A 144,179-nucleotide genomic window follows, 5' to 3' on the forward strand; every position below is an offset into this window, starting at 1 on the left:
AACGACTAGAGCCAAAGACCTTGGTAGATCCCGATTGGGATGTTGATGGTATATCGCTCAATTAATGGGGATTTTGAATTTTGTGAATTTTGAAGCTACTTCAAGTATGTTACTTTTGTAAAGTCCTTGCCCTCAAAAAAGTGTACTGAGCAATGAATTTTTGTCTTGTAACAGCTATGAGTTTAGATTTTTATATTAAAGTTATAACTCAACAAATTTACTCTAAAGTTATCTTGTATGTGCACAATAATGGTCAGCTCAGTGTAGGTACTAGGGTTCCTATTCCAAAATGGTTTAGTGGCACACAGATTTACAACACATGGTTTTTTTATGTTGATATTGAAAGGTTGAAGAACTTTGTGGGCAGAGATCCTACAAGAGTTTGACTTGCAGCTCCATTACTAGAGAGATAAATTGAACATAGTGGTCGATGTACTACTGAGTCACATGCCGATGGTGAACGAGTTGAGTTTCACCACAATCAGGAGGAAATTCTTGGATTCACTATGTGGTATGTGCGAGCATGATCTAGTCTTTTCAGAGGTATGGCTTGCTATACACTGCCGCACTTGTCAGCAGTGTACACCTTGCTCATTTGAAAGGAGTGCTAATCTGGAGCAATTAGCCGACGAGAAGGAGATCGAGAACTAGTTTGGAGGGACTAGGCAAGTCTCTTGGGTTATGTACCAAGACCAAGAGCTTAGGGGTGGACCCTTCATAACCACTTGACATTGGTTCATTTGGGGGTGATAAAGTTCATCAGGGGGAAAAGTATAGACATTATTCCATTGACGATGAGTACCTACTTTACAAGGGTAGAGTTTGGGTACCAACTATTGGTGACTTTCAACGCCAAATTCTTATTGAAAGTCACGAATGCTTAATAAGGAAATAAAACGATATCTTTTTTCTCTTCTTTGATGCACTAGTGCCAGCAATTGGTGGAAGTTGCGAGTCAGGGTCATTAGGCATGTAATTGCATTATTGAGGATAATGTTTATTACCTTTGCCCGCACACTCCACAGCCAGAACTCGTCTAAGAGAACAGACTACACAACAACATAAAAGTCAATTAGAATAATGCGGGATCTCTCATGAAATGAACATAGAGAAATTATATTACAGTGACACAAGAAACTTACACATCTATCAAAATTAGTGTACTTGGAAAGGAGGAACTTCCAGAAATTTACGACTACGTGCCAGCCACAAGAGTGCGAATCCTTTTGCATAGGAATGAGTTGGTTGATGTTGCATGACGAATGAAGATCAATACAAGGATGCAACAAAAAAGACACTTAGGGCTCTTGAAAAGAGTTCAAAGTTGTAGATGAATGTGGGAGAGGGCTTGACAATAATCCCACATGGGAACTTTTGGGAGTTCTAGAATTTTTGTATAAAAGGTGGCCCATTTGAGAGCTAGAGGGCACTCTTTGGTCATTTGGTTGAGAGGCTCATAGAGAGAGCTTGCTCCATAGCTCCTTCTCAAGTGCTCTCCCAAGGCTCTCCATCTCCATTCATGCTTCAATCTTGTACTCTCTATTCTCTACATTTTCAATGATATGAGGTTTTGGTCTACACACTTGCTAATCTAGATTTCTTAATGATGTTTTGATTTGTGAGTTGTAGAGTGCATGTGATGAAGCTTGTGCATGAAATGATGTGTAGTTGAGGCTTGTGTGATAGCTCTTTGCATGTTAGGTTCTTTGCATAAGTTGCATTTGTGTGCTTAAGTGTAGCCTAATCTTGAGGCTTTGATTATGTTAGATTGATGTGTTGATTGTGTTAGGTTGATTGCTTGAGTGTTGAAGAAGGATTGAGTAGGACTAGAAGTCATTAGTATGTGGTTAACTCATCTTCTCCCATTCGGGATAGCCTCTATGCGCTAACCGGGTTGCATTCACGGATTGACAAGTGTGTGGGTTGGAGTGTGGCTTCCGCTATGCTATGATGTCCCAAACAATGGCGCCGCTGCCGAGGAACGCACACCTAAGTTAGTGAAGGGTGTTAACCATTACTTCTTACTAAGTGCTCCATTGATTGCAAAATCGTGGATTAGGGTAGATTAGAGTAGAGTTTGCAAGGGCATTGAGTGTGTGATCTCAAGGGCGCCTTGTGTGTTTTTGGTTTTTTGATTAGAAGCAAAAAAAAAACAAAATTAATTAAAACCCCAATGCGGTAGAGAAATCCTGCCATTAATCGGATTTAAGCACTTTCTGTTGTTGCATTGGTGACGGGGTTGGCGAGTGGTAGATAGGAAGTGTTGGAGGCGGCCTTTCTTTTATTGTTTTGTTGTATTGTTATCGTGTGGGGAGGCATCTCCATAAGCGCAGCAAAGAAAAATAAGCAGATATATATATATATATATATCTATTTATTCATATATATATACCTTGTAGAGGCGAAGGCGGCCGGCTGGAAGTGAAGGCGGCTGAAAGCTAAGGCAAAGAGGAGGCGGCCAACTGAAAACGTAGAGGGCGGCTTTAAAAATATATATATATATATATAAATCTATATATATATATATATATATATTTTTTTCACTGACGTGAGCGCTGCTTGCAAAAGCGCTGGGCTGTAAGGAGCGTCCGGCAGGCAGTTGGAGGAAAAGGAAGGCGGCTTAATATATATATATATAATACATTAACGTGGAGGGGGCCGTCGGCATCGAAAATACATTAACGTGGAGAGGCGTCGGCGTAGCCTGCAGACGACAGCAGGTGAAGACGGGCGGGCGTAGCCTGCAGACGACAGCAGGTGAAGACGGAGAGCAGCTGTAAGACGACGGCGAGCAGCTGTAAGACGGCGTTGACAGAGGCGGGCGTAGCCTGCAGCCGACAGCAAAGGACTGAGACGGCGGCGTTGGCATAGGCGGGAGCAGAGCAGAGGCGTAGGCAGCCGGCGGCGTTGGCATAGGCGAGAGCAGAGGAGTAGGCGAAGTTGACAGCAAAGGAGTGACAGGGCGACGTTGGCAGTTGGAGTAGAAGACGCCTGCAGCCCCGACAGCAGAGGAGTGAGACGGCGGGTAGCAGCAAAAGCGGAGGCGAAGGCGACTGGCTCTCTGCAGAGCAGGCGAAGGAAGAGAAGAAGTCGGCAGCACTGAGTGTAAGAGCGCCGGCAGAAAGTGAAGGCGGCTGAAAGGAGCGCTGCTGTGGAGGGGGCGCCTGTAGCCGACGTGCCAGCTGAAGGCGGTAGAAGGTGAAGGGCGACTCAGTGGCCGTTGAAGAAGAGGACTGTAAGCGGTGCGAAGGACTGGCCGGCAAGCAGAAGGCATTGAAGGCAACCCACGTGCGCGCCAGCGACGAATCCGGGAGTCGGCGAGGCGGCAGATAAGGTAGGTGCATTTTTATTTTTTTTATTTTTTTTAAATTTTCATGTTTTTTTGTATTTTTAAATAAATATAAAAAAATTTAAAAAAATATTTTTTTTAAAAAAAACAAAAAGAGAAAAAGAGATTTTTAAAAAAAAAGAAAGAAAGAAAAAAGAAGAAAAAAAAGAAAAAAATAATTTAATTTTTTTATTTTAAAAAAAAGAGAAAAAGAGATTAAAAAAAAGAAAAAAACAATTTAATTTTTTTATTTTTGAATCCATTGTTCATTATTTAAATTTTTGCATAATTAAAGTAGCTTGCATTTTTTATTTGTATTTTTTATTTTTTCGTAATTGATGCATCATTAGTAAATTCATATTTTTGTATTTGGCACGAAATTTATTAGTTTAAAAAAAAACAACAACAAAAAGAGAAAAAACAAAAGAAAATTTATTTTAAAAAAAATAAATTATAAATTAAGTGTTTTTAAGAGTCTATTTTTTGCATATTTTGTAATTCTTCATTTTTTTTAATTTTTTGCATAATTAGTGTAACTTGCATTTTTTTTAGTTTTTGTAACTTTGTGCATAATTAGTATTTTTTTTTAGTGTGATTCATAATTTTTGTGTAAATTTGAAAAATAAAAAAAATCATCATAAAATCATTAAAAAATCATTTTAAAAAAATAATAATAATAAAAATAGGATAGATAGTTACGCCACACATACTCCTTTTAGTTGCATTTAGTGATTAGGTAGATTAAAAAATATATATATATATACATATATATATATATTTTTTATTTAAAAACAAAAAAACAAAACAAAACAAAACAAAAACACATAAAAAAAACCAAAAAAAAATTGACCTTATGCACTTGCGGTCGGGACGTCTTGTAGATTCTGCCATAGGGCCTAGGGCACCTTCTAGAGTACCTACGCAAGAAAGTGGGACCCAATCGGTAGGTAATTTGGCAGATATTGCTGAAACCCTTTCTGAATCCCAATCCGATACCCTTTCCTCTAGAACAACTAGTTCATTGTCCATGGACAATCTAGGGCCGACAAATAGTCATCCCGTAGCCCCAAATAGAACACCCACAAGATCCTTTAATCCATTTGAAGCCGACACCATGGGGTTAACACTCAATGTGAGACTCCAATATGTCTACACAAATGCTCAAGGAGCTGAGATCTTTAGGGACCCACAACAACGATATCTTGTTAAGATCGCAGACATTTTCTCAGAACTTGATAGAGCACCTCTAGTCAATGACCAGGGTAACATGTACATGGGTGGAGATGGTGTTCGCTACGAAGTCACCTACCATCCAGAAAAGGTAGACAAATTAGGGGAGCTCTCTAAAACCGAGTTCTTAGACTTATCAGAACTTTCCAGAGCAAGGGAGTCTAGAGATGATTGGCTCATTGAGCCGGACATGCCTGGACCATCCAATGCCCAGTCCTCAAAACCATCCATAGATGATTTACTTCTTGTAGATCTAAATTTGGAAAGGGATAGGAAAGGCAAGAGTAAAATGGATCAGGGGGCTGAAAGCCAATGGGAGTTTGTACGACAAATTCCAGTGACAAAGGTCTTACAGGATGACCCACTTCAAGAGGTCTATAAGGACTCGTTAGAGGGATATTATGCCACAACTAGATTGCCACAGCTGGATCTTCCTCTAGCTCATGTGGTGGTAGTTGAGAAGCTTGCAGGACACATGAACAGAATAATTGATAAATGGGCCAATGAATACCGAACCCTAGATTGGAAAGAGATTCGGGAACTCACGTGGAAAGGACAACCATTATTCATGGAAGTGTTCTCAACAAATACAGCCAAACCGGGGGAGACAGCCTTTCTTGCAGAAACTGTTGCTCCTCCCCTATGAGAGTTCACTAGAGAGGGACCCTCAACATCCAAGTGGGCCACAGCTAGTAGCCCAACTCTAGCACCAAGATATCGTCCTACACCAAATGTGCGACCACAGGTCACACCACACCAACATCTTTCTCACTATAACAATCGGAGGGTAGGGGAGCTAACTCGGCCTCCCATTAATGCACCTCCTGAAATGCGGGTGACAAGATCTTTGGAGGGGTTTGGTGAGGCTGGTAATAGGGTACCCACACCAATTTTGGAAACATGTGGAGCATCTTTCCAAAGAGAGGAACAATTCCCACTGAGAGTGAGAGGCCGTAGGCCCTATGATGAGTATTCAAGACAAGTAAGGCCATCAACTCTTCAGAAACTGGTAAAGAAGTATGAAGGGTCGGGAGATCCATACGACCATGTAGCAGCATTTAGGCAAGCAGTTCGAGCTGAGCAAGTGGCTGATAAGCATACTCAAATTGAAGGATTTGGACTCACTCTTGAGGGAAAAGCCCTGGCTTGGTTTCAGGCATTAGAGGCTTCAGACAAATCTTCTTTACGAGTTTTGGAAGAGAGATTCATTGCTGCTTTTTCCTTGATGGGAATTCAACATGACACGGTAGCACACATCTACTCTTTCAAGCAAGGCGAGAACGAGAGTGTTAGAGACTGTGTAAATAGAATGAAGCAGTACATTAATCGTTGCCCAGAGGATGAGAAGCTCGCCCAAAGTCGATTAATTTCTCTCTTCTTAAAAGGACTCAAAAATTCAACACTGCATACACATCTCTATGCGAAGAAGCATACAAATTTCAATGAGTGTTGCCATGATGCTATGGATTTCACCGATAACTTCAAGTTCCAAGTTGGTTCTGGCCCAGAGGTGAAACCTAGAAATCAGTGGGGTGATGACCAAAGTTCAGGGTCTAGCGCGCTAGTAAATCCAGACCAGATAGCTAACCTAGTACTACAGAGATTGGGACAGACCTATCGTCCACCCATGCAGCCACAACAACAGCAGCAGAGAATGAGGAGTGTACTTCCTACAGGTCCTCATCTTTGTGGAGCATGTGGCGGTAACCATAAAACAGAGGATTGTAACACCTTTTCTCCTCTAGTCACAAACCAACCCACAAAAAAGTGGTGCCAAGCCTGTGCTTGGAACTTTACCCATACCACACAGGAATGCACTCGCATTGCGAGAATGAGATAGGAACGTGAGCAGCCAAGGGGTGGAGTGGCTCCACAAATGTATCAACAGTATACTAATTTTGAACGTAAGCCACCGATGGCACAAGAGCAAGCACGACCTGTTCTTGGTGCTCAACCTCCTGCTCCAGGGACTGCTCCTGTGAGGGTTGTCGACTACGACAATTCAAATATGTGTAGAGAATTGGTAAACCCAGGCTATGTGGAGGAGGAATATGTATCATATTCATCCAAAGAAAATATCTTTGAAAGTCCCGCATACCCAAGCCCAGCACTGGACGTTCAACCAGGGGAACAAAACTCTTTAATGTTGTTAGGCGGCTACCAACCTAGGACTCCAGGCCCCTCAGGTCAATGGCAGCCAAGGAAAGTAGAGGCCAAACCAATGGGCCCCTGTTATGAGTGCGGAGAACCCCATTGGGCTCGTGATTGTCCACATCGCTCAAGGCAAGCATCTCGATCCAATATAACAGTACAACAGTTTCCACCAATTGAAAGATATTGTCTAGGGTGTTGTGTAGAACACTTCCCAAAAGACTGTCTGCTGAAACCACATGAGGAAGGCACCTCTCAACCAAAGGTCTCACTCAACCTTGTAGGCACAGTTCCATCACCACCTTCATCTGAGAATGAGGATGTCGTGCCACTTAGAGTCATGACTAGATCACAGACACGAAATGCAGAAATACAAACTGATGAGACACCTCGAACTAGGGATGCAAAGACAAATAAGGTGGACAAGACCCTACAGTCCAATAGAAAAAAGACCACTAGGAGGAAGAAGAACCAAAACAAACAAACTAAAAGTGCATCCACTAGTTCTCAAGAAGCCTCTAAACAAAACATGAGGGATAAAACTTTTACATCCCAAGAAGTGCATGAGGAACATCAACCTCAACCTGGGCCTAGTGTTAAACAAAATGAGGCTAGTACGACTGAGGATAGTTCCGGGGGTTCTGTTTTTGTGGATAAGGTGAATGAGACTCTAGAGGCTATCATTGATGCTCATAGAAGTCGCATTGCAGCTTTATCTGAGCTACCCAAGAAGCTTCAAGAATACCCAAACCCTCGTGAGGAGAAGATCAATCTAGCTGTACATCAGCAACTCATTAGGGAAGCTCAGTCAATACTTAAGGGACCACCACCACCTATTCCTCGGGGCCCAACCTCTCTTAAGCCAACATTAGAAACCATACCAGAAGTGTCATCAAGTCGGGAAATGAAAAGTGAGCTCATTTCACAAGCTCATAGCGAAAGGTCTGCACCAATTGACACCCAATTGACAGGGGGTAATCTGCCACCACCTAGCCTTGTCCTCCCATGCAATGATGAAGTTATTGATGCTAATGAGGACATGGCAAATGAGATGTGGGCCGCAGTTCATGAGAAAGTTAATGAGAACATGTCTTCTATTAGTTCGCCTCCATTCTCTGAGGTGGATTTTACCAGAGGCACGGAAAACAACTTTGGACACCCAAGCATCCAGGAGGAAGTTCAAACAATTGTTTCTCCTAGAAGTAAGCATACAATGAAAACCTTACCATCATATCTGGGAGAATATGAGAACTGTTCTCAAACCTTGAGGATACCCTCCATGCATAAAAGGTTGACAAAGGAGAAAGATATGAGTATGGTGCAAGCTCTTTTGTCAGCACCAGTGGCTTGTACCTTACCTTTGCTTGATTTGATAAAAATTCGACCTGAGTTGTGGAATGATATTGCCACATGTTTGTCAGAGCAGGTATTGCTACAAAAGGGTCACCATGAGTGTACTATACACCCTGAGACAAAGCATGTAATGCCAGTTCCTATCAACAAAGTAGGAAAATTTTGTGAGGACGATCAGGGAAATGCTACCCTCCCATTAGAAGTGCGAAAAGTATCTTCAACTGCAATACTTGATAGTGGCGCAGGAGTGGGCATTGTGACAAGGTCCATTTGGGAAAGGTGGAGCAAACCAGCTATTAGGAGTACCAGGATGCGCTTGCAGCTAGCAGATGGAAGCTTAGAACATCCCCTTGGGCTACTTGAGAACATATTGGTCACTACATGTGGGATTGAATATGAGCACACCTTTGCAGTAGTGGATTTTGGAAAACATCCAAACTACGAAGTGATATTGGGTAGACCATTCATGCGACAATTTCAAATGATTCAAGATTGGGGATACAATTATTTGTACCTCCGACATGATTCTGTCATCACAAGGGTCAACCTAAGAAATCACTCATATCGTGATGTAACAAGGTCTCCAATAGATGAGTTTGATTCTGCTTCATCTGAGGGCTCAAGAGTTACATTGTCCCCGATGGACGAGAAGATCTATGGATGTGCGGAGCCTCATGTAGGGATTTCAACACTGAGAGACTTAAGGGTAATCGAAGTGTATCAGATGAGGCATACCTGAGCATTTAATTGATCCATTAGAATGGAGTCATGTCCTTGCAACATTATCGACATGTGCTTTACCGAAGCCAATTCAATTTTGTGACTCAGATGGATATGATATTATTCCTATACGAATGATACAACCACGTACCCTTCTAAATGATTTGTACTATAGGAATGCATCAACAACAGTACTGCAAGTAGAGGAAGTCTCCGCTACTCCACGAGCTTTATTGTGTCAAAGAGGTAATGTTTCTACCTTACCCAACCCACAATCAAAATCTGCTCTTGAAGCTCCAAAACAAATGATGTGGATAATTGATGAGTACTCAAGTGAGGGCCATGGCTGGCATGTTCCAACTACTCTAGTTGCTGCTCAAAGAAGGCCAGGTAAGAAGGAATTATCAATGTGGCTACCCAAAGATGCGTACAAACTTGTACCATCTAGTCCAGTTGCTAAGCCTCTTAAGAAGCACATCATTTTCAAGCCTAAACCTCGGATTGTTACTCGATGGGTCCCAAAACATGTTCTTAAAGCACAAGGCTATTATGAGGGTGCAACAACAATTTGGATTCCAAAATGCCTTGGTTTGCGAGGGATAAAAGAGTGTTTCCGAAAGATGCCAAAAGCCACCCTTGATTTTCCATATCAGTGGGTGCAAAAGAAATCAACACAACCTCTTTCAGATAGGATAGGTGGCTGTGATAGCACCTACAAATCTACTTGTGTTGATCTTCCTAAAACATGTAATGAGTCACCAGTTGTCCCAAATTCTCCTTGTTATACAATTCCACCCTCAACTGGTATACCTAAGACACATCCAACTTCACATGAGTCTCATTTGAGCATAGATTCTAGAACTTCAAAACCTAAATCCTCTTATCTTGCTCAAATTCCAAGACAATTGATAAAATTCCCACCCAAGAAGGACATACCTAAAACCAAAGATAAGGCATTAACACTACAATTGAAGCTCTTTGGTAGATCAATGTTTGCATAGAGTGGTTCCTTATGCCTTTAGAGGATTATGTTCTTTTTGAGATGATCTCCACCACCAGCGCAAGGGTAAGTTCAGTGACTCCATAATAAGATCGACAAGCCAGGGCACTTTTCTCCCATTGGGTTTTTCCCCTCGGCTATATTCGGTGATTGGCACCAATAGCAAATTTTATTATTTTCTTTTCTTTTCTTGTTTGTTAATAAAAATTTTGCAGAGATCTCCGCTAAAAAAAGAGCATAAAAAACGCCCCAATAGTCCACCTATCGTGTACACAAATTAGGAAGGGGGGAGACATGCTACGCTTACAAAGATCAAGGAGGAGCAATCTGCACAAAATCAGCAATGCATCAATGTAAACGAACAACATCAACAGGGCACTACAACAGGTGTATTCAAATCTTAATCTTTATTTCTTTATGTGCTCTTATCTTTCGAATATATGGTTTGCATGTTCACACAATGTTGGCTGCTTGAAGTTTTTGATTAGTTGTTAAAATATGGTAAGTGAATTCTAGAGTCTTAGAAGACTTAGGAAAAGATATTTCTATCTAAAGACAGTGTAGGATATATACCAATGGAATATGCCAAGTTCTTATGCTTTCAAGGTATATTAGTTATCCTTAGTGGTAGCTACCTCTTAGATATGAGCTAGGTGCTAGGAGTAATAATAATTTATAAAAAAATTATACCCTAAAAAAAAATATGTACAAAGTAAATTGAGACATGACGTGTCTACAGCCATGAGAAATGCTTGGTAGGACTTGGGGTTGTCTTAGCACCTTGGGGCCGATGCCTTGGTTTCTATGGGGTGAACACTGATGTCTAAAAGCCTCAGAAAAAGACCTTTGAGGAATCTATCGCCTTGATACATGTTGGTAGGACTTTGGGGTACACTATGGGCCCTCGAGACCGATGCCCTCATCTTCAAGGGGTACTCCTTATGTCATAAAAGAAAGAAAAAGGGTCTGTCGCCCTTGAGATACTTAGCGGTCTTTAGATTCTCTTGGCGGAGGTCTCTTGGCCATTGCTTGGGTCTCTTTGGGATAGAACCTTAATCTTTATAACCTTCTACACACACATTTAAAAGAAAAAAAGAGATAGAAAAAAAAAAGAAAAAGAAAAAAAAAAGAGAGAATTCCAATCACCTTTGCTCATATTTAGGACTAGGTTTGCCACTTAGGAATAACTTACATACTTGTAGGACATTGAGACTGCGGTCATAACCGGCGGTGTACAAAGCACACTTGCCTTTGCATAGCACTATCTACCACTTAAGTCTCACTTTGACTAGTCTTTACTCACCTATTTTAGGACTCATTAAAACTTTAATCAACCTTGCACTTGTATGCTCACGTGTGAAATTATCATTGCTGGTTTTTTTCTTTTCTTTTCTTTTCTTCAATAAAAGACTTTACTTGTATCCATTGTTTTTTTGTTGCAGTTCTTGCTACTACCGCGCTCGAGGACGTGCGCAAAATAGGAAGGGGGGAGTGTTGCATGACGAATGAAGATCAATACAAGGATGCAACAAAAAAGACACTTAGGGCTCTTGAAAAGAGTTCAAAGTTGTAGATGAATGTGGGAGAGGGCTTGACAATAATCCCACATGGGAACTTTTGGGAGTTCTAGAATTTTTGTATAAAAGGTGGCCCATTTGAGAGCTAGAGGGCACTCTTTGGTCATTTGGTTGAGAGGCTCATAGAGAGAGCTTGCTCCATAGCTCCTTCCCAAGTGCTCTCCCAAGGCTCTCCATCTCCATTCATGCTTCAATCTTGTACTCTCTATTCTCTACATTTTCAATGATATGAGGTTTTGGTCTACACACTTGCTAATCTAGATTTCTTAATGATGTTTTGATTTGTGAGTTGTAGAGTGCATGTGATGAAGCTTGTGCATGAAATGATGTGTAGTTGAGGCTTGTGTGATAGCTCTTTGCATGTTAGGTTCTTTGCATAAGTTGCATTTGTGTGCTTAAGTGTAGCCTAATCTTGAGGCTTTGATTATGTTAAATTGATGTGTTGATTGTGTTAGGTTGATTGCTTGAGTGTTGAAGAAGGATTGAGTAGGACTAGAAGTCATTAGTATGTGGTTAACTCATCTTCTCCCATTCGGGATAGCCTCTATGCGCTAACCGGGTTGCATTCACGGATTGACAAGTGTGTGGGTTGGAGTGTGGCTTCCGCTATGCTATGATGTCCCAAACAGTTGAGAAATGTCCACTCTATATCCTTTTTCAATTCAAAACATAGAGTTTCAGTCAATGAAATCACCCTCTTACATGCCCTACAGTCAATGATATAAAGAAAGACTTACAATCAACAATTAGGAAGCAAGAAGGAAACGATATAAAGTATAATGACTTACAATTTAGACTGTCCATGCGTTCCGAGAAGGCTATTCATAAAAATTGTCCGGCATTTCACCACATTTATTAAACAAGCAGACCAGTGCCCTCTGAAATTGAGAAAGTAAACAAAAAATATAAGAAACCTAACACAAGCAACTAATAACTTAAATTCCATCAACAGCTTTAAATCCAAAGAAAATACATACTTCTCTATATATGGCAGCACAACAAATCAGGTACCCGGACTAACTCCTTGGAAATAAGGAGCAAGTCCTCGTTAGACCTCGACAGGTCAATCAGGATAGTTGATACCAAAGGGTCACAAATATATACTTGCTTTGCCTGGTCTGGCAAAAGCTCTTTCAACAGTACCCTGCAGATTGAATTAAAAACATTAGCAAAGGGAAAAAGAAATCAAAATAAGAAAGCATTCAAAAAAATGCAAAGAGTACACACCTTAAAATAAGAAAGCATTCAAAAAAAGGCGAAGAGTACACACCTTAAACAAGTAAGCACAATACTGTCATTGATCTCTCTATTCTTTTCAACGAGCATATAAACATCCGTTGGAGCGATATGGAGGTAATCCTCCTGCTGGTGTTGTACGAGACATTGCATATAAACCAAGCACCGCCTTAATTCTCTCGTTATTCTCTCCCTCCAACTTTAGAAGGTTTTCTACCAAATCATCCCTATTGACATTCTCTTCTAATGTCTCCTTTCCTTTCAGATCCGCTCCCTTTACAAGCCTCTTAAGCCCTTGTGGACCTCCTGTTGTCACCTCTTCAATAACCACCTTGTCAAAAGCCCTGTTCCGCTTCAAAGGAGGAGGAATGGAGAGGATTTCTACTGCCTTCCTATCCCGGAATGGTAGAGGTCGTATGAACTTATCATACCTATACCTAACTCTGCTTACTAATGTCATGTCCTTGTCCATTAGTGTGACCCTCCTCGCATGGGCAGCACAAATGTTACTATCATTTAATAAGTCTATATGGAAGTCCTCGCATGACTCTTGAAGACATGCGACGGCGCTACTTTGCCATCATTTAAAGTAACCTTTCCACTTTATTCTATCGCTTATGGATCTGACAATCCTCAAGAAAGGAGCTTTGGGGATGAGGAGATTGACAGCCGCCTGCGCCTTCTCTCCGCAAACATTTTTCTTTGCCTGTGCAAAGTGACCCTGGCCTTTAAAATGTTCCTGTTGGTGCTCGGTTTGACGTCAGGAAGCATAGGTTCACTTAAGATGTCCTGACGGTCTATTTTCTCTGGAATATCTGGAACTGGATCAAGCGTTGGATTTGGCTCTGGCACTGAAACTCCCCTGACGGTCTATTTTGTGCGCGCCATTACAGCACTAGACGAGAGAAGGAAGAGTAATTAGCCAAGTCACACGACCACCATCCACCGCGCGATAAGGGGAATCCAAATATGGACCAACGTTCTTTTTGCACGGTGAACGAAACAAGAACATTTAAATAAACTTTTTAGACCCGTCCACGGAGAGATATTCCAATTCAAAAATATGGAGAATAGGTATATTGCACGGTGAATGAAACAAGAACTTAAGTATAAATAAAATTTTCAAACCCGTCCCACGGAGCGATATTCCAATTCAAAAATATGGAGAATAAATACATCGCACCATGAACGAAACAAGAACTTATCAATAAAATTTTCAGACCCGTCCCCACAGAGCGATATTTCAATTTGAAAACATGGAGAATAGATATATCGCACCATGAACGAAATCTCTTATCAATAAAATTTCCCCAGCCGTCCACGGAGCGATATGTCAAATCACACCGTGAATGAAATCACCGAAAGAAAAGGGGAAGAGAGAGAAAAACTTACAAGCGCCTGAAACAATGGCTGGGATGGATCGATTAAGCGAGCTGCACGAGCAAAGTGTGGAGAAACACAATTGGAAAAAATCGTGAAAAGAATTGTGGAAGAAAAGCGTGGAAAAGAAAATATTCCTCCTTTTTATAGAGCAAAACGCAATCATGCGTTGACTGTGTTAGCCCTACACGTGGTAATTCGTGAATCGACGATGACGTAAGCCCTTTGACACATGGCGCTCGATCCTCAATCATGTGACGTCAGCCCTATTATTTAACCTATATAAAGATAGTGCGAGTTTTTTTTCTACTTTTCTCTGCACTCGAAATTTTCTCGCTTTCCATACCGTCCACGGTGCGAGTTAACTTTTTCCACGGCCATACCATCCACGGTGCGATATGTGCATTCCGGCGTCGTTGCTTTCCCCTTATCGCATGGTGAACGGATTCCACCCGGACATTTCATTCAAGGTTGGTCACTAAATGGATTATTACTACAATGTCTTTCTGAGTAAGCTAGTCTTATTTTTTTATCAATGGATAATCGATGGAATTATCAATGGAACTGGTGTTTCGAGCCTTTTTGGCAGGGAGGGTGCAAAATATGGGGGAAGTGGTAGAATATCTTATTATTCATTTCCCACTACTATTACTAACAGTTGTCGCTTCTCCAATTACTTAAGAAAGGCTCCAATTTGTGTTCATTTCTTCCAACTACTCCTCATCTTCCCCAGATCATAGATGCGATGGAGGTTAAGGGTTCTCACTTGTACAATGCTGCAGATTATGTGGATGATTTATTGCTGGAGGAGATTAAGGACGAGCCTAGCACCACAGAGCATCTCTTTGATCTGCTAAGGAGGGCTGGGCAGGAGAAATCCCTTTGCCATATGTAGAGCCTATGTTCAAGGTTCCTTTCAGTCTGGAGGAGATTATCAAGGACATGGCAAGGACATCCCTGGAGGGAGAGTGGACAGACTATTGTAGGTTGGTCAGCGTAGGGACCGTCTCTTATGGGTCCATTACGTATGTCCACATGTCAAGCCTCCAGTCACCTCATCTCAGAATTCAAGCATGTTGAAGAGGTGGGACACTTACTCAGATGATCAACGTATCAAGATTTGTGTTGACATGTGCCCAGTGCATGGCTAGAAATGGAGGTTGCTAGAATATCATTTTGGGTTTATTGCCTATCTCTTTCTTATAAGGAGGATTACATAAAAGAGGAGCTCAAAGGAAGGACTGATAAATCAGAGCAGTCCTTTATTTCAAGCGCTTAGTCTGCAGAAGAGGTCGTGGACCTTGTGTTTGAGAAGGAGGAGGAACTTCTCAGCACAAATTTTGATGTGGCAGAGTTTAAGGCCTCCACCATCATTGATGAAGGAACGTCATCCATCCATGGGGAGCGATTAACGTCCAATTTTGTCATGCCTAGGCTAATGTCCTTCCTAATTAATGGGAAGTATTACCTCCTCCTCTCTCACATTCAAAAACTCTATAATTTTAGGGAGGATTACTATCTTGCTATAATAGTAGACGGTTGTGAAGCTGTGTCCGGTGTTATCGATGTAGAGAATGAGCATAAGGATGAATTTCTCGCATTGGACACAGAAGTGATAGAAAACTTCTTAGAGGCCCCAGAAGCAATGTCCTTGTGCTTCAAAAAAGCCAAGGAGAATGAAGCTTCTCTTCCTTCAGAGAGGAAGAATTTCAAGCGCTTCATCAGCAAGATATGGGCATTTCTGAGTTTGGTAAGGAACCTGTTCCCAAACTTGACCAAGAAAATGAAGAGGGCTCCATCAACCTTTGGGATGTAACGAAGTTGGAGGAGGATGAGAACCAGAAGGTAATTATTGCTTCTGTTACCTGAATTAATTATTTCTTTAGTTTGTCTGGTTTAATTCTTATTGCTTCTTCTGTTTGAATTATTTCTTACTTTAGTTTGTTCCCTCTTGGTTCTTTGTCAATGCAGATAGAGCTTGACAACGCCGATGGATTTCTTGGACGAGGTGGTGCTGGTCATACAAGAGTTGGACAAGATGCCGCTCTTGCACACTATGTCTCTTCTATCGACAAAAATATATTTATTATATATCATAGCAAGTACTCCAGGGATGCAGAGATTCCACTCCTTACACTAAAAGCCCTATCTAGGTATACAGGGTATGCATTTATACCTTATAATATACATAAAGTTGTACTTATAGAGAAGTGTGCTGCCATCCGTATCTTTGGATACGGCCCTGGTTTTTGGCCTTCTCAATGAGCAGGTTATTTTCTATGTTATTCAAGCTATGTCCTAGGTACAGGAGTGGAGGATGTAAAGTCACTCAAGGGCTATAGTCGTAAGAGGTTTTTGCGTTATAGAGGAAAAATGCCTACCGAAGAGGGGGAGCAAGAAGAGAAGAGACTCAAGAGCAATTAGCTCTTTTCGTTGTAAATATTTTCACTGTAAATCTTCAATATAATGGAATGGTGCAATTATTTTTTATTTTCAAGTCAAAAAGCTTTACAACTTTCTTCTAAATGTTTACTTCCTAAGTCAAAAATGTTTATAACTTTATTCCAAATACTTTCAATTTCAAAGTGTTGTTTCTACTTCCAAATTATTCCTATGCGTCTTCGTGAAGATCTCCATGCTCCATGACATGCTGGTCCTGTGCCAGCTTTCCACTTTAGTGATCTTCTCAGTTTGGCATTATTTCGTGCTGCCCTTGCTGGATTACTCATATGTGCCCTTTCCATGGATAATTTTTGCCCAAAAGTGTATCTGTAAAACCAGTTAAACATCTCCTTGAGGTAATTTGTACGAGTCTTCCCTCCTCCATGCACCGGGTGTTTTTAAGATATACTCCTCTAACTTGATAGTGAGATTTCTCCATTCCTTGTGTGCTCCACATGTCCAGAGAACGATACTCATTCATGAAATATGCACCATGAGCATAAAGAATGTGCTACAAAAAAATTAAGAGAGTCAGTAGTTATTCATACTCGTTTCTTAATATCCAGTAGAAAGGAGCAAATGTGTTTACCATGTAGTGCGTAATGTTGGTTTCACCCCATGTATCAACCATGGACTTCATAAAAGAAGAAAGCTCATCTTGAAATTTTTGTTGCTCCTTTGTGGTTGTCCTGCTTTTGGTCAAAAGTTTCACCATCTTATTGAAGTTTGACCAAACCTTCTCATGTAGAATTACAAGGCTTGAATTGGTGCAGTCAAATGTTGTACATTTGCATAAATCCTTCCACAAGTTCCAAGGCTTGGTTGAGTCCTTGGCATTTTCTGGCTTCTCCAAAAAACGTCTTGCCTTATTTCCACTCATGGACACTTGTTGTGCAACCTTATGATTCATGCCAGAGGTTTTTTTGTTAACAATAATCTACACATTGCCACCATGGCACCCAATTGAGTTGAGTAGTTGCTCTACTTTATGAAGAGCTTCTTCTTGTCGTTCCTTGCCTTGCATGGTAAATGCATAATCTATGACACTTGAGCAAACGATCAAACACACGCATGAATGCATGCACTGTACAAAAGTGGACATTCTTTAGGTCAAATGGAATTATAGGATTCCATTTTGGGTCTCTCAAATGCCTATTTGGCATAGCTAGCATGTTGGCAGACAAGACAACTCCAACCCAGTTGCCAGCATCGTCCATGGGGTCGTGCTCAATATCTTGATTCTTAAGCATTCTCTTCTTTCCTGACTTTTGTTTGTTTTCCCTCACCATTCTCATGCACCACGGACAAGGATTTGGGGTGTTGGCACCTTCTAGACACCCAAGCAAGCACTTTATTGTCTTCAGGTCACCCCCCAACAAATGCCAATCTACTGTATAAGTGCCCTTGCCCTCTACCTCAAGTTTTTCTCCCTGAATATGTGCTTTGATGACAGTGGTAATCTAGGGTATCCTATCAAACATCCAAGCGAGAACTTCATGTGTCTCTTTTGGTACTTCAAATGCCCCAAGCCACCATATCTCTTTCTCAGATTGGACACTATATGAGGGAAGGTCTAGCTTGCAAATCCTCTCCCTATCTCAGGAGTTTGGTTGATCTCAGTATTCCCCTCAAATGTGTCTTCACTGCTGAGAAAAGATGATAACTCTGAACTTTTTTCATATGCCATAGCCTCATTCATGAGTGTGATACTCATTCGCTCTATCCTCTTTCCTTTCACAATATGACACATCCATTTTCAACACAAAGCTAACTTTGTCACCTTGCATAACAAACAAAATTAAATAAGCTTTGATTTTTCATAGACTTTTTCAACTACTTTGCAAGAGATAAAAGTTACTTACAATTATTAGGTAATCCATAGAAGAAGATCATAACTTTCTGAAGACGTAGATCAACAAATATATTGTTGAACTCGTTGTAAGGAACCACAATATTACCATTGTTGCCTCGTTTTTTTTCCCAAGCTCTAATGGTCAGCACATCATTGACGCAGTGGTACTCTCCAATCTTACGTTGCACATCTTCATTGCATGTCCTCTTTGCTAATATTAATCTTCTTGGGGCAGGAAAAATATTTTGTGTGATGCCTTGTTTGCGAAGTGTATCTTGCAGTAATTAATGGAGAGTCTGGTATCCTTTTGTGCTTATGCCCACTTCATCGCATGCATTCTGAACTTCCTCAATGCCTAAGATATTAGTTATATCTTTCATTATCTCATTTGCAAGTATCTGTCGTACCTTCTTGTAGCATGGATCTCGAACTATGGAAAGAATGTCATGTTCTCTCACGCAGCTACGTAACATATCTCCAATATCTTGAGGACCATTATCACCACATGCATCTTTAAGAAAGGTCCTGTAGTAATTAACTAACAAAGATTACTTATAGCAGCAATATTATATAATGAATTAAGAGTTAATGAAAAAAATCAAACAATAGATACACTCTAATAAGAATAACTTATAACCAAAAATCAAACAAACCTTGCTGCATGAATTCTTCGCTTGAGAGCACCACCACCAATTGCAAGTGTGAAAGTTGTTCATTGTCCTCTTTCGCTCTCTGGCTCCCATGGGTGTGCTCTTCATATGCGAGATTGTATCGTGTAACTTGAGGATGTGTTCCTCTTTCTCTTTACCCTCTCTCTGTAGCTGTAAAATATTATTCTGTGTAATTTTGAGAGCTTGTTGCACACTACTCAAAGTGACTTGCAAGCTATAAATTTATGATTCTAGAAATTGAACCTTCCATGCATCACATATACTTAAGCGTTTGCAATATCCAAGGAGCCCATTCTCACCCTCTCCAACAAAATGAATGAATGAGGATAGGTCTGTGAAAGGTGGAGAGAAATTTGAAGAAGGATCATTAGGATATAAATACCCATCAACCCAAAGATCCACATTACAATGACCTTGTTGTCTTCTTTCTTGCTTCTCCTGTACGTTTAGACATCCTTTTCTGATAGGTGCATATTCATTCAAGATGCGAATATGCAAGTCTACCTTCCTCACCGTGATGAATTTGAGGTGTTTGTTATTTCTGTGAGTGCCATAGTAGACACAATGGAAGATGGTAGATAGCTTGGATCCCAAAGAGAAGCTTGAAAGAGAGACCTACTGCAAAAAGAGAAGGGCTTGGGAGGAAAAGATTGAGAGAGAGAGAGAGAGAGAGAGAGAGAGAGAATCTTTTAGTTGTTGAGTCGGACAGAGAGGAGATGTGATAGTAATCAATGAAGAAAACGGTTTTTAGGTGGGTTTGCTATAAAATATAAATTTTAAATTGCTAGCCTATCCAAAAATTTAAATTTAAATTAAACTTTTAAATAAAAAAACGTAAGTTTTCCTTCTCTTTTAATGACTTGATTTAGAATTTGTAGGAACTTCAAAAACACAATAATGAAAGTGTATTAAACAAGATTGTCTTTTAATGATTGTTGATATGAAATTTAGAGGGAACGTCAAAAGCAATGAAAGTGCATTAAATGTGATTGAAAGTTATTTTGAGACAATTATTTTGAATTGTAATAAAAAATATTTTTGGAGCCCCTATATGGACGAGATTGATGATGTTTCGAGAGTTTTAGTGGCTAGAAAGAGAATCCTAGAGTGAAAATCCTAGAGAGGGAAAACTAGAGAGATCCCCTACTTTTAGGGCCAAAAGTAGGCATCATTATGAAGTTTATCTCCTTAAGCCTCAATAAAATTAGTTTTAATTCCTTAAAATTAGGGATTCTTATAGGGCCCTTTTTATGTTCAAATGCCCCCTAATGCGCTCTCTCTCTTGTCACTTGTGGCACACATGTGAGAGATGACACCAGCAAGCGTGCATAGAAGCAACAAGTTGTGTGAGGAGAAGCTCACAAGAGCAAAGGAGCCTCCTGTAGGGGCCAACACTTAGGCTTTTGGGAGGGTGTGGTCGTTGCAACCACCATCGTCAGCACCAAAACAGCGCAGCCACAATAGCACAGCAACAACAGCACGTGGCACGACAGAGCCCGCACACGATAGTCCATTTTTTTCTTTGCAACAAAGCGATGTAGAAGTAAGCGCACGACGACGGAGCACACACATAGCCACATGCTCTAACCAATTGAGCTACTCCAACCACATGCACAATCAAAGCAACCCACCAACCTGTCCATAGGACTTGAGGAGAAGACGAGCGCAACCAGCCAGCCAACCAGCGCCAGGGCCGCCAAGCTGCTGCCCAGTTTCTCAACCGGTCCAATATCTCTCTCTTTTTTCTTGGTGGGTCGTCATAGGAAGAGGAACCGCCCAAGAGAGCATTGCCGTGTCAACATCGGCATCGCTAAGGGGTGTACACACGTGCAGCCATGTCGAGCATCGCCACTAGATTCATCGCTTCAGTGCCACACGTTAGCGATATTGAACAGCACACCTAGGGACTGGGCAGTTAGTTCTTATTTTCTCACTTTACATTCTTTATTTATTCTATTTTCTTTGAATATTTAATTTCATGTATTCAATTTAAAAAAAACTTAAAAATGAAATCTTCTAGGGTTGGTCCTCTTGGAAGGGACTTTGGGAGATTTTCATGGGCTCTTGTCTCTTATTTCCAACATCTCGCAAGCCGATCTTGGGCGTATGCGCCAAGCTGCAGTAGCTCGCCACACTGACATGCTTTACCTGCCCTGTCAGTTTCACATGAGCCAATGGATCCCCTTCCACATACCTTGTTCATTGGATAACCATGTCAGTTTGTCTGTGTAGTAATGGATGACACAATGTTAGATTACAACCAGTCCACAAAGACTTGCAAGGCTGAGAATGACCCCACCTAGGACAATCTCCTTGATGAGGAGAAGTATGGAGACGATGCTCTCCATATAGACATGGATCCGAGATGGAAATTTCACATGAGTCCTTGCTAATTTATTTGCTTAGACCAGGGCCTTAGAGAAAAATCTAGGTGAGATCTTAGCCATGCTTTTAGGAGCATTCACACTCGCTTGGATGCCGCCCTAGCCATGCCCATGGGTAGTAATGTTGCATAGAAATCCGCATAAAGAAGGGTGCAATTTCCTTCTCGAGAGGACATATGGCCTAAGGGTAAGCAAGCCGCAACGCTTACAAAGCAGTCCGTCTGCTAATTTCCTCAAGGACCTAAAGATGCTGACCTTTGGGGGGGAGAAAGAGCGCGCAACAAGGACACGGTGAATATATTCCTATAGAAGTAGTCGGATGTTCATAACGTCAGGCAGCAGTACCAGTTGAGGTGAGGCCCGTAGAGGCCGTCCTGTTGTTGAGACAAACAAGGCATACAAGTGGTGGGGATGAGATTGGCCGATAGTGCTACGCATCCTCGTACTTGGGCAACGTTTGAAATGTTGTTTTGAAAGGAATTCCTACCATTAAACAAAGTTCAGAGATTGTGGAGCGGGAGTGGAATAAGTGCTCGATGCAGGGCATCTCTCTCACCCAATATATCTCTAACTACCGCGAGATTGTCTTGAAGTTAAAGGGAAGCCATGAATTCCAAACTACGCGGGTTCATGAGGGGCTTTCTCCCTAATTACGAGGCTTATGTTGAGCCTAATCAACCCAAAGATTTCAATGAAGAAATTAAACATGCCCAGATTTGTGATGACATTTTATGTCGATCCAAATCCAATCTTAGTTAGACAGTTGATGTGAGAAGGCTGGTAGTTTTAAAAGAAAGTCATTTCAAAATGACAAGGGGCAAGGAAACTAGGGTGAGCATAGGGGACAGGGTGGGCATTGGGTGAAGAATCCACGTCATAGAGGGGATAAGGTGAGCATAGGGGACAGGGTGGGCATTGGGCGAAGAAACCATGCCATAATAGAGTGAAAACCAAGTGAAGATCCAAAAGCAACAGCAGTACAAAAAATTCAAGAAGAAAAATATGTGCTTTAAATGCTTTGAGGCAAGAAATAACAAGGTAGCATGTCCTAAGCTGGGCACAGTGGAGGGAGTTCTAGTGATGCCAAAGATGATGGAAAACCCTCGAGGCAAGTTCATACTATCTAGTGATTACATTTTAGTTCTGCAGACTTCAAAGAGGTCACTGTTTATCATACGAATAGTGCCCATGCTTGTTGCATGACACAGTCTATGTGGCAGCCACATGATTTTGTTCGATTATATGGTAGGATAGGTGAGCGTAGAGTCACCGCCGTCATGATTGACGATGGGTATAGTCTCGTTAGCTAATGGTCACAATAGTACCATTTGGGGCATGGTGGTTTTAAGGGTGTCACTAGCTATGTAGGACTACGAGACTTCATTAGACTTTCAGGTCATGCATTTGGCTAGAGCTCATATTTATCTAGATAGCGAGTGATTATATAACGTGGGCCCTACCCTGTGTCATAGCTACCAAGATAATACCCTAGAATTAATGCAAAAGGGGAGATTAGTAAGGCTACAGGGTGAGCATGAGGTACCAACTACACCCCTTATTTTGTCCCTATAGTTGTGTCATGCCATTGACACTTGCGATATTCATGAGGGAGGTATATCTTTGTACCCTCTTACATAATTTTGTTTCCGTAGATGAAACAGATGTTGATAATGTTATTTTTGTAGATGAAACAAGTGTTAAAGTTAATGTTTCCATAGTTGAAACTAGTTTAAGTAACGAAAACTTAAACAGCCTTGGAGAGACCCCTATTTGTTAAACGCTACTTTGTCGTCTTGTGAACAAAACCTAAAAGCCAACCGAAACTGAGTCAATAAAAACTAACAAGTACGCAAAATATTTTGAGTTCTTTATTTTGCGAGACTTTAGGGATGTTTTTCCCAATAATTTGTTGGATGGTGTTCCACCATCTAAAGATATTGACCATAGCATTGAGGTGCACCCTGGTTTAAAACATGTAAGCAAGCTTGCTTACAGAATTAGCCACTCTGAAACACCGGAGGTGGAACAACAACTAGCCAAGTACATGAAGAAAGGGTTCATAAGACCAAGCTCTTCACCATGGGCATCACCCATTCTTTTGGTAAAAAAGAAAGATACGTTTATGCGAATGTGCATAGACTACCATGCTCTTAATCAGATGACAATTAAGAACAAATACCCAATGCCATGCATTGAGTTGTTTGACCAACTTAATGGTGCATGATACTTTTCTAAGATTGATCTTAGATTGGGGTATCACCAAGTTAAGATAAGGAAATAAGATATTCCCAAGATTGAATTTAGGACTCGTTTTGGACATTACGAGTCCCTATTCATGTCGTTTGACTTTACGAATGCGCTAGCAACATTTATGATGCTAATGGACAATGTGTTACATCCATACTTACGAAATTTAATAGTAGTTTTCCTAGACGACATACCGATTTACAATAAGCAGAAAGGAACACTCACAACATTTGCGTTTGGTGTTCGAATTGCTTAGGAAAAATAAGATATTTGTGAAGGAAAGCAAATGCACATTTTTCGCTAAGAAAATTCAATATTTGGGTCATACTATATCCACAAAGGGAACACGGACTCGCCCTAAGAAGGTGGATTCCATTCTCAAATGGTCGAAGCCAAAAAAACCTAGAAGAATTGTAATTTGTTCTAGGCTTGTCACAGTTTTATCGACAGTATGTCAAGGATTACGTGAAGATCGCAGTCCCCTTAATCAATAAATTAAGGACAGACAAAACTATTCGTTCGAGATGATCCTCAACAAAGGATTTTTGAAATGCTCAAGGTGGCATGGCACTTATTTTGAGTATTGTGGATCCCCATGAACCATTTGTATTGGAGACAGTCATGGGTGGGGAGGCCATACGGGTAGTTTTAAAGCAAAGGAGATGACCTATTGTCTTTGAAAGCAAAAAGCTTGACCGCGCCCAACGTAGCTACTCAGCCTATGAGTGAGAGTTACTAGCTATTAGCAGATATGTACTCTTGCAAGAGGAATATCTAGCACAGATTGAAAGTTTGGATCTTTCTCATGCCTGTTAGGAGCCTGTGACAAGTTTCTTTTGTCCATCATACTTGCATGTTCCATGTAGTATAGGCAGGGGTACTTTACATTTCCAGCCTTTGAAATATTTCACATACACTTGAGTGTTTTCAAGTCTCCTAAAATATAAAAGAAAAAATTTATTATTAAATGCTTCCTCTTTAGAAGAACTGTTTGGGAATGCTTTTTATGTCATTCTCTTAATACAAGCTATACCTGCCATATGCCATTCCACAGTGAAAATTCTTATATTTTTTTACCTGAAGCGTTTCTCCTTCATTTTGCCTCCTAATTATGTTAGGTATGTATGTATTATGGAACACCCAATGGAGGGTATCATGGTCCTCCGTTACAACCTATATGATAAAATTGAAAGTGAGATTTCTTTAATGATAGAGTTCATGAAACCAAAAATAAAAAGAATACATTCATACCTCAAATGACCCAAGCCACCAAACATTGTTCTCTGATTGCGACACTAAAATATCTGATTGCGACACTAAAATATCTGGGATCTTTTTTTTGTATTATGTTATCCAATGTCATGTTCATTAATGTACTTGTGCTTCACAACTTCACATTCATCAAGTTTGATAATAAACTTAAGGATTTCTCTAATCTCTACCAAGGTCATTCCAAAAAATTGGACCGTTGCCTTTTGCAATATTTTCAAATCACAGAAAATATTGTTGGTCTTATCATATCTTATTTCTTTGTCATTATTAAGGTAGGTGTATTTGATGTGAAAAGGCTGACCAAACCAAGTTCTGATTCACTCATTAGCGCCACATGTTCTCTCCTAACATAATATGGTTTCGGAAGAAGTGTAGCCTAGATTCCGTTTTCTCTATATTTTGAGTGTATTAACTTGAAAATCTCGGAATATCCCTTTCTCCCTATGCCAACATCATTAAGACATTTTTTGTATTTCAAGAGCTGACACTTGGCTTTTCTTTGTAAATCGTTCTATGAATGTTCGTCGTACTTTCTTATATTTGATCCAACAATTATTTGCAAAATGACCTACCTTTTTGCAATGGGTACACCTTACTTTGCTTACTTGATGTGACAAAGCTTGTTTGATATTCAATGGAGTGGATGCACTTGAAGATTCAGCTCCTCCCTTTGGCCTCTTTTCTTCATCAAGACAAGATTGAATGACTCCTTCAAGGGTGGGATTAGGTATGTTCTGGGTGGTGACTAAGGTGGGGTACACCTTCTTGACTGCTTTTAACAAAACAACCACTGCATCATCTTCATCCATTCTCGCATTCACTGATGCAAGTGGAGAGCTCTCACATCCTTTACCAGTGCAAGAAACTAGGGTTGGCCACTCAAAGCATGGAGTGACAACATGGGTGTAGGTCACCATCCTAGGGCAATAGCCAAGGAGGCCATGGAAGCTTGGGCATGAGCACCAAGAAGACATGAATATCTATAGAGTGAATATGATAAAAAAGGGTACAATGTCCATGAGCCCTATGCCTCATATAGGGTACTCTAAAAGTACACATGTAAATGTCCCTAAGCCCAAGTGCCTAGGCTCCATTACCCCATGTGCATGTGCACCCAAACCTACTTCATTACACCTGGTAGTAATGATGATATTTCTCAAGTGAAGACTTGAGCATCTCTTGCTTAAGAAAGTGTGAAAGGTGAACTTTCTAATGATTTGAGACACCATTTGTATTATTGACCTTAATTTTAAAGGTGCCACAATTGGTATGATTAGAGTCCAAATGTACCTCAGGAATAGACACATCCTTTTGATTCAACAGCTCCATGCTCTGGATACTCCTTCTTTGAGGCATCTATAATGAAGCTCTACAAGATTTATTACCAACATCTAAATTTACAAATATAGTTGTAAATCAACATGGAACAAAAACTTAGAATACTGAATGAAGAAAGAACAATCAATGTCCTAGCAACCATGTCTAAATAATATAGAAAAGAAAAATAAATTTTGACATAGAAAATAGCATATTATTATTAATACAACTAGAACAAAAAAGACAAGAGAAATATGTAAACTTTAGATAATTAAAAACACAAAAAGTTCAACCTTTGGAATCACTTACAAAACCTTGTGCACTATGAATTCTATCTCTTGCTATTTTTAGCATATCTTGCATGTCTTCAAGGAAATTCTTGACACCCTCTTCAAAGGTCACTTCTCTGTAGCTCTTGTCAGCATACGTTTTTCACAACCTTGTGCACTACGAATGTTATCTCTTGCTAATTTTAGCATATCTTGCATGTCCTCAAGGAAATCCTTGATATGCTAAATCTTCTCCTTTTGTATCCCTACAGCCACATGAGATCTTGGATGGAAACCAATCATTAACATGAATGGATTAAATCCAGTCTCACTGAATGTTTTGAGCTATTATAAGTAAACTCCAAATGTGGCAAGTACTCCTCTAAATGGATTACTTTTTATGCTCAAAGCATGTCCTCTAACACTTGGCTGACCCTCTAACACTTGGTTGACTCTCTCGATCTAACCATCAAATTGTAGATGATCAACCATACTCATACTTAAATTAGTGTCCAACGTTTTGAAGACTTCCCTCCAAGTGACTAATCAAACTTTCTATCCCTATCCGAAACTCTATTTGTGAGCAGGCCATATAGTTTGTAGAGATGTTCGATAAACAACCTAGCTAACTCATGAGTGTTCACCTCCTTTTTAGTAGGTATAAATTTGACCATCTTGGTTAATTCTTCAACCACTACCCAAATGAAATCATTCCCTCGAGTTATTTTAGGTAAACCAATGATAAAATCCATGGAAATACTCTTCCATTTCCCTTTGGGAATATCCAATGGATATAGTAAACCTCCAACCTTGAGGCGCTCATGTTTATTGACTTGACACTTTTTGCATTTCAGCACAAAGTTTTGGACATCCTTAAACAAACTTAGCTAATAAAACTGCCTTTTAACTAGTGCATAGGTCTTCTGTATCCCGAGATGACCAACACTCGAGCTATCGTGACTTTCAATAAGAATTTGGCGTTGAAAGTCACCAATAGTTGGTACCCAAACTCTACCCTTGTAAAGTAGGTACTCATCGTCAATGGAATAATGTCTATACTTTTCCCCCTGATGAACTTTATCACCCCCAAATGAACCAATGTCAAGTGGTTATGAAGGGTCCACCCCTAAGCTCTTCGTCTTGGTACATAACCCAAGAGACTTGCCTAGTCCCTCCAAACTAGTTCTCGATCTCCTTCTCGTCGGCTAATTGCTCCAGATTAGCACTCCTTTCAAATGAGAAAGGTGTACACTGCTGACAAGTGCGGCAGTGTATAGCAAGCCATACCTCTGAAAAGACTAGATCATGCTCGCACATACCACATAGTGAATCCAAGAATTTCCTCTTGATTGTGGTGAAACTCAACTCGTTCACCATCGGCATGTGACTCAGTAGTACATCGACCACTATGTTCAATTTATCTCTCTGGTAATGGAGCTGCAAGTCAAACTCTTGTAGGATCTCTGCCCACAAAGTTCTTCAACCTTTCAATTCATTTTGACTAGAAAGCCATTTTAGACTTTCATGGTCCGTCCGCATTGCATGCACTATGCATGATAATTCAGAAACTCATATTCATGTACATTGGATTTGCTTTGAAGCTCTTGCCGATATACAGGAGCAAAAGGGCTATCAGAGCCTTGGAAAAAGTTCTATCTGACATTGGCTTGCATGGGGGCAACGTCAAGATAACAGTCGATGAAAAGAGGTCAACAAAGAGCGTCCAAGTACCATCAAAGAAATCAATTGGTGGAGTGAAAGCAAGGCACTTTCTTTCCAACAATAGACATAATGTAGAAACAAGGAGGAGGAGTACTACAGTGTCATATGAGAAATGGAAGGCATTGCATAATGCAGTAAAAGATCATGGGGATGATGGCAGCGCAAGGACGAAGAAGGCAGATGTGTGGAAATCCATAGACAAGATCTTCCATTTCTGCGAGAAGAAACGTTGGGACAAGAATGAACTTAACATCTTCAAAGCTACCATCGAGAAATTTTAAAAATCGATGAAAGATGCATGGAGCGAATTAAACATCATGCATTATATGGTTGAATACATTTCATTCATTCAGTAAGCACTCGTTTCATTCATCACGCATTATAAGGTAAGAACTCATTTCATTCATAATTGTCTTTTTGCAGCACATAATATACAACCATCTACCATGGTTTGTGAAAGAGTATGGATCTCCATCAATATGGTCAACACAAGAAATGGAGAAATCTCACTATTAAGCAAGAAACGCATACTTTCGCCAAACCAGACATGCAGGAGGGAAAGTGAAAGCAAACAGTCTACATGAAGTATTCCAATAGTTCTATTGGAGGATATTACAAAAATTACGAATAAGAAGCGAATTGGAGCACATGAGACCTTACAAAGCACATCGAGCAGCACAAAAAGCAAAAAGACAACAAGCATACAGATGGTCAAATGCTGCACAAAAACACTCAGAGTGGTGATCACAAAAAGTGTGCGTCAATCAATGGGTAGACCGGACAGAATGAAGCTGCTCTTTTGAAAAAAATTTGTACGTTAAAATAGCAAGAGGAAGTACGTATGGACCTTTTTGTATCTGGACAAATATCACTCTTCAAATTAGGCTATCCTCTGGTCACACTCACATTTTGCCTCAACAATTTTTTGCAAGACCTACTTGTTGGCTTCTGCAATCTCTCTTTTCTCCTGCAAAGAGAAAGCACTAAGTTAGGCTTACCTATGGAACCACTGAGTTAAGCACTTAGTTAGGCTTTCCTATAGAACCACTGAGCAAAGCACTAAGTTAAAGCTTGAGTTATACAGCAAGGAGAAAAGGGAAGGAGAAAGGCTTACTTCCAGAAGGGCCAAGTCCAAATCTTGCAGAATTTTGAGCACTTTTATTTTGTTCAGTCTCTTTCCCAAGATTGAGGGGGACCAGGTGTTGGAGGGGCTTGAAAAGCTCCATAAATTCTAATACCTCCTCCGTGCGCAGGAAAGGCAATTTTTCCATAGTTTTTACACTACCTCTCACTGTAGCAAAGGATGGTGTGTTGATAAAGTGGCTGTGTTGATAATGGAGTGTGTTTAATCTTAACCAGGGCTCAAACATGCGTGCCTGTGTAATGTGTAAGTTCATCTTTTAACCACTAGCTCAAGCATGTGTGCCCGTGTGAATTTATGATGAATACAACTAGGGGATGATTATAAGTACTATTTGCTAATATCATCATGATGTTTATTATTTGCTGATGTCATCATGATGATACTATTTGTTGATGTCATATCATGATGATTAAGAGTGAGAGAGAGAGAGAGAGAGAGAGAGAGAGATGTTCTTAATCTTTCTTTGTAGTTATAATTATGTATTTCTCTCTCTATCTCTCTCCCTCTCTCTCTTTCTAGTAATATTTTGAGTGAGATGAAGGTGATTATTTTCTTTATCCTATAACATGATTCTATTAACAAGACACGTTTATTACAAAATACTATAACAATGCAACAGGAGGTAGTCCTATGTTGAAAGAGAACCCGTATCGCATTGTTGTGGTCGCTCACAAAATCATGTTAGCATTCACTTTTACAACTAAGGAAGTTGATCATCATTTTTTCCTTGTCTATAACACGATTCTTTTAACAAGACATGTTTATTAAAAAATACCATGACAATGTGACATGGGGTAGTCCTGTGTTGAAAGAGAACTCGTATCGCATTGTTGTGGTCGATAACAAAATCGTGTTAGCATTCACTTTTACAACTAAGGAAGTTGATCATGATTTTTTCCTTGTCTATAACATAGTGCTATTAACAAGAGATGTTTATTATTTACAAAAAGACCACAACATTACGACTTGGTGCAGTCTTGTTTTGAAAGATAACCCGTACAAAGAATGTATATTGCATTGATAAATTTCATACAGAGGTAAAAGTTACAAAGCCCCTATGATGTTTGGGGTGGTGGAAGATCGGAACTGTCAAGGGGGAGACTCCACACAACCGGGAGGAGGATGATCGGAACTATCGAGGCGGATAGTTCCCTCAACATCGCGTCGAGAGGGGGGGCGGGGGTGAACCGTCGTCGTGGGGCCAGTAGCACGAAAGGATGGGGGCATCCCAGGGCCCAATACTAATTTGGTTGATTATCTGTTTTCGATAAGGTTGCTCTGAAAAATGTCGTAGTCCTCCTCGTAAACCATTCAGTGGGGGGTTCTATAAAAAATAAAAAGAAAGGTCAAGGATGAATAACATACATCAAACAAAATACTGTTAGAAAGGTATTTAGAATGTGATGTACAAAACTGTACCTCTGATGGTATTTCAAGAAGAGTGTGCATCAGCAAAACAAGAAGGCATGGAACGTGACACGCCAACCACAAGACTTGCCATCCGTGGAACCCTACATCTAATATATCTTGTATAGCTTACAAAATCATCCTGGGTGACACCCTCTAGGGCTGCAATGAATTTCCTCTCAAGGATCTAAATCCCCCCAATAATAATATAAATACAATGTCCATATGATAACCAAAAAATTAAATTGTCACATATACTCATAGCATAACGTTAGCCTGCGTGCCACCGGCGGAGTTGATCAAGTAACATTTCCTGGTCAAAGCAGGTGGTACATCACCAAACTCCAATGGGCACTATAAGCAACAAAAGGATGGACTAAGAATTATGTATAAGAAAAACGAACCCAAGGGCCAAATCATGAATAGTAGCAATGAAATAAATTAAGTAACTTACTCCTCGTGGTGGTATGAAAAGAATACGATTTGCATCAGATCATGATGCACTTGTAGAACCAGTCGCTCTCGCAGATATCAATCATGCTAGTGACCTCAGATGCAAGGGCCAGTGAGACCAGAGAATTCACCATATACACCGACGATTGGTGATTTTCTAGTAGTCTTGAAATGACAAGGCTGTAAACACAAGCCGAACATGAAATTAGAGAAAATTACAATAGACCCCACAAGCGAAAAGATACATTATAATGCCACCAACCTGAGAATGAGGGACATCAAATCGTCGTTGACCTCCCTAGAAGAGTCAGATAGAATATTCACTTCGTCGACGCTGACAATGATAAAGTAGTATGGCATTGCGAATCGAGATGCCGACTGGATGTAAGTGGCAATGAAAAAAAAAGTCATAATAAGTGTTTTGAATGGAAACACATTCTTCCTTGTAAATTTTGGGAAGATATGAATAAGAACCTACATAACACTTTTGTAAACGGCAATATCAATGAAGAGAGCCATAGCCTTATATAAGGGAGATCAATGTTTTCTTACAAGATGCAGCCCAGAGTAGATTGGCGGGTTTTCGGAAGCAAGAGAGGAGTCTGAGGAGAGGACGTGGACCTCACTAGGCCACCTACACACCTCGCACCATCAACGTGGCAAATAATTCCTAATCCATGACCGTCAGTTGTTTTGAAGTGAAATTTCTTATTGGATCTAAACCTACATTGTGCAAGTTTTATGTGACCCCAACAGGTAGATAAGAGAGTATCATGCTCGAGAGGGAACATGGATTGCATCATCAGCGCAAAAGAGGACACCACAATGCTCAAACTCCCCTTCGGAATGGTTACCGTACCCTTGGTGGATGAGGTCACCCCGAATCTATCAACATCCCAAGTCTCATCCTCCACTTTTACCAACCACTACCTCAAGAAACCTCTTAACACTACACAACCTTCTCCCCTCGCCTTACATCGATAACATTCTTCTAAGCATTCCAAAGAAGCTTCTTTACTAGAACACTGCTAGGCTATCTATAGCCAGCTGTGTGGCGATGAGGTACTACAAGACACCGTGTGGTACATTATTTCTTGTTGGGCATTCTCTGGGGCATGCCTTAGGTACAGAGGCTGATCTGGGATTTTTTTTTCGACGGGGACTAACGGTGCAAAGTGGCTTGGAAGGCATCATCATTATAGCGGTGGACTGCGGTGGACTAGTAGAGAGTTGTCGACACCCATTTTGTCTTGCATCCCCTCCCTTGGAGACAAAAGTGTGCGGTGGATCTTCATGCAGGCATGTTCGGCGCTCGCTCTCACATTGCCTGGGGAGCCCTCTCCACTGGGGTCTCACTCGATTCCTAGGAGAGTGGGCCAACTTCAACAAAGGCTCCTCCAAGAAATGTAGATCAGACACCTTGGAGAGCCACTTACCCTCGCCATAAACACAACCATCTCCCCCAACTGGCAGACTCCTCTTTAGGATCTTTCCTTCTCGCGATGGCTCGGAGCCTTCACCCACCACCACATCTCCTCCCTTGGCAGTCCTTGGTCCAGATGGGAGCCCACACTCGTTTTCTCAATGGCCATCAAGGTCGACTAACTCTCTCACCCTTTGAGGACTTTATCGGCAGATCACTTCAGAGGGTGAGGACTCTTGGCTTCTTCCACGGTCATCGTTGGCGCATTCTCAAACGCTTCCTCTGACAGATAGCCCATCGCAAACTTGTTGTCGACACTTGGTCGGCATCATGCACACATTGTAGCCACCCCGTGGAGTCACAACAGCCTTGCCTTTTGGGATTGTCCCAAGGCATAGCAAGTCTGTCTCTGATGTGGGCTGCTCCGCACGTTCACTTGGGGAGCGATAGCCTAGGCGATAAGAGTCTTGACAATCACCCTCCAAATCTTGATTGAAGCATCTACCTCACTCCCAACACTCTCTCAACATTTTGACTCACTGCTCGTTTCCCTTCTTCTAGTTCTCTATTGTCAACCATGTTTTTTCGTAGCAATATCGAGAATGAATCATCAATAATATGAGCTCTAAAAACATAGTCTGCTTCTCCATAAACAACGTAGCTTAGCTATAATCAAGATTAGCCATAAAAATACTTAGTAAGCTTACAAGAAGACTCGAGTTTTCATTTGGCCGAATAACTTTCTCAACTTTTACGTAATATAATTTATGTATAATTTGCTGGCATTGGTCATAATCAATTTAACATGGCATGAACTCTATGCTCTTATTATATTCACATTACGTCTCTTCGAGCACTTTAGGACCCTAAAATCTCAGAGGGAGTTTTCCAAATTAGATTATATCTAGTGGTGAGGTACAGGCCTGCAACTTGCAAAGACTAACTCTTTTGGTCTTTCACCAGAATATAGATTGGATGAACTCTGCTCTCTCAAAGAAGTCAGTGCAATATCTTTACTCTTGGTTTTTCGAGGTTATCAGTGAGGAAGACCAATTAGGTAACACCTTCTCTTTCATCATATTCTTGACTTTCTCAACCAGGTATGCTACAAATATTGAGAGTTATGATTCACAGAGGCACTTTAACCTTTGCATTAGACAATTTTCTTTATTATTCTCCAATATGGATTACAGATTGAGGCATCCGCTTGACAAAGAGTTCCACATGGTTGTTTCACCCTTTGCATATGAGAGAATTGGTGGATTTTTTTTTTTTTTTCTAGAGCATAGAGATCCTTGATCCATGTAGGCTCTCAAAGACAGCTTCGATTTTGAAGTATTGATTATCGGATAACTTTTTTTAGTGCTTTGATCCAAGAGTTCTAGTGTGTATTATCTAAATAAGGTTTTGTTTACAAATTTTCAAACATGCTTTATATGGCTCGTCATTTTTGAGGGATCGTGCCCTTCAAGAAGGCCCGATCTACATTGTCATTTATCATACGGAATTTAGCTTCCTTTGGACACCTCCTGCAAAGGTTGTATATCCTCCACCACAAGAGGCGCTGGTGGAAGTCTTAAGATGTTGCATTGCAACAGCTAAATAAAGGGCCAGCTCTATCCTTGGCTATTACTAGACATTTGCATCCAAAATCTGGGCTTTGTAGGTGGGATCTTGCCTGAGTGGTTAACCCAGTTCCCACCCTACCCAAGACCTTTTGAGGAATAATGCACTGGATAGACCTGTTGTGATAATGAAATACGTGCCCTTTTGCATCAAGAGGGGCACCCCAGCTATTGAAGATTTAGTTGTACAGTAAGAAAGACTGGTTTCTTCCCCTCTTGGTGTGCCAAGCCATTGCTGATGGGCACGTACTTTCTTCTTCCCTTTTTGGACTGCTAAGCCATAGCTGATAGGAGCTTGTACTATAGCTCAGCTTTTGCTGAGCTGAAATCAAGCTGAAATCAGATCATTTTTGTATAATGACATCTATAAAATCTATTTTTCCTCTCAGCTCGAGGATTTAAACCCCCACTGGTCTGGTTCTGCAGTGCACTGTAGTCTCCCCCATTCACTTTATCAAAATTTGAGCTTCTCTTTTGTTAGAAGACTCACAAAGCACGGCAGGGAAGTAGACAAAAGTGCTTGATTATAGCCCTGAATGATCAGACAGATCAAGGGCTCAAATGGCTGATTCACATTGACCTCCCATCACCGAGCTATTAGGCCCCAAAATGTCATATTGTTCATATACGCGAGTTCGATTCTCAGCCCACCATTGCTCTGCCTGTGTTTCACTGTACTTTTTCCGACTGCATTAAAAAAAGCACCATCAAAGACAACTTCAAAGAAAGACCTATTCTTGAGACTGATAGATGACATCAAAAGGACCATTGGGTTGAATCGGCGGGTGTTTACACTGTTAGCTCAGATCCTAACACCTACCCAACTCTATGGAGGCACTATCACACGCACAATGCACAGGCGCACAAGGTAGCACAACTGTATAGTAAAATCCTAAAGATGAGAAGAGGTTACAAACCTGAATCGTACACGTTTCAAATCTTTGCTACCACCAGGTAGGGTGATGAATGTGATATAAACCCCAGGATCATCTTGCTCCACCCATTCTGTCTCTACATGGTGCCCATTAGGTGTAGATGCAATCATAGCCAATTTGACATGGTCTCCAAACTGCCCTAATCTGGGTGTGGATTGATGCACTGGGAATCGTGGTGGGATACTTCGAGCTCCATTAGGTGTTGAATAGGGGCGTGTTGCACCGTTTGCTTCCATTTCATGGATAATGTGGACAGTTTGACTTGAGTTCTTTTGAAAGTCAAGCACCTGTACTCCATTTTCTCGCACTCTTGCATACCTTGATACTGTCAATGCCATGGGAGCAGTAAGAGCAGCAAGTTGAGGCGCAAGAGATGCTTCATCTCCATTATGGGCATATATCCTGTTGGGCATCTTGCATGTCATATCCTTCAACTGCACAGGGATCAATGGTCAGATACAGGTCTAAAAAGCCTACACAATAGCAATCACCTTGAATTGTATCAAAAGCCATAAAGAACGCGCTCTAAGGTCTGATAGGCCCCTGACACTTTGTACCACCAAATCAACAAGTCGGTCACTAAAAAAGCTCCTCCAATGTGAATATGGAATCCCTTATCATCTTGGATGATATCACCAGGAGAAGATATGGATGATATCACCAGGAGAAGATACAACACTTTCATGCCCTATCAAAGAAAGAGTTAGAGATAACAGATCTTGGATTCATAAATTACTGCCTAGGGATTAAGGTCCGGCAGAAGTCAAATAGCATCTTCATCTCACAGGTGACAGAAGAGATACGTTAAAGAGTTACTGAGCATTTGACATGACTGATTGGTGTGCACCTAGATGCAGCCAATGTATGTTGGAGATTTTGATTTGAATGGAAGAGGTCGGATTGAACCTGATGGCAAGAGGGCAGGAACAGATGGGTAATTGGAAAGCAAGATCTGGCTAAAAAAGGTAAGAGAGAGCCCACCTGGCAGAGAGCACAAGGTAAAGCTGCTTAGTCAACACGTCACAAATTTGGCCTGCCTCACCAGCATATTAAAGATCAGTTGGCTGCAGCTCACTAACAGCTGACTAAGAGGTGGCAATTGCAGGGCCATTAAAAGATACAAACCCCCACCCTCCCCCCCCCCCCCCCCCCTCTGCTGGCCGCAAAAAATAAAGTTTCAAACACCCATTTTTTCAATAACAGCTCTTCTTTCCTTTCCTTATCTGGCAGCAAAGTTTAGCAGCCATCCCAGCCCTCTTCTTTGCCAGGGCACACAAGTGTAGAAAAAATTTGCTATCGTTGTTAGCATTCTGCAAGCTTTTTTCTTACATTCACTTGCATTTTAACCATTAGCTTTTCATTGATCGCTACAAAATCCACCGTGCAACTATCAAAAGTTGAAAAAAGTGCAACAACATGTCCACTAGCATTTAAGAAAACAAACAACATACTATGTGAAGCCTCAAGGTTCCATTCTATTGGTACATCAAAATTTAATGAGGAGCTACCAAACCTGTAATGTAAGGGACTTTATAACTTCTTTTGCAGCTCTACATTTGGCAGCTTCCCCTCCTGCTAAAGACTTCCCCGCTTCAATTTCTTTAACTGCATGATGTAGTTCATTTTCTTGGCATTGATGATGCTGTTTCAGAGTTTCTACCTGTTCACATGTAACCAGCGTGTTGAGAGATCATTTCACGGAGTTCCTAAAGCAGGTTTTCTTCACCCCAAATTAGTAAATGAGGTTCAACATTGATTACATAGACCTTGTCCTTAAGATAGCAAGCATTAAGTGCTTTGGCCAAGTGTGATTTGGGTCTTTCCCTCCATGGCAGAAACCAAAGGTAGATTTCATGTAATGCCGATTTCTTTGATCATTGAGAGAGGAGAGGCAGGATGTGCCCTGTCAGGCTACACTAAAGACTCAAATGTCAACTAGATGTACTGTATATTGCCTGCACTGAATGATGTTACCTAACTTGTAAATCAATCGGCTAGATCTACTAGGTACTAAACTATGCTATGCAAGTTCACTTTACTTGAAAGTAAATCATGCAAGCTTACTTTTCCCCAAAAGAAAATCATGCAAGTTAGTTAACTCAAAAGAAAAGAATGTAAAGTAAACTTTTTCTCATCTTTTAGCTACACGAGTTGCTCTTTCAATTATAGCCATTCTTGTTGATCCAAAAGTCTAGCTCAAACCTCTCCCTACCACAACTTTTCATGAGCAATAACCTCCACACCTTCTCTTCATCTAGGCGCCTCCTTCTAGGCTGAATACAACTCTATAAATTCAGATTTCCAGCCTCATTTAAACACACTTCTTGGCCTTTGTTTATTGCTCTATCTAGTGCACTTTATAAATTATAGAATATTTTTCCAGCCATACCAAAGAAGCTGGCTGAATTCTGATTTTCAAAATTGAATGTCTCCATTCAAGCTAGAAGAAGAAGAAGAAGACTATTCCCAAAGATTGAAGTTGTGGAAGAATCATCTTGGCTCCGGTTGCTACTATTTCTATGTGGGAGAACCCTTGGGAAGTGATGGGCATTCTCCTAAGGCTGATTTTCAGCCACTAGGTGGTACCGTGGTTGATCTTATTGAAGTTAAGCTACATTAGCAGAAATCGGCATTGCTGGGCAATCTTGGTAAGGGTGTTGGGCACCATATTACTAGCTTGTAGTTGGGCTACTTGTTGGCAAGTATAGTTTTTTGTAAATTGTTTTCATGTTCAATCATTTTGGAAGAAACGATGGTGTATGGCTGGGCCAAGCCACCTGTTTTATGTATTTGTGAAATTCTTACTTCCTTAAGGCAATACATATCCTTCAAGGGGGGGGGGGGGGGGTGGGAAGGGGGGGGGACCAGCGCATCTTCTGGTCCCTAGTGTAGTATCATTTCTTTTCAGTATTTCCAAATTGTATAATCAATTGTTATGGCTATGTATGTGGGATAGTGATCAAAGGATGATAATCTTGTGTTTTCAATACTAAATTCTATATAACCATGCTCCCGTTTGTGACAGTGGTATCAGTGCTTCGGTTCTCTTACTTTGCATAAATCTTTTTATGATACTGGATAAGACCATGGAGGCGTCATTATCCGTGAGGGAAGGTTGGGATTCTAAGGTATCCCTCGTCATATTGTCACACTCCGAAAGGAGGTACCAACGGTTTTGGTGGCAGTGAGCGTGTTTGAAAGACCTTGGGACCCTCCTGTACTTGTAGGGGCACTGTTGTACCCTTGCGGTCTATTCCATATCATATTTAGACGCAAGTAGAGACTGGCCTTGGATATACAGAATTGCGTTGCAAGCAAAGCATTGTTTTGGACAGCTTTGACAGTATTTTTGACATTGTTGTACCCTTGCTCTGCTAAGGGAAGGGCAACTCCAACAGCCATCATGAGCAATTCTCCACATCACAATGAGATTATGTTATAGCAACTACAGTCCGAAGTGGTTGAATTAAAGTCTATATTGGCCATCCCAGAAATTCAGCATACTCTTAAGTCTCTGAAGAAGAGGCATAGAGAACCAACACTTCATGCATCTCAAGAAGCTTCTTCAAGATCCCATACCCGCTCTCACTCTCATGCCCATAACCATTCTCCTTCACCTAACCACAGTTCTTTTCCTCGTAAAAGTCATTCTCGCCATCATAAAAGCCCTGCTAAACCCAAAGCCCGTTCTCCTTCTCCCACTGAAAAGTCCTCAAAGTGATTGAAGACTTTCAAGGCTGGGGATAAAGATGTTAAGTTTGAATCTTATAATAGGAAACGAGATATTACTAAAGCTCTTTCCTTTACTACACAGTTTGAGGTTGCATTTGTGAATGGCAATTTTACTGAGAAGTCTAAACTTCATCATGTGGGCATGTATTTGAAGGATACGGCTAGCAATTGGTTGGCTGGCCAAGATTCTTGAGAACAAGAATCCAAAGTCTTAGGAAGCCTTTAAAATTCAGTTTTATGAGTAATTTCTTCCTCCTAACTTTGAGAAAGATGTAAAGAAAGAGTGGAATTGGTGTCACAAAAAGAGCATGAAAGTGTGTCTGCAATTACAGCACATGGAGTCAGCAATTATTGCCAAAAGTTTGCATTCAAAGGGCACCCCCAGAAAGCAAAGTTTAGTTCGTACAAAGCTAAACAGAGGTAAAATCAAGAGCTGTCCAAGGGTGGACAGCAAGCTAGAAGTGGAGAAAGAGAGCAAAAGAAGAAGGGGTTTGACAAAAAGAAGCCAAGGGGTAGGAACAAATCAAACCGCCTTAGTTCTGAGCAACTTAAGGAGTACTGAGAGCAAGGTAAATGCTTCCAATGTGGTAGCAAAGATCACATGAAGAGGGAATGTCCTGAACTTGTTAATGATGAAGGCACCCATATGACCCCACCCTCTTTTAATGCATTACCAGATGTGCAAGGTAATACCTCAGCTAATCCAAATAGCCACACTTCGTTAAAGGCTTGGAGTAAATTGCAAGACAAGAATGCTTTGTTTTTGTTTGATCCAGGTTCTACTAACAATTCCATTTCTATTGAGATGACAGAAACACTTAAATTGCATCCTGAGCAATTGGGATTGAGTATGCATGCAGAGTCTGCTTTTGAAGGATTGAATGCACATGTAACGTTAGTGGTTGGCAAGCTTCGCATTCAAATTGGCAACTACGGTGATCATGAGTTCCTCATAGGTCCCACTTTTTTGGGATATGATGTTTTACTTGGCATGCCTTGGTATTTTCGAATGCTTCCAGTACCAGACTTTAAAAAGAAGACGCTTACCTTTACTCATAAGGGCAAGCAATATTCATGCAGGCACTACCGGTGCAACTATCCTTGTTGTAGGCCATATTGCCATTAAAAAGCAAATAAAGAAGTCTATTTATTCGTATTTGGTCTTTGTCAAAGAGCAAATTACATCTAAAGATGAAAGCATGTCTCATCTAGAGACTAGGACAGATTTTTTATATCATTATGAAGATTGTTTTGCAGATGCCTTGCCTGGACAACTTCCCCCACAGCGTCTACAGGATCATTGCATTGATTTGATTCCTGGGAGCTCACCTCTAAATCAGTCCCCTTTTAGGGTGAATGCAAGCCAACAAGAAGAAATCATGACACAAGTCAATGATCTTCTTAAGAAGGGATGGGTACAACCCAGCTCATCATCTTATTGCTCACCCATTTTGTTGGTACAAAAAAAAAGATGATTCATATAGAATGTGCATTGACTACAAGGCCTTGAATAAGATAACCATCAAAAATCGGTTTCCAGAACCGAGAATCGATAATATCTTGGATAAACTCCAAGAGATATCTGTTTTCAGCCGCATTATTATCTTGTATAAACTCCAAGGGGCATCTGTTTTCAGTCTCCAAATAAGAGTAGCTCCTCAAGATATACACAAAAAATCTCGGACTACATTTGGATTGTGTGAGTATTTAGTGATGCCTCTTGGTCTTACTAATGCTCTTGCTACTTTTCACCGCATGATGAATCGTATTTTCAGAAATCACAGAATGTTTACAGGAGTTTTCTTTGATGATGTGGTAGTTTTCTCCAAGTTCAAGGAGGAACACAAGCACCATTTGGCTCTTGTTTTTTAAGAGCTCCACAAGCATAAACTTTATATTAATCCCAAAAAGAGTTTTTGGCTGAAATTCATTACCTTGGCCATATTGTTTCTAAAGGCGATGTACACATGGACCTTGCCAAGATTCAAGCTATTGTTGATTGGCCGGACTTGACTTTTGTGCATGAAGTCAAAAGCTTTCTTGGTTTATGTCCATATTATCGCAAGGTCATTAAGCATTTTGCTCTTTTGGCTAGTCCATAGCCACTTCACAAGAGACTAGCCTCATCGCCAACAACTTCCATGAGTCTCACAACCGCAATCTCAGCGCCAACCGATGTGAAGAAGTGTCCCACTCCGTCCGCTTCATTCAAAAAGAAAACTCCACCAAGACAACCAAATTCAAGATATCTTAATGGTATCAAAATGTGGGTGGAGAAGCAGTAACTTGTAGCCCAAGGCTACTATGAAGACACCAATCCAATTTGGGTGCCTCAATCATCAAAGCCTCTTTCTCAACGCAACACTCAGAGACCAAGGAAAACTAAAACTACTCCACAACAACGTCCACAACAACGTCGATGCGAGTTCCTCAAAGAACTCCGGCAACTCAATAAGTGTGGATACCAAAAAGATTATTGCAAGCACAAAGGTACACCAAGGTAATACCAAAGCTTAGATTCCCAAGCGTATCAAAAGGTTCCCTCAGCATGCACAAAGAAAGAAACCTCAGCACCAAAAGCATCAGCCACCAATTTATAATGTTTTCATCAAAGATGGGTACCTGCGCACGTGCTTCAACAACAAGGATACTATGATGGTAATCCCGTCATATGGTTGCCAAAATCGAACAAAGTGAATATCTCACCGCCGACTACAACCCTAAAAGCTTCACCTAAGATTCGACAAGAATGGAGGCCCAAGCAACACCAAGCAAACCACTCAACCCCTCTTGTGCATTCAACACCTACACAAGAGGTTGTGTGTTCAACCAAGCCCAATGGTAACCAACCAGAAGCTGTACCTACCGCCTCAACAACACTTGAACCACAAACTCAAGAATCAATTCCCACGTCTGCAATCAACGGAGACTTATGAGTGCATCAAAGACAAACTCACAATGCTCTTTTCACCCCTTTGGATGTGAAGCATAAGTACAGATGCTACGCGACAGACATAAGAGCCTATTCTCTCAAAAAGGAGAGTAGCCACAAGAACCTATTGTTCGCAAGGTGGTAGCCAACCAAAAAGAAAAAAACACAAAAAAAATAAAAATAAATAAAAACAAGGAAAAAAAAAAGAAAAAAAAATACACACAAGAGAGTCACACATATGGCCTTCAATATCACATGCAACTCCCAACGATCTTCAATAGCCAATACATTTTTGTTAAGCTTATACCCGTAATGGTCCTATGGAATACTTATGGTGATTTCCACTTCAAGAGCGTGTGGTAGTAAGTTAGGATGAAGTCCCAAGTGATGTACTTCATGTATATATTATGAGAGTAGTCATTGTAATAGCATTAGACCTCTTATGAGCCTAAAGTGCCCGGCCGGTCACAGTTTAAGTGAGTGTGAACACTTATGGCCATGTATATAAGTGAATCTCTCTCATAATACAAGGACTCTTCCATTGTGCAATTGAGTCTTGCTCTTGCTAATCCCTCTCTCTAATGCATGCTAGTGAGTGTGTGTTGAGTGATGTGAGGTGAGAGAAGGGACGAGTACACGTAGTGCAACGCGGCGGTGTGACAACGCTCACAGGAGACGCGGTGCAATTGCTTCTCAAGGAGTTGTAGAGCTTGGAGACCTCAAGGGTTACGAGCTCGGCCATTGGAAAGATCCTCGCGACAGTTGCGGTTCACCGGGTAATCTCTTGTTGGATGTGTTTCAAGGAGGGTTAGAGTGAACCATAACAGTATGCTAGGTGTATCTACGAGATCCTGGCTGCAAAGAAGCATGTTAGGCATTTGATGGATCTTGGAGAACCAAATGCAATACATAATGCCATGGACATTTCATGGATCTTGGAGAGCCAAATGCCATAGCTTTTGTAAATTTCAAATACATGTAAATAGATGGGGTTTCTTCCAAAATATGTGTGTAAAATGCATACATCTGTATGCATGGCTTATTTTTATTTGTGTGTATTGTTTTGTTTGCCTTGACAATGCCTGGATTTTATTGCATGAGAAGCTCATGGATCTGGGGACGCCTGGATTACACGCATGGGTTGTAACGTATGCCTTCAGTTAACTTGTATTGATGGATTTGTACAAGATTGATTCATATTTTGAAGGCAACCCACTCTTATGCGGGTTTTATATATCCATGCATTCATGCATGCATGACAAATTATCTAAGTATGATTGATAATCATCTACTCCATGATGAGAAACCCCCATGCATGCAATATGCATGGTCAGAAACCCCCATGCATGTGACATGCATGGTTAGAAACCCGCATGCATGCGACATGCATGGCCAGAAACCCCCATGCATGCAACATGGAAGTTTTTTCAACTACATGCATGCATCATGCAATGCTTTATCTTTTCATGCACCTAAAAATGTGCTCTGCAAGTTCACTTTACTTGAAAGTAAATCATGCAAGCTTACTTTTCCCCAAAAGAAAATCATGCAAGTTAGTTAACTCAAAAGAAAAGAATGTAAAGTAAACTTTTTCTCATCTTTTAGCTTCACGAGTTGCTCTTTCAACTATAGCCATTCTTGTTGATCCAAAAGTCTAGCTCAAACCTCTCCCTACCACAACTTTTCATGAGCAATAGCCTCCACTCACGCCTCCTCCTAGGCTGAATACAACTCTATAAATTCAGATTTCCAGCCTCATTTCAATACACTTCTTGGCCTTTGTTTATTGCTCTATCTAGTGCACTTATTATAGCGTATTTTTCGAGCCATACCATAGTGTTTTTCTCTCTCCAAAACACTAAGAAGCTGGCTGAATTCTGATTTTCAGAATTGAAAGTCTCCATTCAAGCTAGAAGAAGAAGAAGAAGACTATTTCCAAAGATTGAAGCTGAGGAAAAATCATCTTGGCTCCGGTTGCTACTATTTCTATGCAGGAGAACCCTTGGGAAGAGATAGGCATTCTACTAAGGCTGATTTTCAGCCACTAGGTGGTTGATCTTATTGAAGTTAAGCTACATTTGCAGAAATCAGGATTGTTGGGCAATCTTGGTGAAGGGTGCTAGGCACCATATTGCTAGCTTGTAGCTGGGCTACTTGTGGGCAAGTATAGTTTTTTGTAAATTGTTTTAATGTTCAATCATTTTGGAAGAAACGGTGGTGTATGGCTGGGCCAAGCCACCCGTTTTATGTACTTGTGAAATTCTTACTCCCTTAAGGCAATATATATCCTTCAAGGTGGGGGTGGAGGGGCGGCGGGGACCAGCGTATCTCTTGGTCCCTACTGCAGTATCATTTCTTTTCAGTATTTCCAAATTGTATAATCAATTGTTATGGCTGTGTGGGATATGGCAGTGATCAAAGGATGATAATCTTGTGATTTCAGTACTAAATTCTGTATAACCATGCTCACGTTTGTAACACTGCGATGCCACTAATGAGCTCCCACTGTTGGTCGGGGGTCCAAGGTATCGGTGGTAGTGGTGATGAACTGAAAATGGGTAAGCTGAAGCGTGAGACCCTCGCCAGCCTGCTCATTGAGCCCTGATGAGTCCAGAAAGTTTCTCTGCCTGGGGGGAGGGGGGTGTGTGCAGCTGCCTGAAGTGAATTCATGAGCCGATGGGCCGAGCCAAGCTGGAGCTCAAGTGGCTCCAGAAGATATGAGTGTGGGCTCCCAAGGGTTGGCCAGAAGGGACACAAAGGAGGGCATTTCAAATCAGAGGCTGTCTCAGGTGTTCCTCGACACAAGGAGGCCAAATCAGAGGCTGTCTCAGGTGTTCCTTGACACAAGGGGACTCACTAGAAGAGTGCTGACCAAAGAATGTCCCAGGCTCGGAAGAGACTAGCTGCAAATTTAACCTCAAAAGAGGTAAAAATTTTGTGGAGAGAAACCTCCGAAAAAGATTACCACATGGTAACCAGGCGTACCTAGTTGGCCACCACCACTCTCCCTACCAAGGAGAGTCAAGCGGAGCTCCAGTACAAAAGCTTTTGGTCAATACTCAAGAGAACGAGAGCAATCCACGACTCTTGAGACATGTCAAAACCCACCTGACATCCAAGGTAGCGCTCCTATACAAGAACTTGAGATAGAGTTCAAACACAAACTTTCTCAAACTAATTAAAACACTGAGCATTCCTTCTGTCATATGGCAACACTCAACATATGATAAGAGGGAGAAAACAGCATTAAAAAGATCTTCACATATAGCTTTTACCTGATTTTGTAGCTTCAATACTTCTTCGCTCAGTGCTCTATTCGTCTCCTTCAGCTCATTCATCATAAAATCCTGGCATGAAAACCCAATGCTTGTTAGACCTAAGATTGTAGAACGAGGTGGACTAGGAGGTCGTGAAAGTGCTAGGCTAGGCCTGTCAGTGCTTCTCAGGGATGCAGTTGATATTGGTGTCATTGAAGCCTTGACAAGCGCGCAGTTCGGCTCAAACACTGAAGGTGCACTCACAGGACCCCAAGGAAATATATCAGTGGGAACTGGGGATACGCGCCTGAGGGATTCATGCTTTTTGCTTTGTTTTGCAAGAATTTTCACATCAAATTGTTTTGAATGTTCAAGAAGGGGAAGTCTTGGTGTTAGCAGCCGGGCCCTGTTGCTTTTTACTTCTGATTTGTCCGTCCTTCCTTTGATTTCTAGTGAATGCTGCCCTAACATGCCCTTTCTAGCTGTTCCTAGCTGGCCTAGAGCACCAGCTTCGGCTGCAGCCTTTATCTTAACATAGCAGGCATCACATACACGATAAGGTTTCTTAGGGTTGGGAGCTAATTTTGCCCTTGTGACCTTTTTAATGCTGCATGTGTGACAAAAACCATGCCCGCAGTTGTAGCAATTGTGCCGCTTTCTTGTAAGCACGAAGGGCATTCGACATCCTGAGCACATTGACTGGTCTGCACCTGTAAACAATTTATGCAAGCAAATAGCTGCCGTGAAGCTCGACCCACAAGCAATACTCTTTACTGGTTTGTCTTTCAAGGCCTCTACTCTTGTTGGACTGTGATAGTCTAGGACATCCCCATGCCCGAGCCTCCCATTTGCACCCTTCCCCCAAGTGTAAACATCTGTTCTAGATGTGAGGACAGCAACATGGTGAGCCCCACATGCTATTTCCTCTACAAATGCCTCCAAAAGCTTGCCTTCTACAAGGCCTGGAGTTTGCCCTTTTGCAAGAGGGTCCCCCAGCTGTCCATATATTGAGCTTCCCATGGTGTAAACTTGCCCTGATGTTGTTAGAGCAACAGTAAGGCTATGCCCACAAGCAACCTGATGGAAGTCATAATCTACAAGCGCTGCAACACAAGTTGGAATGAACTTTGTCTCCTTCCCCCCATGTCCCAAGCGCCCCTTGTCACCATCTCCCCATGTGAAAAGTTTCCCTGAAGCGCAAGTACTACTACCAGAGTAGCTCAGGATGACCTCGACCACAGCAGCACAGTGCCACATTCCACATGCCACCTTGATAGTCTTCAAGCCCTTCAAGGACTCAAGTTCTCTTGGAAGTGATGAACTTGACTTGTCCCCATGGCCAAGAACACCAAAAGTCCCTTCACCAAATGTAAACAACTGCCCCGACGAGGTTATAAAAGCTGTATGCCAAGGCCCACAAGCAACACTGGCAACTCGTATTCCTTCAGGCAGTGTAACTCTTCGAGGCACCCAATGACTGACATCATTGCCATGCCCAAGAAGACCAAGACCCCGGCTGCCATTACCCCATGTGAAAAGGTCGCCAGTCGATGTAACAGCACAAGTATGATTATCACCGCAAGCTACAAGTTCAGCATTTGAGCATGCCAAAGCTTCCACGAGCTGTGGCTGAGGCACATCAGCATTAATTCCATGTCCAAGCCTACCCCCTGACTCCTCTCCCCAGCAGAAAACCTCTCCTTGTCTGTTAACCAAAGCAGCATGCTTACTACCACATGCAATGTTCTGTACATCTAACATTACAGCTGACTCCAGATGTTTGGGCAGGAAAGAATCCATCTGAGACCCCACCATAGCTCCAACTCGTATCCCACCCCCCAAGATTCCATCTCCAATTCCTTCTCCCCACATGTATACATCACCTAATTCATCACCATAATCTTGGACAGAGCCCTGGCTTGAGGAGCTAATCACACTAGAAAGGCTTACCCTAAATCCCTCTAACACATTATCTTTATTCTGTATCTTAAAATTCTCTGAATCTACTTCTGAATCAACAAAATGCAGTGATTCCCCCAATGAACAATTATTTGGGTATCTCTTCCTTGAGTCAATCGAGTATATGGCGGTAGCTGAGGAATGTTTATCCAAATTAGAGTGTGGAGAGCTTCCACAGAGACTATACGGCCTGTATGTATCCAAATAATCCTGCAAAATGCAGGCCAGGTTAATCACCCAGTAACCATGCTACCTGATTGGTCCTAGGTAAGAAAATTATTTTAGTGGCAAAGCTAAGGAAATCTATCATCAATGAAAAATTGTTAGTTAAGTACCTGCTGTTGCAATAAATCAGTAGAAACAAAAGCAGATCCTAAGGTAAGCCTTTTGCGAAGGTAACCTGCGGGGCTACTTGTGTCTAAAGACAGAAGAGATTCGTTTCTTCTGTCCACCTGCACTCTATGTGATTTCTCACCACCACTGATCAAGGCCTTTATGCCAACAAACCATAATTCTGCTTGCTCTCTGTCTTTACAGATCTGTCAAATCACCCCCCCCCCCCCCCCCCAAAAAAAAAAGGTTACAAAAAATACACACGTTTAAGCAGAATGTTGCACTTCAATACACTTCAGGAGATGTATAACCAAAACATGATTTTTCTTTGAGAGAGTAAAATATTGTATACTAGGTCTCAGGGTGTAAATCGCACCCTTAGTTGGGGAAAGTGGTGTCATTGCAACTCCGGCGAAGGGCCCACCAACAAACATGCTCAAACTGAAGCAACTTTATGATAGTCAAAAATACATACAATAAAACACATGGAGAAAAACCTAATGTTGTACCTATGACACATCAGCCTGTGCTGGAAGAGGTCATAAAAATAAATATTACTCTAAAGGTAGGTTACGTCAATGTGGAGGGGGGGGGAAGCCACCACGAGCACTGCAGTGCCAATGTACACTCTCCTAGCCCTGACAAAACAAATCCGTGTTTGTCAAAGGTCCCATCAATCCTGTGCTGCCTCCAAGTTTTCTGTTCCAACTAGATTTTCAAAATGCGCAGCTAGCCCTCTCCCAATTACCTGAGTAAATGAATGTAAGCTTCATCCTGGAAAATCGATGGCAATGAGATATATCATTAATGACCATACCTGCTAACTGCTGGACAAGCCCAGAAACAATGCGTCTGGGATATTCTTGGATGGCCTGGTGGTGTCCATGATGGCCCAAATTGTTGCATATGGCTGAATGAAGTTCCCCCCCAAAAACAATTAACCACCAAAATAAAGTTGGGGGTTATCATTTCCTTGTTGGACAAATGCAGATAAAGGAAGCCAACCTATTGGTCCATGTAAGAAACTGTCCTTGGCTGTCCTAACAAGCCCAAATCCTTTTGACGTGTGCAAGTTGGCTCTCACGGGCCACCACAACAAGAATGTTCCACCTACTACGAGAAGGTTCGACATACCAAAAGCGTCTCTCGAGCTTATGATTGGTACAGCCTGTTAAGAACGTAAGGTCCTCCTTGGGAAACACAGTGGCACACTGTAGACCACCCATAAAATGGACAATATAGCTGAGAGGGGTTTATATTCATGACCCACATGGTAGGGTGTAAAGAGCATTGTCAAGCCTGGTGGTTTCTGATACTGAATGGACCGCTCGTAGTTGTCCACAATAGTCCTCGGGGATATCCAAGTATCCTCTAGCCTGGTGATTTCTCATCCTGAATGGGCTTCTCCCACTCAGCCAAGATCTTCTACATTACAACCATGTAGCTTGACACTTGCACCAGGTCTGCAAAGGTGATGGCGCCACAGATCACTTTGACCTTGCCAGTTGTACTCGTTAAAACACTACCTCTGTATTGTGTGGTGATCCATTGAGGTGAATAAAGACCAAGAGAAGTGCCAAAAAAGCCTCTTGTAGATCAGATTATGAATACAAAAGGAAAAAACAAGCTCTCTTGGTCACTGGTGGCACCTTTACTCCTACAGAACCGGACTGTACCAGTTGGCACCCAGTCAATCTAGAAAAGACTTCGCCATGCAGGTTATGCCAAAAAAATCCAATCAGAGGCTTGTAAGAATTCTCCACTAGAAGATTTCCCCAGACGAGGGGGAAAGTAGCATCTGAGACTTGGCTCCACATGCGACGTCCCTGGTGTCCCATCCCACCAGTAATGAGCCTTTCTCTCCCTCAAATCTAGAGAGTTACAAAAGTATTTCAAAGATGAGTTATCCACATAGACAGCAAAAGTAGAGCCATACAAATAATGTCTCCACTTTTCAAAGCATGAATCATAGCATAAAGCTCTTTTTCTTGTCCGCTACGAGAACCGGTGCTCCCCATGGTGACTTGGTAGGCCTCACATGCCCCATCTGCAGGTACTCCTGAAGAATAAACTTGGAAGGCTGCCTAAACATTGCACACCCCTCTTTGGAGATGCATTTCTTTTGCAAAAATGTCCAAGTATTCGGACATAATCTCTTGAAAGAGTTTCCCTTCTGAAGAATCAACACTCCGAAGGTCAACACCCTTCGAGCTCACCAAATCTGTGGCACAAAAGCTCAAACTAACTTGCTCATCTCCAACAACCAATCTCTCAAGAAGAATTGAATCACTCATTTCTCTCTTTCCCAAAGCTAAACTCATAGCCCTAGCAAGTTAGCATCAACTCGACGTTGTGCAAAACAACTAGCAAAGAATGAACTTTCTAAATCGAAAAATGCTTCGTACTTATTCTTAAGTGAAGATGCACAAATACTAGCATTAAATTGCATGCCATTCTTAAGAACACAATAAAGAACATCACATTCATCATTGCAAAGCATTTCCACAGTTTCCAAAGCAGAACAAACAAGACTATCATCACGAGTTACATTCAAACAGTCTACAAAAGAAGAAATCTTATTCATTGGACCAAAGAGATTACCATATAAAGAAAACTTCTTTTGATTATGTCCAAAAGTGATTACATGACGTATATAGTCAATATTTACATGAGGGCTCTTATGGAAAAGCCACTCCTTGTCCAACAAAACATCTATGCTATAAAGGCGCATAACTAGAAAAGAAAGCTATTCCTCATAGACTTTAATCTTCACAGTGACTCAAGGAACCTTCCTTTGCCAACACTAAGTAACGCCTTAGCAAGATTAAACCCATGGACACTCGTCGACACCACTCGGATACGTAACCTCTAGACAAGAGAAACATCAATAAAATCGTAAGTACTCCCATCATCAACAATGCACCTGTCCAAGTTGTAGATTTGGACACCATTGCTTCATATCTTGTCTGTATGACCTTTTGGTGTATCTACCTTGACTCCTTGATATAAGATAATGGTAGTAACTCTTGTTAACGCTAAGAATAGGTTAACATTCCCCCTTTCCTGATATCGATCGCGTCCTTGTGATCGCGCTGAAGATCTTTATGTGGGGAGAATTGACAAGTTAATGGCTTTTGATGTTGAGTGACGTTCAATGTTCTTTGTTCCTCCAAAAGGAATAAGAAAGGGTAGTTAGTAAATGAAAAGGTTAGAGGTTAGCGGAAATTCCTAATGGGATAGAGGGGTTGGGGTATTTGCGAATGATTGCATTTTTATATTTTTGTGAGACTCATTTTTAAAAAAATATTTTTTTGCTCACGTTGTATTTAGCAATCATAAGCAAAGTTACAAAGGATTTGTGTTAGTTGGGAAACTAAGAGATGTTAATAATGGGGGAGAAGAGAAGGAAGGATCTGGAGGAACGTAGACAAAATCATTAGAACGAGATTGTGATTCTTAGTTCCTCATCTGATTCATTGAAACGACATTCTTCATTTGAAAAAACTGACCTTTCGATGAAGTCCCTTCTTGTGGCAAGATTCTTACCAAATGTTGTTGAGTAGTACATGTTCCTTCATGCTTGTTCCCATGTGCTTTTTATGCTTTTATGTATATTTAAATGCTCTTATGAAGCAGATATACATGAAGTATAAGAATTGAGTCACATAGACTCTTATTGAGCTGTTATTGTTAAGGTAGCCACTTGTTGGCGAGGCTTGAAAGAATTACGTCGACTTACGAGACTTAGATAGATATGTTTATGCAGGATTATATATCATTGTCTTGTGAAGACTCTAGCTTCGTTTGGAGAGATTTACAATTTAAAGGAGAATTTCAAGTGATGTGTTATACCATTGACCAAGCTTTCGCCTACCATGGCCCTCCTCATCCAAAGATGTACCTGGAAAGTTGTTGATAATGAGGCCTTGGTGCAAATGTCCTCCAGTGCATGAGTATGGATATGTACTCATGGAGCAGCTCCTACTTCACCCGATATACGGATTAAATCATGTGGACCAAAAACCCCCATGTTTAGACAACAATTCTCACAATTTCTATTGAAAGAATAGACATCAATACTATCAATCAGCAGGTTACCATCAAAGTGTACCAAGTGTGCGTGTGTCTTTGGTTGCATAGCTTTGCCACCAACAAGAGGCTTCTTGTTGAATGGACATTGAAATGCATAGTGGCCAAGCCTATGACATTTAAAACATGCGGCACATCCCTTTATGGACTATAGGGGTCATAGCAGAATCTAGTCAATTGCTCAAATGTAGAAACCTGGCCACTAGGTCTCTAGACTGTTGCTGCAACTCGACCTGCAGAGTCCTTCTCAAGCGCCATAACTGTATCATCATAGATACGGGCAAAGTGTAATGCATTCTCAAAGAATCTAATCGTGTTCCGCTATACTTTATTCTGAGAGTTCCGAGGACATGCTTGTAAAAAGAATAAGCCGATATAACGATCGGGGAGGTGAGAGAACTTAGCAATAAGCTCTCTAAACGCTTGGATGAATGACTCAAATGTCCTTCTGTCCAACGAAATAGTCTATAGTCGACGAAAGTCTAAAGGTTCCCAAGTTCTCAATACAGTAGGTTTACTTTTAAGGTCTTGCCACCACATGAAGGCACGATCTCTAAGGAACATTCTGCCACCGTAATCCTGTGCTCTATTCTGGACAATGCACTCTGGCAAAATATATCTCCAACTTACTCAACCGAGCTTTAATAAAATCTGGGTGCATATCCTATTTCTCCCCAGAAAACAATTCAGGTGTCAGATCCCCACGGATCTCCTCGTAGAGCGATCTTGAAACACAACTCGAAACCTGCAAAACAAAGCCAAACAACGTGAAGGGGGTGCAGGCCTTACTCACCACCCAACCATGACAGCCGTGGGCAAAACCCACAAGTCTTGGCTGTCCCCACCGAGCCACGAGCTGAGCTAACTAGCAAGATGCACCGACCAATCTCCACTCCGTGATGTCCCATACCGCCACGAAGCTATCCTCTCGGACCTCAAGACTGCTGCCGGCCTCGGCTGCATGAAGCAGGTGCACGTCTGCACTAGATCTAGGCTCCTGACCGTAGAGCTCTCACAAAGACTCGGAAACTATTTGACCAACGGACTGACCTTGGCCACCCTTTTATAGGCTCTTGGCCGGTCACTGGGCATCCACACTTGGGTGCCCACCCATCACGGCGTCCTCACTTGGACACCCGCCCGTCAGTCTGTTAGAAGTCATCTCCTGTCTATTTTTATACACAAGGGCCTTTGTTGTGGGTGTGCCCGCCCTTATGAGGTGTTTTATCATTTTTCCTCACTCCCCGTATTTTTTCCCTATTTTTTCCCATTTTTCCGTGGTGTGGAGGGATGCCAGATGTTGGCAGAAGTCTCTGGTGGCTGGCCGACTGCCCATTCAGCAGTCGTGTGGCTGGCCAACTGCCCAAACAGCAGTCGTGGAGTTTCCTCTGCTGGCCAACTGCTTTATTCAGTCGTGGAGGCATTTAATTGCTGGCCGACTGCCTTATGCAGTCGTGGAGAGCTTCTAGAGCAGGCCGACTGCTTGCATGGGGCATATAAATAGGCCCCATGCCCCCCACCACTTTCTCATTCAGTTATTTGCGGGATCTTGTGTATAGAGAAGAGTTTACACACCTATCTCTCTGTGTTTCTTGTGCTGTCTATTTTCTGCATTCTACTTGCTCTTGTCAACCCAAGTTTATCATTTCCGCTGCATATTCTGACTTGGTATCAGAGCCCTAGGCTCGTCATAGATTTTGGGAGTTTTCTGAGCAAGAGGGGGATCGTTAGGTTGCTGATTGGTGGACTGTTTTGGACAGTTTGGGAAGAGAAGGTGCAAGAGAAAGGCGGGCTAAGGTGCTGGACAGCCACTTGCAGGTTTTACAGATTTTTTTTCCCACCCACCCACCCTTTCAGTTTACTCCCCGCGATGGCAGATTTACTAGAGATGGCTGAGAAGCACGTGAAGATTCCGACTCTCCCCACGTTCCCAGTGGACCGTCAGTTGGACGGGTCCAATTACGGCATCTGGAAGGTCATGATGGAGTCTGTGCTGCAGTCATAGGACCTTGCTGATTTCATCATCATCGGGGTTCCACGGCCGGAAGCAGAGGAAGGGGAGTTGCTGTCGATGAGGAAGGACCGAGAGGCACAGGCACACGTGGGATCGTGTCAATGCCAGGGTCCGGTCATTTATTTTCCTCAACTGCACACCACAAGTGATCAATCATGTAAAGCACATGACGCTGGCGAGAGGCATATGGGAGCACTTGGCTTCTCTTTATAACAGGGTATCACCCATGAAACGGATCTCCTTGGAAGTGCAAATGCGGGTTATGAACCCTGCAAAGTCCTCGACGATGCGGGAACACATTAACAAGCTGCAGGCCCTTCAGCAGGAAGTCCTACAAGCTGGGAAAGAGATATCATCTGAAGACATGGCCATCACTTTGCTATCCCACTTGCCTGCTCAGTATTCTGCTTTCTATTCCTCGTTGATTACGAGTGGCAGGCTCAGCACCATTACCTGGGAGGAGCTTGTGCCAATGGTCTTGGACCAGGAGGAACATTTCAACAGTGGCGGTTCGGAGGCCTTAACTGGCCAACGGTCGAAAGGCCGGAATAACAACAAGGGCAAAGGGAAGGCTTCACCGGAGAAGTCTTCTGAGAAGAAGCCTGACTCAGAACGAGAGAAGCTGAAGACCGAAAGATTCTGCAATGATTGTGGCGAGAAAGGCCACTATTGGAGGAAGTGCCCTAAGCGGACAGGGAAGAGTGCTCATTCCTCAGCCTCAGCTGCAAAGACTCCGGCATTTGTGCACTTAGAGATGATGGACTCCGACGCTTCATCATCTTCGAGCGAGGAGGCAGTTGGCTTCACCGCGAAGGATACTCGGGAATGGATTCTTGACAGTGGTGCTTCCAGGCACATGACTCCATCCCGTGACTTCTTTTTGGATCTGAAACGGCAGTCAGGTCACATCTTTATTGGTGACAACTCCACTATTCCGATACATAGCGAGGGCCGGATGGAGGTTATTCCCGACGGCAAGGGAGGCAAGCATGCTTCCCGTGTTCTTTATGTCCCTGCTCTGGGTTTTCATCTTCTATCAGTGCATGAAGTATGCAAGACTGGCTTTCGGGTGGAACTTGAGGAGCATTCAGTTGCTCTACGGGACCGTGAGACTGGCCAGGTTGTTTGGGAAGGCAGTGTGGAGAATGGTATCTACAAGCTCTCTGCACTCTCCTCGTTGACAGGTTCTCAGGTCAGAGATTTGTGGCACTTTCGTTTTGGCCACTTAAATGTGGATGCATTGAGGCGAGCTTTCCGAGACCAGACGGTGGTTGGCTTGCCAGATGTTGGTAGTAGGCAAGGGCGTTGCAGTTCTTGCATACGTGGTAAGCAGCACGGGGAATCCTTTCCGAAGCAGGCTTCCAGGCGGGCTTCGAAACCATTGGAGTTGATTCACACTGACTTGTGTGGACCTCAGCAAACACCATCTTTGGGAGGATCTCTCTACTTTATGCTGCTTGTTGATGATTGTACCAGATTCACGTGGGTCTACTTTCTTTCCCAGAAGGACCAAGCTTTTGCTCGGTTCAAGGATTGGCACGTGATGGTGGAGAAAGAGTATGGATTTCAGGTCAAGACTCTCAGGGCTGATAAAGGAGGTGAATTCTCCTTGACTGTATTTCTCAGATTTTGTGCAGATCATGGCATCAAAAGGGAACTGGCCAATACAGGATCGCCATCGGAGAATGGAGTTGTCGAACGCAAGAACAGGACTGTGGTGGAGATGGCGAGGACCATGCTGGAGCATCGTGATCTTCCTCGTCCACTTTGGGGAGAGGCTGTGGCAACGGCTGTCCATACCCTCAACCGATCTCCGACGACTTCAGTACCCCATATGACTCCATTTGAGGCATACTTTGGCAGGAAACCTGATGTCTCGCACTTCCGTGTCTTTGGGAGTGACGCATATGTACATATTCCGAAGAAGCAGAGGGGGAAGCTTGACTCCAAGTCCCGCAAGCTTGTATTTGTGGGGTATAATTCTCTTTCCAAGGGATACAGATTGTATGATCCAGACAGGAACGAGATTGTTGTCAGCCGGGATGTGGTCTTTGACGAGCATGTTCCAGTTTCCACTGTCGAGGAGCCGCCACTCCTTGGAGATCCAAAGGAGTCTGATGATGATTCCCAGACCATCATTCCAGTTGATCAACCTCAGTCACTATACAGGAGGTTGAGCCCGCAGCTGGAGTAGAGCCCCCGCGACCACAAGAGGCTCCACGATCTGTTCGAGTACCCAGGTGGTTGTTAGACACCCTTCGGGAGTCAGGTGTCACAGAGTTACCCCCGAGTGGACCACAGAGGACGGCCCTCGAAGATCACACAGAGTCTGAGATAAAAGCAATAAAGCGTCTTCAGGTGAACTATGGTTTGATGTCTCGTATTATGCAGGACAAAGAGCCCACTTCCGTAAAGGAAGCCCTTTCACAGGATACTTGGAGGAAAGCCATGCAGGTGGAACTTGATGCCATCGAGAAGAACAACACTTGGGAGTTGGTACCGAGGCCGTCGAAGCGGTCAGTCATTGGTGTCAAATGGGTCTTTAAGACCAAATTCCGTAAAGGAAGCCCTTTCACAAGATACTTGGAGGAAAGCCATGCAGGTGGAACTTGATGCCATCGAGAAGAACAACACTTGGGAGTTGGTACCGAGGCCGTCGAAGCGGTCAGTCACATTGGTGTCAAATGGGTCTTTAAGACCAAATATGCGTCTGATGGGTCGGTGGACAAACACAAAGCCAGACTTGTGGCTAAAGGTTATGCTCAGCGGCCAGGCATCGACTAGGAGGATACCTTTGCACCGATAGCACACGGATGTCCACAATTCGGACCGTTCTTGCCCTTGCTTCTTCTCAGAGGTGGCCCGTGTATCAAATGGATGTAAAATCTGTGTTCCTTAATGGTGACCTGCAGGAGGAGGTGTATGTTGAGCAGCCTCCATGCTTTATTGTTCCAGGATCTGAAGGGATGGTTTACAGGTTACGTAAGGCCTTGTATGGCCTTAAGCAGGCTCCCACGGCTTGGAATCAGAAGATTGATTCCTTCTTTATTCGGACTGGATTTCAGAGATCGGTTGCAGATCCAAACCTGTATCTCTTTCAGGACCGCGGCATGGTCACACTTATCATCCTTTATCCTTTATGTGGATGATCTCATTCTCACTAGCGGTCATGTGGAGCACATTAGAGTGACGAAGGCTGCCTTGTCAAAGGAGTTTGAGATGACCGACTTAGGCTTACTCCACTTCTTTTTGGGATTGGAGATCTGGCAAACCCAGAGGGGGTTTTTCGTCTCTCAACAGCGGTATGTTCATGAGTTGCTTGAGGCCTTTGGGATGGAGAACTGCAAGCCTATTACTTCGCCGATGGACCCGAACACAAAGTTAACCTTTACTGATCCTTGTGAGCCAGTTGATGCCTCGCAGTACCGGAAGTTGGTTGGTTCATTGATCTGGTTGCTGAACACCAGATTAGACTTAAGCTTCTCCGTGGGGCTATTGAGCTCTTTTATGCAGACGCCATTGAAGTCTCATTGGGACGTAAGATTGCGGATCTTGCGGTATCTGCAGAGTACGAAGGATCTAGGACTCTTTTACACAAGAGGGGATGAAGTCAGGCTCCAAGGTTGGAGTGACTCAGATTGGGGAGGAGATCCAGACACGAGGAGATCTACTTCAGGATACAGTTTTACCCTCGGCTCAGGAGCAGTTTCTTGGAGCAGCAAGAGGCAGCCAACTATTGCCCTTTCTTCGACAGAGGCAGAGTACCGGGTTGCTTGTGGTGCTCCTGGAGGTTGTGTGGCTGCGGAGGCTGCTAGGCGAGATTGGGTTTCCACAGAAGGAGCCCACAGTCATCCAGTGCGATAACCAGAGTTGTATAGCTATTGCTCGGAACCCGGTCTTCCATGCCCGGACCAAGCACATAGAGATACAGTATCACTTTGTACGTGAGAAGATCTTGGCTGGTGACATCTTGCTACTTTATTGTTCAACGGAGGACAATGCGGCGGACCTCTTCACGAAGTCTCCACCCCAGGCTACGCTCAGGCGGCACTCCAGCTCCCTTGGGTTGATTTCACAGCCAGGAGCTGAGAGGGGGTGTTAGAAGTCATCTCCTATCTATTTTTATACACCAGGGCCTTTGTTGTGGGTGTGCCCGCCCTTATGAGGTGTTTTATCATTTTTCCTCACTCCCCATATTTTTTCCCTATTTTTTTCCATTTTTCCGTGGTGTGGAGGGATGCCAGATGTTGGCAGAAGTCTCTGGTGGCTGGCCGACTGCCCATTCAACAGTCGTGTGGCTGGCCGACTGCCCAAACAGCAGTCGTGGAGTTTCCTCTGCTGGCCGATTGCTTTATTCAGTCGTGGAGAGCTTCTAGAGCAGGCCGACTGCTTGCATGGGGCATATAAATAGGCCCCATGCCCCCCACCACTTTCTCATTCAGTTATTTGCGGGATCTTGTGTATAGAGAAGAGTTTACACACCTATCTCTCTGTGTTTCTTGTGCTGTCTATTTTCTGCATTCTACTTGCTCTTGTCAACCCAAGTTTGGTTATCATTTCCGCTACATATTTTGACACAGTCTATCCCTAGCCCAGCTCGCCAATCAGCCTGCCTAGTTCCAAGCTACCCCAAGCCTCGAAGCTAGTCTTGTGTACGTGTTACACCCGGTAGATACACTTTGTGCACATGACATCAGGAGGATAGGCAGCCAAAGAACTAAATGTTCTTGCCTATGGGGCGGTCCACGGTTGCTCTCCAAAAGGAACTCTAGCTTGTAAATCCCGAACTTGATAGAACAAAGCTCCCAGCTCAACAAGATCCACGAGAACCATGTGTGGTTGCGGCTAGGGTCCACCCCCACACCCACGGTAACTTAAGAGACTGTAGAGAAAGGATTAGTAGTGTAATGTCCCAAAGCAGTGAGTCTATGCCCGGATTGGTCACCAAGCATAGCTTCCATATCTCTATCAGATACAATTGACATAATTTAGTATTGTTTTATGTTTAATTCATCTAGTTTAACCCAAAATTTCTCCAAAAGATTAAGATTGAACCCTTCTTTTCAATGTCCAAAACTTGTGTGCAACTGGAAAGAATTTGCAAGAGTTTCCTCGCTCATCTTTCCCCAATTAACTCAAGATTTCATTAAATTTCTTGTACCAAATCCATGCCACAAAACCATATAAATTTACCATGTGTACACTACACATTTGTGCACATTTTCCATGCACAATAGCCTCACACAATTCAAAAAATTAAAATATTTATGTTAATGTGAGATGGTATCAAATCACTTAACTCCATCAATTATTCCTTAATTAACTAATTAAATTATGCAAGCAAAATACATTCTTTTATCCCATCTCAAGACTAAAACATGTATTTTATCAAAGTACAAGTGTAAATTAGTTGGTTCTTTCAATGGATTTAATCGAAGTCTTGAGTTATTTATTTAAAAGAGAGAATTCAAAATTAAATTAATACTTACATGGATTAGAAGCTTTTCTTTCGGCTAAAACGATGATTAGAGGATTATCAATGTAAACCAACTCAGTGGAGCACAAAAGAGCACTTGATTGTAAACCTTGGTGTTTTGCTTTCGAAAAAGGATAAAATCCTTTGGTTTACAGCTTTAGGATTTGATTTCTCAAGGTTTATATGGTTACACTTTAAGTGGATGAAAGAAAAGCCAAGAGAATTTGAAAATTGTAATTTTGCCAAAATGACACAAGCCCTTGGGTAGGTTGAGTTTTCAATCCTTACTATAGGAAAATAGGAGGTTAAATGGAGGCATGGAGAAAACGAATTTGGAAAGGGGATTTGGGACTTTGTACACATGTCAGTTCACATGAGAGAGAGAAAGTACAAATGTCATTTGCACATAAGAGTCAACCTTATGAAACTTAGCAGCTTCCTATGCCTCCACAAATCACAAGTCCGAATGCAAGACCAGTCCACGCTTCCCTACACAAGAATTACAATTTTCAAAATTTCTCTACTCCCAAAGAGGGTCCAATTACAAAGAAGCCACAGTATGGACCAATGGGCCATAGCCAAGGTAAGTTTGCATATCCAATGTGCATATTTCTTCACAATGTGACTACTAATTGGCAAGCCCACGTCTTCCTTCTATGCAATCCTCCAAGCTCCAAAACACCCAATACGCCCACATAGTAAGCTCATTTATGCTTTATTTCCTTGGTTTTCAAACCAAGGAAAATACCATAGAGCAATAATGGTTTTCAAACCATTATTGCTCTATGGTTTATAAACCACTCAAAATCTTACAAATAATCCCAATGTTCTCACAAATTCACAACCAAAAACTTTCACAATTTCTCATTATAGTGGCTTTTTATGCAAAACATCGTATAGCCACTATTAACCCATTTATTCAAAGGTTTTGCAACCATAATCAAATACAGACCCAAAACCTCTTTCTCTACCATTCAAAAATGCATTAATTGGTTACTTTCAAAAGCATTTTTAAGCAAATCAAATTTAGATTATTCACTTGAGGACTACATACCAACATGCTCTCTTTTAATCCAATAAATTAAACCAATAATTAGGACTAACACAAAGCATTAATTAATTAAAATCAAAGCTCTAATACCAAATGAAACACCCCATAGTAAGAAACCACTTACATGTATATCCGCCCAAGACCAATACTCACAAAGAATAGTCTGAGAAGCATGACTGAAGCACTGCAAATCACGTACACCATATGGTGAATACACACGAACATCAACGAGAACTTAGATGCGGTAGGCTAGCACTCCACATCCAACTGTAGTCTCCAAACCATACACAAAGGTAAGCCACCACCAAGCTAGAGACTAACACACCATGGCAAGCCCGCAACCTCGAAACATGCGCGTCCCATACCACGCACCCCCAGTCCTCACAAATGTCAGTGATACGGCTAACCAATGAGCTAACAACAAGCTAGGTCCCTTGGGAGGCCCCTCTCCCAAGTTAGAGTTCCACACACAAACTCTCATACAAATGAGCCACAATCCCAACTCTATCGCCCTATAACCAATACACACTGCTATAAGAATTGTGTCCAGCCGATCTCTAATCACTATCCCTGTTATGTCCAAGCACGGGACATAACAGCACCCTTCCTACATTGACATTTTCTGACTGGTACTTCCTTTGCTCCTCTGGAGGAAGATAACCTCCAGTAATGCCTGCTTTAGCCTTTTCATCAGGGGCTTTCTTAGGTTCTTTATCTTTCTTACCCCTTGAACTGGAGCTATTACTGTCGTCCTTCTTAGCATCTTTAGAAGAAGCGTTACCTTTCCCTGTCTATGCAGCTGATTGCTGCTGCTGGGGTTTGGTACTGGATGGAGATGACTGCTTGGGCTTGCCCCCGTTGAGCTTCATTTCTTCATTCTGAGCGAGAGTCAGAGCCTGGTCATATGTACACGGCTGTAGAAACACCTCAATGAACTGATCTCGAGCCTATGCACTCTTCCCAAGGGCATGAGGAAGGGTTGCAAACCTGAGGCTGAGAAAAGAAGGTGGTGGACTGTTTTAAGCTATGTTAGAAGGCTGTAAATGCTTATGAATGCTGTGTTACCTTCACCAGATGGTTGGGGCAAATGTGGATGATGATTAGAAGGCTGAGAACTGCTGTAGACTGAAACGCAGATCTGTAGGGGTACTGTGCACAGGCCAACTGCTGGGTATGCAGAAAACGCAGGTGTACTTGTTGGATATGCAAAAAACGCAAGTGTACTTGCTGGTTATGGCCTGTGTATGACTGTATGGCTGCGTTGAAGAATTGTGGGCTGCTGTACTTCTGCGTTGAAGAACTGTGGGCTGTTGTACTGCTGCGCTGAAGACTGTGGATGGCTGAAGGCAAAACGCAGATGCTCAGAGGACTGGAGAAGCAAAACTCAAGTACTCCAAGGCTGGATGAGACTAGTCTAGTGCTGAAGGCAGGGGTACTCCTAGGGCTGAGGAGGAAAGCTCTTAGCACACTGAAGACTGAATGGAAAACTAAGCCCTATGCAAGCCTATTTATACTAGATAGGGGCTGGTCAAGTTGGCTGGTCATTTATTTAATAAAGTTTATATTTATAAATGATATTAAATTCTAAATAAATACCATAAAATATGAAAAAACTACCAGATAAATCCTAGTAAAATCCCTAAGGCTTCTGGGATGTTCTAAATGATGCACAGGCATATGAATGCATATTATACAGGATGCAGAGTGCTTTCTGATGCAAACCCTAAGGCTTCTACTGACTCTACATGCATGAATGATTCTCTCCAAGTGGGTTAAGGGACTTGACTGACTGACTGACCCGCTAAGGCTAAGGAATGACCTACGTAGCTCGTGCCTGACTTATCCTGGACTGAGGATGTACAATGGGGTCACGGCGTACGACAATTATCATCCTACTGGGTTCTAATAATGTGCAAATGTTGCACTGCTGATGATGAGCCAGTTTGTCACCATGCACTGAGTGCAGAGTACATGTGACAACCAATCTCCGCAGCTGACCAATGCATCCGCGTCAGAAGCACCGACAGGAAAAGATATACCAGGCTAAGGCAAGCACCTTCTATGTACGTAAACAGCCTATCAATAGCATAAGGACATTGAGAACCAACAGATGGTTCTTGTTTGTACGAGAGAGAGAGAGAGAGAGAGAGAGAGAGAGAGAGAGAGAGAAAGGAGCTGCACTCACCAAATCAAGTGATTGGTCTTCATGCCCATAAATAAGCGAGAAGGATTGGTATTCTTTATCAGGTCGCGGCTGTCGTCGGAAATTTGCCTGCCATAGTAGATTTGGTACAAAACATATCACAAGAAAGTAGAATAATCATAACCAAAATCCAAAATAACAGAGCCAGGGAGCTGCTCCTACTAGCTGCACACAAAATCTGACACCATAAGAAACATTGATTCCCACTTGATGTATAAGTTAAGCTCACACAAGTCATTAGAGATGCATAAGCTCACAGTGCGTTGCCCTGGAACAATCCTGGTCACAGAACCTAGACTGAGCTGCAATTCTTCCTTGCCAGAATACCATATCAAAGTTCTCTCGTCCTGCATGAGACAGATTCAAATTAAATTGAAATTACACATAGAAAGCCCATGATGCACATCATTTTTCCAGAGTTCAGATGCTAATTGTACTTCCATTTCGTCTCAAAATTTCCCTCCGTGAAATTCTTCCCAATGAAAAACATATTTAGAGATAATAAAACCCCTTCGTTCTGCTGTAGGCCATCCTGCTGCCTGCATTTACGTATAGTGACTACATGTTTTTGGATTTTTGTGATTAGTTGCGCAATTGATGTGCCACCGTGATCTATAGACCCTTGTCTTTTGTAAGATGTTCATAAAGGTCATAAAGCTAACAGATGCCTACAGGGATGGACGAGTGATTATCTCACACACACGCATATCCCCCAGCCCCCAAGGCCCACACAACTTCACCAAGACACATATAGGTAGATGTTACATGCATGCAGAAGCATATAACATTAAAACGTGCTCAGTGCATGCAGTTACTTGAACTTGAAAAGTTTAACAATAGATGACATGAGAGAGAGAGAGAGAGAGAGAGAGAGAAAGAAAGATATATTAACGTCTCCTAAAGGCCGAAATGGACCATGAGACCAAAACAAGGTACAACTCATGATGATGATGTCTCATCATAACAAATCTAAAAGAAAGAAAGAAAATAGTAACATCCTAAGAGAACTTAGAGCTGAAAGCTGAACCACTGAATCGTTGCGTAAACTCCTCCGGTGGCGGGCAATGATGGCTCGGACGCGATCCTTGTGGTTGTGGGCATCTCGCTCTATAGATGGCAATGGCTCTGTCCAGGGTGTCTCCTCTTGAGGGTGGTCTACCAGGTAGGCCTGTAGATGGGGGAGTAGAGGCTGGTGGGGTTACAGTGCTGGCTCTGAAAAAATCTGTGAGAGAGAGAGAGAAATATTAACGTCTACAAAAGACCCCAACGGTCTATGGGACCATGACGAGTAACTTGAAAAGTTTAACAATAGATGACATGAGAGAGAGAGAGAGAGAGAGAGAAATGAAATGAAATGAAATGATATATTAACGTCTCTAAGAGGCCATAGTGGCCTATGAGACCAAAACTGAGAGTACATCTGAAGTTGGTGTCTCATCAAAGAGAACAACTAAATGAGACTAAAAAGTACAATAAACTGATTGTCCTACAGTTATAAGAACAGAACTGTAAGACTCCGAGATGATCCCGAGTAGAAAATACTGGAAAGGAGGGGGGTGGGGGACTCGCAGTGCAAGTTGCTTATCATATGTGTGCTAAACTGCTGCCGACCTGATGCATGCTGATGAAGATGCCCCAAATGCATCTAATGTTGCTGCCTAACGTGACATTATTGTTGCTTTGTAGATTCTGCAAAGCCTTTGATACAGTGCCCCGAGCCAGACTACTGCAAAGCCTCCAAGATTTGGGGGTGCCATCAGACATGATCTGGGGGATCATTGCATTATACGAGTCGGTCATAGGGCGAGTGAGATCCCCAGGTGTCACATGCACTCTACACTGTAGTGCATGGTGACAAGATGGCTCATCATCATCAGTGCAACATTATACATTATTAGTACCCTTTAGGATGATAATTGTGGAACGCCATGACCCCATTGTAATCCTCAGTCCAGCTACGTAGGTCATTCCTCAACCATAGTGAGTCAGCCAGTCAGTCAAGTCTCTTAACCCACTTGAAGAGATTCATTCATGTACGTAGAGTCAGTAGAAACCTTAGGGTTTGCATTAGAAAGCACTCTGCATATTGCATATCATTCATCCATTGCATATAGATCATTGCAAAAGCCTTCAAATAACATATAGTATTTTTTGAATATTTATTAGCATTTATCTGGCATTTTTCCTATAAATTACAACATTTAAAATTATTATTCACATGAACAAGTCGTGTAGCATTTTATGCTCCAATCGGCCAACATTAAATGCCAGCCGACCAGCTCCTTGTTCATATAAATAGGCATGCTTTTGCATCATTCCTCTCATTCCATCATAATTCAGCAATCAAGCCTTCACAACGATGCCTTCACCACAAGGCTCATTCCATCATAATTCAGCAATCAAGCCTTCACAACGATGCCTTCACCACAAGGAGCATAAGTGATTGAAGCATTCAGCCCCTCAGCCCTCAACGTTTCATCCTTCAGCATCTAGGAGCATCAACGCATGAGCATTCAGCCTTCATCATCAAAACACATCAGCATACAACATTCAGCCATCAGATTACCTTGTGTTTTCTGTATAGGAGCAGTTTTCAGCATACCTATCTTCATCGTTTTTACCTATCTTCATCGTTTTGCTACAGCACTTTGGTGAAGGTAAAACTCAGCATTCATTCACAGCCTAGAAACAGTCCCAATCAACCCATACCTCAGCCTCAGATTTGCAGCCTTCCTTCATTCCATTGGGAAGCGTGCATAGGCTCGAGATTGGTCATCATTGGTGCTTCTACAGCCGTGTACAGTTCAGCCCGACTCTTGGTCCTCCGAGATCTTGCGTTTGGCTTATCGTCAGTCCAAAGTCAATCTCTTCAAAGTAATAAAGCAAATACTATTCCGGTAACAGGATAGGGGGCCCTTCAGTGGGTAATTCGAGACCCCATACGGTGTACAGTTTCTTTTTTTCGTGAAATGGTGTTTTATATTATATGTAAGAAAGTACATCAGCCACTTGGCTCACACAGAACCTATGGCCCAAAAAACCCCCCCACAAAAGATCCTCTAAAGGATTATGACCATGCAAACCTGTACACTAATAAGAAAGCCTCCTAACCAAATAAGCATCCCAGATAAAAGCATCAAAGATGAGCCAGCCGAGCCGCCGTAGACCATAACGAAATAACATCTGCATCCAGTAGCTGAGCTGAGAGAAGAGAAGAAAACTGCCAAAGCAGCAAACCGCGGATACGTAGAATGTGCCCATGTATTCCAGACAAGGAATCAAAGATGAACCCATTCCGTGTAGTCCAAATATGCCAAAGTCCTGTCCATCTAAGGAAATGGAATATCACAAGGTGACTGTCCGAAGTAATGACTTGAGGACAAATCCCAAATATCCACTGATGAGCCGAAATAGTAGACCTCTCTACTGCCTCCCAAACGCGAGAGACAAAAGACCAAATCTGACGGGCCACTGGACAACTCATGAACAGATGCATAACTGTTTCAGTGCATGTCGTGCAGAAGAAGCAAGAGGCCAATGTAATTTTACGACGGCTGAGCTGATCCCGTGTAGGTAACCCTCCCACCAACATCCTCCAAATGAAAACCTTACCTTGGTAAGGGAGTTTAGACTGCCAACCACGCATAAGAGTTTTCTGCCACCATGATTTAGACTTGTGCAATCCCCACACCTTATTGGCCTTGGCTGAAACCCAATCTTTCTCTGATACGAGCTTATGATAGACCTGGTTAGCAGAAAGTGATATCAAGTCACCAGATTTACATAGTGCCCAATCAAGCCAAGGCTGATCTGCAGATGGCTGAGGCAATGGAGTAAAAGGCTCAACTGCATGCATGATGTCAACCCATAGTGGCTAAAATGTCCGAGGAACCCTAAAGTGCTGCCGAATACGACGAAACGAATATAGCCTGTTACGACCAGGTATCACAGCATCTCGGATTCTAACCAAGCCTAACCTGACCATGCGGTTGAGTCGTATGCGTGAAGCATCTCTGTCTGGCCAAACAATGACACGCGACTCCACAAATGTTTCGAACTGCAAAGAGTTCAAAAGTAGTCTTTCATGACCAGGATCCCACCGAGCCAATAGTAGAACTTCATGCCAAGAAAGGAGAATATGCGATAAAATGTGAGATGAGCGAATACGGACAGGATGAGCCGCATTCACAATGTCCCACCATGAAGCCTGCACATGTGTCCGTCCATGTGACAATCCCTCCAACTCAATCAAGTCACGAGCCATGATTACCCAAGGCTGCTCCTGCAAACACATATCCTGAAAAAGCGCCCACCTACGTGCCGCCATATGCAAGCGGACATCCAGTAAAGCAGCCCCACCCATTCTTTTGGGCGTCGTAATGTGATTCCAAGCTATCCATGTTTGACCCATAATATTTCCTTGCCTCTTCCACAGCATAAACCGAATGGGAGCAACCAAACGGAGAAGAGATTTGTGCGTCCAAGGTAGCAAAGGCAAAAAATAGGAAATCATGCTAAGCATAATAACCTGAGCTACCTTAACCCTCACATGCATAGGCCACCCTTGAGCTTGCTGCTTTCCAATACATAAATTTATCCGAGATCCGAGCAGAAATCCAAGCAAGAAGCGCTTGGGGGTCCACATCCACACCCACCGGATACCCAAGATGACGAACAATGTCTCCTGTATGCACCACACGGCCTTGCCACCCTAATGCCTCAAGATCAAATTCCGTGCATACAATGAGGGCTGATTTTGTTGAATTTATTTTCAGCCCAGAAGCCAATGCAAAATTATTCCAAGCTTCCATTGCTCGATCTATATTGGCTTTTTCGGCCCTAAGAAACATAAAAGTGTCATCCGCAAGGGCTTGAGCAACCAATTGCTTGCCATGAGGGAGATGCAAACCAACCACTTCACCATGCGATGCCATAGCATCTAGGCGAGATAACATAGGATGAGTGGCAATGGCAAAGAAAAGAGGGCTAAGAGGACAGCCCTGCCGGAGAGAACGGGTGAGAGAAATACCATCCGAAAGTCCTCCATTGAGCATAATCCGCGTGATAGAGCCAGAGCCAAGTAAATGCACCAAATTAGCCATTTTGGGACCAAAGCCCATGGCTGTCATTAACTGAGAAAGGAAAGACCAGCTGACATGATCAAAAGCTTTTTCAAGATCCAACTGCACCATCACAATCTCTTGCTTCTTTGCCTTGGCATAATCCACTCCAATTTGAACATTAAGAATATTATGCAAAATATTCCTGCCATGCACAAATCCATATTGATATGGATGAATAAGAGTAGGAAGCACCTTCTGCAAGCGATTGGCAAAAATCTTTGTAAAGATTTTATACATGATACCCATAAGTGAGATTGGGCGCCATTGAGCTAAAGAAGCAGGCGAAGGGACTTTGGGCAACAAACGAAGTATGCCCAACTTCCAATCGGCAGGCATATATCCCTCATCCCAAACTCTTTGACAAATAAGTGTCAAAGGCTCTGCAAGCTGATCAGCATATTTTCGGAAAAACTCATTTGTCAAACCATCCCAACCAGGGCTCTTCCCCTTGAGTAACAGGAGCATCAAGCTGCACCGCCACATCAGGGTCAACTTGATATCGTACTTTAGCAAACAATGACTCCCTTGCAGCCAGGACAGCCGGCGAGACATCCTCTCGAGGGGCAAGCAAATCTTCATAAAACCTGATGCAATGCTGAATAACCTCAGAAGGTTGAGTAACAAGGTTGCCTTGGGCATCCATCAGCCTAACAATATTCTCACGCATATGTTTTTGATGCAACTTATCATAGAAGCGATGAGATTGACAGTTAGCATCCCGCAAAGCATCAAGACGTGCAAGTAGTTTAAAGCGAACATATTGTGCTTCCTGCACCCTAGATAGCTCCTTTTTCAGCCATTCTATGGCATCCACAACTTCAGCATCCATAGAGTCAGTAAACATGAACGCCTGCAAGCCCTTTAAAAGCGACTCAAGAAGAGCCACATGCTGTTTTTGTATAGAGGCATTAGCAAGACCATAATGCCGCGCCAATTTCCGAGTGTTGGTAAGGAACACTGGCCAAGCATGATAATCAGCCATGGACACTCTTGTGGAGAAATGTCGTATCAACGGACGCATATAAATATCAAAAACTTCATGCTCCAAAAAAGTGTGATTTAAGTGCAAAGGCAAGCGTCCCAACAAGCCTTTATATGCATCCACAGGATGATAGACCATTTCAAATACAAGCGGCCAATGATCCGACAAAACCTGTTGCTGATCAACCATCATAGTAAGAACCTCTGGCAAAAAGAGATCTTGATGTAAAATATACATCCTATCCAATCTAGCATAAGTGCCCCGAAACTGTTGTGAGGCATAAGTGTAACCCCTTTCATCTGGATGCAACCAAGACCACATGTCTTGTTTTAGCGACCTTGCTGCAAAAGCTTCCCACGCCATTCTCTCCGGGCCATCCATTACAGAATGAGGCGACGTGGCTTGCTCCTCGGAGACACACATATTAAAGTCTCCCATCACAAAGCCAGGATGAGAGATTGAAAGAGCACACAAGTCATTCCACAGCAAACGGCGTGCACGAGCATTATTTGGAGCATACACCCCTAATAACCATAAAGGCGTATCATCCCAAACAATCTGTATCACTAGAAATCTTCCATGAACATCTTGAATCACAAGAGAAGGCTGAAACTGCGAACGAACAGCAAACATAACACCTGACTGCGAAGCAGGATGTCCGCTGTAGAAAACATGAAACCCCTTATATACATAGGCTTTGCCAGCCAACTTATGCTGCTTATGTTCAACTGCACACAAAACATCCCAACCATGATAAAAAGTTGTACGCCAAAGCCTGAACTGCTTTTGGCGCGAAGAAATACCCTTTACATTCCATTGTACAATTTTCATAAGCCTTCCAAGAAAAGGAATCAACAAGGCCGTGTACTAGGCCCAGGACAATCTACCAAATCACGAACCTTTTGAAGCATTGCATTTTTAGACATGGTATTTGTGATCTCAGACTGCCCTTGGAGTTCTCGAGCACGTGCCAAAGGGTAATGACCATCCCATGGCGAGATGACCTCACCCTTCGAACCAAACATAAGAGGCAATTGTTGTTGTGCTTCTTTTGTTAGGCGACTTCTAATAGGATAGCGTTCTACTCTATCCACCCCAAGAGCCCCTGAACCCTGAGAAAGTTGGCCTCCCGGCCTCTCAATCCTGGTCTGTTGTTGGGCACCTGAACCCAAAGGGCGACGAGCATATGTATGTAAGGGCCCCTGATGAGTACGCAAAGGCCCCCGCCAAACAGCATCTGAGAAATCCCCCCGCGGGGCAACAAATCGTGTCTTTTTACCACGTACTTCCACCCATGGCTGCTCAACCTCATTATGAACATCCACATGTACATCCATGTGCTGGGCATCATGTAAAGGAGCATCATGCTCATCTTCCACGGGCAACTGCCCATCAACGATATCCTTGGTAACAACAACTTGTTCTTTCTTAGGACATTCGGAGACAAAGTGGCCCATCTTACCACATTTGAAACAGTGGCCAGCAAATGTATCCCACCTCAATTCATACATTAAAGGTTGCAGCCCAACCATATTGACACGCAAATGTGTCGGCCTAGGTCTCCCAGTATCCCATAACATGCATAGACGATTTCGGTTTCTAGATGTCATTCGAGGTACCACCAAGACATCACCGATACCTCGCATGAGATCTCGTAAAACACGCCAAAACATTGGTGGGAATTGTTTCACTTCAACCCAAACTGGGCAAGCCTGGCGCAACATATCTTGGTACTCTGCCATAGGCTTCCACGGAACCACATGAACCAACTGCCCATCCAAAAAGAGTGGCACCTGCTCCAAGACTGCCCTACGGGCTTCCGAAGTGCGAAAAAGTATTTCATAAAAGCCTCTCGGACCATCATAAATCTCCTCAAGTGCCTCAGGCGACACCAAGCGACCCAACCATGCTCTAAGACGAGGCAACAACGGAATACGCCCAGTAAAGAAGAAGATAGCAGCACGATCATGAAAATCTGCTAGCTGTTGTAGCAACAAAGGAGTCTCCATGCATACATCAGCCACACCATCATTATCTACTGCAGCCATTTGCACGCTATTTGCCTTCACATATTCTTGCAGAAGCTCACCAGTGATCTGCAGCAAACGTGCAAACTCTGGAGAAGGTACCTGAGAACTTTCCTCTGCATTCTCTCCAGCATTTACCAGAGTGTAACTTGCATCAACATCAAGCCTTTGACGTTTTTGTTGCTCCGAGGCATCTGAAGCATAACCCACATCCTTCTCGATCATCTCCTCAATAAGATCCATGTTAAGGCTATTGGCAGCCATGCCACCAACAGAAGCAGCCAGGTCATCCAAATCCATGTACAAAAGCAAAGAAAACCTTTTCTCTCAAACCCTAATTCAGCACCTAAAAACCTAATTCAGCACCTGAAAAATTATTTCCCTTCCTCACCTTATGATGCTTTCACCTTCCATCGAAGCTCCGACTTGGGGAACGCAAACTTCTTGTTTGTAACCGACTCTTGCCTCAATCACGGTGTACAGTTTCTCTCTCTCTCTCTCTCTCTCTCTCTCTCTCTCTCTCTCTCTCTCTCAATCTCTTGAATGTGCAACCCAATGGGGATTGCACACTCATGTGTACTTGGGAGTCACTTTTATCGGACCGGTCTTCTCCATGCTTCGGAGGCTAGACTTATGAGAGGGTATGCTTCTCTCACTCTTATGAAGGGACAGTGCTTCTTGACCCATTTCCATGAGCCAAGGACCAAGATGTGGCTATTTGACACCTTGGTCACCCCGGCATTGATGTATGGAGCACCGTTTTGGGCACCCGATCATACAACGGCCAAATGGTCGAAGATAGAGAGGCCTCCGGTCACGATACTCTCCCATATGTTACACAGAAAACCATGGGTCCCACATGGTTTTATCTTGACAAAGTTTGCTACAACACCCATGGTAGTAGAGACACTCTTCCAAACAGTCACCTACATTCACAGGATCAATGCCATGGCCGCCTGGAGACTCCCAAGGCTCACCTTACAATTCTCCCAGCAGCTAGCAGCAGATGGGCACGAGTCATGGTATAGCTGAGTATGCACTTGGTTCACGAGATAGGGACTCGTGATGGATTGCATCCCACCACTCTAGTATGACTCGGACTCTCCATTCATCAAGTTGTCTCAGGATGACAGGAACCGGGTGATTAGATATGATTTATTGGGACTCACAACACATGAGCCACTCTCACAAACGGCCGTACTACATGGATACTTCATGAGGCTTACAGCGAATGGTTTCATACTAAGGGCCAAATATCTTGACATATACATGTCACATGCCATGTGGATTGCAATGAGCTTGCGAGTGTCATGGCACCGCTCAAGTGTCACCATTTGGCCGCCCAAGTGGCTCTCCCCTATTTCTTGCCAAAGCACGGGAGGCCAGGGAGCTTTGTGTCACCCGTATTGAGGCCGGGACTCATGTCACCTACAGGAGGCCAGGCCTCGTGTTACCCGTAGTGCGGCCAAGATGTGGAACACAACCCATTGTCAGAGATCCCAATTTAGGCTTCCCACTGATTCTGTGCTCGGGAAGACCTGCTATCTACAGGTTCCAAGAACAGGAGACATATCCATTGTATAATTCATGTGCACCCATCTCTACTTGCTTGAAACTAATTTCGTGTGACTTGTTTTCGTGTGATTGCCCGCTATGCCGTGTCCAGTTCACAAGCAGGGGGCACCCACTCGTCAACCGTACGAATGCCATGTATTCTAACATGGTTTGTGGCATGTGAACAAGTGGTAACTATTAATCTAAACCTTTTTTCTTTATTGTAAAGATTTTATAATATTTATTTTTCACATTCATTAAAGTTGGGACACAAGTATGGGCCGCCCAACTTGTGGGCACTCTTTTGACCAAGTAAACACACATAAGTGTGTGTGGACACTAAAAAGAGGTACCCACCATAGTTTAAGGTGGACACTGCCACATGGCACTAGGAGATTGGACCCCTCCACCTCTTGCCCACCACACAAGCACACAACTCTCCCTCTCTCTCGCTCTCATGTGAGGCTGGCACATTCCTTCTCCCTCCCCATCTGCAAGTCGACTATCATCCCAGAGCTATTCAAGCTGCCGTATAGCTCCTAGCTGTTGTACATGTAACTCGTGGCGGTGCCCTGGGGACTAGGGCCTTTGACACACTTGTTGATACCATCAATGCATATTAAAACATTTAAACATGGCCACAGCCTTAACACATATCCATCATCACTTTGCATGAAACATAAAAGCTGGACAAAACGTCCACAAATGCTGAAAATGGAGCTTGCACATGTGACACCCCATAGAGGCCGGAATGGGCCGACCCCCCCCCCTTGGAGTATTTTATTACCCAAGGAGAATAATATCATGTACAAGCTTTGAGGGCCTTACTCTCCCCACGGGAGATGCCGGATTATCCATATACAAATGCCATAACACAGCCCAACATGAGGCTACCAAGCCGGAACACAGGCTGTAGAAATGCCAAACCAACAATATAATCCATATACCTCCGTGTGGATACTGATTCTTCCCACAAAACCATGGGTCTTCATGCAATAGAGCTGGTACATCAAGTACAACTCTCCATTCAGTCGGTACAAGTACAGTGGCTGGTACAGTAGGTACAATGGCTGGTACAATCGATACAAGTACAAATATTGGTACAGCAAGTACAATGGCTGGTGTAGTAGTTGCAGTGGCTGGTACAGCAAGTACAATGGTTGGTACAAACGGTACAATGGCTGGTACAGTCAATACAGTGCCTGGTAAAGCAAGTACAAGGGCTGGTACAACCAATACACTGGCTGGTACAATAGGTGCAAAAAGTACAAGGGCTGGTACAATAAGTACAATGGCTAGAAATCATAATAAAATGATTAAATACCCTTGCCTCAAGTATTTCTTCGCGATGGAAGCCTCCAAAACAGTCCCCAACAGCCGATATTCTTCATGGGCAGCCTTCCAAAGAGAGAGAGAGAAAGAGAGTAGTCATCATTAGGGCAGCCTGTAACGGTGGTAGAGGCTAGTGTGCAGCAAGAGAGTCTCCATTAATGAAGAAAGAGGACTCCAATTTATAGATTTGGAGCTCCCATGAGTGAAAATGGAAAGAGAAGGCTATGATGACAAGTGGAGAGCCACACAATAGCTGGAGTGACAAGTGTGAGGCCACTTGTCTCACTTTGATCCACTTTTTGACAAGTGTGAGGCCACTTGTCTCACTTTGATCCACTTTCTTGCCACATGTCCCAATCTAAGAGATGGGTTCTCCCATAATCTTTACCTCTTGAAATATCCCAACTAGTAGACATTCTGTCATAAGCACTTTGCCAACTCTTGGTATCTGCTCAATTCTAGATGTAATGATGCGAACAAAATTTCCATTAGAGTCGAGCCAAAAATAGCAACTCTCCTAAATTTTAGGAGTGTGGTCCTTTGTATTCTAGGATAATCCCCCATTCCCAACTCACGTGCATGGCGCGGCCACTCAATTTTCCCATAAGTTGGGCTATAGAAACCCAAATCCGTTGTGCAATGCTACATCCCCATAAACAATGATGTACAATCTCAGAATCTGCCGCACATCTAGGGCAGGTAGGTGCTACACCGAAAACCGATCTCCACTGATTGGTGGGGAGACCACCATGTAGAAATAACCAAAAGAAATGAGAGATCTGGCTCCTTCTATATGAATGCCAAAGCCTATGCCAATATCTGCGTTGTATCATTGGAGAGATATCATAACTCTCCCTATGAGGCTTGAGAGTAGGGATCCTATGCATCTGTCAAGTGAGGAGAAGCTTGGCATTCCGGACCGTGAAACTGAAAAAGGGAAGGCTTTTCAATGGATCGAAAGCATCAACCCACTCCCACTCTCCTGGATCCCACTGAAGATATCTAATAGGACTACCACCATATAGCCACAAATGCCAAGAGCCATGAGTCACTATCTGAGGAGAAGGGTTAATGAACCAATGCTTCCCCGAATGACCTACAATCCTCACTGAACTAAGCCTAGTATCTGGGATGATCCCCTCCATGCTACATCTCCTCAATCTCCCTCCAGGCATGATAGAGTAGATGCTGCAATCTGAATCCTCTTGGCCCGGGAGAGCAATGACCTACAGAGGTATGCCTATCCTCAAAAAGACTCCCAGCCAACTCAGATGATAGTCTCCATGAAAGGTCCCAGAGAGCCACTCATGCGGAATAGCTGATCAATATGTATGCGAGAGCCCCTAAGATGCTGAATGAATGCAACTCTCCAATCCTCCGGAAGACTCTTAAAGGTCTTCCAAGCAAAAACTGTGTATGCACAGCTATCCCATCCTAACCACTGCATGTAACGAGATGCACCAAGTGGCCGACCAACCTCATCCCTGATGAACTCGTTCCACATAATAAGTTGTCGATCAGCCTCATCCAAAGACCTAGGAAGCCTTTGTCGCAAAAATGGTCTCATGCTTCTCCATGCTCTGATAATGGCTGCAAAATAAGAGGGGAAGATGGTGTCCTAATATCAGCCTCTGTGAACCAAAACCGTGTGTTGGGCAGCCAGTCTCTCCCAACACAGGGTGCATCCGGAAATCTGAGACAAAAAAAAATCCTTCCAAGGCTCAGTGCCTAGTAGGAAACCTCTGACCACAAGTTTACAGAGCAATGCCCTGCACTGAATATCTGGATCAATAATATTCAATCCCCCTCTCGTCTGGGCTGAACAACTGTGAGCCAAGCTACCTTGGCACGAGTGTCTGTGGTGCCATCCAAACCCAACCAAAGAAAATTGTGGATCAATCTCCCCAGCCGACCAATGCACGTACGAGAGAAGCACCAACAAGAGGCAATAAACCAAGCCGAGGCAAGCAATACTTGATTAGCCACCAAAGCTCTCGAGGCTAAATCTAATCTTCTGGAGCTCCAATGAAGAAGCTTCTTCCGGACGCTCATAAGTACCGGAGCAAACTGTTGTGCAGGAGTAATATCAACCCCAACCTGGCATCCCAAATATCTAACAGTGCATCCTCTACTAATCCAAGTAAAACCAAGCTCTACACCCCAAGCAACTCTCGATGAGTCACTAATCCAAAAACCAACAGATTTGTGTCAATTAAAGAGTGCCCCTACTGTCAAACAAAACTCTTCCAGTGCTACCCGGAAGGAACATAAGCATATGTGTGAGGCCTCCAAGAACATGGCTGTGTCATCAGCTAACTCGGAGTCAACAAGCTCCTCTTGACTTCTACGAAGAGGCAACCTCAATCCAGAAATACCAACAGTGTGAAAGAGTGCACAGAGCCGAAGCAGAGTGGCACTAGAATGTGCTGAACAGAGAGTGCAAGAGAGAGAGAGATATGGAGAAAACTATGCTGAATATACTGAAGCAAAACAGTCCCAAGCAAGAGACACTACAAGTCTCATAAGTGAGGGAGCAAAATATGTACAAGACTGAATGAACAATGAGAGGCCAGCACCCACTATTTATAGTAGGCGTAAGCAGGCCGACTGGAGCTACTGGACAGGCCGACTGGAAAATGCCAGAAAAGCTAGGAAAAATTCCAAAAAAATACTAGAAAAAGGGGTGGCCAACCCACAAGCAAGGGCCATGCAAAAGGGACCAAATGGGCACCATAAAAGAGCAGAATCTGGGGATGAGTGCTAACACCCCCTCTCAGCACCAGATGCTGAACAAACTCCGAGAATCTGAAGATAAGGAGCCAAGGAAGCCTGAGAAACCAGCTTGGTGAACAAATCTGCAACATTCTCCGTGGAAGGACAATACTCCAAGCGCAAATCTCCAGCAAGAACCCGTTCACGAACATAGTGATTCTGAATCTCAATGTGTTTCGTACAAGCATGAAACATAGGGTTCTTAGCGATGGTGATGCAACTCTGATAGTCACACCAAAGAAGAGTAGATCCGGTAGGAGGACAGCCGAGCTCCTCCAATAATCTCCGCAACCATATCACCTCACATGCAGCATAACAAACTGCATGGTACTCCGCCTCGGTAGAGGAAAGCACCACAGTAGGCTGCTTTTTACTGCTCTAAGAAATGGCTCCAGACCCAAGTGAAAAAACACAACTAGTGGTCGAACGCCGTGTATCTGGATCTCCAGCCCAGTCTGAGTCAGACCATCCAGCAAGAGTGCGTCCTTGGCCATAAAAGATGCCAAAATCCAGAGTGCCATGCAAGTACCGAAGAACTCTGAGAGCACACCGCCAATGCTACTGACGGGGTTTGGATGAGAAGGAACTCAATAAACTGACTGCGAAGCATATGTCCAATCGGGAGTAGGTCAACCATACCAAACAACCAACGAGAACCCGATATTGTCCCTAATCAATCCCTAGAGAAGCATCAAGTCAAGAAAGATTCTCGCCAATATCCATAGGAGAAGATACTGGTTTGCACCCAGTCATCTGAAATTTGTCGAGAATCTCTCGAGTGTACTTCTGCTGAGAGAAGAAAATGCCCTTCGAGGTCTGCCAAATCTCAAAGCCAAGAAAATAATGCAAGAGGCCAAGATCCGTCATCTCAAACTCTGTCTCGAAAGCATCCATAACAGAACGAATCCACACAGAATAAGAACCTATAAAGATGAGGTCATCAACATAGACCACAATGATAACAATCAACCCCCTCTCAAGGAGGATATAAAGGTTTGAATCTGTGTGAGAACGGCGCAGGCCGAGCTTCTGAAAGAACTCATCACTCTACTGGTACCAAGCCCGCAGAGCCTGCTTTAGACCATATAAAGCCTTCTTCAACCGATACACATGATCCTATTTGCCCGGAACAACAAATCCTGGCGACTGATCAATATAAACCTCCTGTGTAAGCTCTCCATTCAGGAAAGCCGACTTGACGTCCATCTGGAAAACGGGCCATCTATGATGTCATGAAAGTGCAAGAACAGTGCGAATGGTAGTCATCCGAGCCGTCGGAGCGAAGGTCTCATCGAAGTCAACTCCAGGGCGCGCTGAGCATAACCCTTGGCAACCAACCTCGCCTTGTGCTTGTCCAAGCTGCCATCAGCTCGGAACTTTGATTTGAAGATCCAACGCACACCAATCACCTTACGCTGCAGTGGCCAAGGCACCAAAATCCAAGTGCCATTCCGTTCGATAGCATCCAGCTCTGCCTGCATAGCACGATGCCAAGGCTCATGTGAAAGAGCCTCGTCTACAGAAGTGGGATCAGAAGGACCATTAATGATAGTAGACATAAGAGCATAATTAACAAACATGTTGCCCTCATGAATTTGTTTCCCTATAACTCTGGAAGAACGCCGCAGGCACAGGAGCAGAAGGAAGCTCGCGTAACCCAGAATCACGAACTGTCTGATAATACCAACCAGATACAGATCTGCTCGAACTCGCCGGAGGAGGAGCAGGGTCATCATCATCTGACTGAGTATCCTCAACTGGAGATGTAACAGAAGCAGCGGGAACAGGAGGAGGAGGAGAAGGCGGCGGAGACGGAGGTGAAGGAAGAAGAAACTCACCACTTCCCTCTGAAGATGTCTCATCGAACACCACATCACGGCTCACAACAACTTTGCCGGCCTGAGGATCATAAAGACGATATGCCTTGGACACAGTGCTGTATCCGAGAAAAGTCATGCGCTGAGACTTCGAGTCCAACTTGGAGCGATGCTCCTTAGGCACATGAACATAGGCCGTACACCCAAATATCCGAAAATGAACAACGGAGGGCTTCTCACCATGGAAAGCCTCATATGGAGTTTTATCAGGAAGAGCAACAGTAGGAGACCTGTTCTGAATGTAGACAGCAGTGAAAGCCGCCTCAACCCAGAAACGTCGAGGTAGTGAAGAATGCTCAAGCATAGCACGGGCCACCTCCATAATAGTCCTATTCTTTGTTGGGTGGAGTGGACAACGGAAGCAACAGGAGACGGAGGCAAGAAGCAACAGGAGACGGAGACAAGAAGCAAAGCGTGCTGTAGAAGATCTATTGCTTAAGTTCTAAAAAGTACAAAAGATACACCTAATATGATGAAACCCAAACTGGGTGTCATACGTGTACGAGGTGTCCCAATTGGAACTAGTACTAACTATACCATAGGTCCTAACTGATAATATCTAGGCCTACAAGGCACATACCAAGGAATGAGTGACACCTATGGATAGCCCATAGAGTGGCCTACAAATTGAGAATCAAGCATCCATGCTATCAACCTTGGTAAGAGTCAGGCAATCCATCCAATGTGCCGGATACATCCATGTTGATCCTTTAACTGCTTGCAGAGATAGGCAACACGGGCCTCGTTGCGTACCTGATACAAAGAGGCAAGCTTATGCCAAGACTCCCTAGCAGTAACACATGATCTGATATGAGGTACAATACTCTTCTTAACAGAAAGAGCAATCAATGCCTGTGCCTTAGCATCACGGCCATCCCACTGAATCATCTCCTGAGTAGAAGGTACAAAGGCATCACGGGAAGAACCACTAGATATGACATCACTAGTGGAAGATGTAGCTTGCCTGACAGGCCTAGGCTCATTGCCATTCACAATATTCCACAAATTCTTGGCCACCAAGACATGCTTCATCATAAATGACCACATAGGATAATTCACCCCATCAAGCTTGTCTTCAGCACCAAAAGCCCCAAAAAGATCATCCTTGCCACCACTGGCCATTATGCAGACAAATGCACAAATCCAAATGTGACAAAGGCAAGATTAGGAGCCTCAAGCTCTCAACTGCAAATAAAGTGACCAAATGAGCCTCAAGGCTTTCAACTGCAAATATGATGATTGTTGTCCACAAAATGACTGCAAATGTGCAACTGTCACAAAGTATAGACCTACAATAAAAAATCCCAACGCAGCACGGGACCTTCCCAAGGCAGCACGGGGCCTTATCCAATGCCAAAGAAGCTGCAAATGAAAGAAAAAATTTGCAAAAATGAAATACCTCAATAAAAGAGCTTCCCGAACTATTGAAAATGCTCGAGGGAGCTTCTAACAACAAGAGGAAGTGAAGGACAACAAATGCCCTCAAAAGCCCTTTGATTTGATTAGGTCAACAATCAAACAACCTCCAAAACCAAGTAGAAAGAGCAACGAGAGAAGACGGGAGCCGGCTCGATGTGCGATGAAGGAAATTTTGCCCAATACTCCACCAGAATGTCACTGCCAACTTCCAAATGCTCCAGAGCAGCAGTACAACTGTAAATTCAGCAAAACCCCAAATTTCTAGGGTTTGACAGTCAAAAAACTGTCAAAAATGCTTTTAGATGCTTCGAAATGGCTGGAAACGGTCGTCTAGTGAGTCGCCCAGCTGGAAACAGCAAGAAGATAGAGTTCTCCGTGACGGAATGCCTCTGAACGGCTGTAGGAGCTCACACGTGTGGATTCGAGCAGTAGAAACCAGTCGACCAGCAGGAAATCAGCTCCAATGAGCAAGGGGGAGGCTTGGGAAGGCTGAAACTGGCGAGAACTGAAGGACAAAGCCTGCTCTGATACCACTGTTGGGTGGAGTGGACAACGGAAGCAACAGGAGACGGAGGCAAGAAGCAAAGCGTGTTGTAGAAGATCTATTGCTCAAGTTCTAAAAAGTACAAAAGATACACCTAATATGATGAAACCCAAACTGGGTGTCATACGTGTACTAGGTGTCCCAATTGGAACTAGTACTAACTGTACCATAGGTCCTAACTGATAATATCTAGGCCTACAAGGCACATACCAAGGAATGAGTGACACCTATGGATAGCCCATAGAGTGGCCTACATTCTTCCTCTCTTCTGTGATGGAGTACATGATGTAGTAAGCTGTCTCCGAATGCCATGTGTCTTACAATATTGCTTAAACTCTTGGGATGTGAACTCACCTCCTCCATCGGTCCTGAGAGCCTTGACCGAGTGACCGGTCTCTTTTTCCACCTCAACTCTCCAATCACAGAAGTGCTGAAAAGTCTCATCCTTGGTCTTCAGAAAGAAAACCCAAGTATATCTGGTAAAATCATCCACCATCACGAGCATGTACAACGCCTTACTCAAAGACACGGTACTCATAGGACCACATAAGTCTGCATGAATGAGAGCAAGTGATGTCGAAGATCTGTGTGTCACCTCCTTCGGAAAGGCCGCTCGGTGTTGCTTCCCCTGTAAACAAGAGGAACAAGCAGTAGACGGAGCCTTGATGGTCGGTAATCCCTCAACCAACCCATCCTTCAAAGCTCGCTGCAAAAGCTAATAGCTCAAATGGCCAAACCGAGCATGCCAAAGAGCAGAAGAAGCACCAGAAGAAAGCAGAGCAATCAACTTGTAGTAGAGACCACTATCTTGGACTCCCTGAGCCAAGATGCTAACAGTCGCCTTATCACAAATGGTAATCTCATAACGAGAAAAGATCACCTCCGCACCTTGAGCTGTAAGAGCACTCACTGACAAAAGGTTAAAAGCCAAATCTCGAATAAGAGAAGAATGCCATCATCCTTCTTGGGTTAAGACACCGCCGTTGAGGAAGAGTTCTTTGCTGCTTCATCACGCTTCTTCTTGTGACATTGGGGTGACTTGTAACCCTTCTTGTCACAATAATGACATTGAATGTCCTTATTCTTTGAAGATTTGTTGTCTTTATCCTTGTCGAAATCCTTGGAGTTCTTGTCAGAACCCCCTTTTCTTTTCTTTTGTTGATTCTTCCCTTTATCTCGTGTTGCCAAAGCTCCACCAAGGCCACCAGAGGTGCCAGTCCGCTCCTCAAAGCGAGACTCAATCTGCATAACAGAGGGGAGAACTTCCTCCCAAGTAACTGGAACAGGACAAGGAGAAGAAACGAGAGACAAAGAGTATGCATCAAACCTCTCTGGAAGTTTGGAGAGCAGCCGAATAGCCATATCCTCTGTGGAGATATCCTTGCCACAAATAGCAAGCTCGTCCCGGAGATCTTTCATCTTCGAGATGAAAGCAGATAAAGATGGAAAGGCAGAAACTGATAAGTTCATAAGTTGCTTTTCCAATGCCAAAATCCGACCCGGAGACTTAATCTCATAGAGATCTCCAAAAGCCTTCCAAACTTCATGTGCAGCATCTGCTGCACGCACACGAGAGAGAACAGAATCTTGACAGTTTAATATCAAGAAGGAGAAAACGCGTCGATCATTCGACTACCAAATATCAATATGTGCCTGAGTCGCACCAGTGGAAGCAAGGGTGGGAGGGGTGGCATTGGCCGGTGTAACAAGCCGCTACGCAAGGCCGATTTCACCTTCACCTTCCATAGGGTGTAGTTGGAACCATCTAACTTAGCAGACTCAACAAACATATGAAGAGAAGTCGGTGCAGCCATCACAAAAGCTTGGGCTCAATCTCAAGAAAAAAATGCACAAACTCTGAAGTAGAAGTGTCCTCCACACATACCAAAAGTGCCACCAAAGCCTGAAACACCATAGACCCCCTCTGCAAAGGGGTAAGCCCACTGGAGAGGAAAACGCAGCACACAGAAGGCTGCTGTCCTGAAAAAACAGGCCGCCTATGTCCAATCTCCACGTGGAAAAGAAAACACTGATCAAAGAGTACCTGATGGCTGTGTCGGTGAAGCCAAACTGTAGGCGAAAAGACCAACAGGTGCTGTCCAGAAAACGCAGCAGCAAAGGGCTGCAAATCTGAGAGAAAACGCAGAGAAGAGGGTGCTGAAAGCAGTGCTGAATCTGGGGCAGCAAAGAGGTTGCTAATCCGGGAGCAATGATACCATGAAAGAGTGCACAAAGCGGAAGCAGAGTGGCACTAGAATGTGCTGAACAAAGAGTGCAAGAGAGAGAGAGATATGGAGAAAACTATGCTGAATATACTGAAGCAAAACAGTCCCAAGCAAGAGACACTACAAGTCTCATAAGTGAGGGAGCAAAATATGTACAAGACTGAATGAACAATGAGAGGCCAGCACCCACTATTTATAGTAGGGGTAAGCTGGCCGACTGGAGCTGCAAAACAGGCCGACTAGAGCTACTGGACAGGCCGACTGGAAAATGCCAGAAAAGCTCGGAAAAATCCCAAAAAAATACTAGAAAAAGGGGTGGCCAGTCCACAAGCAAGGGCCATGCAAAAGGGACCAAATGGGCACCATAAAAGAGCAGAATCTGGGGATGAATGTGCTAACACAGTGGAGCGGAGGAAGATGCCCATGGCCTCTACAACTATGATATATAATAATGGGGCTAAAGGGCAACCCTGTCGTACTGAGCGAGAAATCCGAAACCACTCTCCTCTATCACCGCAAGCGAGCACACTACTGTGGGCATCATGATACATGCATGAAACTCCCTTGATCCATCTTTGAGAGAAACCCATATGGCTAAGAGTAGCCTCAAGGAAATCCCAATCCACTCTATCATAGGCCTTGTCAAAATCCAAGAGCAGAATGGCTAAAGGCTGATTGCTTGCTTTGGCCCATTCCACGGTCTCCCAAAACGAGAAAATGTTATCAAAGATGCTCCTTCCGTGTAAGAATCCATTCTAAGTATCATGAATGGCATCCTGCAAAATTGGCTGCAATCTAATGCTCACAGCCTTAGCAAGAATCTTATATGCAGTCCCAAGAAAGGTGATAAGTCTCCACTGGCCAATCAATGTCTTATGATTTATCCCCACTCTTAGGGATAAGATAGATAAGCCCCTCAGTGAGAGAAGAAGGCATAGAACCTGTGTCCCACATCTCCTGGAGAGCCGATGTGATCTCAGTCCCAATCTCATCCCAAAAAGTAATGAAAAAAGCAAGGGAGAGGCCATCCTCCCTAGGGCACTTACCATGAGGTAAGGCATGAAGAGCATGACAGAACTCCTACATAGAAAAAGGGGCATCGAGATCCGCACGCATCTCCTCGGTGATCAAATATGGCAGTGCATTCCAAACCTTTCGTTGTGCCCTGTGTCTCAAATCAGAATGCGGCTCAACACTAAGAAGCTTGGCAATAGAAATCAGTGGCAATCTGTCTAACCATAAGAGGATCTGAGTGAAGAGTACCATGTGAATCCTGCAACTGCCTGACACTATCTCTGGCATAAGATGGGCCATGAGTAGCAAAGAAATGTTTGTTGCATCTGCCACCCATCTGGGTCCAAAAGGATTCTTGGGCATGGTAATTGAACTCCGCACGCTGCTCAAGAGAGTGATGAAGTTCTGCCCTAACAGTACATAAAGAATCTGCAACCCATTGCGCATGAGGATGTTTCTCATGCTCTTTCTGTAAAGAGCCCAGTCTACATCTAATAGCCCTTTCTAAATCCAAGGCCTCTTGCCTCTTTGACAAGGCACATGTGAAGAGGCCAAACTTCGCGAGGCCTACGAGAAATCATGAGATCTCCAAATACCAAGCATACGACGTGATAGCTCTGCATCTGAGAACAAATGATCAAGGATGTGTACATGGGGTGTTGACCCATGGCAACTCGGATCTCTAATGCATAAAACCACTGGGCAATGATCCGATTTAGAGATGCCTATAGCAATAAAAGTATGCCCCCCTCTGTCAAGCACCCAATCATCCACATAAAATCTGTCTAACCGTGCATAAATACATCCTCCATCCCTTCTCCTGTTAGACCATGAATAGAGAAGAGTGGATGGTCTCCTCGAAATGTCATCCTCATGCCAACAATCTCTGCCATGAATGGAGAGTATAAACCTCTCCCAAGACGTTCTTTCAAGAGGAAGCACCAAGCCCTCATGTCCACCTCCTTTATTACCCATTGGCATCTCAACCATGTTAAAAACCCCACCAATAGTCCAGTGGTCAACAAGAGGCATCAGCGTAGTGAGAGATTTCCAGAAGACAATCCTCTCACCTCTATGGTTAGGAGCATAGAGGTTGAGAATACCAATGCATGTAGTACCCTGCATAAGGAGGATCCACTATGCTCTCGCAGGCAAAATGACACCATGTCCAATGATGCAAGGCAAGTTGAAAGCTAAAACAGAGATACAGACACCCCTTTGGTACCAATAGCTGGTGACCAAAAGGTGTACCCCGAGAGAAGCTTGCCTGATCTCCCACACTGGCTAGCATCTAGTTTATGCTCTCCAAGAGCAATACATCCATAGGTCCATCTATAACTGCACAATGAAGCTGAGTTTAGACAATTTGTTTCTACCGACGCGGAAAAAAGCCCCCAAGACCCTGAATGTTCCAAGAAGACAATCCTCATAAGGACTCAGAGTAGGAACGACCAGATCTCGTGGTCGACGAAGGACCCCCTTTAGAGACAGAAGTACGTCTCACATAGGTAAGAGAGGGAAAATATGACGATGTAAACCTTACCTCTTGTTTCCACTCCGGGGAAAAGCCAAGGCTAGTCCTCAAAACTAGAGAGGTATCATGACAATGCAACTACGCAACATCATCCTCAAGGGTACAATCATCCTGTAACTGTAATGCAGCATCCTCCTATGAAGGATCCAAATCCTGTGCCTGCAAAGCCTCATCCTCCAAAGAAGAATCAACATTCTGTGAGGCAAAAGCTGCATAAGGGTTGGGGTGCTCCACTAGGGGTGCAGGTGAAGGGGCAGGTACGGGGGTCCGAGGGTGCCTGCCATCCCTGACCACAACCCAATGCTGTGTGGTCCGCTGTGGCATAGGATCAACTGGAGTCTGGGCAACTATAGAAGGCATCTGATGGGTGGAACCACACCGCCTCCTAGCATGGCCCCTCGATCTGGGACAATCTATGGCAATGTGGCCCTGTCGACAACAAATCCAACACTAGTCAGGTTTGCCTGCAATCTCCATCCTCTGGCGGAAATGAGAGCCGTCAAGTCTCTAAAGCATAATATGGTCATCAGAAATCAGTGGATCAGGAACAAGCCCAAGGACCCGGGGTACACCATCAAAAGTGGTGGTAACAATCGCGGATGCTGAGGCACGAGAGCCTGGAAGGGTCGGTACCTCTAGAATTTGGCCAAAGGATGCTCCCATGGAAGCTAAAAGCTTTCAATAGGACCGAGGAAGAGCACGGAACCGCAGTGAGACCAGGGTAAGGCGTTGATCCTCTGCCACTGGATCAAAGCCCACCTAGTACTAAAAAAAGAAAACTTCTTGGGGCCAAGAGGGAAGGGGCTGCAGGCCAAAACCTGAGAAGTAGCTTCTAGAGAATGAAAGTCCACCTGGAAGAAGCCTCGACCAAGCAAACGAGTGTCTTGGAACTTGGAAGTGCACAACCAGCTCTATAGGGAAAACCGCTAGAAGCCATTCACAGGCCTGCGAACGAGAGGGATGGGAGCCATAAACTCTTGTAACAAGGGTGGTCTGGACCTCAATGTCAATATCATGCTGAAGAGAGGTGAGCTCGTCTTGCGAAAAATTAATGATTCTCCCTACCGGTGGGGTGGACGAAAGATTGGCTGTGGCAGAAGCCATAGAGCCAATCGACAATGGGCGGCCGACTTGAATCCAAATAAAAGATTGCTGTTGAATGAAAGAGGCGGCGGTGGGAAAGGAAGAGGAATCGGCGGGGGCGGAAGCAAACGGGAGCAGCACGGTGAATGCAAGCGGCGGGAGCAGAAGGGGGGCAGCGGGAGCAGAAGCGAGAAGAGGCGGGGGCAGCGGGAGCAGAAGCGGGCGGAGCGGGAGCAGAGGGAGCTAAAGCGGGAGAAGAGGGGGGGCAGCGGAAGCACAATGGGCAGAGGCGGAAGAACAAGGGGCAGTGAAGACAAATCAAGAGGCGAGTTCAGCAGAAGACGGCAGCAGCGGAAGCACTCAGTTCAGCAAATTGGTCGGAGAGCATTGCAGGTCATGGTCGACACACTCTTGTTTGGGTAACTTGTCTTCATATTTGCATTTGCATTGGATTACCTAGTTGGAAAGCCCTTGGAATCTTGTACACAGATTAAAACACTCCAATAATATACTTCAATATTAAGGGGGAGCTAGGCCCGTTTGCGGCCCCAATGGTGGTGTGCTATGCAATGCTTGTATTTTGCAGATTATATTGTGCAATGATGTAGCTTTAGTTGTTTTGTGCATTGTGTCTAGTACATTTTAAGCAATGACATTGTTCATGCAATGGGACCCTAGGACATTCACACGTAGCCGGTGTAGTTATAGTGGTGTCATTGCATGGTTGTTTCCCCTTTTATAGTGCAGTGTGGGAGCTGGCCGACAGCTCCACAACCTACTAAAATAAACCTACTAAAATAGGAGAAATAGGTAAAAGTCCATAAAATAGACATTGCCCAAAATACACTGAGATGCACAAATTCTACCACCCTCTACACAGATACCCTCACTTAAGCTTTTGTGTCATCTAGACAACTGCCGACAGCTCCACAACCTACTAAAATAAACCTACTAAAATAGGAGAAATAGGTAAAAGTCCATAAAATAGACATTGCCCAAAATACACTGAGATGCACAAATTCTACCACCCTCTACACAGATACCCTCACTTAAGCTTTTGTGTCATCTAGACAACTGCCCTCTTACAAAGATACCTTCGCTTAGCTTTTGTGTCCTCTACACAAATACCCTCGCTTAGCTTTTGTGTCCTCTAGACAGCTAGCCCAGGATGGACATGGTTTGGACTTCATGGCATGCAGGCAGATGCTTTGCCACCATTTTAGTATAGCATAGAGGCCCCCATTGATGACCTCAGCCACACACAGCGGAACAAAGTGATCCAGCAGGATATCATCAAGCTTGATACTCATAGGACTTGGAGGTCACCCACAAAAGCACTAGGAATGAAGATGAGCTTCTACCATGACCACATGTTTCGCTTGACAGAGGATGGCTTCATCACACGCCCAAGATACATGCATACACACCTATCTTTTGGAGTGAGGTGTGCAATTGGCCAGATCTGTACATCCTCCCATCAGTTTTGCAGATAGAGATAGTCAGATATGGACCAGTTAGGATTGCACCATCACATCGAATATGCGAGCTATGTCACACAGAGACTAAGACAAAGGAGCATTGCCCGGTAGACTATGAGATCAGGAGGAGATTCCATTGTCCCTTCCGTGATGGATTTGGTCCACTTTCTAGGGTCATGGACTACCATGATCAGAGATGCCTAGGACTCTTCCTCTTGGAGCTCCGCAGACACAGAGAGTCCCTACTACACCACAGCCAAGCAACAACGAGGGGACTGAGGCAGAGGGCACTTATAGACTTCTTCCGGGCAGAGACTTTTAGAGCAATCCCCCCCATCCAGATCCAATGCAGAGACCTCAATAGCATCCCCTACCCTATCACCCAAACCCTAGGTGGCAACAGTTCGAGCCCGATCAAGAGGAGTGCGATTAGACAGAGCTACTTAGCTTTGCAGAGCACAACGCCTTCGCCCACGACCCCGATACTTCACACAGATCGCGGCCATCATCTCCCATCATGGGAGAACCTTCTCTCGCCACCTCAGTCCCACCACCCTCAGCACCATGCAACAGCTCCCGATGAGGGGTATATTAGGGTGAGGGTAGAGAGGTATACGCTCTCAGTTCTAGTACCAACTTTAGCTTTTCATTTTTAGTTCCTAGCATTTTCATTATTTATGTAACTCAAACATTGTATCACATGGACTTGATGTAATTATTTTGGTCTCATAGGTCATTTTGGCCTTTTAAAGACATTTCTCTCTCTCTCTCTCTCTCTCTCTCTCTCTCTCTCTCTCTCTCAGATACAGAGATGCCCATGTGAGGGCAAAAGGACGAAAGGACCAAATCTATGAGAGATCAGAGCAAAACAACACAGCATGAAATATGTGAGTGAGTCTATATATAATGGTGAATGAACATAGGTCATTTTGGCCTTTTAAAGACATTTCTCTCTCTCTCTCTCTCTCTCTCTCCCAGTCAGGGTGCTGACCACAGAGGATATTGAGGAGATCCGCCAGTGTCCGATGCGGCACATATTATGAGATGGAGGTACCTCCATAGTGTACCTTCCAGTTCCAGTTTCATTTTCTAGGTGCCAGTAGTATCATCTTTATTTTTCATTTTCTGGGTTTTTTTATCCAGACATTGTATCAGATCCACCATGATGTAACTTTTGGTCTCATAGGTCATTATGGCCTTTTGAAGACGTTAATATAACATTTCATTTCATTTCTCTCTCTCTCTCTCTCTCCGGCGATACAGAGATGCCCATGTGAGGGCAAAAGGATGAAAGGACCAAATCTATGAGAGATCAGAGCAAAACAACACAGCATGAAATATGTGAGTGAGTCTATATATAATGGTGAATGAACACATGTACAAGAGCCCTCTGATGTGAGGTGACTCTGAGAAGAAAGACCAATGCAGAAGCAGAGATGATGTCGGAGCTGAAGCACGCTCGATGACGAAGGCTCGCGTTGATGTGAGGCAAAGCACTCCGAGAGGTAGTCAGTGTCGAAGGCTCGCGTCAGTGGAAGCAGAGGCACTCCGAGGTGGTAGTGGCAATGGAAGATGAGGTGATGCAGGCTCTGGTGACAAGGGTGCTGCTGTACCTAAGGTGGTAGATGACGAGCAGAGAGGGCTGCCGTCCCGAGTGGTGGTAGTGGTGGTGCAGGCTCTAATGACAAGGGTGCAGGCTCTGATGACAAGGGTGTTGCGTACCTGAGGGTTGCAAACTCTGGTGACAAGGGTGTTGCGTACATGAGGGGTGGTGAGGAGCAGAGAAGGCTGCCGTCCCGAGTGGTGCAAGCTGTGGTGACACGGGTGCTGCGTACCCGAGGTGGTAAGGAGCAGAGAGGGCTGCTGTCCCAAGTGGCGCAAGCTCTGGCGACTTGGGTGCTACATACCTGAAGGGGTGTCAATGGTGAAGATTAGCAGAGAGTGGGCTGCCACCCCGATGGTATCATGTAGCAGAGAGTGGGCTGTTGTGCCGATGATGAGAGCTGAGGGGGCTGCTGCCCCATGAGCTGTGATAAAATGCTGATATGTTGATGTAAGCACTGATGTATGCTGATGTAAAATGCTGATGATGTGCTGATGTAAGCTGATGTAAAATGCTGATGAATGCTGAAGTAAAACGCTGATGTAAGCTGATGTAAAACGCTGATGAATGCTGAAGTAAAACGCTGATGTATGCTGATGTAAGCTGATGTAAAACACTGATATGTAAGCAGAGACAGCTGCTGTCCCACTGTGTGGCATGTAACAGAGAGTGGGCTGCTGTCCCATGAAGTGGCCATATGAGAAACGCTGATGTGCTGAATGTCAAGCGAGGAGGATGAAGCTGTGTTGTGTAGAGCCTGGCAGAAGCAGCAGCAGCAACATATGGTACCGGATATGTGCAATGAAGTGGTACACTTTGTGAAGTGATGAGGCAAGGCTATATATACCAAGGGGGAGTGCTGGCCGGTCAACCTAAAGGCTACGGTAGGCCAGCAGCCAAGACAAAAATCCCTAAATAAGACCAAAAATACGCAAAAAAAAAATCCCCTTTTCGGGTTGGGAAAAATATTGTTTTCACACACCCCCTCTTAGGTCAAAAAGGGGACCATGAGAGAAGATGATGGATGCCAGGGTCCCACACTGACACACTAGCAGAAGGAATGTATCCCCCTCTGGAAACAAAATCTGATAACGTCAGAGAGGGTGATCGTGATGGCAAAGGTGGTGAGGGTGAGGTGATGTAGATGGGTTGATCGTCTCCCAAAGCAAGATCTTGAAGGGGGCTCTCCACTGAGTAAGAAGTCCCATTCCCTGTGTGGTCCAGATCAGAGTTTGCAGAATCAGCTTCGGGTGAGAAGAAGTGGTCCTCCAGAGTGCGGGTAGATGATCCATGCTGTGTGCTCTCGAGGTCTTCAATCCCTTTGCTCACGATAGCTCAGATACCATGTGAGGGCAAAAGGACAAAAGGACCAGATGTACGAGAGATCAGAGCAAAACAACACAGTATTAAATATGTCAGTGAGTCTATATATAATGGTGAATGAAAATATGTACAAGAGCCCTCTGATGTGAGGTGACTCTGAGAAGAAAGACCAGTGCAGAAGCAAAGATGCTGCTGGAGCTGAAGCACGGTCGATGACGAAGGCTCGCGTCGATGTGAGGCAAAGCACTCCGAAAGGTAGTCAGTGTCGAAGTCTCGCGTCGGTGGAAGCAAAGGCACTCCGAGGTGGTAGTGGCAGTGGAAGATGAGGTGATGCAAGCTCTGGTGACAAGGGTGCTACTGTACCTGAGGTGGTAGATGAAGAGCAGAGAGGGCTGCCATCCCGAGTGGTGGTGGTGGTGGTGTCTGATGACAAGCGTACTGCAAGACCTGAAGGGTGCAGGCTCTGATGACAAGGGTGCTGCGTACCTGAGGGGTGGTGAGGAGCAGAGAGGGCTGCCGTCCTGAGTGGTGCAAGCTCTGGTGACACGGGTGCTGCGTACTTGAGGTGGTAAGGAGCAGAGAGGGCTTCCGTCCCAAGTGCTGCAAGCTCTGGTGACACGGGTGCTGCGTACCTGAAGGGGTGTCGATGGTGAAGATAAGCAGAGAGTGGGCTGCCGTCTCGATGGTATGATGTAGCAGAGAGTGGGCTGCTGTCCCGATGGTGAGAGCTGAGGCAAAAAACGCTGAAGTGCTCTATGTATAGCAGAGGGGGCTGCTGTCCCATGAGGTGTGATAAAACGCTGATATGCTGATGTAAACGCTGATGATGTGCTACATATGGTACCAGATATGTGCAATGAAGTGGTACACTTTGTGAAGTGATGAGGCAAGGCTATATATACCAAGGGGGAGTGCTGGTCAGTCAGCCTAAAGTCTGTAGGCCAGCAGCCAAGAGAAAAATCCCCAAATAAGACCAAAAATACCCAAAAAAATCCCCTTTTTAGGGCTGGGAAAAATATTGTTTTCACACAGCCCACACAGGACATGTGGACATTGATGCCCTTTACACAGTTCCTGAGGACGATGATGAGACCTCTCCACCAGCCACCCTAGCTTGATGTTTCTTGGACCTTGGGTCATCGTGCTATTGTATTCCTGATGATGTATTCCTAAGGATGCTACTTGTATTTGTAGCTAGTAGTCTTTTTCCAGTGTTTTATTTTTTTGTTTTACCAGGATTAGTGTAACACTTGGATACTTTGTAACACCTTTTTTGCATAGTCACAGGGGACGGCGGGGACGGCGCCTAGGAACGCGGGGACGCCGTCACGGTACGGCGCAGGGACGGGGACGGACGGACGTCCCCTGTCTGGCGTTTCAAACCGGGGACGGCGCAGGGGACGCCGTAGGGACGGGGGACGGCTGTCGGGGACGGCTGTCGGGGGACGGCAGATAGCCGTTGCGCCGGCCCGTTTCTGGCCGTTGCGCCCGTTTCTGGCCGTTGCGCCTGCGTGCCGCGTGCCTGCCCCACTGTAGCCGTTTATGGCTGTTGGGCTTGGGCTCTACTAGCCGTTTATGGCTGTTGGGCCTTGGCCCTCTCTCTCTCTTGCCTATCTATATAAGAGCCCACAAGGCTACAAGCTGCCACACACAAGTTCATTGCTCATTGCTCATTGCTCATTGCTCAAGCTTCTTGAATCTTCTCAAGTTCTCTCGAGTCTCTTCCAACTTCCAAGTTCCAAGCTCTAGGGCCTAGGCTCTCACCTCTCCCTCAAGCCACTTGAGTCTTGACTCTTCCAACTTCCAAGCCTCTAGGCTCTCTCTCTCTCTCTCTCTCTCTCTCTCTCTCTCTCTCTCATTCCTCAAGGCTCTCTCTCTCTCTCTCTCTCTCTCTCTCTCTCACACTCCTCAAGGCTCAAGAGTCAAGCGGCAAGCCATCTTCAACCATGGCATCCTCCTCACGTGCCAGGGCTTCTCGTAGAAGGACAACGGGATGGACATGGTGGGAGGAGGTAAACTACACCACATCCGTTCATGGAGGCGGTTCTCGGCCATGGGTATGCAAGCTTTGCCCGTACCGGCGAACGGGTGGCGCCGACAAAGTGCGAGCCCACCTCTTGCATGAGAGTGGGCATGAGGTGAGGTTTTGCACGAATGTCACGCCCGAGAAGAGACGGGAACTTCTTGACAAGCTTAGCGTCTACGAAGCGGTCGAAGCGACAAGAAGGACACCACGAGTGGCCGTGGATCCCGCGACGATAGGGAGAGGAACTCAAGCCTCTACCATGGAGTCATGTGGTGGATCGGGATCATGCACACCATCACCTTCGCCATCAAGTCGGAATGTTACTCCATCCACGACACCGGCACCCTCCATCTCCACGGCCTCTCAATCATTACGTGGCCCACGGCGACAATCTACACTTGGGGAGAATTGGAACCCCAAGTTGAAGGAGGAGGTGGATATGGCGGTGGCCCGCTTCTTCTTCCACGACCACATTGCCTTTCAAGCGGCTAGGTAAGTGCAATCGATCATTGCCAATTCATCATTCATGTTTTCATCATCCTAGTCTCCTTCTCATTAGTAAATTACTTTCTTGAATAGGTCGGAATACTTCAAGGTAATGGTTAAGAAGATTGGGGAGTATGGCTCAACCTATACGCCCCCCTCATCCGAGAGCTTGCGCACTACATTGCTCGACAAGGAGAAGCGCATTGTAGAGCAAGCGGCCGACAACACAAAGCGGCAATGGGAGAGGAACGGAGTCTCCCTCATTGTGGATGGATGGAGTGACACCCGCAAGAGGAGTATTCACGGCATGGTTGCATATTCCCGTGGAGAGATGTACTTCATCTCATCTCATGATGCATCCGGCACTAGGAAGAGCGCGGATGTGCTTGCGGCGGAGTGGGCTACCACCATGGAGATCGTTGGCCCCGAGCATGTAGTCGGCTTTGTTGCGGATGGGGAGCCTTCCAATAGGGCGGCGGGAGCTATTCTCCAAGGTATGTATGGACATGTCACGGTGTCCTTTTGTATGGCTCATTGCCTAAACAACCTCCTCAAGGACATCGGGGCATTACCATGGATCAGCCCGCTCATTGAGGAGGCCAACACCATGGTCTCCTTTGTCCTCAACCACCAAAGACTTCGGCATGAGTTCAACAAGAGGTCCTGTCTCTCTCTTCTCAAATATTCCGACACCCGGTTCGCCTACAACTTTCTCATGTTGGGCCGGTTGAAGGATTGTAGTGGTGCTTTGAGGGGGCTTTTCCTTAGCGACGAGTTTGTCGCCATGCAAGAGTCCCATACAAACACTGGCCAAGAGTGTAGGCTACGGGCGGATGACGCCTCTTGGTGGGAGCGTGTGAAGACCACAGATGCTATGGTGAGGCCCATAGTCCACCTGTTGAGGATTGTAGACGCTATGCAGCCATGCATAGGCAAGGTCTACGAGGCCATGGATCGCATGATAGAGAAGTTGAAAGACTTCGTGCCTGACGAAGACAGATACGAGGAGATCCATGCCTTGTGTCTAGGAAGGTGGAATTCCTACTACTCTCCATTGCATGCAGCAGCTTATGTGGTGGACCCAGAATTCCAAGGCAACAAGCAGGAGAGCGACCGGGAGGTGAGCGCTGGATGGAGGATCATCTTGGATCGTCTTGTGCCTGATGCATCGGTTAGGCGCAAGATCAGGGACCAGCTTTCGATGTACAGGTCGTTTCATGGCTCCTATGGCTGTCATGATGCACAGGTTGACCGCTCCAAAGTTGGTGCTGCTCTATGGTAGGAGGACTTTGGTTCAGATGGACCGGAGCTGCAGCAGCTTGCCATCCGCATACTTAGCCAGGCCGTCAGCTCCTCTTGCTTGGAGCAACTTTGGAGTACCTACAGCCACATTGCCTCTAGGAAGAGGAACCGACTCGGGGTAGAGCGTGCCAATGACCTTGTCTTCGTCAGCGCGAACTTGCGAATGCTTTGCAAGAGCATGACCAAGAAGGCAGATTCCTTCACCGAGTGGGAGATGAGTCAACAAGAAGAGCAACGGGAGGATGAGGTGCAGGAGCAGCATGCCAGTGAGGATGAGACTGAGGATGAGCTTGATGCTTCTTTGGCAGCCGCACAAGCTACCCATGACCATGAGGCGAGCACTTCACGTGGATGATCATTCATGGATCATGATTCATGGGCCTTACTACTTAGCTCTAGCCTCTAGCCTCCAGTCTTCAGCACTTTTTTGTCATTGACTCATTTGAGTCCGTCCTTGTATTTTCATTTTGCCTCCTTAAGGCTCCTGAGTCCTGACTCTTGAGTCATGACTCATTTTGTATCAGATATCTACTTAATTATTATCTTTGACTCAAAATCTTAGCATTTTAGTGTAAATTTGTGCTCATTTTGATGTGCTTCCAAAGTAGAATAAGTGCAGAGTAGAAAATTTTTAAAAAAAATTATTTTTTGAGTGCCGTTCCCTCCCCCGTCCCCGTTCCCTACTTATGGCCGTCCCCCGTCCCGTCCCCGTCCCCGTCCCCCGTCACCGTCCCCTGTCCCTTGTGACTATGCTTTTTTGTCTCATAGACCCTAGTGGTCTTTTGAAGACATTCATAAAAATCTCTCTCTCTCTCTCTCTCTCTCTCTCTCTCTCTCTCTCTCTCTCTCTCACAAGATGGTTTCATCACCTCTCACCAAATGGTTTCATCACCCGCCCGGCGTACATGGATGTACATCTATCACATGGGATATGCTGTGCCATTGGACAGAACTGGACCTCATCACACCAACTGCGGATTGAGACAGGGCGATATGTGCATTAGATCTCGGATGACCGCATTTGTCAGCTATGCTACCAGGAGGCAGAGGCAGAGACAGAGGAGCACTGCATTTGCCAATGTACAGTCTATCATGAGATCCGAGGGAGATATCACTGCCTCTTCTAAGAGGGTTTTGGGCCATTACGCAGGGTCATGGAGTTTGAGGATCAGAGATGCCTGGGATTGTTCCTACTTGAGCTTAGGAGACACAGAGAGACCTTCTTGGCAATCAAGAGACCAAGCCATGATGTACCTAGACAGAGGATCCTGACAGATTTCTTCAGCACCAGCACCAGCAGCCCAACCCACATACCTCCTAGTACCTCCTCCATCAGGCCATCTGGACACCAGACACACTCCCAGGGAGTCACCACTGATAGAGCAGTCGTCTTATGTTGTGCTCGTTGGCCACGCCCACCAGGATCCCGACCGTGGCATCCTCACCATCGCCAAATCAGAGCCATTATTGCTCGACATCGAAGGCGCCTAACTCGCTTCTACGACCTCTCCATTCTAGACAACCCCATGGCGGAGATATATGATCTAAGGAAAGGGTAGCACTTCAAATGATCAGCATACATGGATCTACTTGATATGCATTTTCCAGTATTTTCTACTTAGTATCATCTAGGAGTCTTACTTACAGTTCTTATAACTGTAAGATAGTCATTTTATTGTACTTTTCAGTTTCATTTGGTTGTTCACTTTGATGAGACACCAACTTCAGATGTACTCTCAGTTTTGGTTCATAGGCCATTATGGCCTCTTAGAGACGTTAATATATCATTTCATTTCTCTCTCCCCACCATTGTCATGGCTTGAACTTCATCTCTCTCCATGAATCCTCATCTCCTTTTTCCACACTCACATCATGGATATCTTCCACCCTCCATAGCTTGCTCTCTGATTCTATGGATACCAACAAGACTCAAACCAAAAACTCCAACACTGGAGTGAAGAGATATGCTCATTGCCTCAGCAACTATGAGATATAGCCAAGGGGCCAAGGGGCATCCCTGACGTACATGCCACCACGTAGACAGACTTCCATCTTATCATCATCATCTACTAAAACGCCAATAGATGCAAGGGATTCCACAATACCCTTTATCTTCAATGCATAGTTATTCACAGACATACTCTTTTTCTCCACAGTATGAAGTTCATTCTTCAACTGTATCTTTCGTGCCTTGGTATTCGTTTCATAGAGTTTTACCAAGGTGTCCCATGCCTCCTTGGGAGACTTGGCATCCTAAATGTGCCCAATCATGGTGTCCTGTATACTGATAGAGAGCCAATACATAACTTTTCTGACTCCTTGGTTCCAATCCTTGAACTCTTTCACATCTGCAACAGTCGAATTGATCTCCGGTATCTCCGGTGCCTCTTCATGCTCACCTTCTATGTAGTCCCAATAACCCTTTCCCATTAGGAAATTCGTCAACTTGAACCTCCAAGCATGGAAGTTATTCTTATCAAGCTTCTTAGCAACAATCTGGTTTATGCCATCATTTGACATCTTGCCAAACACACAAATTTACCAGAAACAGCACTCTGGTTTGTCCTGCACAAACTGCTGTATTTTCTGCAACGGTACTGTAGTACACTCAAATGTCACAACTGTTGGGTTTTATGTTGTGTATGCACCCAGAGGAGTGCTAGTGATCATCAGTAGATTACTGGGGCACTTTTTACTTCAGTTAGTGGAGGTTTTTTTCCCCAATTTCAGCTTAGTTCCACTTATAATAGTTTATAAGTGATTTGGTCCACCTGGCACATTTTATGGCCGGACCATGTGAACACACCTTTTAGGTCACTTCTTTATGTGGCTATTGTACTTCATTTTATCACTACTGAATACATGAGCAGTCGTGTTCCTCTCTCTTCTTCTCACGTTTCTTGCTGAAGTACCTTCCAAACCCTAACCCTAACAGCTGAGCTCCTTCATTTGGTATCAGTGTACAGTACCTGCTACCGTGTACCTGCTCGCCCAGCTCTGTACAGCACTTGTCGACTGCTGTTTCCGTATAGTACCTGCTCCGTACAGTCGCTGTACAGCCAACCTGCCTCCGTACAACTGTTCCGTACAGCGTGTAGTCGACCGTGTAGTTGACCTGTACCTGCACTGTATCGTACACTAGTTCCGTACAGTCTATAGCCGCCTGTACTTGCAAAATCACATTTGTGGTAAGCCTTACAAGTTTTGAAATTTGGGCATTTTCTCTGTGAAAATTTTCTGGCAAAATGCAAGCAGATTTTCTTGCAAAGAAATCTCTACAGGTTTTTTGCAAGGTTTTGGGTGCAGTAACTTTGGGCATTTTTGGGCATTTTGGCACTGTGTGAGCCATCTTTGCTGCTCTACTCAGTCAATGGTGCATTGTGTTGCACATTCAGAGGATTGAGAGTGCAGGCATATTTGGGTCAGCTGTATTCAGTGGAGTACAGTTGCTTTCAGGGTTGTTGCTATTGGGTTTTTTGATACACAGGTACAACATTGTGCATTGGCACAATGGCAAATCAACAGCAAAGTGATGTATTCACGTATTTGTCCAAGGAAGACAAGTTGGACGGCATGAACTACTCCTTGTGGAGTTTTATGCTGAGAAATGTGCTCGTGGCAAAAGGTCTTTGGGATTTTGTTAGTGGTGATGAACCACGTCCAGGTCCATTGGCTCCAGAGACTCCTCCCCAAGGGGGTGCTCGTGGACGAGGACAACAGGTACAGGCACCAGGTCAGCCATTGCCTGTTCAAAGAACAAATGCTCAGAAGACATGGGATGCCAGAGATGCACAAGCCTTGTCACTTATTGTATTGTCAGTACAGAGGTCTATTATACCTTATATTCGTTCAGCTGGCTCCTCACGGAATGCATGGGTGACTTTGGAGCAGATGTATGCTGCTCGTAATGAGGCTCGGATCTCGTTTTTGAAAAGAGAGCTGGAAAATCAGAAAATGCATGAAGGAGATGATATGTCTAGCCACTTGAACAAGCTGCAGGATTTGAGAGAGCAACTCATCAATGTGGATGAGATTATTCCTGAGACACAGCTTGTGTCCACCATCTTGAACTCTTTGCCAAGAACTTACTTGGCTTTTCATACCTCTTTGAACCTCAGCATGAGGAATGCTGTTGAACCCCTTAAGTATCAGGAACTTGTTGCTCTCTTGCTACAAGAAGAGCAAATCAAGAAGAACATGAATATGAACACAAGTGCTGAACAAGCATTTACTACAGGTCAAAAAGGGAAAGGCAAATCTCAGCCAAAGAGTTCAAATCAGAATTCAGGTGATGGTGGTTCATCTCAAGATACCAAGAAAGGTGATGGACAGCCCAAGAAGAAGGGCAAATGCCATTACTGTAAGAAGCCAGGTCACTACATCACAGAGTGTAGGAAGAGGATTGCCAAAGAGAAGGCAAAGGAATCTGGAATGTCAGTAAATGATGCCTCTAAAGCTCCTCCGGAGACTGCTTCTTTTGTTGAGGACAGGGATTACTGTTTCTACACATGCAGCTATGATGCCTCTTGGTCTTCACAGGCACTTAGTGTGACAGAGCATGCATGTACTTGGTATTTTGATAGTGGTGCTTCAAAGCATATCACATCTCACAGGGATTTGTTTTGTCATGTAGGCCCTGCCCCTGTTGGCAAAACTGTTCAATGTGCCAATAATGCTTCATATCCAGTTCGTGGCATTGGGGAGATTCAGCTCACAGTCATTGATGGCTCTATTCTTCGCCTTACAGATGCCTTATATGTACCAGGGATAAAGAAGAATTTGTTGTCCATTTCTTCTTTAGCACAGTGTGGTATGCAAGTTCACTTTGATGATGACAAATGCATGGTTAGAGACAAAGCTAATGCTTTGACCTTGATGCTTACTCGTACATTATGTCATGGACTTTATCAGTTGGATGCATTTCAGCCAGTGGATCAATCTGCTTATAATGCATTCACTCTTACTCCAGCTATGGTTGATGCGGAGTTATGGCATGCTCGCATGGGGCATGTAAATTTTGGTAGTCTTATGCTTATGCAGCGACATAACATGTTGACAGACCTACCTCTTATGGAGAAGCCTCCAGATCACATATGTGAAGGATGTATTTTGGGAAAAATGCATCGGTTTTCCTTCCCACGTGATCAGGCTCTACGAGCAACTGCAAAGTTGCAGCTTATACACAGTGATCTTTGCGGTCCCATGCAGACGAAGTCATTAGGAGGTTGCTTCTATTTTGCTACATTTATTGATGACTTCTCTCGTATATGCTGGGTCTATCCGTTGACACAGAAATCACAGGTATATGATGCATTTTTGGCCTTTGTAGCACTTGCTGAAACAGAGTCAGGATGCAAGGTTCAAACTCTCCGTTCTGACCGAGGGGAAATATGTGTCACATATGTTGAATTCCTTTCTTGAGAGTAGAGGTATCAAACATCAGCATACTACTCCTTATACTCCACAGCAGAATGGGGTTGCAGAAAGGAAGAATCGGTCACTCATGGAGATGGCCAGATGTATGTTAAAGGCAAAGAAGCTACCACATATCTTTTGGGTGGAAGCTGTTATGTGTGCTTGTCATATTTTGAATCGATGTCCCACAAAGGCATTGGTTTCCATTACTCCTTTTGAGGCTTGGCATGGCCGCAAGCCTTCGGTATCACATTTTCGTACTTTTGTTGGGTGTCTAGCATATGCACACATACCCAAAGAGTTGAGGAGGAAGTTGGATGATAAAGCCACAAAATGTATCTTTGTTGGGTATAGCCGTGAGAGCAAGGGCTACCGGTTATATGACCCACTATCCAAGAAGATATTCACTAGTCGGGATGTGATTTTTGATGAAAAAACAGAAATATCCATGGCTGGTTATGATGCAAATCAGGCTGAAAATGATGTGTTTGAAGGTCTACTACCTATGGAGTTTCATTCCACAGTTGGTGATCCAACCCATGAGGGTACAGGACAGCCAGCTAATCATGAAGATGGTGCAGAAATTCAGCAGGCTATTGAGCCAGAAGTTGAGCCAAATATGGGGCAGCAGGCTCCACAGGTCAGACACATACCTAGATGGTATTTGAGGAAATTACAGGACAGCCATCTAGAGGGTCCTTTTGCTGGTCGTACTCGTAGGGAGACACGGACCAATGAGCATGCACACATCATGGATTTGAATATGGTTATGGCAGCCAGTTTACAGGATGATGATGAGCCTGATTCATTTGTGGATGCACGAGACAATGTGCATTGGAATTTGGAATAAAGCCATGCAGGATGAGCTTGATTCTATTAAAAGGAATCAAACATGGGATTTGGTTGATCTGCCCAAAGGCAAGAAAGCCATTGGTACTAAGTGGGTCTATAAGTTGAAAAGACATGCAGATGGATCCATTGACAGGTACAAAGCCCGTCTAGTTGCAAAGGGCTATGCACAAAAGAAGGGCATTGATTATGAGGAGACATTTGCTCCTACATCCTGTATGTCGACACTTAGGTGTGTCATTGCATTGGCTGCACATCGTGGTTGGGTTGTTCACCAGTTGGACATCAAGACTGCTTTCCTACATGGGGACCTCGAGGAGGAAGTTTATGTATATCAGCCCATAGGTTTTGCAGAACATGGTCATGAAGGGAAAGTATGCAGGCTGAAAAAGGCCTTGTATGGTTTGAAACAAGCTCCACGAGCTTGGTATGCAAAGATACATGCTTTCCTACTCACTCAAGGCTTTGTGAACAGTCCATCAGAAGCCACTTTGTATGTAAAGAAAGAAGAGAAAGATCTGCTGGTCATCAGTCTTTATGTAGATAATCTTTTGCTCATGGGATCAAATGATGACAAAATTGCAGCTTTTCAAGAGATACTGCAACAGACATTTGACATGTCTGATTTGGGGCTCGTACACTACTATTTAGGCATACAGTTTGTGCAAGATAACAGAGGCATTGGATTGTTGCAATCTCGGTATGTTGCTAAACTTCTGGAGAAGTTTAAATTTCAAGATTACAAGCCTATTAGCACTCCTATGGAGCCTGGGATGAAACTGTCACTACAAGATGACAGTATTTTATTTGATGCCACTACATATGCTCAGGCTGTTGGGTGCCTTATTTACTTGTGTGCTACACGGCCAGATATTCAGTATGCCATATCTCAGTTAAGCAGATTCATGCACAACCCGCGATTGTCACATTAGCAAGCTATGAAGCGTGTATTTCGGTATTTGCAGGGTACCTTGTCTCTTGGATTGCTTTATCCTGAAGGGAGTGACATGCAGTTATATGCTTACAGCAATTCAGATTGGGCTGGTGATTTTGATACCAGACATTCCACTAGTGGCAATTGTTTCTTTCTTGGCTCTTCATGTATTTCTTGGCTAAGCAAGGAACAGACCACAGTGGCCACTTCGTCTTGTGAGGCAGAGTACAGAGCAGCCTACACTACTACCGTTGAGTGTGTCTGGCTGCGTCGTCTCATGACTGATATGGATATTTCAGTGGAGGAGCCTACACCTATCTATACTGATAGTCAGAGTGCCATTGCCGTGGCCAGGAATCCTGTGTTTCATGCTCGCACGAAACACATTGAGATTCACTATCATTTTGTTCGGGAGAGACTCCAGGCCGGTGATATCAGTCTGATCTACTGTCCTACAGATCAGAATGTGGCAAACATCTTCACCAAGGCATTACCACGTCCGAAATTCGAAGCATTCCGCACTGCTTTGAATTTGGTTCCTTTTGGTGGATGATGTACAATGATCACATATCACTCCAGGGAGGTTTGTTGGGTTTTATGCTGTGTATGCACCCAGAGGAGTGCTAGTGATCATCAGTAGATTACTGGGACACTTTTTACTTCAGTTAGTGGAGATTTTTTCCCCGAGTTTTAGCTTAGTTCCACTTATAATAGTTTATAAGTGATTTGGTCCACCTGGCACATTTTATGGCCGGACCATGTGAACACACCTTTTAGGTCACTTCTTTATATGGCTATTGTACTTCATTTTATCACTACTGAATACATGAGCAGTCGTGTTCCTCTCTCTGCTTCTCACGTTTCTTGCTGAAGTATCTTCCAAACCCTAACCCTAACCCTAACCCTAACAGCTGAGCTCCTTCAACAACCAGTGACCTCAATGTGCATACATACACCCAATGGCAACTGTTGACCTCCTTGCAACACACACAGTGTCTGCACAGCCAATCTGTCTTCCTGCAATTCTTAAAACAGAGTTCTGCAGAGAATCGATGACTTACCCGGCCGCAGTGCTCGAAATCGCCTGCTTTCTGAAAAACGGAAGTCCTGACGCGCCCGAAACGCGTTTTCGGCCCTAAAATTTTCGTCCGATAGAACATTATAGTTGCCCTATAGCTTTACTCCCGCGAAGAAAGCTCCTCAATCAGAGATCATTTGTCGGTGCCTCCCGTAGAGCTCCGGACAAGGGTGTAGTCGCCAATACAAATAGAGAAGAGTAGTTAAAGCTCTTACCCTTGTGCCGCTTCCTGTGCTTCTCTTGCTTGCAGCTCAGTCCTTAGCATGAACCATGCTCTGATACCATGAAAAGATGCAGGGGAGAAGAGTGCTTGAGCTCTTGCAAGCACACACACACTCACAAAACCCTAAAAGAGAACACACAAGATGAGAGGCTGAAAAATCTTCTTCGCTCAACACTCAACACACCATATACAAAGATAAGAGTACACACCATATGAAAGGTACTCAACTAAATACATACTAGGGTTCTCTATAGTGTGAACCCAACTAAAATGAGCTAGCGCTATAACTATGTCAGTCTCTAGAATGGCTGTCACACAGCCTGTCATCCCACTGGCCGCATATCACCCATGATCTCACCAACCATGCCAGTGGTGTAAGTGTGGGGCCTACTCCCCAGGTGGGTCATCAATGTCCACCGCCTCACTAGATGAGCTCAATATCTCAACAGTGTATGTGCACACCTGTTTGGGACTGACAGGTGGTCCACATGTGTTTTGCAGGTGGTAAGTGTACCCAAAAACCCAATTTACAACTTTATGGTTTCATATACTAATAATTATAGGTACAAGTTCACACACACTTAAAGCGGCCGGACAATTTATAAGGTATTCAAACTGGGCAGGACTTATTTAATACATGTGGCAACCATAAGGTGGGCACCGGACTTCATTTATACCCACTTCTAGGAGGCGCCCCCTTTTTGGACCCAAAAAGCACACGTTTGAGCTATTTCCGGCGGGGAATCCTTATTACTGGCAGAAAACTTAGATTTGGAGCATGCGCCTGCTTTTCTGGGTGCATGGGAGCTGGTTGACCAGTTTTTGCAATTGTGGGCAGCCTTTTCTCACCATCCATCGCGACAGAAACCATCCAGGTGTATGGTAGAAGTTGGTCGACTATTCCTGGGAGCCTTTCTTGCTGCTGGCCGCCTGTTTACAGCTCTTAAAAAGCTGCTGGTCAGGGCACAAAAGGGAGGGAGAAAGCTGGCCGATTGGAGGGAGAGTCATCTTTTGCTGATCAGAGTCTTCCTCGACTGTGTATTGCTGCCAGGCGACCCCTTCTATGGCTTCTGAGAGCTGGTCGACTATTGCTAATAGCCCTATAAGGCTGGTCGACTAGTTCTATGAGCTAGACAGGAGGAAGATGAAGATGCAGAGCTGTCCCAGGCTGATGTTGGAGTGCTATGGGTTGTCCATGGTTGTCCTACATATGCTTTATGCCGGGAATGCTCACTTGTGTTGAGAATTGTCAGCAAATTCAGTTTATGTTATGTTTTCTTGTTTTCATATTGAATCGGAAGAAACAGGTGCAGCCAGTGGTGAACCCTGGGCACCCGCAAAGTTGTATTGGAAGCAGACTCCTTTTTGGTAATCTAACCATAAAGTGGGGGGGGCAGGGGGGGTGGTTCAGTCCATATTCTGGCCCCTAGTGTGGTGTACTGTGCAGATTTGTCATCTTGTTCTATCTGGCATGCTTATGGGTATTTTCAGATTTCATGATTGATTAGATTTTCCATGTACAGTTGCCCTTCCGTTTACACCAAGGGCATCGCGGTGTTTTTCATGCTCCCTTTGAAGTGCCACTAACCTGCGCCAGATGGCCCTCTCATGATCAATAACCTCCTCTCTCCTCAAAGCCACCCAATGAAAGAAGTCACTGAGCAGCTGTACTGCATAAGCCACACCTTGTGGGCCATCAAAAAAGTCCTGAGATTTCTAATGTCAATCACCTGGCAGGAGAGCTCGACATCCAAGTAAAAGTGCTCAGGAATGTGGGCACACAATGCAAAGAGCCATGCTGCCTTCAATGAATGCAATTGCATTCTTGCAAAGAGCACAGAGCAGCCAATGGACTGAATTCAACAGATTTCTACATTAGATGGATGGAACCCGACGAAACCAGATAGAAGTAGACAAACAATGAATGACAAAAGTAGTTGGGCGAAACTCGATAATAGCAAGATGGAAACTCTTCAGCAAGTTTCCAAATTGGGAGTAAACGAGAGCATAGTGAGGTATGACACCATTCAGCCACTGTACTTTTTCATATGAAGTAAAGAAAATAATCCACAAAGGAGGGGTCCCGAGCCACTAGGACCTAGTACAAGGTCTCCTATGCATATTTGGGACCAAATGCTTTGTGTCCTAGATGGCCCTCTGGGGATGATCATACTAGCTCTGATGATGATGTATTTTCATGGCAGTTAGGCAGCTGTTTCTCGTTTTTCATTAGTCAGTTTCATTTTCATTTTCTCTTTCTTTTGTTCCGTGGAAAGATATAAAATGGACTATGATGTAATCTTTTGGTCTCATAGGCCCTATGGGTCTTTTGAAGACAGTTAATATAACTTTCTTTCTTTCTGGTCTCCATTTCTTCAATCAGTAAACACGACACAATAATTGCACAACTCAGTTATGTATGTATAAGGTTTCCACATGTGAAATTGGTATCAGAGAGCAAAGCAACGCCATGTAGCATGAAATATTAGTATCAAGGATTCCGCATGTCACTCACTCTCTGTCTCTCTCTGTCTCTCTCTCTCTCTCACACACACACACAAATACAAACATACAAACAAGCATCATACTCACACTAGATAGTCTAAAAGGACAAAATCTTGGCTTTCCCTTCCGTCCATACTTCAACAAATGTGCACCCTTTTTCAAGGCAACTATTGCCTGCATAAAACCAAAATCTGCAGATTACATAACGTAAATACTTTTAACATGATGCCACTTTACTACTAAATTAAGTAGGTAAATGTATTGAGGTATAAGGCACAAAAGGTATCAACATGAGAAGCTATGTCATGTAAAATAATTATGACTTGTTTGTCATGAAAATTTATGTTCCTAAAGACAAAAATACACAAAAAAGTATAAATGCATTCTTGAAGCATGCGTTTCATCCTGAAATCCTCCTTGGATTGCTATTGCATCACAGTATGCCCCTTTTACATGGTTCTACAACACCATATTATGTCAGCTACAACCTAGTGCACCAATAGATGGAGCTTTGAATAATCTCCCAATGGAGGCCCTTAGACAAAACCAGTTAGATATAGTTGGAGTGGCATTGATTGCAGCGAAGTATTAAGGATGATCCACCCTCCCCATCATTCAAGATAACCAGGAGGGGGATGTATCATTCCCAAACAACAAAATGCATGTATCTTGCTATGACTACTGATTAGCATTAGAGTTTAGCACCATGTTACGAGCCCTAAAGAACCATGCTTTCACATAGTGCACCATGAATAACCCCCTCTGCACTAAAGGCTTACCATCGGTATGTTCTTGATCACGGTTTACCTCTTGTCTCCCTCTAAATTCCATTTTCCTGGTCAAAGAACAAAATGGGAGGGAATACCGTGCAGATTGCCATGCAAAGGCTTTCTTAAACTTTAGCTAGAGCTAAGAACGATTGTTTAACGACGTCATCAGTGCTATACAAGAGAAAGTGATTTTGCATTCTTTTATTTGTTCTCTTCACCATTTCTTCCATTACATTCTCTCGTCATTGGCAGGTAGAAAGTGAACTTTTGAGTTTGGGAAAGTTGCAGTCTTTTCTCTCCATCTTGAGTGATCGATGCACTTCAAAAATTACGATATCACGTCCTCTAGCTCCCTCGGGGGTGCAGGTCCCACAGAATCAATTTCTAACACTCATTACTTTGGCCCTGCAAAATTGTATTCAACTGATCCTAGCAAATAACCTATCATGGTGAAGCCTTATGTGTTTTCCAAGCACCAAAAGGATGGAGGTCAGCTTACAGATATGGTTCAAATCGTGCACTAATGGGTGTGTACATGGGTTTTGGAGGTGATAAGCATACAAACAAATTCATTTATTAAGTTTTTTATGAGTTATAACGTTTTAGTGTGAATCCTTTTAATGAGTCTAGGACCAGATTCACTAAGGCCACGCTAATCAGGGCAAGCAACCTTGGTCTCTCCCCCAAGTGTCCCTCCCACATGGGTAAGGGTGTGGAATGGAAAGGTTAAAAAATAAAGGCATGTAGCTTCTCCTTGACCACCTCTTCATCGTTTTTTTGGCAAGAAACCACCTCCACAGCTGAAAGTTTACGTGTACGGCTCTTCGCTTCCTTTTTTTGCTGCCCTGTATACTTCCATACCACCTGGCACTACGTCTGCATCTGCATTTGCAGCCGTGCAGCCACAAAAAAGTTGTCCTTGAAGCTGGCCAACCTATACCTTGCTGCCCGACAAATGAAATCTTGATGATGCCCAAGCTTGTACTTTTTGCTGCCCGGGGCTGGTTCTTGCCTGTCTGACCAATTCATGAGGTTCTAAAGCTGCCTGAGTTACCACATCATCAAGCTTGTACTTTTTGCTGCCCGGGGCTGGTTCTTGCCTGTCTGATCAGTTCATGAGGTTCTAAAGCTGCCTGAGTTACCAGCAGAACTGCCTGTACAGCTTTGTTCTGCTTTTGCTGCACATAGAGCTGCCCGTGGAGCTGTTTCTTCAACTCGTGCTGCCTTGAGTGCAGACCTTGCTGCCTGGGGCTGTACTTCACCTGGTTGGCCTCCCCTTAATGCTCTAAAGGCTGCAAGTGCTGTGCATATAGAGATGCTCACATCATTTGGGGGCTGATTGCAAGGCCGGGAGTTTGTTTGCGGGCTGACTGATTTGTGCGAGGACAATCTACAATCTTCCGAGTATGAGTATACATTTCAAAGGAACAAAGGTGACTACCTTTTTATAGTTGGATTGTTAAGAAACGAGAAGAACCCACTAGAATTGCCTAGTTTGGGCACCCTAATCAGCCCAGTAGGTTGTTGTGGTTGATAAGTTTGAGATTTGCAAATTCAATAATAGTTTTTTTTCTATTTGGTTTAGTCAGATGAAGGTTAGTTTAGTCTCTTGACCCCATTAGAAAATTCGTTAAGAAATTCAAAAAAGTGAAATCGTCCCCGTTTTCCGGGCAAGAGAAATTTTCTCGGTTTTGGTTTCGGAATGACCACCAGATTAGTCTCATGCCTGGACATTCGAGGACGAGGCCCCGAGTGGAAAACCCTGCCCCGCGCAAGAGGAAGCTATTTTCGCTGCTACCAACCGGGAATCTGGTGCGCAGAGGGAGTAGTGGGATCTCACAGCTAGTATCAGAGCGCTGTTGTAAACTTATGAAACAGCAACAGAAACTGCCTAAAATTCAAAGTAAATTTGCGAAAAAAAATATTTTCACTTGCTAAGATTATGTTTTTGAAATGAATTCATAAATTGAAAACTCATAAATTGAATTGGATTTTTAGATGGATACCCCAAAATCTGTCTAGCATTCCTGGACTTTCCCAGAGTCAGGATATGATCGCCTTTGCCTTCGAACATCTCATCAACTCTGCTACAACCCAAGAAAGCAGAGTGAGGCTCGCTCGTCACTTTGAGGATCTATACTTCCCTGATCCTGTAGAGCGACGTAAGCACATGTGGTTCTCTGGAAGGCGATGTATTAACGTCAATACCAATCAGCTTCAAAGACTGAGGTAGAATCTCTCTCTAGCCATGATCTTGATAAGGCTAGGAGTTGTTCATTATGTCCAACTCTTTAATCATTTGCCTCGGAATTTTAGAAATTCTTGCTGAATTTTTAGACTTCTCAGTTGCTTTATTCCTAGAAGTAGAATTATAGCACCCTTATGAGTGATGGATCGTGTATATCATAGCATGTCTCCATCGCAGTATCGCCTTTTTATGCGTACGCAATTGAGGCAGTGACTTTTGGAGCCGAGATTCTCTATGTGTATATCAAAAACTTTTGATAATAAATGACGTTTTGCAAAAGATTCCAAATTGTTTTCGTGGTTGTGAATATCGGTTAATAAAATTATCAGAGTGAATCTTATTTTTAAGAATTATGATGGAATAATTATTATTTACAACTGTAAGTGCCTAGTTAGGACAGCTGCAATACAAGTAGGGGAGAATGTGACACACCTACGAGTATGCGAGTATGCAGAGCACAATCAGACATAAGATAGCAACCAACAGGCATAGTCGGACAGCACAGAGGACACATGGCAATGATGACATGGCAATCGGGTGCAGCTGGCCTCTTGACGATGTGGCAATGATGACATGGCAATCGGGTGCAGCTGGCCTCTTGATGAGCTCTCAACAACGGGTGAGATTCGTCCTTGAACTGTTCCTCATCAAACCAGACTACATGTTGGATTGGGTATCCCTTGAACTTAAGAAGATACTAGCGTTGCTTTCAACAAGAACCCCGCTTGTACTAGTGCAAAACAACATGCTTTGGTACTAGGACTTCCTGTATCCACCAACTCGGATTCATCCTCATCCAACGGAACCCTGAGCACTTGCCCATGATACTCTACAAGGTTGCTCGAATGAAACACCGGAAATGGCTCAATAACTCCAGCTTGAAGGCTACATCACTGAGCTCTTGATAATCTTGAATGGGCCTTTCTTCAGAGCTAGTTTGAAAGCAACTTCCCCGAACTATTTCAACCTCCGCTTCATGACCTTCAAAAAAAACCCAATCTCCTTCTCTGAAGAAAGGTACTATCTCGACAATGTTTGTCAACCTCGCAAACTTGCTTTGTTTGCGACTTCCGTATTTCTTCCCAACCTTTCACAATAGCTGGTCCAAATCCTGAACCATTTGGTCTACACCATAGTTCCATGTGGAAGTTTCGAGAGCTCGGGTCATCGGGTTAATAACCAGACGACCAAATACCACCTAAAAGGGAGTCTTCTTGGTCTATGCCTGCAATGTATCATTGATGGCATGCTCCACCAATGGCAAGAACTCCTCCAAAGAGTTTGATGCTCCTGACAATAACACCACAGCATCATGATTATAGTCTTGTTCATGCTCTCGGTTTGGCTGTCTACCTGGACTGAAAGGCGGTAGTGAACTATAGCTTCGCCCCAAAACCATAGAACAAGGCCTCCAAAAACCTCCAGTGAAGTTTGGATCCCTGTATGAGACAATTCTCAAGGTCTTGACAAGGGACGACCACCTTCGTGATAGGACTCACCACTCAGACGACATCAGCATCACCATCATCGACATGAAATAATCACTATGGCAACTCTCCATAATGTGCACCGGATGTGGCCTTCAACTCAACACGTCGGCTATCAAATTCTCCATACCAACAAAATAACCCATCTGAAAGGTAAACCGAGAGAGAGAATGCCACCACCGTAATTGGCAGGGAGACAAGTCGCTGTGATTGTGTCAACGAATACCTGAGAGGTTGGTGATCCGTACAGATCCGGATGTTACAACCCTATGTTTTTCCCTCTGGACAACAAGCAAGTGGCACGAGCACGGGCACGGGCACGGGATGGACAGTGTGAACGGCATCAGTTTGGATATGAAAAGGAAAACTCATATGGTGGCCAGCCCAAGTGTAAAAGGGGACAAAAGGGATTTTAAAGTTATAAGGTTTAATAACCTTGGAAGGCTTAAAAATAATTATTATTTGGATGATGCGTTTTTGCTAATCGCTTTTGGCGTTTTGGAGAAAGCGAATCACATCTTGGTTATTTAAGCGAAGGGTGGCGGAGTCCAGGGGAGCAGGTTTCGTGTGGTGTATGCGGGCGCATGGTTGTCGCCATAGAGCACAAACTACACGAAGAACCTCATCGCGGGCAGCACTGGTGGACAGAGAGAGAACAGGGCTGCTACGGAAGATGGGCGCACGCTCGCGCATGTGTGTGTGCCGGTGGGCGCTCACACATGCGCGTGGGTTGTTGGAAGAGGTGAGGTTGTTCTCGGTTGTTGTTGTTGTTGTTGTGACACAAGACTGCTATTGAAGTTCCTGTGTTATACGACAGTGATGTTTACAAACCATGGGGGGGGGGGGGCGGTGGTGGTGGCCTTTTTCCCAAAACTTTTTTGGTACAGGAGAATAGAGATAGGCTTTTTCTCTCTCTCTCTCTCTCATCGTGGATTGCAGGCCTTGCTTACGAGATTGGGATACAGAGGATCAAGTTAAGATGCACAGGATGATGTTCTTGGAAGAGATGTGTTGTTGCTCTTCGTCTTGGACTTATGTGTATTCAAGGATTGCTTGACACGTCCTCTATCTTTCTCTCTCTAGGTTTTGGCAACCATGCTTGGATGGTATATCTATCATGGAAACAGGACAGTGGTTTACGCGAGAGGAAACAAGACTTTGGTATCAAGGAAACAGGCCTATGGTTTATCGATAAATCTTCTGTTTTAATATGTGCCTTTGGGATCCCAAAATTAGTTGATCTATGACATGTTTTGTAACAGACCAGAAGTCTCTAGACTTGAATAATTGCAGCTCGTCATTCGTAATCTATGTAGACATATTTATGCTTTCTTAGTAGTTTTCTCCCAACTATATCATAGTCAAAAGATAACTTGTGTTTGTCTCGTAGTTTGGAACTCCTCAAAACAGGAATTGAACCCCTCCCTCTACCACGGGGCTACACACTTGCAAACAGATCTGGACACATAACTTTGCATCATTATGGACTACAGGAACCTGCGAGCCTGAGAAGTAAGGTGATCAAGGGCTTCCCCCATCCATCAAGTTATTTTATTATTTTTAAAAACCCTTAAAATGTTACATTTTTTAGCTTTAGAAACATTGTGTTTAGCGGAACTCACCTGCTCGACGTCCCGTTCAAAGGGTCCTCCTCGTACCGAATCCGCCATTAAACCTGCACTTCGGCAACTGCTACACCAACGTTGGGAAAGTCCCCACCACAGTGACCTTGTGGTTCTTTTGCAGGCTTTAGAGACATGGAGGCTGGAAGAAGGGCTTGAGATGAAGAAGCCAAGAGATCCTATCGGCGTTGAGATTTTCGCCCTGTTGAAGATGCTTCTGCATTTCTATGAAAGGCTACGAAAACCGCATCAGAATAGTACAAAATCACAAAAGCTTGTCTCGCAAGCAAGATGCTTTTCTAAAGAAAAAAAAAAGTCCCGCGCTGCGATTAAAGGCATGTAATTAGCTGCTGTTTTGGCTTTCCTGCCACCAATGTCATGTCCAGGTTTCTTAATCTCGTGGAAATTACTCTGTTACTGGCCTGCTTTGAACAGAGAAATGTGCCTGTGGAGTGTCAAAGGTAGGAAAAATTTGCCTGTATTTCAATTTTCTTGTTTGGATTGTGAGGAAAAGCAACCTGCATTTCTACATAGTTCCATTCTTCTGCTCATAAAGATCAACAAGTGTAGCATCTTTCAGGAGAAAAGCTCCGTCTATGGCCATGGCGGGAATCCATCAGTCAATCATAAACTGTTCGAAGAAAAAAGGGGTAAAAACGCTGCAAAAAGAAAAAAAAACACAGGGAAGAAGACAAGCAAAAGTGAAAAAACGTAGGGAAAGACGGCGATGGTGGTCACTGGTGATGATGGTTTTTTTTAGAGCAGAGAACGGTATGTAAGTAGTATGGAAACTGAAAATGGAGAAATGGCGCCCTGCAGAATGTGCAGGATTTTGTAGGGCCTCTAGGGGGCACGAATGATTGCCTGGAGACGCCAAAATGCAGGCACGACAGGGCCCAAGGGCGAGAGTGAAACAGCAAAAAGAGGAAAAACGAAATGATAAGCAAGTGCAAGGCTTGTTTGGCTATGGCGGAATAAATAATCACAAAATTACAGTGAGATTTTTCTGTCGCATTCCTCACGGTAATTTTGTGATTTTTAAAAAATCTTTTCTGGGAGGCGGGGGTAAATCCACCGTCGTCACAAGAGTAAAGACATGTATGCCTAGTCACGGACGTGCAAATGCCCCAAAAAAAAAAAAACGTCCATGGACAAATATATATATATTCGCTCAAAAGTGAAATTGCATTAGCTAATGCCCTAAAAAGGTAGTAGTTAAGAATTGCATTAAATGGTAGCGAGTCAGTGGGGGGTAGAGGGCTGTACTACGCTGTAAATTTACATGTGTTGGGCGCATGCGCCTGTACGTCGACTTGCGTGAGGTTGCATGCTTGGGATGGCAAGCCTTTGGCAGCAAGGGGTGGCAGAAGTCACGAATTAGGAGGTTGACAATCCGGAAGCGTGAAGCGGTGAGAGTGCAAGGAAGAAGAATGTCCCCGACTGGATGAATGCGAAGCTTAGTTCACAAGCCTTGAATCGAGGGAAGAAGGTATGCTTAAAGCTTAATCCAAAGTTGATTAGGAATCGGGTTGGGCTCTTCTCTCTGTGTGGTGTTATTATCTTCTCCCCCGAGAGACCGCTTGCTTAGGTTGAGGTGGGTAAGTGGCTTCAAGAATTTATTTTGTGACAAGGTGGTTTCGAAGGTGTTCTATCTAAGCAAGGGTTTTTTCAATGTTCTATTTATAAAAGGGCAGTCTGTGTCGAAATTGTTTGCGAAAGCTCCTCTCTTCATGGAGCAGAGGTTGGTAAATGTGTTCCCTTTTGATCCTTTGTTTGATGTGAATAAAAGCCTTCAAAAAGCTTGTCTGGTGTGGGTAGAAATAGTTGGACTTCCTCCTGGACTTTGAGAGATTGCATGCTCATTGGGTCCCATCTTGCAAATGATGAAGTTGGGGGCCGGCAAGCTAATAGCGCATGTGTATCCTGGAATACTATGATTGAAACCCCTCAAACCATTGAAGTTGATTTAGGAGATCTAGGAATATTAGAATTGGGTCTGAAATTTAGACCTTTTCTAGGTGCGTGTTTTAAATGCGGGGGGTTTGGACATATAGCCAAAAACTGTGTGGAGCAGGGACATGGTAAGTCTGATGGGAATAAGGAGACAGGTGAAAATAGTGCTAAAAAGACAAACTCTGACACTAGTCATGGGAAAGGGAAAGATAAAATGCAGGATGGAGGAGGGGGGTCAGTCAGAAGGGGAGTGAGTTAGAGTAAAAGGGAAAGTTAGTGTCAGGCAAGCCAAAGAGGAGGCTAGAAGAACCCATGTCAAACCAGGGGGAGAAGGAAAGGAGAAAAAGTCTCAAGGTAGCTTGAACCCCCTGATGTATTCTAATCCTTATAGCCCTCTGAGAGAAGAGGATAGTGGCACCTCCTCTGTTCAGAGGTTCAATTATCAGGTTGAGGCTTAGAAGGGAATTCAAGTGGAAAATGTGACAATTAGGGAAGTGGAGGAAGTAGATATGGTACCTGAAACTGCTCTGTCATGAATAAGTCAATAGATATCTGAAACTGCTCTATCATGAATAAGTCAATAGATATCTCTGGCTATAAATGGAATGTTAAAGGTATTAAGGATAAGAAAAATAATGCTTCTTTTGGGGGTTAGCTAAAGATTGGGGGCTATTTGTTATGGCTATACAAGAACATAACCTTTTTGGGACTAATATTTTAAGGAGAGATAGGTTTAGGGATTGGATGGTGATGTATGGGGGGGGGTGAAGGTTGGATATAGTGGTGTTATGACTGTAGTTAAAAATGATATGAATCCTACTATTATAGCTAATCGCCCTAATGGTAGGATCCTTGTGGTGGAAATCCAAGTCAGTGGGGAAAAAGTCTGGATAATTAACATTTATGGGGTTCATAACCATAAGATTAGGAGTGGGATGTGGGATTGGATTGACAATATGAACATTCAAGTTCCCTACATCATTTTAGGGGATTTTAATATGGTTGAGACAATTAGATAGATCTAGGGGAAGTACCATCCTGATGGGTCAAGAGAAAGGAAAATGGGAGGAGTTGAGAGGCAAATTGGGTTTGCTTGATAGCCTAGGGGATTGGAGAGAGAATCCTCGGCATACCTATTTTAGCCTGCAATACCTTAATTCTTCTTCCATAATTGATAGAGTGTTTTTCAGTCAACAAGCCTCATGGGTTCCTCATACTTTGAGGGTTTTTATAGATCCTACTATGACCATCTTTGATCACACACCCTTGAAATAAAGCAATTAGGAGGAAATGGAGCTGAATCAGTCTCCTACTAGGAAATTGAGAGTTAATAATCTGTTACTCAAAGATGATCTCTTTGTTGGATACACTAAAGAAGGCATTGGGAGACTGAAAAGGAGAGGTATGTCTAATGGGTCATGGAGACAGTTTGCTAATGCGATGCAAGGAATCATCAGAGCTCTTGGCAAGCTAAGAGAAGGTGAGGAGAGGAGGCATGAGAGGAAGAATTGGGCAATGCAAATGGAAAATTTGCAAAGGAAAAGACAAGTTAATAAACTTATTGATGAGGAAGTTAATTTGTATTTCAGATGCCAATCTGGATTGAAACAAGAGGATGATAGGTGTGTTAGAGAAGAGGGAATCGGGCAAAATGGAAATCACTCAATAATACCTCTTTAGACTTTCAAAAGGGAGAAATAGTAGGGAAGTGGTGGGGAGAATTTTAGATGAGAATGGACAACAACTGGAGAATGTTATGCAAATTATAAGAAAATGGGTAGAGTTTCTCGGATCCACCCTTAGTTCGAAGGAGGACTGCTCTCACAGGAGGTTTCAGGTAGAAAATAATTGTTAGGACTAGTTAAGCATAGTGTGGATCTTGACCAAGCCAGATGGTTGCAGAGGGAGGTTGATATTGAGGATTGTTGGGTAGCTCTTTTGAAGCTCGGAAGAGACAAAGTTCCAGGATGGGATGGGATGGCATGTCTGTGGAATTCTTCCTTGCCTTTTAGCCATCCCTGAAGGATATAATGTGGGAAGTGTGTAAAAAGGCCTTCAACTCTGGTAGTCTGGTCAAGGATTTCAAAGAAGGTTTAGTGAAGTTAATCCCTAAGCAAACTACTTGCAATAGGTTTGGTCATTGGAGGCTTATCACCTTGTTGGCTGTCATCTATAAGATCTTGGCCAAGGTGATTTCTCTTAGAATCACTCCTGTTTTGCAAGAAGTTATTTCTAAGAAACAACATGGGTTTATTAAGGGTAGATCAATATATGATAATAATTTTGCAGCCATGTTGGGGAGATGTGGCCCTTAAAACCTAGCAAAAGTGTATCACGTTGCAACTGGACTTGGAAAAGGCTTATGATAGGGTTCATTGGTCTTTTGTGGTGGCAAGAGTTATGGAAAAACTTGGATTTGGAACTAAAATGGCTACATGTATTTACACTCTGAATTGGGTTGGGGCATTCGAATGTCCTGTTAAATGGGAGGATAGTTGGGGGGTTTGAAGTTAATAGATCTGTGAGACAAGGATGTCCTTTTGTCCCCTATTATTTGCTATTGCTTCCCATCCCCTGGTGGTGGCTTTGGAAGATGCTTGTAGAAAAGGGAATATTACTCGACTAAAGTTGAGACACAGTGAACAACTAATTATTCAGTGCTTTGCTGATGATTCATTGTTGTTCCTGAAAGCTGAGAATAATAATATGAGACAGGCTCTGTCTATCATATAAGAATTTGTTGTGGCATTTGGATCCAAATGCAACATTAAGAAATCCAAAATTATAAGTCTGATTGAGGACAATGATTTTGAACTAGAGAGGTGGGGATGTGAGGTGTTAAAAAAAGGACAAATTGTCAAACATCTGTGAATCCTATTTGGGGCTGAAGTTACAAACAAACAGTTGATTGATTGGGCATTAGATAGATTTCTTGAAAAGTTAAAGAAATGGGACGGGATTAGAGTTCCTTTTCATGACAAGATAGCAATATGCAATACTGTGCTGAATGCTTACATTATGTTTTTGTGTCCTATGCTTGAATTTGGAAAGTGTCATTGGAAAAAGATAATGGGACCCATTAGAGACTTCTTATGGAGAAATGGCAGATCTACCAGAAGAGTTATAGCCTGGCTTGCTTGGGACAAGTTGTCTGTTCCTATAAGGGGGAAAGGGGTATTGGAATTTTGCATTTACCAACCCAAACCCTAGCAAGGGCTGCTTTGCTTCTTCCCAAGTGTCTTCATCAAGAAGAAACATTGTCAGTGATGGTGAGAGGGTTGGTGGAGATATCAATGGTTCAAGCTAAAGGTAATTGGCATGGGTTGGGTTGGAAGGACAAACTGTTTTCCTATGCCCCTTTGAAGATGACAGGCTCTTCTATATGCAAGATGCTAACAAACAGGTGGAAGGAAGGCTTGAGTCTTATGGCATGGGATGGGGGATGCAGAGCTTCTGGAAACTCTATGCTCATCTTGGAGCTCTGGTGGTCTCATAAATTTAAACCCCCCTAGGTCTTCTTGATACTTACTCAGCAAGGAAGCTGAATAATAAAGGGTTAAAGAGGCTGAATGATTGTTGGGATTGGATAGCTGTGCGATGGAAGGAGTTGGATCAGTTGTGACACTGGAATTCCAAGTGTCTGCTATATAATGGCTCATGTGCTTGTTCATATCCAACATGGGTGGTTTTCCACTGCATCTGATGAGTCTTGCTGGATTAATGAGTGGGCTTGGTTCAATGGAGCTAAACTGGCAAAGGGAAAAACTAGAGACTTGTACACTGAACTAAGAAAAGGGGAAAACAATGTGGAGTATTGTAATAGGATCTGGAGGGTGACCTAGAGCTCTGGTTGCTGGAAAAATAGATGGAAGTTGCTGTGGGAAAGTCAGATGCCTATAAATTTCAGGTCTTCTTGTGGAGGGTAGGCATGTGGGCTTTGCCCATTGGGATTGAATTGTGCAAAAAAACTTTACTAGTGGGTGCTGTCCCAGGTGCAGAACTGCCTTGGAAGATGGAAAACATGCATTCTGGGAGTTTCCGGCCATCAGAGGTGCATGGGGAAAAATTGGAAAGTGGGTTGAGCACAGTGTTTTGGGATTTAGACTTATTGGTGATTGGATCTTAGGGAAGTAGACTTTTAATGATGAGGCTGCAGTTGTACTCTTCAACATTATTAGAGCATGCTGTTTGTGGGAAATCTGGGTCTCTAGGAATGCCACTATATTTCATAATGGATCTATTGTGGGACTGGATGTGACAAATCTGATGCATAAATGTGTGTGTATGTGCTAGTCTGTAATTGGTGTGAATAAGCTAGAAAAAGAGGGGATGAGTCAGCTATTGCAAAAACTACAGATTGGCATCACTTGATTTCTATATTTACTTGGAGGAACCTTTAAGCATACTAGGGTAACCTAACAGGTGATGATTCATATGTTTCATATCAGTATTAGTGAGAGTCTAAAGCCTAAACTGCCCAGATTTGGTCCCAAAACTAGAAGATGGTACCTTAAAGAGAAGCAAGTGGATCATACATTTGTTGCTTTTATAGAAAATCCCGTGGGGACCAAACCCACAGTTAAAATTTGGTCAAAAACGGGGGACATATTGGAAAAGCAAACCCCTAGAGGGTGTACCATTGAGGCTATGATGGAAGCTTGCATCCAATTGGGGTATCAGATTTCTTGGGGGCAATCCAGTTTTCTTTTGGAGGATGGCAGATGGAATTTGCTGAATGAAGTGAAATGTGGTAATTAGTGGGTGTGTGCAGTCTGTAGTCTTGGTTGAGGTTGCTGTTTTGGTTGTGTTAAAGATCTAGTTGTATATTTAGTTCTGAGATAGTATATATTCTTAATATTGGTCCCAAAAAAAGGATTGCATTAATTACTGCCCTAAAATTATTGTTTTGGTTGGTGTTAAAGATCTAGTTGTATATTTAGTTATGAGATAATATATATACTCAATATTGGTCCCAAAAAAAGGATTGCATTAATGCCTAAAAATTTGGGTCATCTACTGAGACTCCTAATTATCCAAGCACTAAACATCAGGGAGTTTTCACCCTCTGCCTCCGTGTGCCAGGCTCGGGCAAGGCTTAGGGAGTCTTCACTCTCTACCGCCATACGCCAAGCTTGCCTCCCCTACTCAAGCATCCCTCCTCCATCCACTATCAGCCCCAAGGTCCCCACTACCTAGTCCTCTCTCTCTCTCTCTCTCTCTCTCTCTCTCTCTCTCTCTCTCTCTCTCTATCTATCTATCTATATATATATATATATATATTGTTGAAATGAATCCATTTTGTAAATAGTCTAAGCTCATTCACCTTGTCAAAGGTTAGTAATTCACATACACCATCCCTAAATATTTTCCTCGACACACAATGTCATGTAGAGTCTATATACGATTTTAGTACTATAAAATTATACAAAATGTCAAAGCCATCAAGCATGAGGGGTATTCTCCTGAGTTGTAAACAAGGTTCATAAATGAGATTAAGGGAGTTATGAACAAGCCAATAATCTGGTACAAACAACCATTGATAAATGATAAAAATTATTTTGTGACCCATTAGCCATAGCCACACGAGACATATTTTTATTGTTGCCTGATGCAACTGTTATCTTATAATGTACCCAGTAGTAGGGCAAGCAAGTGTACCAATAGTAGGGCAAGGAAATGCACCCAATAGTAGGGCAAGCACATGTCAAACCCAAGCCCTCATCATAAAAGACTATGACTTTCATCACCAAGCTACGCGGCCAACAAAAATAAATTTTATAGATTTATTATAATGAAAGGTCTTAATGTTTGTTTCTTTCAAATGTTTTTTGTTAAGGTCTTGTATTTTATCTAGTTATATAATTTGTCATTTCTAATGAATAAATGTTAAAAAGTAAACTTTAATCTTTTGTGTTTTTTCCACAAAATTTGCCAAAGTTTTTCACCAAATTTTATTTAAAACTCTCATAATTTTGAAGACTTTGGAAATTGATAATTAAATATTTGCCGGCTGTGAAACCATAATCTTTGTAGGTAAGTTGTACATAGTTTGGAGGTTTTCTATGAGCATTAAATAAGACTTGTTTCCATCTTTCTTTAAATGCATAGGTGAAAAACATTACCTACATGTAGATAATAAATATTTTTCAAAGTTCAAAAAACAAACCAAATGTTTCAAGAAGTTGCCTAAAATTCATTAGGTCGAAACAAGTGAAACCTTCACCATATTTTTCAACTTTTATACATGTGAGCCACACACACACACACACACACACACACACACACACACATGCACATATCATTTCGGTTCTCTTTAAACACGACATTTTTTTTCTATAATGCACTATTAGAGGGAGATGGATAAAAGGAGAGAGAGAGAGAGAGAGAGAGAGAGAGAGAGAGAGAGAGAGAGAGAGAGAGAGAGAGAGACTTTTTAATGCTCGTAAACAAAAAATAAGAATGGTCACTTACAGTTGCCTTTCACAAAGGCAAGCCAAAATTATAAATAATACATTTTTTACTTTACATAAGTTTTTTTTAAAGATAAATTTTGCTTTTGTAGAAAAAGGTTTGTGTGCACACGTGCATCGCTTGTGCATGTGTGTGTGTGTGCGCGCGCGTGCACGCGCATGTGTGTGACTAATTGCAATAGAATAGTGAACTATACATAAAATGCCCTTTTGCTCATGTCATGGTTGTCAAGAGGCTCTTTTCTATACATTAGGAGAAAGGGAAGATTAAATACTTCGTTCCATTTGAGTCGTTAGCAATATGAGCATGTATAATTGGTTTATCAATCAATATTGAATTGCAATTGTGGAAGGGTGCAAAGCAACCGCCATGATGGTTGCAATTTGTGGGAGGGTGCAAAGAAACTAGCATGATGGTTGCAATTATGGAAGGGTGCAAACCAACCGCCATGATGGTTGGATTATGTATATAGTCCCCTCAAAACCTCTTAAAACCTTTTCAAAAAATGTAATAATTCAGTAGGTCATACAAATCAATTTATGCATCCACCCAAGATTGCTTTATCTAGCATTGAGCATATTCTCTTGATTTTCAAATCATATTATAATGTGCGCTTGCTTGCCGAACAGCATAAACTTTAAGTATGCAAATAGTTAAGCAAGAAATATCACTCATCAACTCAAGTATTCCTATTTGTAAATTCAAACATACCCATCATGTACCACTTATTAAGGTGCTCATTACTATCATTTTGAAATGTAGAAAGTAATGGTAGCAAATGAGCATGTCCTATACCACTTCTTAAGGTGGTCATTACTATCATTTTGAAATGTAGAAAGTAATGGTAGCTACTATCATTTTGGAATGTAGAAAGTAATGGTAGCAAATGAGCATGTTGATTTTTAGGTTGTGATAATGGAGATAAAAATGCATAATGCAAATTACCCATCCCTTTTGCTTCTTGAAAAGAGCTCATGCAAGAAGCTCACATGGTAGTCCATCCAACTTTTTGGGAAGTGGGTATGTTGTCATTGCTCTCTTTTTGTGAAGTTGGCTACCATAATTTTTGAATGGATGACCAAATGTCCATTCTTCAAATCTACTAGTCACTTTCCAAGAGCACAATAAAAACCAATGCCCATCTTTCAATGTCTTGGTTTGTCGTCACATGCATGTAGTGTTAACAAATGAGATGTGAATTGGGCATGAACTACAACCATGTCATTTAAGTGCGCACAACAAAAATTCTTGTTAGTGGACTTATTATCCACTAGAAACCATATCATTCTCAATAACGGTGTATAACAACCATGTCATTTTTGTTAGTGGATTCATTATCCACTAATAACCATGTCATTCTCACTAAGTGTTTATAAAGTTTTGGTTGCAAGTAATGGTAAAGCAACAATGCATTGCATTAGGAATAATAAATTTGGTAATGTATGGTTATAACATTTATATTTCAAATGACTTCATTTAATGGTTGTAAACAGTTTTAAAAATTAGAAAATTAATATTACAATGGAGGAGTGATTTTCTTCAGCCTTCTTTAATTACCCCATGTCATTCTCAATAAACAACGATGTCATTCTTTTTAGAGGACAACCATGCCATTCTCACTGAATGTCGATGTCATTCTTTTTAGTGGACAACCATGCCATTCTCATTGAATGTTTATAAAGTTTTAGTTGCAAGTAATGGTAAAGCAACAATGTACTATGTTAGGAATAGTTAATTTGGTAATATATGTATACAACCTTTATATTTCAAATCACTTCATATTATGGCTGTAAACAATTGTAGAAACTAGAAAAATAGCATTACAATAGAAAAGTGCTTTTCTTCTAGCCTTCTCAATAAATTGCCAATGCAATGGAGAATTTCTCTTATTCTAGCCTAGTAGAGGGCTTTAGCATAGTTGCCAAAACTCTGAGTTAGCAAGTCCAATCCCATTTCTCACATTTTTGTATGGGAGGACCTCGTTGAGACCATTTTAGCTTGCAAGTCAACCCTTTTTAACACAATTGGAAAAGTTTAGTATGGAAAGACCATGTATATGTTAAGTTGTGTCTCATGTGAAAATTATGTCCATGGATGAAGAGTTTCCGATTGTGATTTGTTAAGTGTAGTTATGCACTTGCCATTCTCATGTGATTCAACAAACTCTCCTTGCACACTCATGAACTTGTTGGTCATGCTCACATGTGTGCGCGAATCTATGAAACACAATTAACCCTACAATGTGGCATGATAATATGGCATTGGGATCCATTCTTGTTTTAATTTTTACCTTAAATTACCAAATGTTGTAGGAGTTTCATTTTTATTTTGTTAGGAGATTTTGGAAACTATGGAGTCTAGATTCTAAGTGCGTCATCAACCTTTCAACAAGGCGATATATTTGCTAAAAACTAAGAAAAAATAACTCAATGGAAACCCTATGCACTATCTATCTACTTCGTTACTAAAGGATGTCGGTGGAATTGTTTACACAATAACATACTTTTATAATCCCACCAAACTATTCACTTTATGTTTTGGCGAATCTAAAGGGTGGTGGTTGGAGCAACAAGTTGCAGTTTGTGCTTTGATCATTGGACAAGGCACCGAATGTGTAAATCCCATAAAGCACACATATAAATAAGTACAAATTAGAAATATCGAGCTACGGAAAAAAATAACAAAATTCATCATTGCAAGCATAATAAAAATTATAATGGGCATTCTCTTTGTAACCAATTCATCATGTTGCCATTGTTAGTTCCATGAAATGGCACACACACATCCATAAAGTAATTTTTATAGTGATGATAGGTAGACACACTTCCATAGATGTGTGCTAGAAACATGCATATGATGATTTTAGATTGAACAACATCATAAATTCATTCTAGTACAGTTTGGGTTAGATTGGGAAGGAATAATTTTGACGCATGTGCAAAAGATTACTTGATAAAATGTTTTAACAAAATGAAGATAGGTATGCCTAAGCATTTTAAATGTAGTAGTAGCAATGTGGATGTCATCCAATGCGATAATAAATTGAAGTAGGATGGCCCCTTTTGATTCCAAGATAAACCTACTAACCGCAAAAGACACTACTAATTGCAAAAAAACTTTTCTTCGTTTACACACTTCATAAAATAAAGATAGGATCGAACATGTATTGAATGTCATTTTATGAAAATATCATAGCTAAATATTTTTCTATATCAACAAGCCTACGAGTGCTACTAGGTGCACATGGTTCTCCTCCTTGAAAGTCCTTTTGGTTATGCCTGTTTCAATATACATGCAAGGCTTTTTCTCTTTTCATGTTCTATGACTATAAGTCTACACACATGGATCATATGTACTATTGTTTGGTCTCATCGGCCCTTTGTGTCTTCGATAGATGTTGATAAAAAAATTATTTCTTTCTTTCTAGTAAATAAACATATAGAGAATAAAACCTAAAATTAGCAAGAGACTCTCTTTTTTGTGCTCCTAAACAACTTTTGACTTGTTGCATGCTCCTTGTGCATGTTTGCATGGGTAAGGACATGCCAAGAAGCATACGAGAGAGAGAGAGAGAGAGAGAGAGAGAGAGAGAGAGAGAGAGGATTAACAAGAAAGGAACATGTAGGTGGACCTATGAGTGGATGGTATATGGAAGTGAGGTGTCCTTCAATGTGGTAGGCTATCAAGAAAGTGTTGTGTCTACATGTTATTAGTGTCTATAGATTATAGAATAGATTAGCTTTTATTTATTAAAATATATCTATTTATGTGTGCTATTTCTTTATTATTTTAAAATCTATTTTAAAATGTCATATATCAAGCATATTATAATCAACTATATGCATGTCGATAATGGGCCATAGTAGACATTTAAGAAAGCTATCCTTTTCATAGATGTTTCTCATTGTCCTCTTTGATGTGTAATAGTACATACTTTTGGTGCCATCCCAAATATCAATGTGTAATTGTACGTACTTTTGGTTCCATTCCAAATATTGATGTGTAATAATACATGTTTTTGGTGCCATTCCAAATGTTGAATATTGACAATAGCACATGCATCCATTTTCACCTGCATGTAAACTACAAATATGGGAATGCATCATCTTTTATAATATTGACAATAGCACATGCATCCATTTTCCATTCACCTGCATGTAAACTACAAATATGGGAATGCATCATCTTTTATAATACTTGGCTTATTCAAAGTTGTTAGGCATTATGTGTTTCAAGTAACTTGCATAGAATATCCCCAGTAGCATTGGAATTTGTCGTCATACACACGTTAATACATTGTGCTTCCCTTATTTCTTGCTTCTTACTTCATTGTATAGCAATATGATTATCTTGGCACAACCTCCCACTACCTTTTCTTATATTGTAACCTCGATTTATTACTCAAAGTATTAACATTCCTCATTTTTGTTAAATGGTTCTTTTCAAAGCACCCCATGCAATATCACAATAAGGATTTCATAATCCATGTCAACATTAATTCTCTAACCTTAACGTGCATCATATAGTAGTCTCTTGGAAGAATCGCCATCTCGGTGGTGATATATGGATCACAATCTCCCTTATTCTTTAACCCATTTCTGTGAGGTTCTCAAGACCTTTTTTGCTATGAAAAAGTCAATCTACTTCATGTTGAAGACAATAACGTTCTTACCAAATGTAAACCACTTATAAAGATATGGAGGTTTCCACATTGAAATGTGTGGAATGCCTTTTGTCTTTTATTTTTCCATGAGTAGTGACATGCTAACGTGCCAAGAGATGGGTGGTTGTTTCTTTTCTTTGGTAAAGTGATAATCAACATTTGCATGTTTGTTACATTTGAATTAGTTTGGAGCAAATTTGGAGGAGTTTAGGGTGTAGAATGCAAGTAGCCATAAAAATAAAATTGTAAATATCTTATTTTAACTTTTGGTAATATTGATTTATTTTAATATATTTATTAAGTTTTTTTATATTTAATATAAAAAAGATCAAAGATGACATATATATAATGGTTATCGATTTCAAATATGGTTAGTATATATAAAAATTTCAAGTTTAATAAAGAATGCATATTGGATATTGATTTTGAATACAAAACTAGATATTGAGAAAATTACCTACTAGGTATTGATTTTGAATATGAAACTAGATATTGAGATGTTGAAAGAAATAGATTTTGTATATCCATTTTCAAGTTTTGTTAACACTTTATTCCAAATTATCCACTATGATATTTTATTTATTGGTGAGATTTTGATACCATAAATCCATTTATTGCTTTATTGCTTTATTATATTAGAAATAGTTATATGCATGGATCAAAATAAGTAAAAGCTTTCGTCTTGTTTTGAAAAATTGATACCAATTATATACATTGTGTTGAAAATACACAATTTGGATACCAAGTATCTAAATTATGTTGAAAACACACAAATTTAGATACTTGATATCCATTTTTTAAAAATAAACAAAGAGTTTCCAAAACAAGTAAAAGCTGCATGTTTTGGAAAATGGATCTAACTTGAAAACCTTGTGTATTTGCAACACGAATCGTGTTAAAGAGAGAGAGAGAGAGAGAGAGAGAGAGAGAGAGAGAGAGAGAGAGAGAGGTTTCAAAACATGACCTAGGCTTGTGTGTTTTCAACATGAATTGTGTTGAAAACACACAAGCTTTTAACTTGATATCCATTAAAAAAAAACAAACAATGATATTCTATTGGTTTTTTGTTTTATTTTCTAAAAAACAGTACTAAAGTTTAAATTTTTTTTGAAATACAATAACTTGAGCTACAATACACAATTTTAAAATATAGCGACACCAACATACTGTTTAGATTGCATGCATATCTTTTGGCACCAACATAACGTTCATGTAGCTCAAACTATTGTATTTAAAGAAAACCCAAAACAAATAAAATATCTTTGCTTGTTTCAAAAAATGATACAGAGTTTGAAAGTCTTTTGTGTTTTCAATATAATTCGTGTTGAAAACAAACAACTGGATATGAGAACACACAAGTCTTTCAACTTGATATTCTATATTCTAAAACAGGTATCTTTTACTTTGTTTTAAAGGCTTCCTACCTTGTTTTAGAAAAATGGTATCTAATTATGTGTGTTTTCAAAGTATCCAGATTGTGTGAGCTCAAAAAAAGGAAAGCTTTCATTGGCTTCAACTTCTAAGGGCAAAAAAACCTTGCAATTTCTATTTGTTTGGGTAATTCGCCCCTCAAGCCAGCTCCCGCCCTATTCCCGGCCCTTCCCCGCCAGCTTCCGGCTATCTGCCACCAGCTCAGCCGCTCCTCCCTCCATAACCACAGCACCCCTCCTGCCTTGCCGCCTTGCCCACGCTTGCTTAGCATGCCTGCTTGCTCCTGCTCAGCCCGCTTGCGCCGCCTTCTACAATCGTCCCGGCCCTTGGCCAGCTCTTTCACGCCGTATGCCCGCTAGCTCTGCCTTCTCTACCTTAGCTATCCGCCGCCGCCACCACGCCTCTGCTGTCCACGCCTCCCCTCTTCCTTTCGCCGCCGCCAACCGAGTTGCCACGTGAAGCAAAGAAAAGTAAGAAGTGGAGAAGAGAGAGAAGGATGAAGGGGGGAGAGAGAGAAAAAGGGAAGAGAGAGAAGGATGAAGGGGGGAGAGAGAGAGAGAATGGGAAGATAGAAAAGGATGAAGGAGAAAATAAAAGAAGAAAACAAGAGGAGGAGAAAATAGAGTAGAACAAAGAAAGGGAAGGAAGAAGGAAAGAGGGAAAAAAATTTAAAATTTAAAACTTTTTAAAAAAATAGAGGAGGAGGAGAGAGGAAAAGAAAGAAATTAACAGTTGATGAGCCTCCTACCCGATGAGGCCAAAATGAAACACAATGGGGGAACACAAATTGGCAATGTGAGCATAGACGAGCTTAATGCTTTGCTAGTTTCACTCACGCAACATTGATTTCCGGTGGGAATTGCAAAATGACCCAACCTCATCCCAATAAAGTGCAATGATTAGGTGTGCAGTGTGTTAACACATTCACATGGAATCCTAATGTTCCCAATGCCCCCACCGTCGCTCAATGCTATAACCTCTCCTTTATTGTGATGATTATAAATGGCATGGGTGACCATCAGACATTGGAATGCAAATATCATCACATCGCGCTAGCTCGAATCTAGGCCAAACCACTTCTCTTGACCCATTTCCAACCATTAGCATCTCATGCTCCCTCTATGTAGTACACATTGTATGTGGCTTTGTCCATAAGAAACAACTCGCAACTGCCTAGTGTGCCCGTCCAGCTCCACAACCTTGCTTACCAAACCTCCTTCCTTGAGGCCCCAAGAAAGACCAAAGCAATATTGCATGGCGAAACAAAGGGCTCCAAGTACACCAGAATCCAGGTACAAAGGGCTCCAAGTACACCAGAATCCTTGAGACACATGATGTGCAAGCAGATGTTACTCTCACAAAGAGTAATCTATCGCCGCTATTACATGTGTCTCAAATTGACCCAAAACTGATCATGCGTAGGTCCATTGGTACACCTGCAAGAAACTTTTATCGCAGTTTCATTGCCAAGGACCCCATTGAGTGGTCGATCATCCTACAAAAAGAACACTCTACCTCAAAGAATGCACCATTGACACAATCATGTCATGGTGTGAAGTAGATCCTATCTACAAAGATTGCCCCTTATGAGCAACTAGCAACTCCACAATTGAAAGCTTGTGCGTGAAGAACTTGAATGTGTTAAGCATTCAGCATGGCAAGATAATCATTGTTCTTTGAACATGCTCACACAAATGCAAGCCAAACAAAAGAAGGCCATCGTCAAAGAAGCTTCAACCTTGAAGATGACTAAAGATGGAAAAGGTGATGATAGAGTTACCATACATAGTGGCTTTGAATAGAGACAAAACTCATCATCCTCTTCTAAGAGTGACGATAACGACATTAACAAATGAGGAGGAAACAATTCCCATTGATGTAGATCACTTACCAAAGCACTTTGCTGAATATTTTAACTCCATTGAGGAGAAGAACATACTTGAAGAAGCCTAATGGTTGGTGAAGGAAGTGCAAGCCGAGCTAGAACCTTTAAACCAATGGAGCATCACACAAAATTGGTAGGGATTCCACTAGAGCCAGAGCTTGAACTTGAACGAGAGGAGTATCGGCCAAGGATTGCAAGAACCTACCTTCTCTTTTAGATCCATCTCAAAGTAGAGAGGGAAATCCTTTTTCCAGTGGAAGAGAAAAGATCTGAGACCCCACGTATCTGTGAAAACCACCCCCAAAGCAGTAAGGGCTTGAACCCATTCATGAGGACTCTAATGGAGAATCATATACGGACTCTAGAGACGAATCTGACAAGGATTCAATAGATGTGCATACACAAGGTATGAAAAAACATTCCATGCAAGCACAACTACTCTCCCCCACCAAAGAAGGATGACACATAGATTTGGTACACTATAGCTGGCCCAAGTTATGTACCTAGTGATAGAGAATACAAACCTAGAGACATTGCCTATCTCTTGTCTTTCTAAATTAGAATTCCCATTCGCACATTGCTGTTAAAATATGCAAGTGAATGGGTGTGTGCGTGAACAAGCCCTTAGCAAGAGACTGTAAAAGGGAGTCTGTAATTAAGTGGGTAGCAATGAAAAGGTGAGAGGTATCTACTGATGAGAGAATCAAGGGTAGCATGAGTGAATATAGGGGTGTGGAAAGATTCTAGGAAAAGGTGCCCCTAGATGTAGGGGGGTGGCACAAATCAAGGAGAAATCAATGGGATTAGATGCTTAGCATCTTGTGGATGTACAACCTATAAATTGAGGCATTGGCCTAATGAGAAATTGCTGGTTTTTAAGTATCCATGCCTACATTAAGCTATTAGTTAATTGTGTACTAATCTCATATTAATCATCTTCTATAATCACTTGCTAATTATGTTAATTCTTGTATTTGATCCAGCATAGCTCATCACATTGCTGCAAATTCAACATGGTATCAGAGCCAATCTTAGGATTCATCCAATTTCTGAGCCTAATTATCTTGCTAATCATCTTATTAATTATAATTAAGAGATAATCACATTTTTAGTCTATTTTCAACTAATCTCTATACCCCCAGCCGGTGGAGGAGCTCTCTCTCTCTCTCTCTCTCTCACCCAAATCCTCTTAGCCACACCTAAGTAGACTCCCCACGCTTCAGCCAGCCACCTCAAATCGTCAAACCGCTGGGAGGATCTGCAAAAATCGATGACTTCGCTAGCGCCTACTTTTCTGAGGAAAACTCCAAATTGCTCTTCATCACTGCTTGGAATCGGGAGCAAAGGAGCTAGCCCAACAGGTTTTTGGATGCTCTGAACATGCTGGTGATCTCAGATTTGTGAAATTCCTCAAGTAGAAGTGGTATCAAGCTCTGCATCAAATTTATAACAACAAGTGACTTTTGTAAAATAGAGATTAAGCATTCAATGTTTGGTCAAATCTTTTGTTTCTTGGCTTGATCCTTTACTAGACTAACTGCTATTGATGCCTTTGAAAGGATTTGAGCTCATTTGAACTCTAAGGCATCAGATCTAGCCTCCCTGCATACTCTATTTTTTACACACAAAATAGAGGGATTATTTTACTAATCAATGATTAATCAGCACTAATTACTACATTTTGGTGTAATTAATGGTTCAAATTTACCAATTGGGTATCTGATACAAATCCCTATCACTTCAGCTTGTAATTTGGAGATGGTTTGATATCCCAACCATTCAGTACAGATCAATTACCCTTGGCTTTATGTAATTTTTGGTGAATTCATGTTGATAAACTTGTTGTAATCATCATTAAATATCAGATTAGAGTTGTAAAAGGGTAGAAACTGCCCTTGAATCTTGAATTGGATCAAGAGGTAAGATTCCCTTCACATCATCAATGAGCAGTGCACAAGAAATAGCTAAATTTAACGAGGAGTAGTGCCATACATGAGACCATGTATTTGCTCACGAGGAAAAATCTGTGGGGGCTAGTTGAGGGAAGAGATGAATGCCTAGAGGAGATTGGGAAGAATGAGAGAAAGAGCAGGAATTAGAATTAGGACTCATTGCACTTAGCTTAAATGATGAAATTATTCACCACATTGCAGGGATATAATTGCAGGGATATAGTGGGCTAAAGATGCATGGGATGAACTTAATTAATTATTTGGCACTCAAGCAAAAAATTCAAAGATAAATCTGCTAATGCAATTCTATAAACTTGACATGAAGGAAAGTGAACATCTAACCACACACTTGAACAAATACAAAAGCATTAAGCAACAATTGGTAGCCCATTGGGAAGAAGGTAGAGGATGATGAGGCACTAGCAGTGCTTCTAAAGAGTGTGGACAAAGGAGATTATGAGAACATTGTGGCAACCTTAAAGAATGTACCAGAATTAAAGCTGTATGAGATAGAAGGAGCACGACTAGAGCAAGGTCAAAGAGAAGAAAGGGTTGGACCCTACAACTAGAGAGGAGAGAGCATTCTACACCCGAGGAGAATTCTCACGAGGACGAGGATGAGGACGAGGAAGAGGTAGGGGAGGAGGAAGGACCTTCACTTGCCACAATTGTGGGAAGTCAGGACACATGGCTAGAGACTGCTATAGCAAACCAAATGAAGAAGGATCGGCATCAGCAAACTTCATGGAGACTCCTAAGGAAGAGGAGTCATGACATCTTTTCCGAGAGAGAAAGAGAGAGAAACCCCACAACCCAATGTAACCTACCCCAACAGAGTAAAACCACCTTTGAGCCATCGATGATGTAGGCCATGTGGTAGATGTATGTGTGAGCACTTTAGTCAAGGTCACGGCGGACACGTGTAGTAGCCTTGGACACATAGAGAGAGAGTATCAAGGACTATGAGTTAGGGACTTGAGGCACTGGTTGTGGGCTACCAAGTAAGAGGGAAACTTGGTATAGGGTCCAGGTGTACTAGAATTATTTACTTAAGGGGAGGTGTTAAAATATGCAAGTGAATGGGTGTGTACGCGAACAAGCCCTTTTAGCAAGAGACTATAAAGGGAGTCTGCAATTAAGTGGGTAGCAGTGAAAAGGTGAGAGGTATCTACTACTGATAAGAGAATCAAGGGTAGCATGAGTGAATATAGGGGTGTGGAAAGATTCTAGGAAAAGGTGCCCCCATATGTAGGGGAGGTGGCACAAATCAAGGAGAAATCAGTGGGATTAGATGCTTGGCATCTTGTGGATGTACAACCTATAAATTAAGGCATTGGCCTAATGAGAAATCGCTTGTTTTTGAGTATCCATGCCTACATTAAGCTATTAGTTAATTGTGCACTAATCTCATATTAATCATCTGCACAATTAGTGCACTAATTATACACTAATCTCATATTAATCATCTTCTAATCACTTGCTAATTATGTTGGTTCTTGCATTTGATCCACCATAGCTCATCACATTGCTGCAAATTTAACAATTGCTACGCACAAGACCAAGCCTATGGAGGAATCTTTACAACTGGTGTCACATGGGTGGAAGCTTTGTGTGTCTTCTTTCAGCCCTAAGTAATAAAATAGGAATCTTGATGCAAGTCATGAATAAAGAGAGAGAGAGAGAGAGAGAGATAGCTGTATTTTTAGTATATTATATGTTACAAAAGTGTCAAAGATGAATGTACAAATTTTTATGGTCTTTGGTCTTCCAAAAGAGGTAAATTAAGACCCTAATAGCCCTATTCTTTACTTGCCCCAACTAGGCGGTAGATGATCTACATTGAATACCATCATTGCCTTTTATAGACTCTTGAATGACTTAATTAGCTGGTTGACTGTGGTTGGCTAGTTCCATGGACAAACAATATTATATCTATTGCCAACTTGAGATGTGCCACCGATAGGTCCTAATCCACATATATGGAGCATATATGCCTTCCCTTGCTTGTCAAAGATGCTACTCCTAATTCTATTGTTTTATATGTTGCCTAATGAAGGATGAGCACTTGGAAATCAGCCATGTCCATGTGTGAAGATTCTCTTCAACAGTCAAAAGTGACACAAACGTCGGGTCTACCTCAATAACTCAAAGGGCCCGCCAGAGGGGGGGGCAACCTACCCTACTCGCCTAAGCGACAACCACTACCCGTACCACCGCCAAGACAAGCAGTAGTACAATCCACCTCGAGTCCCAATACAAACTCTGCATATAACTACTTTGCAAAGTATAAGGGAATCTGGCGATGGTGCGGCATCCTCCCATAAGCAACTACATATTCGGCTACTATAGATATGTCATGCCACCATAAGCAACTACATATCGACTACTATAGATATTGGCTACATATCAGCATCCTCCCATAAGTAACTACATATCGGCTACTATAGATATGTGCTACCATGGCTGGGTGGGAGCACTTGGAAATAAGAAGCAGTTTCCCAACCGTAGGATGGACTCCTCGGCCATCTCTAAATAGATCTAAAACTGAATCCCTAATGCCAAGTAGCTTCTTGTCCACCTCGCAGTAGGACAAGCCATGTGAAACCCCAGTGGTACACTACTTCTATAGCCAGTCATCTATAGACACAATCCTACCTAGGCTACGTAAGGAGGAAAACATTGCCTCAAGGTCCACACACAATATGCAAAGTGGATGGTGTGTCAACTGCACTCGCACAAACTGTTGATAGCTCGTAATGAATTACAGCTACTATGAGGCCCTCAATGGACTCGCGTAAGTCCATTCTAAAGAGGATGATGAGGCCACCCCAATGAAAACACTAATCCAAGTGTGAAAGGGACCAAAATATGTAATGAAGATTAGGGAACTCCTAATGGAGATTAGGTGAAAGCTAATGTGGAGGGAGCTCTAAGAGTGAACAGTGAGAATGAAGGGGGAAAAAAAAGGGCTTTATATCTTAACCGAGGTAGGGTTAGGGTTCGAAGCCAAGGTACACATGTCACTCTTTGATTGGTTCATTGTAAAACATGTGCCATACATGCATTGGTTTAAAATTTTGAATTTTTTTACAAATTTTATTTCAATCAACACGTCGCCAACTGAAACATGTGTCCATACTCGATTGGGCCTCCATATAACTCGATTGGGCCTCCATATAACTCGACCGAGTTATTTGGAAATTAAAAAGTATTTTTTTTTCCTTTTTCATCGAGATTTACACGTGTTGCTCACTGGTTGGATATCCATGTAACTCGGTCGAGTTACGTGAAAAATCAAAAATTAAATTTTATGGATTTTCATGTAACTCGGTCAAGTTACACAAAATATTTAAAATTATTTTTTCCATTTGTCTCGTTAACGTGTTAATCATCAATTGGGTATCCATGTAGCTCGGTCGAGTTACATGGAAATTAAAAATTTATTTTGTTTCCTTCTTCATCAAGATTTACATGTGTTGCTCACTGGTTGGATATCCATGAAACTCAATCGAGTTACGTGGAAAATAAAAAATTTGAATTTTGTGGATTTTCATGTAACTCGGTCGAGTCACATAGGATATTTAAAATTAAATTTTTATTCATTTTGTCGATATTTACGCATGTCAATTGCCAATTGGGTATCCATGTAACTCAGTTGAGTTACATGGAAAATCAAAAAACTTGAAATTTGTGGATTTTCATGTTACTTGGTCAAGTTACATAGAAAATTTTAAAATTTTTTATTTTTATCCTTCGAAATGTGCATGTATTCCATGATGGTAGATATACATAACTCGTTTGAGTTACATATAGGTCACCCATGTATGCAACTTATAACTCGGTCGAGTTCCATGGTGGATGTCCAGTAACCAAGTCATTCCATATAGGTGACCACATACGTGGAATCAACCACGTAACTTGATTGAGTTACATGGATGTCCACCTCACACCTTGAGCAAGCATATGTGGATGTCCACTGTGTAACTCGACACAGCTACACACTTCCATGTGGATGTCCACCACGTAACTCGGTCAAGTTACATGGTGGTTAGCATTACCCTATATGAAAATATAGGTAACTCGGTCGAGCTACATCCCGAACCTCAACTGACTGCTGCCACTTGGGATGCTGTGATTGGTTGTCTAACTCGATCAAGGTACGCCAAGGTACTTCAAGGGTGTCCCATCAAGACGGTCCCAAAGTGAGGACCCTTATCATACAACCACCCACCAAGAGGAAGCATGGGCTCACTGTAAAACCCACGCCTAATAAAAGGAGACATCAAGTTTTAAAGTGGCTAAAGCATTACGAAAACATTTTCATGATTCTATGATAGCATTAAATTGGACCCAATATCATCATGTTTTTATCTCTACTCTATCATTTTTTATGTGATTTAATATTTATTAAAGGTCTTAGTCCCAACAATTACATGGTCCCTTTGATGATGCATGGACTACTGAAGTTGAAGACATTGATCGGCCTTGGCATCATTGTTGTTGAAGAGACACTATTATATCTTTCGCTCCCCTGTGAGTTGTCTTTCAAATTGCTAATATTTTGTCTATTTTTTTATTTTTTTCTTTTTGATGTACAAGTAGTATGTACACCCATACTTCTTCTATCGTTAAAGTGTGTGTGACGGGTCCTAATCGTAAAGGTCAAACAAGGTTAGGATCCATTTCCTAAGATGGGTTGTCAAATGGCAAGGACCCTTGAGTGAAGTAGCCATAGAAAGTGGCTTGGCGGGGCCATTGAGAGTGTAAGCATACCTGCTTTGTGTTGACTTTACAATATATCATGTTGTAATAAACCTTTGGTTTAGATGGCTAGATAATGCACACATGATGTGTGTCATTATGTCACTTGTTGGGATAAGTTGAAGAAGAGGTTGATGAGGGTCCTTTCACCCTTGATGAGGATTTCTATGAATTAATGATTTGATTAACATTGTAGACATAAGAGAGAGTAGAGAGATTGCCAAACTCTATTACATGAATAGGGAGAATGATTACAAACATGGCAAATTGCATTTTATGCTTCGTAAGCCTCTTCTCGATGAGTCCCACGCAGTGGCCCCCATAGGAGTGAGTGACCTGAGGTGCCCCCATGACCAAATATAGAGCTTTTATAAGTATTTCACCTTTCTAGCCAAGTTTCTCATAATCCTTTCTCGATTTTATACTTTGTAAGCCTTTTCTCATTGGAACACATGGGAGTCAGTGACCTAAGATGCCCCTATGACCAAATACAGGGCTTTTACAAGTGTTTGGCCCTTCTAGCTAGGTTTTTCATGCTATTACCTTGACGTAGAGAGCCCCAAAACATTTTAAAAGGGATTACAACATCAAATGATGGGAATCGCAATATAAGAAAGACACTCATTACAAATCGTGCAACTAAACAATGTTAATCGGAAGTGGTTTTTAACATCATCCCTTTATGATTTGGATTTATGTCCACATTTTTCAAGTAAACTTTTGGATTTGTGTCCAAAATAGCACATAGGTTGGGGACTACTAGACTTCTGCACAATCTCTTAAGACTTTTAGACTTGTGTTCTAGTTAGAACCAAACCCGATGGGGGTTGGAGTTGGTGGGTAAAGTATAGAAGTTGAGCCTTCCTAATGGGAGGAGTAAAATCATGAGATCCTCAATGCTTAAGTAAAATAATAGCCTTCCGAAAAAAGAAAAAAAAGGAGTAAAAACATGAGATCCTATAGGAACAAGGCTAAGCAATGTTTAAAGCGGAGTTGCTTCATAGATGATGAGTGTGACAAGGAGTAGTTAATATGAGTGTGATGAGAGGAGTAGTTGATATGAAAGCAAAGTCCCTTAATTCATGATGAGTGTGATTAGTAGTTAATATGAAAGCAGAGTCCCTTCATACATGATGAGTGCGATGAGTAGTTAATGTGAATGCAGAGTCAAGATGATAAGTGTGACGTGAGCTCATATGAAAGTAGTCACTTCATAGATGATGAGTGTGACATGAGGAGTAGTTAATATGATGAGATTTTGTCTATAGCTATGTGGACATGATGAGTGTGTGAGAAGTTAATATGAAAGTAGAGTCACTTCATAGATGATGAGTGTGACATGAGGAGTAGTTAATATGATGAGTGTGACAGTAGTTAATATGATGAGATTTTTTTTACAACTATGTGGAGATGCAAAGACCTAGGGCTTGTATGCTATTTTAGTTTTGAATTTGTAATCCAAGCATGGAAAAAGTGTCGTGTTTATTTTGTATAAATCTAGTAAGATGCTTTGTTTAATCAATAGCATGTAGTTTTATGTATTATCCAACTTGCAACATAATAATCTTTTAAATACTTTAAATAAATCTATCATTATGTATTATCCAACTTGCAACATAATAATCTTTTTAATACTTTAAATAAATCTATCATCATCCTTGAAAGCTATTTTAGAGTGTTGTCTTGGGAACCTATGGAGGCAAGCCTTGCTTCATTAAAATTTACATGTTAAATAGGGAGCCATTTTGTAACCCGTTCAATTTCAAGTGCTTGGTTTATTAACTGCCACTAGCAAGAATGACAAACATATCCTCTAACTAATATTTAATATCAAATTCAAGATTCTATTAGGGGTTTCAAAATATAAGAGTCTATGTAGGGGTTTCAAAATATAAGAGTCTATGTAGGGGTTTCAAAATTTGCATATTAAACAAGGAACCACTAAATTTTACATCCCACTCAATTTTATCAGCTTAGCTTATTATTTGCCTCTAACAAGGATGACAAATGCATCTCCCATCCATGTAGGAGATTTTAGGTCCCATACTTGCTTAATATCTTTCTCATGTAAGAAACATTAAGGTTTATATCTAACCCTCAACCTCACCATTATTAATCTCTCTCCCATTCATCTTCTCACGATTTTGACACGTGGAGGGTTTTTTGACACTAAAGGTGATGACGGAACAACAAGAAAAGAAGTGACAACTCTAATCCAATAGGAAAGGTAAACGAATATGGAGAAAAGACTTTGGAAACATCATCATCCATGTTGCCTACAATAGAAAGAAATGAAAATTTATAGTTATAATAAAGAAATATAAATACATCAAGTTATAAACAGAAGAAAAAAAACTATAAAAATGAGTATCTTACACATATAATAGAATCAAAGTTTCATAAAACTACATTTAGACTTAGACATGCCAACATCCCTCACAATTTCCTTACCTGTAGGATCCTTAACCCTAAGAAACTAGATAAATTGTACTAATTAAGTTTAATAGTTTAATATATAAAGAGTTTTAGAAAGTACAGAAAAGGTAACAACTAACTAAACTCAAAATCCAATCAACAAGTAAACATTCTCAATAACCCTTTCTACCTTTTTTTTAAATGACTTAAAACTAACTACAAGCAAACAACTGATTGCAATAGAAATCCACAACTTGCATTGACTAAAAGGCCTTTGACCCTCATATATGCAATCATATATACACTACCTTCAACGTAGTGGGACCAACAAAGTTAAATTCTTGGATTTTCTCAAAGGTACTATTCTCTTATATTCACTCAAACATTTATAGGTTGCATCCAACAAGAAAGGGATGTCACCCTAAGCTTTATACAGTTAAACATCGGGTTACATTAAATAACCAATTTCCCTAAGCCACCCCCCCTTTTTACCCCACCCACAAGGAATACTATGGTTGCACCTACCATTATGCCTCCCCTACACCCTTCCCTCTTGTGTAGAAGGTTGTGCTTCGTCCCCTTTTTACCCCCCCCTTTTTACCCCACCCATAAGGAATACTATGGTTGCACCTACCATTATGCCTCCCCTACACCCTTCCTTCTTGTGTAGAAGGTTGTGCTTCTTCCCATTTACCATCACTTTCCTCTACCTCATTTTGCATGTCTCACTACAACACACCCTTGAGACCACAAAGGCTTATGTATATATCGAGGTGCTAATGCACCTCATAACACATGTAAGTAGGCATGTGTTGGCCTCATCATGCAAGGGACTAAGAAAAATTTATGAGTCTCATAGATTCTTAACACATATTCATAAATAAATTGTGAACATGGTTATAAACAAAATGTGAACATATTGTAGCCTATGAGATTACCCAGTGTCTAAATGACTAATGCCCAGTTGCTCTACTGATCAGTGCCGGCCATCTAGCCATCATGACAGTGGCACCCCAAGCCGGTGAATCATTTATGGAAGTACCTACCTACCACCAACTTCTTCATGTGGCTGCATGCACTCCACGACATTTACTAGGTCTATCTCTTACCACCCTAGAGGACTGCCACATCAACAAGTGGGTTGCACATCCCTAATATTGGCATCAAGTGATAGGTTGCATCCAAATCATGCTCCATGTTCAGTGGTGGCACTTTATGGTCTAAGCAGTGCACACCTACTCACCGTGGGCTCTAATACTCTCTACCTCCTTCCTTCTTGTGTATAAGGTTGTGCTTCTTCCCATTTCCCATCGCTTCCCTCTACCTCACTTTGCATGTCTCACTGTAAACCCCACTTTCCTCATAACACATGTGAGTAGGCATGTGTTGGTCTCATCACGCATGGGGCTAAGAAAAATTTATGAGTCTCATAGATTGTTAACACATATTCATAAACAAAATGTGAACATGTTTATAAATAAAGTGTGAACATATTTTAGCCTATCAGATTGCCCGGTGAGCAGATAGGGATCGATGTACGCCTTGCTACCGAGAGCATCCAGCATGTGGTGCAGTTATTTCACACACATCACCTTTATTAACCAAGGTTGGTATCTATTTTTTTTAAAAACTTACACGTGTACGGTAATGTCTCGTATAGTTTTTCCTATGTATCTTATTCATGTTTGCTCTTTCATGTAGACACCTGCACATTCTACTACAGGGCCAGCATTGTGAGAGGCAGTTGAGAGACTAACTTCTGCAGAGATGAAAAGCACATGAGGGTAGAGATGGAGCAGATGAGAGTGAGGATGGGGGAGCAACGGGCAGAGGCTATATGAGGAGGTCATGAGGCACTGCCTGGTAGGGTGGAGCACTTTTTTCAGTAGTCTTGATAGATTACTCCGTAGTCCTCAGTGACCCCTACTTTGCCTTATATCCTCAGCCTTCATTGGAGATCCGATAACCATTTGCTACACAAGCCTTGTACATTCTATGCAAGGGAGATTTCTCTATATGTTTTCAGCCCTTCGATGCGGCAAGTGCATATGCACTAGGCTGCGGCCACTTCTTCCATGTCTCTTGCATCTCTCTCCAATTGGTTTGATGGGCTACATGCCCAGTGTGTAGATTTGACATCGACCTAGTAACCTATTGAGTTTTGGGTATTGATGATTTTTTCCTAGGGACAACATAGATTGATCCACAGACATGGCAGCTAGTCTCTCACATGACACAAGAGGACTTACTAGCCATTGCTGGGTGAGTCAGGCATCGAGACCCTCCCAGAGGGCTTTGAGGAATCAACAGAGTTAGGGTGGACCAAGACAGAGTTCGAGTAGCTACATGCTGTTCTAGAGGAGAGAAAGAGCACAACACTTGAGCGCATTGGTGGTGCTCAACCTAGTGGCACATCTACTGAGACATATTGACATAGAGTCATGATAATTGAGCAGATTACACATGTGGTGGGAGACACGTGTAGGTGATGACTTCACTCTTTGGCTAGAGAGACAGGCGAGGCTGCGGGCATCACGAGAGAGAGAGAGAGAGAGAGAGAGAGAGAGAGAGAGAGAGAGAGAGAGAGAGAGAGAGAGACATATAGGGCTCTTGAGGTAGTGCACATAGGTATACTACTGCGTGAGGCTGCACAATAGGATACTACTATTGTACGAGTTATAGACGCTTCTCGATAACGAGGTCATTTTGTAGATGATGATCCAAATTGGCTAGACTTGGATAGTGACAGTGACTAAACCCATAGTAGCTAGGTTAGCACTTACTTTTGTATTCATTACATGATGTTTTTTTAGTGTTGTCTAGTAGCTATGCCTACAGTATCTAGGCTAGCACCCTTATGTTGTAGTTTTATGATTTATTCCATGTATAATTCTCTTATATTTATACATCATCCCATTTTGGTTACATAGAAGGGTGATATAGTTTGAGGATCAGAGGTGCTTGGGCATGTACTTGATGGAGCTCAAACGACACAGGGATGTAGTGTTGACAGCATGCCGACAGCCTTGGCTCTCATAGGACACCTCACAAAGAGCCATCACAGATTTCTTTGTGGTACACACATCCACATTAGAATCACTACTCACAACAGTTCCTCTACTATGACATCAGAGCCCACCACCCATATCCATGCTCTAGCTCCACGCCCCAGAGGAGTTCTTAGCGAGAGAGCTCGATCCATTCTGAGCCAGACGTCCTCGACCTAGAGCATCATGTCCCTCCACCACATAGAGGCGGATTCATGAGGTTCTTCGTCGATATGGCATTCTCCCATCACAAAGGCGTGACATTCACTCCACCATCAAATTGGTTCTGGCCGAGGCGGGTATCGTTCATCTTATTAACTGATCATAGTATATCTCACTCTACACAAGAGCATCTGTTGATCACACGTTCTATCAAATGTTTTCATTTTACTTTTTCTTTCGGTTTTCTATGGCTCAGTATATCCATGGTACCATTGTATTACTTTTGGTCTCATAGGCCCTTGGGGTCTTTTGTTGTTGCTGACGTTAATATAACTTTCAGTTTTCTATGGCTCACTATATCCATAGTACCATTGTATTACTTTTGGTCTCATAGGCCCTTGGGGTCTTTGGTAGATGTTAATATAACTTTCTTTATTTCTCTCTCTCTCTCTCTCTCTCTCTCTCTCTCTCTCTCTCTCTCCAAGGCACACACACACACACACACACACACACACACACACACACCTACATAATGCACATGAATTTACACACACAAACCTACATAATGCATATGCATTCACACACATAAACCTACATAATGCACATGCATTCACACACACAGTCCCCCTAAAAATTGGTCCTTTGGCACACACTTTGCATTCAAATGTGGTCTGATAGTGACCAAACTTTGTAAGAATGAGGATGTGGACCCCACCCTTACTCTTGCAAATTTTGGTCACCATTGGACCACATTTGTGTTCAATGTGCGTGCCAAAGGTCCATCAATGTGTTGTGACCTTAGAGTGACCCCTAAAAATTGGGCCTTTGGCACGCACATTACACACAAATGTGGTTCGATGGTGTGACCAAACTTTGCAAGAGTGAGAGTTGGGTCCGATGGTGACCAAACTTTGCAAGCCCCATGTTCGATGAAGACACCCTTTGAGATTCTTTTCAACAATGCTTTCTTGAACACTGTTGAAGCTCTACAATTCTTCTCCCAAACTATCGTTAATTAAACGATTACACCGAGGAGAACTTATTGCCTCCTTGTGAACCTGTTGACAAGGAGGTAGAGTAGGTGGTGGCAAATAGGAAAGACATCATGTAGTGATGATGATGGTTGGTTGATACCATGATTGATGATGTTTATGCAAGGTAGTCACTTAATGTGAGGCTAGTCCGCCGATGCCGAGTCTATTGGGAAAAGAGCTTTGGTTTTACCTTTAAGTGGTGGGGACTTATTCTCCAACTCAATTTTATTTTGCTCTCTAGCTTATATACTTTCTTCTTGTTTTTACTTTCTTCATGCTCCAACACTTTCAGCTTTTCATCGACTCTTTACTGCTTTCCTCAACATTTTTTTTTGAAGCACACATAATTAAGTTACTTTGAAGCAACCAGTTGAGTTATGATACCTGTAGGCCTACCATGATTTGTCTTGTTATGAGGCTTGCAATGTAGTTGCCGCTCTCTCTCTCTCTAGTGTTGATGGCCATTAATCAGCCACCTTGATGTGTGAGAGAATAACTACCTGTGATGTCCATATTTTCCCACCTGCTTGCATTGCTCTGATCTTTGATACACCTTTTAGAACTTGGGAAGTTGCAAGCAACTAGGTTATGGGGTAGGTTGAATGGTTGCCCTCATGATGCGAGACAGTTCTTGTGGTGCCATATCTTTTTTGAATGCAGGTTCTTGTGGTGCCACTCACACAAGGGGTGGTGTGGTTTCTTAAAGAAAGAGTAGAAGGTAGATCTAGTTGTTGTTTTCCCTTGTCTTTGAATGCAGGTTCTTGTGGTGCCACTCACACAAGGGGTGGTGTGGTTTCTTAAAGAAAGATAATTCTCTTTTAGGAGTAGAAGGTAGATCTAGTTGTTGTTTTCCCTTGTCTTTCCCAATTACAAGGAGAGGTTCTGGTGGTGTGCTTGCAATTCCTTAGGCTATCACACCATTTGGGTTGATGGAGAAAATTTATGCAAGGCTTGTGTTCATGGTAGTGGCTTTGAGGTCTTGATCTTAGGAAACCACATGATTGAGTTCTTGTCATAGAAGCCTTGAGCTTCTTAGAAGTTCATGAGAATCCAATAGTGGCACATGACACGAGTTCTTTGTTGGTGAGGTTTCTTGTCCTTGCTTGGGTTTCTCTTTGAATTCCTAGGGGAGGTTAGTCGAGCAAACGAGGTTGTGCTGGTGGCCTTGGGAGCCATAGTTGGGTGTTTCCCTCATGGAAATTTGAGCTTCAAGTAGTTATTTGGGCAGTCGGTGGCGAGGGTTCAAACATGGGACTCTTCTTTATCACATAAGATGATCGTGACCTCCTTGGTTTCAAGCTTTGATAGCCATCTGTGCTCACTTTCTTTTCATGTTTTTGCCAAATTGAAAGTCAAGCCATACTCTAAGTGGCAGGGTTTCTAGCAAGGACTCATCTCTAACTCTCAAGGTGTTGTGAGTAAGGTGTATGGGTGGTACGTGCTATGGCTTGAATCCACGTGCCTATGGCTCTAGCAAGGGGGTAGGTGCCTATCATTGCTAAGGTGTATGGGTGGTACGTGCTATGGCTTGAATCCACGTGCCTACGGGTCTAGCAAGGGGGTAGGTGCCTATCATTGCTAGGATTTTCATCCAACCATTGGTCTCATCTTCATCAAGTAGGGATGCTTGTGTATGTTTCTTTCATTCATCCTCAAGGTTCTAGTAGTGACAAGTCAGATAAATATTAAGAGACGACGTCCTTATAGTTGTGATAGAGACCGCACAAAGTTCTTATCCCCACAGGGAATGCTTTCCATGTATGGAGATCAACCTTTAGTGTTCCACACTTGTTTTGAATATAGATGTGGTCAGTGCTGCAATCGTACATTAGATGAGACTCATGCATGTAAGGACACCCTATGATGATGTCATACACCCCTAGATGTTGGAGTTCACTACCAAAAACTATTGCTACTGGACAACATTTGTGACATTCTAGTTGGGATCCTTTTTTACTCTCAATGCACAAAAGCTTGCATCTTTATACAATGCACAAAACTTTTGTTATTCACGATGAAGGCCATGTTGCTGCAGTATAGCTTGGACATATTATCCAAGCATTATGATAGCCTATAAGACTATTTTAGCTCCATTGGAGAAAAGCACTAAGCTTTCTCCATAGATACAAGGTGAGCTTTTAGAGGACCCCGCTATGAGCAAGTGCATAGTGGGTAGCTTAATCTACATGACCAGTACTAGGCTAAATTTGTGCTATGCTATTAGACCTGTAGGTAAGTTGATGTAGGCCCCCAATAAGCCACGGTGTGGCTAGACAAACTCTTACAGATACATCGTCCACTATTGGTTACAGACTTTTCTATGAGGTTGGTAGAGAGATACAATTGCATGGGTATGCAGATGCGGATTGGGGGTGGATTTGGCCCAAACAATAGAAATTGCAAGGTTTTTGCCCTTTTTGGGGTCGCCACCACTATTATTTTTAGCTCTAAGCCAATGAAGGCTTTGCCCCCCTTTTGGTGACCACTAAGGCTCATTCCTTATCTTTTAATTAGGGTCGTCCCTTTGATTTTTGTTTCCAATTAAGGGGTTGGTTGAAATTTCCTTGAAGCCAAAATTGATCTTATTAGTAAGTTTGATGATGTAATTAAATAAAATCCCCCCAATCAGCTCTCCTGAACTGCCAAAGTGATCAAAGGTCATAAATTAAGCTTTACTTTTTTTTTAATTTTTCAGGGATTATTAATGCCTAATTATCCTATCTAATGATAAAACTAAAAAATGAAGGTCTAATTAGTAAAAATTAAGCAAACAATGCATGTTTTAAACAAAATATAAGCTTAATCAAGGTCTAAACACCTTGCAACAAAATCAAATTAAGCAAAAAGACAAGATTAATACCCATAACTAGAGATTTCTTTCCAAGATTAAGTAAAAATTCTCTTCATAAATGTTTTAAACACAAAAATCGTCTTCCTAAACGCTCTAAAACTATGCAATTTGTAGCTCTAATAAAATCTAAGCATCTAGACTTTATCTCCTCAAAGAACCACCTCTAAGAGTGCGTGGTGCTATGCAAAGAATGCGAGAGGTAGCTCTCATCTCGCCTGCCATGTGGGGTCTATAGATGGCCGCTACAATAGTGTGATGAGCAACCAATATATCCAAGGTCTTGATGGATGCTATGAGCGACAAACACTATTAAGAACCTTAGCACCCGCTCTCCTCTCTCGATGCTCACAAATCCCAACAATAGCGCTATACTTAGCTAGGTTAGGATGGTCAATAAGAGATGTGAGAAGAACACATTGTGACAAGGGAGTGAGATCTTAAAAAAAGTTATGAATGATCTTGGACACACGATGACATATGGTTGGCTCTTGCATTCATAGTCTTGCTAGGAAGAGGAGGAGGAGGAGGAGGCTCA

The 144,179-nt window shown here is 42.7% G+C and overlaps 1 protein-coding gene and 1 long non-coding RNA gene across 3 annotated transcripts; both read right to left on the reverse strand.

The window, feature by feature from the left end:
• Positions 1–30,218: 30,218 nt before the first annotated feature.
• LOC147610436 (uncharacterized) lies at positions 30,219–31,695 on the reverse strand. The gene is made up of 4 exons (XR_015264079.1): positions 31,418–31,695; positions 31,157–31,335; positions 30,715–31,056; positions 30,219–30,619 (listed from the first exon to the last, which is right to left on the reverse strand). It is a non-coding gene; the product is annotated as an uncharacterized LOC147610436 (long non-coding RNA).
• A 2,249-nt stretch (positions 31,696–33,944) lies between these two features.
• LOC147610437 (PH, RCC1 and FYVE domains-containing protein 1-like) lies at positions 33,945–112,083 on the reverse strand. 2 transcript variants are annotated; one of them, XM_086786504.1, is made up of 9 exons: positions 111,020–112,083; positions 104,980–105,066; positions 62,414–62,531; positions 62,167–62,253; positions 47,354–47,557; positions 45,078–47,228; positions 36,652–36,798; positions 35,121–35,572; positions 33,945–34,890 (listed from the first exon to the last, which is right to left on the reverse strand). In XM_086786504.1, the coding sequence occupies exons 3-9, from the start codon at positions 62,420–62,422 to the stop codon at positions 34,761–34,763; spliced, it is 3,180 nt and encodes a 1,059-aa protein (XP_086642630.1). In that variant the 5' UTR covers positions 62,423–62,531; positions 104,980–105,066; positions 111,020–112,083; the 3' UTR covers positions 33,945–34,760. The 2 variants fall into 2 exon arrangements, with proteins under 2 accessions (XP_086642630.1, XP_086642629.1); XM_086786503.1 differs by having other exon boundaries at positions 62,442–62,531; positions 111,020–112,022.
• Between the last annotated feature and the right edge of the window lie 32,096 nt (positions 112,084–144,179).

This window comes from Cibotium barometz, chromosome 49, assembly GCF_041138505.1.
Source record: "Cibotium barometz isolate CiBa-2024 chromosome 49, ASM4113850v1, whole genome shotgun sequence".
In the NCBI taxonomy this organism is placed as follows: Eukaryota; Viridiplantae; Streptophyta; class Polypodiopsida; order Cyatheales; family Cibotiaceae; genus Cibotium; species Cibotium barometz.

Excerpts from the sequence above, each read along its gene's own strand:
- LOC147610437 (XM_086786503.1), bottom strand. The coding sequence starts at position 111,067 with ATGGCGGATTCGGTACGAGGAGGACCCTTTGAACGGGACGTCGAGCAG. Across the intron at positions 47,558-62,166 it reads AAGACCAATCACTTGATTTG|ATCTGTAAAGACAGAGAGCA; the intron begins GTGAGTGCAGCT and ends GTGATTTGACAG. Across the intron at positions 47,229-47,353 it reads CTGATTTATTGCAACAGCAG|GATTATTTGGATACATACAG; the intron begins GTACTTAACTAA and ends TGCATTTTGCAG.